The sequence below is a fragment of the Anguilla anguilla genome, chromosome 8 (genome assembly GCF_013347855.1).
Source record: "Anguilla anguilla isolate fAngAng1 chromosome 8, fAngAng1.pri, whole genome shotgun sequence".
Lineage (NCBI taxonomy): Eukaryota > Metazoa > Chordata > Actinopteri > Anguilliformes > Anguillidae > Anguilla > Anguilla anguilla.
The window spans coordinates 20,956,446-21,100,624 of NC_049208.1; the positions used below are offsets into that span (position 1 = coordinate 20,956,446).

General features: G+C 38.0%; 2 protein-coding genes across 2 annotated transcripts; one reads left to right on the forward strand and one right to left on the reverse strand.

The window, feature by feature from the left end:
* Positions 1 to 7,012: 7,012 nt before the first annotated feature.
* pth1r (parathyroid hormone 1 receptor) lies at positions 7,013 to 108,902 on the forward strand. Its single transcript, XM_035431473.1, has 13 exons — positions 7,013 to 8,362; positions 59,222 to 59,324; positions 73,846 to 73,956; positions 75,701 to 75,825; positions 82,094 to 82,188; positions 91,041 to 91,227; positions 91,600 to 91,753; positions 98,782 to 98,842; positions 100,856 to 100,922; positions 101,288 to 101,382; positions 104,421 to 104,562; positions 105,549 to 105,590; positions 106,063 to 108,902. Exons 1-13 carry the CDS (start codon positions 8,288 to 8,290, stop codon positions 106,423 to 106,425), a joined length of 1,620 nt encoding a protein of 539 aa, XP_035287364.1. The 5' UTR covers positions 7,013 to 8,287; the 3' UTR covers positions 106,426 to 108,902.
* A 6,874-nt stretch (positions 108,903 to 115,776) lies between these two features.
* tmie (transmembrane inner ear) lies at positions 115,777 to 136,286 on the reverse strand. The gene is made up of 4 exons (XM_035428041.1): positions 135,899 to 136,286; positions 129,683 to 129,800; positions 127,553 to 127,702; positions 115,777 to 117,170 (listed from the first exon to the last, which is right to left on the reverse strand). Exons 1-4 carry the CDS (start codon positions 136,004 to 136,006, stop codon positions 116,845 to 116,847), a joined length of 702 nt encoding a protein of 233 aa, XP_035283932.1. The 5' UTR covers positions 136,007 to 136,286; the 3' UTR covers positions 115,777 to 116,844.
* Positions 136,287 to 144,179: the final 7,893 nt, after the last annotated feature.

The window sequence follows — 144,179 nt, forward strand, 5'->3', positions numbered from 1 at the left end:
GTAAAAAAGTAAGATTTGAATAACCAATTAAACCCACTAACCTACTAAATTAGCATTCTGTTTCCACTAGCATAAGCCCCCAAATGCTTGCTTACCTCCTATTACCCCTGTGTAGGGTAATATCTGTCTCCTGTCACCCATGTGAACTTGCTTCCTGTCATACATGAGTACCACTTACTGTACTTCCTGCCATCCATGTGTACCATTTACCTCCTGCCACCCATGTGTACTTCTTACCTCTTGTCATCCATGTGTACTTCTTACCTCTTGTCACCCATGTGTACCATTTACCTCCTTTCACCTATGTGTACTTCTTACCTCTTGTCACCCATGTGTACTTCTTACCTCGTCACCCAGGTGTACTTCTTACCTCTTGTCATCCATGTGTACTTCTTACCTCTTGTCACCCATGTGTACCATTTACCTCCTTTCACCTATGTGTACTTCTTACCTCTTGTCACCCATGTGTACTTCTTACCTCATGTCATCCATGTGTACCATTTACCTCCTTTCATCCATGTGTACTTCTTACCTCTTGTCACCCATGTGTACTTCTTACCTCCTTTCACCTCTGTGCACTTCTTACCTCTTGTCATCCATGTGTACTTCTTACCTCTTGTCACCCATGTGTACTTCTTACCTCTTGTCATCCATGTGTACTTCTTACCTCTTGTCACCCATGTGTACCATTTACCTCCTTTCACCTATGTGTACTTCTTACCTCTTGTCATCCATGTGTACTTTTTACCTCTTGTCACCCATGTGTACCATTTACCTCCTTTCACCTATGTGTACTTCTTACATCTTGTCACCCATGTGTACTTCTTACCTCTTGTCATCCATGTGTACTTCTTACCTCTTGTCACCCATGTGTACTTCTTACCTCTTGTCATCCATGTGTACGTCTTACCTCTTGTCACCCATGTGTACCATTTACCTCCTTTCACCTATGTGTACTTCTTACCTCTTGTCATCCATGTGTACTTCTTACCTCTTGTCACCCATGTGTACCATTTACCTCCTTTCACCTATGTGTACTTCTTACATCTTGTCACCCATGTGTACTTCTTACCTCTTGTCATCCATGTGTACCATTTACCTCCTTTCACCTATGTGTACTTCTTACCTCTTGTCATCCATGTGTACTTCTTACCTCTTGTCACCCATGTGTACTTCTTACCTCTTGTCACCCATGTGTACTTCTTACCTCTTCTCACCCATGTGTACTTCTTACCTCTTGTCACCCATGTGTACTTCTTACCTCATGTCATCCATGTGTACCATTTACCTCCTTTCATCCATGTGTACTTCTTACCTCTTGTCACCCATGTGTACTTCTTACCTCTTGTCATCCATGTGTACTTCTTACCTCTTGTCACCTATGTGCACTTCTTACCTCTTGTCACCCATTTGTACTTCTTACCTCTTAGCAGCCATGTGCACTTCTTACCTCTTGTCACGTATGTGCACTTCTTACCTCATGGCACACATGTGTATGCTGCAGTATGAAATTGTTTTTTAAGGTTCAATTGCAGTTCAAATTATTGCTCATATTAACCCTGTAGCACTGGGGGCACCTGTCATTTTCTCATCATGTTAAAACTCTTGTGTTGTCTTTATATTATGTATGTGTCCACAGGGTCAGAAACGACCCACCTTTACCAGACCACCTGTAATAAAGCCTCTTCATTGAATTTTAAACCCTGAATCTATTTTTCATGTAGAAACAACCTGTCACTCGTCAATAATCAGTGAAGAACTGTTTTCCTACTTCATTGTCCAGCATGACTGTATTTATTCAGTCTACATCACAATTTTTTTTACTACAAAACACACATAATTGTTTTTTTTTTCCTGTAATATATGTGTGTGTGTATATATATATATATGTGCTTAACTTTGATTTTGACTTCTAAGTTCAGGGTTAAAAAAGACTCATAAGACAATCTCTGTATCCTGATTGTGTACTGCTTTTATATTTAAAAAATATATTTAAAAAGTGCAATGTTAAACATTTTTCCTAATTGTAGGGTCACTCCTGGAAAATTTATCAAATGCCATGTTTGTTGTTTTTGCTGCTCTTAAACTCAGAAAATAGTCTTTTTTGACCTAAGGACAATGTAAATGTAACCCTGGGACTGGAAACATGTTGAGTAGTCTTGAGGACAGGCTGCTTTACACTTGACAACTGTTAAAGTAATATCTTTTTCATGATATTTGAGGAGTTGTACTATGTCTTACATTTATAAATATAGCATTACCTAGGAAACATCATGAAACATCTGAGATGGCTTCAGTAGCTGTTTTGTGTAAAGCAACCTGTCCTCTGGACTACCAAATTTTACAAAAATCCACCAAGCCCCCCCCCCCCAACACACTCCCTGGATTCCCAGACTGCCTTGATGAACGCAAACCCTTTGGATCACCCAGGACACAGAAGGTGAAGTGAGAGTTTTACAGCTCATCTGGTAGTGCTCTATAGTGCCACATACAGTACATGCACTTTTCAAATGACCAAATCTTATATCCTGTTTTGCTTGTACAAATAAAACATGGCTTGTTTTCTTCCTATCAGCATAAAAAAAAGAACTTTCCCACGGGTTCCCTTGCCACCATTTTGGTGAAGACGAACAGGAAGCGAGATGTAATTCCTGAACACTTGTGAATATCACAATGACATTTCAAATATACTGCATCTTTGACTAGAACAAACATTTTAACATATGCGAAAAATAAACATGATTAACCTGGCTAAGTGTTCTCATCCAAACTTCCCTCCCTTGGCTATATGATGGCAAATTGTAAATAGCCCCATGGAACTCTCAGTCACAGTCAGCACTGATGCGATCAGGCTCTAATTCCAGATTGCGGGGTGCCTCACTGCATTGAAGGCTACTGGTTTAGCTGACAGCTGAATGTGCCACCCAGAAGGCCCCATTCCAGAGTGCTTTATATGCAAACCCGTGTTCCCTGGCTGAGAGCACAATTCGCAAAAGTGTGCCTTGGATCAGATGAGTGACATATAGCAAGACAGCTGTTATTAATGGGAGAGCGGAAGATCAATTGGATTTCCTGGAGAATGCTACCCATAAAACAACACTCCCCCCATCATACACACACACATACCCACACATACATTATGGCAATGGTATATCACCCTCGGCCTCTAAGGAGCAACAGGCCACATTCTTTCGTTCCCCTCTGTGACTTTATCTCAATGGTGTCTTTGAAAAGTGGTTGCTGTCAGCCAGAAAAAGCAATGTTGGTTAATTTTAGCCATTGTGATAGTGACAGTTGTGTGCCTCGTAAGTAGTTGATAGATAAGCTTGCCAGTTGCTCATTTTTTAGAAGCTGAATAACTGAATCTGTGGTATCCAGAAGAGGGTTGCAATGATAAATATGCGGTCATGAAAACAATGGGTTGCATGGTGTTGTTTGCAGAAATGAACACCTAGCAGAGCACTGGTGTCAGCGCCTCAAAACATTTACTCAGGCTAAATAGTTTAAGCATACATTCACATAAACAGACAAAACTGTTCGCTTAACACATGAATAATGATTTCTATCCCCTTTTGGGGAAGTACAAACATAGAAAATAGGAGCAATCAAACCTTTGACCCCAGAGGCTTATCAAAAAATCTCAAAAGCCAGGACAAATATACCAGTTCTCTGAGAGAATCTTGTGACAAGAAGGATATCTGAACCAACACAGAATACTCCAATTAGTACAGCTATGCAAAATGTGTGTCCTTAATCAGTGAAAATTGTTGGTCCTCCTACCCAAAAGCTCCAAAGGGAGTGCATTTTAGGTGGGAAAACAGTTCTATAACAAGAAACTGGCTAAGCTAGATGGTTTGGGAAGGCCCTGCTATTTGAAAAAGGGCCTTTCTCCTCTAGAGTCCCTCTCACGTAATTGGCCATTGCAGAGTTTCTGGTTTTCGCTTGTTTGTTTGGTTGGCCACTCCAGGGAAACCAGAATCACAAAGTTGTAAGTAAAGGTCAGAGTGACTGTAGTCTCACCAATTTACAGGTATCATCGATCACAGAAAGGGACGAATGATCCTTGACTAGCCCTCAGCACTAGGGTGCTGATCTGTCTGCCCTCCAACAAAGGACAGGTGCCAGAAAATAGAACCTGTGAATGAATGACTTACATTTCAGCCTTTTGTGCCTTTATATAGACTTTTATGTCTATATCTACCGTCAGTAAAGAGTTAATCATCTTGGCTGATAATAGATTACCCGTTTCGGGACCTTCATCATGCATGAAGATTTTCTGTCCGTGCTGGACTGACATAGAGCTATAGAACTACACATTGGTTGTGGGTGAGGGGAGTTCCCACTCATCTCTGTAAAGCACTTTGAGCATTCGGAAAAGTGCTATATAAATGCAATGATTCATTAATTTATTCAGAACAAATGATACAGCAATCCTCCAGTAGAAATTGAATAATATCTGGAGAACTAATTATAGGAAGGGATATTCCCAATAAATCATATATAATTTTGTCATCTATAAATTTAATCATATATAATTTTAATAATTTGTATATGACTCATTCAGGTAAATTAGGTACTGTAATTCATCTCTATCATTCATTGTCAGTAGCTGTGCTACCATATACCCTGCTCATGCCAAATGGCTGAAACCAAACAGCCATGTGCTTGGTTAGCAGATAAATTGGAAACTTCTTGTGGCAAATAATCTGCTACTGCTGTAAGTGGTGTTGATGCTCATGATAATAATAATAATAATAATAATAATAATAATAATAATAATTATTATTATTATTATTATTGCTGACACACCAAATTACAGAAATTACTTCTTTCTCAGGCTCCTGAGTGCTCCAGGTGGTAAAGGTTATCATCACAGGCATGGACTTGATCTGATAGCCCAGAAGGTTATCACATTAGCTATGGCCAGTATCACATGTATCACAAACCAGACTTAGTGGGTTAGCTAGAGTTTCAGGCATCATGCAAGTTGCTCTCTTTTGATCGGGCTAAATAACCATGGTCACTTATGCTGCAAAGCTTACCTGCTCCTGAGCAGTTTTGTTCAGGTTAACCCACATGAAGACATCACCACCTGACCAATCAGAAAATGTGCTAACGGGAAGATCATGTTGATCGAAGCATAATCTTGTCGTAATTCAATTCATAATTCATTTTAAATAGTGTTCCATGAGATTGGCAAATTATTATTATTATTATTTTTCTAACATTCTAACATTCAGAATCTTTCAGATGCTTTACTTTCTGCTGGTGGACTTCAATTCAAAACACACATTCTGACTAGGTTCTGTAATTTGGAGACTGGAAATGGCAATTACAAAACAGTAATTCTATGGTGAGTCAACCATTTCTTTGTTGATTTTTTAGGTATGCTTGAATCATTGTCTTACTTAAATATTAAGTAATACATTTGCAGCTAAGTCTGAGCTTTCTGCCAGAGGGATGCTGGGTTTTGGCCAAAGGTTTCGTGGTTTTTGGAGTTCATGGTTCCATTGACCTAAACAGGAAGTCCAGAACCAGTAGATGTAATACAGCCCCATAACTGCTACCATACTTTACTGTTAGTATGATGTTCTTTTCAACATAATATACAGGCACACAGGTATTAGCAAAAAAGTACACCGATGTGAAGTCATTTAAAAGATCCCTGGGCCACAATATGTTGCCAGAACAGTCTGAATCCACCATGGTGCAGAATCTAAGAATCAGCCATTATCTGGAACTCTGCAGGAGAGGATGTGATGTGGCACCATTCTTCCACAATGCTTGAGCTCATGCACTGGTGAAATCACCACCACAGATGTTGTTACAAAGTCCTCCATAAATGCACGATTGGGTTCAGATTTGGTGACTGAGAAGGCCATAGCACATGGATAGCATGTTATTCTCATCAAACCATTGGATGACTGCACATGCTCTGTGGATAGGGGCATTCTCATCCTAGAATACATCACTCCCAGAAGCACGGAAATGCTGAAACGTGTAGTAAACATGATCAGTCAGAATCTTTCAGTGTTTAGCACTGACCTTGTCTCCTAAGGGGATGAGGGCACCCGATCAATGCCAGGAACTGCCAGAACCCTTCACTGTTGAAACCAAATGCTCATTATATTACATTACAATCACTTCAGTCACACTTGTAGATTTATTTATGTATGAGCCACAAATGTTTATTTTTCAGGAACTTGGTGAAGGATGATTTCTCTTATCATATCACTTTTCTCCACTGCCTGCGCTCTTTGCATCACAGTACTGTCTACTGTACTGTACACATGCATTGCCATATTCCTCATGATCATCTGCAAGTTCAGCTGTCTTGATCACAAAATCTGTTCCAACAATCTCCCCCTTTGAAAGTAACAGTGGTCTTACTTTCTAGCCATGCTAACCATAATTATAGACAATCCGGCCTGCCCAGCAGTTTTGTACACAAGCCCAAGCATGATGAATTGTTAATTGCTTAATTAACTGAGGAAGCGTCCCTCTTTGAAAACACCTGTGTTGCTATCTGACAGAAACCTATTGGCCCACTGTTAGTTTTTACCAAAGCCTACAGAAATATTGTAGGCTGCAGTATGTCTTTCTATATAACCTTTCAATAACCCAACATTGTGTGAAATACGTTAGACTAAGTTAAAATGTTTCAATAAAAAATAAGTTCGATAGCCTTAGGAGAACAAAAGGAACAGTCTTGGATAATTAAAAACCTGGCCAAAAGCTGTGTTCTGGAAACGTTTCCCCAAACTTTACCACAATCTTTGGACAACGTTGTGAGAGCCTCTCTAATTAATGCATCCCCTGGAACCTAAAACTAACGTTCTGGGTACATGTAGAAAATTCTGGGTACATGTCCAAAAAAAACTGTTAGGAGGGTGAATTTGTAGAGGGGGTGGGAAATCGTCGCTTCGTGGCTTACTCTATATGTAGAAGTGGGCCAATCAGAAGCTATCGTGGTTCTTTCTAATGCCTGCCTCTGTTCTGTCGTCTCAGTTCGTACAGAGTCGCTTGGAGCCGTCATCTTTTACCGCTGAAGCCGTCTTAAGTCAGAAGAAATACGACTTTATTTGCCTTGAGATAAGGCTGCGTCTTTATATTTCAGTCGAATAGGCGTTAATTATGGCACACAAGTTTCCGATTAATTTCTGCAGTTGGTAGCATACGTCACGAGGTAGTTTTACGATTTTACACGGTCTATCTGCATCCCCATTCGTAGTGATTGTTTTGGTTCTGAACGTAGCAAGACGTATAAAGACCGAGAGGGAGGAAACGTAGCCTATACGTACCATGATTAAAGTGGCACCTCCTACAGATCTAAAAATGACTCAACTTTAAAACTTTGGTTTCAAAGTGACCAAACTATCCATTAAGAAAGTAATTTGCGTGTAAAAATATTGCTTAGGTTCTCAACTCGAGCAGGCAATCAGTTCGTTAGTTTGTCTCTTAGATTAGCCTATATAGCTACTTAGACTTGCTCATGCTGTTAAAATAAAGACTGTCATTGAGGTAATTCGAATACACTGAATGCTGTTAGAAGTTGTGCGCTTACAAGGAGGCTACAAAAACATGATTCGGATGTTCAGATGGACCCTTTTTATTAAACATTTTCCAAAGGAGGTTAGGTGAAACAAGAGTGCATAATCAATCAACTCTCATGCGTTAATCTTTTTTCAGATGAAATACGCCTTCCGAGATGGTTCTCATTTACTGCAGCTCTGAGACAAGCTAACATCGTATGTAATTATCATGTTTATTTCAACCATATATAGGTTATGCTTTGTGTAATGTGCATTCAGTTCACCCCGCGACTCAAGTTTTATTTTCCTTATTTTAAGAGAAACAATTTACAAACTTGAGAGGGAAAATCCTTTGAAAAATACGGCCGGGGGAAAATATAAAGAACTAAAAATAAAGCGCTGGTTTCTTCTCCACAAAGAATCATTTGAACTTCCCACCGCAGAGCGAGCGGGACATAAATAGTTTTGACATGTGGATGTAATTTCTGAAAAAAGGGGAAAAAACAGACAGATGCAGGGAAATAAAAAAGAGAGTGAGCTCAGTTTGAATGCGTTACAGATTTGAAAGCGGGGGAAGCCAAGATATTATTTTTATATATAATTTTACGAGCCACAATCCGCTACGCTATGGGGAAACAGATGGATTAAAAATGACTAGCTCTGTGGCACCGATTTGAGTGGATGAAAACGTCTGAGAAAACACATTTAAGTGACAAACTGTATGCTTTCGTATAACGGATCTTGGAGGTTTAGTTATGGGATCCACTCTACTGTTCAACAGTTTGGGCATTCTTCTATGTTGCTCGATCCTGAGCAGCGTCTACGGTTTGGTAAGTTTCCCTTTTTTCTATTCGAACATGTGGCATGTTCCCACGTCAAGATTGAAGGGTGGTGGAAGGTTCACAGTAGCCTACCTGAATCTGAGTGTGTTTCTATGTATTCGCTGTTTATAAATGGTTTGGTAGAGACGTTTTTTCGAACTGAAGAATCCATATTTTTTACGTTTAACATGCACACCATTGTAGCTCTGCATTAAAACCATAGGCTATTGAAATTTAACATCTATAACTTATATTTGGAAAATAGCTTGTTTGGTTTATGTACAGCTGTTTGAACGCTTCAATGACAGGGAACTGACTCTCGTTTCTCACATGGGCAATTAAGCAGTTGCAACTCTTGTCCAATGCGAATCAAGAACGAATAAATGTATGTATTGCTTTTTGCTCATATTTTGGTTACACAGGTACTTCTATTTAATTTTGTTTCAGCATTTTAAGGAGATCATCTATTGGTCAGGGTGGCATTTAGACGATGCTCAGTATTCCCTGTAGAAACATTGGTATTATGCTACACAGTAGAACATGTATGTTAATTCAACTTCAACATAGGCGAGTTGATAGAAATCGAATATGGATCAAATGCCCTCGATCAGATTTAAATATCGCCTTCTATATCATTGTTGATTCAGCACTGAACTTTTAACTGTGTAATTTTTGTGTGTGCATGCGTGTTTTTATGATTAAAATCTATTGTTTGATAATCAAAAAGAGTCGGGGAATATTCCATATGTGTTTGAACTATCAAATAGAACAAAGTTCCAAGTTGTGAAACATTTTGAAGAAAGCATACTTTACTTTAGGCTAATTTAATTTTGTATTAAAAAAATACAGTAGCTGAACGTTTGTCCTCAAGGAAATAGAAACATTTTGCATATGCTACATACAGTGCTATTCCATGGCTTTTGAACATTATCCCTTTGAGTGCTGCCATTTAATTCAAATATGTATACACTATGGAAATCCTAATAAAAATATTGGAGTTGCCTAATCCAGAAATCACAAGTAAATTCTTCTAAAAGTCATAAATTGAGGATGAGTTTATACTGTAAATAGGCAGACAGTAGATGATTTAATCCGTTAAAAAAGACGTTTCTGCTCAATTTAGCAAGGCACACTGTTATGTTCATAAGTTGATTGTCTGATACCTAGCAAGCTCCAGGTTCTTCTGTTGTGGTAATCATTAACATTATACGGAAATGTTCTGTAGTGTTACATGTCAGATATCCCTTCTGGTAATGAGTTTCTGTTAAACTATGAGTTGCTACTGTTACCATGCTAACAGTAACCATGTTCATTCATTGGTTGGGAATTTCTAAAACAGAATCAGTATCTCGCATGATAATCAGTGTCCAATCAGTATCTTTAACTATTCTTACTTTATTTTTTATTGCTCAGATTGGGAAGGTTTTGCTCTGCTGCAGGAGGCCTAAGTACAGCTTGTTAAAGTCATCTAATTCTCATGGAAAAGGACTACTTTCCTTCACATTTCAGATCATGGTGCCTGCATGCAACACAGGAACTCCGTCCTTTACCTTTTCAGTTTGAGGTGGTTTTCACTTTTACTGATATATTTAAATCCCCTGATCTCAGTTCCCAAAGATCCTTTGTATCTAAGTTTTCTTTATATTCATTGCTTACAAAATACATAAACAAAAGCTGGGGCTCCGAAGGCAATATGTTGTTTGTGTTTAACCAGGGATGAAAGGGTGCTTCAAAATGTTAGTCAACATTAAGGATAGACCCAAGCTTTGGACAGATTGAATAGCTTCTGTGTACTGGGTATAAAAATACTTAGCTATCAGGCCCATCATAGTGGTTACGTGTACAGTGACTATGCGGCAGTGAGTGAATTAAGCTGGGTTTGGTATTTGTAGGCCAATGCGTCATGCTTTCAACTGAGTGAGGCAGAGTGCTGAGGTACAGTGCTTCCCTAGTAATGTGGTTCATCACAGCACCACAGTCAGCCCTGTAATGCTGGCTCAGAGTGTTGACAGCACGGACAGTAGAAAACAGTGTTAAGACATAGTTGGAACATGTGTAGTTGGTCCAGCAGCAAGGTTTTTAGTGGATTTCCTTTGCTACTGATCCAGATCTGCAGCGTGATAAATGCATTGCCTTTTGCAGATATTGGGCATTTTGCAGTCAGCTTGCTGTCCGTGGGTGACTATTTTGGCAGCCGCTTCAATCAGCAATCTTTGCTTGAGAACAGCCGTTTTTAAGCTTTACTGAACGTGACAACTGAGCCACAATTAATTCAGGAACATTCAAGAAAGGCAAATCTGTTTATGTAAATCATGACAGAACTTGCTGTTGTTGATCCACAATAATTGATTTGGTCTTTCTGATTAAATAATGAATGAAAGCTGAATACTCAGCCTACATGCTTATCTAAAATGATTTTTCATGTGGTGTAATATATAAGTGTACTGATGTACTGTACACTGCAAATGGAGTACTGTATGACAGCTGGCTGGCTGTTACCCCACTATCTTCATTGGTGTGCAACAGTAGTGACCCTTTCATTTCAAGGCAATGACTATAATGGCATCAGGGTTAACTGTGCGTACACAGTAATGGTGTGTACTAATAGTTAAGAGAGCAAAGAATAGCTAATAGTTGAAATTAGGATTCCCTAAGAACTGAGACCTGGCTCACTGGATCAACCATATCTACATACATAGCAAAGCTTTCACTGCCTTTAAATGGAAGGGGCACTACTGTTATAGACCAGTGAAGATAGTGGGGTACAGTCAGCCAGCTGTCCGAACAGGAGTTGTGAATCAGATATTTTTAAAACTTGACAAGCCATCTTCCCACACAGGAGATTCCCAAACTGCAACATTTTTGCCATTTCCTGAAGCGCACCCCCCCCCCCCCCCCCTTCACATACCATCCCCCCCTTTCACATGTCTTGCATCAACACGTGATTTTGGGAACCACGTGCAACACAGTAAAATGTTAAGTTTCAAATCAACTCTTACAGAGTACATATGGTCCCTATTGCAGTGTTTCTCATAGGTCTGAAATGTATTTGTGGTGGCAGTCTGTGGTGGGGGTGGGGGGGTGGGTGGGGGTGGCAATGTTCTGTGACCCATTGGCACAAAAATGGTCCATTACGTATGTTAGAATAAATTCATGAAAATCAATATATTCAATATTTTACATATATTTAATGGATATGACAAACAAATGGTTTACATGTCACCTTTAATATTTAATTATTGGTTTACCCCCCGCCTCCCCTCCAGCTTACCTATTGAGTAAATACATTAAAAATTTGTAGTCTAACCTGACCTAAAGTTAGTCTGTCTTCCTAACTGTGACAGTATGAAGAGAAAAGAAAAGTTTAATCTTTCTGACGAGTGGCCTCGGCAAGTTTGCTGTTTTTTAGAATTGGTGACGTTACGAGTGCACTGCATCACACCCAAGGCAGCCCAGTTGCTGATTTAGCTAATTCATAGAATTCCAAAGTCTGAGAACGATTACACAATAAGCAGAAAAGGAGAAAGTTTTACCTTGTCTGTGCTTGTAGAAGAACATTTTGAAAGATTGGGTTTTGTGATTGTGATTGTGTGTGTGTGTGTGTGTGTGTGGGGGGGGGGGGGGGGGGGGTAATAATCAATAATCAGAAATGTGAAAAAACATGGTCGCCTGTTACATTTCCAAACTATCACCCAGATTTTTAAACACAAGCCCAAAAATAGGCAACCTGCAACTTTTGACTTTTTCGAGCGACTTTGGAATAAAAAAGCAGGAAGTTGCATATTATAAAATGACATGGCAACTCTGGAGAGCATGTGTGATTGTGGAGCCTACATCCCCTTCTTGCACAAGCAGTATGAACAGGGATGGGAGGGGTAGAGTGAGGGGTGATTGCTAGTTATTCGGTCTAGGATGGCATTGTCTTGGATGGCTAAAAAAACAGAAAATTATAAAAATGCGTCTGCAAGTGCATTTTAATTATTTTGGACGGTCTGCCCAAGTAAAGCCTGTTTGGCAAACACTGCTATTGGGCTCATATAGACTCTGTTATAGTTGAATTAGCACTGAAGATTTTACTGTGAAGATGCCACACTTTCACTTAATTTGCATTGAGTCAAATTATAGCACCATTCCAAGAAACTTGCCATCTGCCAAACACCATCAGAATTACAATAAGATTGAAGGAATGGAAAATATCTCATTTTGCTGTGACATATTGCGAAAAAACTGTTTTCTTCTAAAATATTTCATCTCCCATAAATTTTTTAATTTCTTAAAAGTTTTAAGAAATACCTTTTGCAAAATCTGCATATATGGTTGATGTTTATGAAGAAATGTATAGGGTATATATGGGAAAAAAATTTCCAAAATGACGGGAATGTGGTTTTTTTGGAGGTGATTTTGTATGATAGCAATTCTGGAGTCTATGCTGAAACTACTCCCATTTGACTGGAACACGTTCTTTAGTAGATTTGTATTTTTGGGTCTGTCCACCAGTTTGCACTTATTTTGGCAAGCAGATCACTATTTTAAGGTCACTGAATAAATAATTAATTTGTCAAGGATTGATTTATTCATTAGGTTCATATATAATGTATTCCTAATATTTTCAAGGTGATTGTAATGGTTTTATGATTAATTAACTAAAAGAAAATAATTTAAGCAAATTTAACATTTTTCAATGTGTATATACTGTAGCATCATACTTTTCACATTTGCAAAATGATAAATTGACTAAAAGTTAAGCATTTTGCAGACTTTAGAAAATAATAACAGACATTACCATACCAGTATCCTATAGAGTACACAGAACAATGTAGGCTACATGTAGTTCAGTACAGTAGATGCAAAAGGAATGCTGCTTTAAAACTTGAATGAACTGGAGCATGGGGTGGTTCAGGGTGAATTCACTAGGGTAATCAAACTTAGAGTGAGTACAAGAGACCACTTGAACCAAGGCAAAAAGACAGAAGAGTGAAGTGTGGAATGATTTTAAAGACTGAAGCAAATTTGCTTGGAGTTTGCTGGGAGAAGAGAAATTAGTTCATTGAACGAGTAACTGTTGCCGTATGGTACAAAAAAAAAAAACACTCCCTAATTTCTGTAGTGTGTGTGTCTGTGTGTGCCTGCCTGGGTTCTGAAATTGAAGCAATTGAAGAAAATTGTAAGAGTGTACTTTTAACAGTGAAGGAGTTTAGAGAGGGTCAAGACAAGTAAAAGGAGTTGAATGGGTAGCGGCAGTGTTCAGTCAAAACCATAGCTGTTGTCTACAATAGAAAAAAAGGAAAAATAGTCCAACAATTTATTACTTCCTGTCAGTCCTGAAATTAAAGACGTTTCTCTGGCTGCTTTTAGTCCCAGGGGATACATTGAACAGAAAGCATGTTTTACATAATTTGCAGGCCTTTTCTTCTTCAACATTCACCAGTGTTGTTTGGCCTAGTGTGTTTTCTGTACCTGGTACTGTCACAGCAATGTGTCTTCGGGTGCTGCACGTCTCTCCCCGTTCTACACAGCTTATTGTCTGGGCAGGGAGTCTCCAGTGTCAGCCTGATATAGTGTTTCTCTGAAAGGGAGCCCAGCCTGGAGAGCCCAGGCCCTGGGTGAGCAGTTAATGTCAGCCTTATGACTCCGTTTATGTCTTCTTAATGACTCCCATGTTACTTGGCCCCTGGCTCCAAGGCTGAACACCATAAATATTGGTAATTGACAGCGAACGCAAATGAACAATTCCTTCCCGTACTTGCAAAACAAGTACTTAATTTGATTAAGTTTTTATTATTATTGAAAGCGCATGTGATGGCAAGACTAAATGTTTGAGTGTTTAATAAAGTACTTTGAAGCCATTGGCGGTCAAAGATAATTCAGTGCGATTCTTTTGTGCTATGAGGTCATGTCAATTTCAACTTGAGAAAGTAAACCTACAACCCCTGAAAAAGGGGGAGCTCAGCACTTTATCTATTATGGGACTTTGTCCTTAATTTTGGGCTTTATATCTCAGCACACTGTTATCAGAACAATGTTCTCTTTTTAGTGATGAAAAGATGGTAATGTGTAAGATTGAGTTATAGGATTAAACTTATTAAATCTAAATGCACTTTTAAAATAGTTTGAAATGACCATTAAGCTTACTAAAATCTTTGTGCAGATGAGCATTTACTTTTGTGTTGACTGAGTCAAGGCTAATGTCTCTCAAAGGTAATTGGTCTTCTATATTGTTCAGTCTGCTTGGCTGGCACAGACAGACAATTGTGTGAGAGAGATTTGAGCTGTTTAGACTTTTGAGGCTTTGGGCTTGAGGGTCAAACGGCAAGGTCATCACATGTCTCAGAAGAGAGGGTAGCTTGTCTGCACTCTCATGAATTTAAAGAAGGGGTTTCAGCAATGGCACCAATACACTTAAATTGAGCATTTCTAATTGGGAGAAAACAAGTACATTTTAAAAAGTAAGGCTGTTCGAGGGGGTTCTCTAGTCCGTTTCATGTACGTCTGGTGGTCCATTTAGGATACGTGTGGCTCGTTTACTGGGAATCAAACTGTTTGATTGTGACACATTTTAGTATAGGTCTCTTGTATTGTATGTGCTTTGTGAAAAGGTCCAGAGAGAAGTCATATTAAGTTATCATGCCAACTATTTGGAAATAGCTCCAAAATCTGACATCAAAAAGTAGAGCTACTATCAGTGTCCAATTGGGAAGGAGAGTTGACTGCAAACAGTAGAAAGAATGAGAGAAAAACAAGTTATACATTTTCCTTTAGAAAACCAAAATCATCCACCCTTGTGGTGATTAGGCGAGACTGAACTTGAAAGGCTGAAAAATCTATAGCCTTACCCAGAGTGCAATTGCATCAGCTGCACATAAATCCTCTTGTAGCTTAAAGATCCCGGTTTCTGCTGTGTTCAATGGGCTTAATGTTGAAGCTCTGCGCAGAAGGAACTATGCATGGCTGGTGCAAGAGCCCCTGGAGATTAACGTTGGAGTGTGTGTGTGTGTGTGCATGTGTGTGAGACTGTTGGGGGTGTTGTGTGTGGGTGTGTGTTTAAGGTAGGACTTGCTTTGTCATTGTGAAGGTCAGCATCATTTTTCAGCTACAAAGTGCAATATAAAAATTTTGGTCTTAATAAACACATTAAAATACCATAAAAATGTGATTACCTAAAGGAAAATAGACTTATATTCACATTGTCAAGAAATCAACATAAAAAAAAGATTTATTTGAATTCCTGAAAAATACCTTAAAAACATATTTAAAAAAAAAATAGTTGATAGGTCTAGAGCCCTGTTACTCAAAGCATGGCCCCTGAGGTCCAAGAACTGCTGGTTTTCCACCCTCCCTTTACCTGGGAGTCAGGTGTGAATACAGTCTGGCCAATCAATAGCACTAATAGTTCAGTTCATTACATGGGGGAAAAGAAAATCAGGGCCAGATTTAGATTTGAGGTCCACATTTGATTATCCATGGTCTAGAGTGATTTGCAGTCTGCCACACTAGCTGAAGTGCACTGTTCCAGTGCATGATTGGAACATCTTCTGGAGTTGATAAGAAGTCTGATGACTGACAGGTTTCTTATCAATAATTGTCGGCAACTTAAAATATATATGGCAAGGCAGCCTGCCAAGATATTTGTAATTCTACTAGCCCTGTGTTAGCTCTAGAACACTGATAGCTAATTTATTTACCGAGGTGGCTGCAGTGGTATTCAAGCTTCTTACTATTGGCAATGTATATAGTAGGCATATTAGCTTGATAGTGTTATCTTTAAAAACGTAAGGGATTGGAGACATGGGAAAAAATGCTTGTGCCTGACATCAAAAATAATGATAATGTCTACATTTGCACTTTTTAAATCAAAGGACAAATGGATTAGGCATTTTTCAGTTTTGAACATTTCCATTCTTATGGTTGTAACCACGCCTGCAGTTATTTCCTCTGTGTAATCTGAAAGCAGTGCATGGTTCCGTTTCTTTCTGTAGTGCAGACAAGCAAACTTACATCCCCCTGGAGGACTAGCTATTTCTCAACAACATAGCGTGCACCATCCAGGACACTGATATACGTTGCATTAAAAAACGTGTCAGCCTGCATTATTGGATATGCATGTCCTTCAAGATAAACAAATGTGAGGCAGCTGATTTGGTCAATTTGGTAAGGCCAAATGAAGGATTGGCAGTCATAGGAATTGTCAGATAGCACAGTTTTTTATTTGTTAAAATGTTTTAAACAAAGCCTTTTGTTTTTGAGCCTGCAGTATTATTCGGCACATCACTGTTGCCATGACAGTTGTATCATGAACTAGGCTATGTGTTTTGTGTGTGTGTGTGTGTTTGCGTGAGTGTGTGCATGCTTATGTGTGTGAGGGTACATATTAAAATCCTAGGTAGGTGTTGTGATTGCAGTCGCTGTTATACTTGTTTGCTGGTACCAGAGTAAATGGACAAATCTCTGATCTGCAAACTATAATGAAGAATGGCTTTGCCCTATCACAGCTGCTAGCAACAGAGCTGATGAAGGAAAATATCACTTTGCAGGATCTATCAGGAAACTGCTTGTATTGTGGTTTATTTTCCAGGAATAAATACATGAATGGGTTTCTTAGCATTGATCATTCAAAGAATAATGTAGAAGAAGCTAATGGTTGAATATTACAACCTGTAATGCTCAGTGCAGACCAGGACACAAGACCAGAAGGCCAGAATTCAATTATTTCAAATACTGCCCGTCAACTTTTATACATCATTGAAATTAATCAGGTAATGTAATGTAAAGATTAAGCAAAATTTTAAACAGAAATATGTCTTTTAAAAGGAAACGTGTGTTCTACGAAGCAGAAGACCTGTTGCAAGCAGGGTTTGTGGTTTGTGTATGGCTGATACAGGAAGCAATGGCTCAATGGCTCAGAGATGCTATTCTATTGCATGGCATTCGTGGCTAAATTACAGCTGACTGAAGGGAGTTGGTCACATTTTGTCACTTCAGTTGTATTCCTACCTGAAAATTCTCATATCTCACTGCTCTTTTTCGGTAGAGGTAGATCATCTTAAAGGCACAGTGACACACATGCTCTGCTTTGGAAATTTCTGAATTGTTTTGAAAGCTGTAAGAGACCTAGTCTCACTTTGCTCTGTATTACCAGCAGTGTCTAGTCAGAAACTGGGAGATTGTCATCGCTATTGAAGATTAATCAGAAAATAGGTGCTGAATGGTCTGCCCCCCCCCCCCCCCCCCCCCGTCCCCCTTGATAAACAGCTTTTGAAATTTGACAGAATTAGGTGGCTTCTCTTTAGGTGTAAAGAATTTAAAAGATCAGACATCTCTCTGGGATTTTGGGATAATATGTGCTTGTGGCTCTAGATGATAACTGATCTATAATCATCATGCTCTCAACTTGATGTGACTGAAAGGATCAGTCACATTATCCATGCTTTCCCGTTCATCTATCAGTTCACTTACGAATGACAAAAACACATTAATGGCATTCTGAAGTCCTGTTTGGATAATGGTTCCCTAAATAGAACACTATCCTAATGACAAGAAGCAGCATGCACACGCACACACACACACATCCTACATTTCACGGTGATTTGTCCGGGGGATTGGCACTCTGGAATACCATTCCTACAGTGTTTCTACAACATAGTGGCAAATATCATTACATTGTGATAACACTGAGGAATTAACAACCTGGGAACAGGCATATGTTTGACATTTGCTGTAGACTTAAAAACACCTCAGTGAGCTGTCTGTCCCGATGCTCGGAGGATCGTCTCAACCTAATATGAAACATTTTGTCATAATATGGCTGTCGTAGTGCGGTGGCAAGACAAGGCTGCTACAACACCGCAGGGAAGTTGTAGGGACGAACCGTGTCCCAGTTCATGCATCGCTGGTGTTCCTCCACTCGTAGATTCGCTGCATGGAACTAGGTCAGTGTCGGGACCTCTCTCTCAGAGAGAAGCGTGTTTGCCTTGGTATTCCCTGGTTTAGTGCAAGGTTGCTTTCTTCAAATAAACTTAGATGGGGATGAAAAAGCCTAACCTCCAGCAATATTTTAGTGTGTGTTTCATTTGTTTGAAAACACGTGTGTTGGGAGCTCCACACCTCCGTTCTGCAATTGGGAATTCATACAGAACTGTCAAAGGGCCATTAATTATAGGATGACTGACTCATTGTGAGCTTATGAGAAGTTCATGACTCAAATTCTCATAACTCACGTGTTAATAGCTAAGTCTTCGGTTTCATTGACGTGGTAAGGTTACACCGTGGCAGTGTTTGACTCGAGGAAAAAGAAAAAAGTTGTTTTCTTGACTTCTCTTGACCTCCTCTGTTTTTCTTTCTTTTTTTTCCCCCTGCAAGAATGTGAGCATGTGTAGCTCAACAGTGCTTTTTACACCAAGCTGAACTAGTGGCACTTTTAACGCAGACAGAACGATAAATATTCTATCTTTCAGTTTTTTTGGATTGCTCCACAAGCCACTTAGAGTTGTCGAGAAATCTGTGGCGAAGTCTGTTCCTGCGTTGGTGCAAGTAGTTTCTCAATTTATCAATTGGCATCGAAATGCCTGCCTGATTAAATGACTATGGTAATCCATATGGAAACTCAGCTCTAAATGAACTGAAACTCGAAGGACATTTTGCCCTGAATAACTGATTTTGGGATAAGTAGGTTTTGAGCTTTTCTAGGTTTGATACAGTAAGAAGCTGACAAGTATTGTACTTATTTGTAGGAGGAAGATGCCAGCCAGTTTGCTGCTGTTTATTACACTCTGTTGCTAGCCTTTCTTTTTTTGTCATTGCCATGTTTTCTGTGTCAAGCAGCTATATCTCCCTGCCTCTTGTATTGTGCTTATTAGGCATTTTCCAGTAATTTCAGCAATTCCACAACTTGAAAAAAAAACAAAAAAACATTAAATAAACTTAGTGAAACCATTAGCCAAAGTTCAAAGATCTTTTTTTGAAAGCAGTGTGATTGAACAGAGGCCTTAGGTCTGTCATTCATCTGTCCAGGTGAACTTCCTGACAGGTGATCTGATGTGTTTCAACAAGGGTAGCAAAGAACATTTTTGCTTTCATGGCTTTTCTGACATTTCCCAGAGAAATAGTACTTCCGTCCTTTGGAGAAGCTTGTAGAGCCATGCTTACGTCATCCTCACCTTTGTCTAACGGAGATCTGAAAGTGAAGGGGGTCTGCAAAATGTTGCACCACCATGCTGTGTGACAGAGGCCAAAATCCGCCTCACATTAACATGCCAATGACAGGGAATCAAACTCAAACATTTATTTTTATCTCAACAAACTGAAATGTGGGCCTAATCAAAGTCAATCCTGAAATTACATACACAAAATAAAATGTGATAATACTATTTTTTTTTAGGTCTTTTTGAAAAGAGTGTATGGCTTGTATATTTCTCTGAAAGTGTTTTACGTTTGCAGTAAAGATTGTGTATTGTAATGGTGATGTCGAGCTTGCCATCGAGTCATACCTCGTGGAAGGAGTGAAGAAGCTAGATACCTGTTGTGGTAATAATTCGTTTTGGAGCAAGAAGATTTTTCCAAATATTTTTTGTGCAAAGAATGTTCTTTGATGCATTTTAGAAAACCGAGGCCTGTTGTTTCACTGACATGCTACCAGAAGAGATTGTGTCATTAACTTTTAATAGATATGTGTGGTGCTCAAATCAACATGGAATCGCCCCTTTAAAAGCAATCATGTCTGAGCATGGAACTCCTAATAGCGCAGAATGTGCTATAGACATCCAGCAAAGAAAATCAATACTGTGCAATGTATAGGGATACAGTTAAATATGAAAGTTTTGGCTCTTTACTGCAGCACATTGGATATGAAATAAGACAATGAAAATGAGGTTAAAGTGCCGACTGTTAGCTTCAATTTAAGGTAAATTACATCTATATTAGGTGATCCATGTAGGAATCACAGCCCTTTTTGTATATAGTCCCCACATTGTAGAAGAGCAATTTGGGTGCTCAGCTGTCTCTTAGCCGGCTGTCTTTTCATCTTTATTTCATGCACAAGAAAGCTAACAAAAGGTCTAGAGTTGATTCGAGGTGTGGAATTTGCATTTGGAGTCTGTTGCTGTTGTCTCTGAACATGATGACCAAAGATTGGGGGGTGGGGGTAGGGGGGGGGGTCAACTCAAAGTCAACTGTTTGATACGTTGTTGTGAAGGCAAATATACTGGTACACTCAGAACTAGCAAATGGCTTGGTAGACCCCAAACATACTGTTAATGCAACTAAGGACTTTTTCAGGGCCAAAACGTGGGATGATCTTGACTGGCAAAGTCAATCGCCCATCCTGAATTCAAATGAACATGCGTTTCACTTGCTAAATACAAAACTGAAGGCAGTATGCCCCAGAAAAAATGACATTGGTCGCAGAGTTCTGACAGTCATCAAATGCACAGGATTCACAACTAAGTATGAAATAGGATGACTTTATTGAAGATTATGTTAATTTGTCCAATTACTTATGGTCCTCGAAAATGGGGGGGGGGGGGGGGGGGGCACTACGAATAAAAAAGGCTGTAATTCCTACATGAACCACCCAGTATGGATATAAATACTCTCAAATTACAGCTGATAGTCTGCACATTAACTGCATATTCATTGTTTTATTTCAAATCATTGGAGTACAAAAAAACAAAACAAAAAAAAGAAGCTAAAAACAACCAAAAATATGTAACTCAATCACAGACAATGGGCCTGCTGATAACAATTTTTTCCCCTTTTTTTCTGAGCAGGTGCTGTAAAATATGTACAGAATTTTACTTATATTTAATTGACCTTTGGATAACACTATATTTTAAGTGGCCTTTTATATTCCTTTATCAGCTCAAACAAAGTTACCATTGTCATATTCATATATAAATATCATGACAAAATTGTAACGACTAACATAAGGCTATGAAGCAGATAATGATGAGCATCATGGCACTAATAATGTAACCTCATAACATATGGAAGCCATTTTGTATGATTTGGTTATAATATTCATGTATACCGATGGCAGTGTTTCTGAAGCAGCGTATAATACTTATTAAGGTAGTAAAAAAGCTGCTTATATGCTGAGCACATGTTTTAACATCTAAAAACTTCCCTTCACTTTCTGCTCTCCATTCAACACAGCATGCCAAGAATTTGTAAGGGAAAGGAAACAAAGTGCCTATGCTGGAGTACTCATGACTGCATTTCAGCCTCATTCACTGCACACTAGCCTCTCGGAAACTGTATCTCTGTATTGTCAGAACCTTTGTGGTTTAATTGGTCTGATTTATATAGCAATCACGCAAACCATATACAAAACCTTAGCTAAACAATTAATTTGAGTGAATTTCAGTTCATTGAGTTCTGGTCCATTTAATTTGGACAAATGAGGATTCTTCATCCCAAAGGGCTGTGCTTTGAGTCCAGTCTGCAAAGCCCTCTGACAGCCTGCTGAATATTTTTTGTTGGCTTTAATGAGCTGTCATCCATTAGGCAAAATCAGTTTACATTTTTAATTTCCAGTTTATGTGACTTCATTCCATTGTCCTGCGTGCCTATTAGTTCAGAAAGGAGAACCCGTTCTTCAGAAATAAACAGACTTGGGTACATACATTATTAATGATAACAATTAGGTCAATAATGAGGTCTTTCAAAGATTCAGCATGTAAGGGTATGTCATCTATTAGGGGTGGAAGAAGATGCCACTATTTGTATTTGTATCTTTGTTGAACCAACAATATTATTTATATTTGTATTCAAATAAAATTGGAAGTGGGCATGGTATAAACTGGAAGTGGGTGGAGTTTAACAAGGAAGCTGTATAAAATGACAAAAATACCCAATTATTACCATTATAATCACTGACACTGCTATTGTTGATATATGTTATATAGCCATAACAGGATTTTTTTAACACTGAGGTAAACAAACTGTAAAGTTGCCAGCATAGGAAAAATGTTTTTTTAAATCAAAACATGTTATTCATCCTTACTCTGACCTGCGTAGTATGCATGGCATGAACCCCACCACCACCCCTACCAGAGGGACACTGAAGTCAATTATATAGGCCTATAATGTTCACTACGTGAACTGAACTGTGTTCTTAGCTATGAATAGCTGTACGTAATGAGTACTGTACCTTGTCGAACCTGTGTTTTGTAGTTGTTCCAGCTACCTTGATATGCACTTTTGTACGTCGCTTTGGGTAAAATCGTCTGCTAAGTAGGCCTAAATGTAATGTAAACAAATTTTATAATTCAAAAAACACTCCTGATGTATGTGTGTTTACAATAATTATTTGTTAGAATATATGCTGGTTTACCTGTATAACTTGTTATGCAATGCATGATTTTCTCCCCCTTTTTTAACCATGACTGTGTACCAGCAATTGTGACTTTACCATGACATTAAGACACCCTACTTATCTGTGTCTATTTACAGGGACACCATCCTGTTTGTGCATAGCACTGATTATGGTTTGGCTGAAAACATTTCCTTTTGTTTGCCTGCACCTTTATGTTTGATTAGTTCTTTACTGAGGTTCTGAGTGTGAGTCTTTGGTTGTTTCTATATTGTTTTTAAACCTAGATAGACGATAGGACTATTTGATGGTAATGTGCTTTACATTATGTGCAGTACAATTTAGCATCACATGCTGGTCTCATCTGCACTGAATTCTGATCGATTTTGGAGCAGTGTTGAATCTGATGTTTAATACTTCAATTAGCCTATCCACACTGAGTATTATGGAAGCTTAAAGAAAAATAAGGATCTTCTTCTGCTAAGACTTTACAGTGTTTAAATATTAGCCTCAAATTAGAATTTGTAATGTAAAAAATTAATATACCCAGTTGCAATTAATGACCTTAGCTATCTTTTTTCATAAACTTTTACAGAATTTTAAATAATTCTATTTGGAGACCATTAACAAAAAGAAGACTCAGCAGACCTCTTAACTAGTGAGTCTTCCTATTTTTGAATGAGTCCCTTGTTTATGCAAAGGCTTATAATCTATTTTGAAGAGTACCAGACTGGATTGCATTCATCTAAATGAGCTGGTGAAACGTGTGCTCTCTTAAAATGTCAAACGATATGTTTGCCCCAAGGCTTTTATTTTTCTCACAAAGACAGAACTTTGTGGAAGTAATGTGATGTTCAGCCAGAACAAATGAAGACACTTCATTTGCTCAATTGACTGGTCCTTACTGATTATTAGCATTTTTTTTAAAAATGCAGGAGAGAGTGAAGAGGGCTCTGAGAAATCAGTAGAACATCAGAAATACGAACCTCGTATTGACGGACAGGACAACCAAATGTGTATGAAAGAGATGCATTATGTTTAGCTCATGCAATTACTCCATATCAGTATGGACATCAGTTATTCTAGGATTCGTGACTCAAAACGATTTAAACTTACATTGCCAACTGTGGGGTCATTCCAATGTGATCTCAGTTACTACTGGTGTGATTACTGGTTGGTTAATTTAAATTAATTAGGGTTCGTTGCTACAAAATCGGAGTTGCCTGTTGAAAACGAGGCTATAGTAATGTAATAATGGATTTTCCTGATTAAAATGGTTGTTTTGATGTCACTTTCAAACATTGAACGTTAAAGTCTAGTTACAAACAGCCTCTATTCCCATTTAATTCATAGAATTATAAACAGTTCTACTGCATACAAAATGTCACAAATTGTATCATAAGTTGCATTATTTGCTTGAATACCTGTAACACAATTAATAGTAGTATTATTTAAAAACCTACTCTGCTTATTAAATAGGTGCACATGGTCGAATGCTAAAAGGCTGTAATTCAAATGCTCATAAATAATTCCATACTGAGAGTTTGCAATCAGTGTAGGCCTATATCCTGTGACCTAAGGGGGTAACTTTACCAGGTGTGCTGTCACCTTGCAGATTACAAGCAGTGGACACTGAAAGGCAAGGAAATTCTATCATGTTCTTTTTTGTGGAGAAATGCCCATTTACCACAAGAATGTGATGTTCTGATGTGAGCACATGACATTCCCATCCCCCAATGCACAAAGTGATAAAGGGAGACTAGATTTCCAAATCCTTGCAAGTGTGCATTCTATTTAGTGCAAGCTTGTGAAAGTGCACAATTGGCTGTTCTAAACATATTATTTATATACATACATCTATTTTTTATATGTCAATGAATTAATTCAGTTTGATCTGAGATTGATGGTAATAATTTATTTTTGTTGGTCTCAAAGTGCTCCTTTAGTAAACTGAATAGCGGAGGCATAAAAATCCTCAGTCTTGTCTCCATGGCGCTCCTTAATGTATGGCCTTGTGAATCCTTTCCCTCATATTGCACTAAGCGTAACCTCTCAAATGTACTCACACACTCACGTGCACACACGCACACCTTCAACATTTTTTTGGTCTCCATCAACAAAAATGCGACTTCTACATGAAGCCAGGCCTGGAAGTGTCCTCAGTTATGTTACAGAAATGTTTGCTTAATTCAGAGATGCAGCTCCATGTCCTGACAGAACTGGGCCAGTGTGGAGGAGGGGGAGTTCCTTGAAAGGACCTTTATTAGTTTCATTTCAAACCTCTGGAGCTTTTGGTTTATAAGTATGCCGTTCACTGCTCTTGCACAAATCTTGCAAGCTGGCCCCAGCATCTAAGCTACTTCATTTCAGTTGAGACAGGGAGTCTTCAGGGGGTATTTAACACACAATATGGAGACTTCCTAAGCTTTTGTAATCACTGGATTGCAAGGTAACAGGCTCAGAGGTAGAAATCCACTATGTAATTTCACAGATTACATCAAAAACAGCACGTTCACAAGCTGTTTCAAAAATGAAAACTTTTTCTGTGGGAAACTAAGTTTGATACCTTTTGTGGACTGTGTCTGAGGTAAAACAGTAGAAAAACTATTAGAAATAGAAAGTCGTTTTTTTGTCAATTGTCGTTTTGCGCGGATGCAAATGAAGAGTCGACAAATACTTCCTTGGCCCACCTTTCACAACTTCAAATGTGAAAAAAAAGGAGTGAGTCACGGACTTGGAACACTTTTTCAGCAACGGCGTGTGTGAAACACAGGGCTTCATTTATCCAGTGAGGCGCAAGCCCGCATGGCACTGCCGCTAATGTATGCAGGGACCATATGCCATGCTGTAAATGTGTTCAATGGACTGGAGCAGGTAGGAGTTCACATACCTGCTCACTGTTGCCTACTGACGTAGGCACCCTCCCCGAGAAGCCCCTGTCATTTCTGTTCAAATATAAACAGAGGTCCGGTAAGGTTAGCCGTGCATGTGAGTGCTAAAATCAAATCAAACCAAAAAGTTACAAAGAGAGACTTAAGATACCTCATTTCATTTCGCTCACCAAAAGCAGACTAATGTGGTATTTGAAGTTTTTCTGTTCTTAAAAGACATTAACATTGTATATTACAGATACTATCTCGTCTTTCTGAGTTTTCTCGGAAGAACAATTGGGCGTAGGTGGAAATGAGAGAACCCATTGATTCGGCACTGATACAGGAGTGTGTTTTCTTCTCCTCGCGGTTGTTCATGTGTGGCATTGATCACGAGGAGTCATAGTTGGAGCCGATGTGCTTGGCGGTCCAGGCTTCACACAGTGCTGGAGACTCTCTAGGTAGTTGGTGAAATGACACACCCTGAGGAGCTGAATGGCCTATTCTCAACATTCAGTGTTCTTATTTTCTACATTCTGTTCATTGCATTGCCTAGCAGTTACAGTTGGTGAGTGAGTGGATTTTAATTTGTAAACTTGAAAATACATTTCAGGCTTTGTTTAAATATGATATGTAGTCAAAAATGTGCAGTAGTTTTTCAGTAGCTTTAACCTTTCTTTTTGGCTGAGCGTATTCATTATGGAATTGTATTATTAATTAAATAATCTTTACACACGTGGAGTTGAATTGGTGTGATTGGGGAAAAAAGGGTAAACTAGTTTTTAGGAGAAATGCATTCATATTTGCGGTGACTGTAGCTAGTCATCAGACATACTGGCACACCCTTGTCTGAAAAATCAATGGTAAAACACACACTGTAATGCATTGACTGCTTTGTTGGATGTTGAGGTCAGTAAATTCCACACTGCCATCACACATATTTTGAACAGCTTTATGGTCAGCATCCGTGAGATCTTGGTTGATTCAGCAGGTTCTGAAGTGTTGGGTGAAAGGGCAGTATGATGGAAAAGGTAGGCAAAGGAAAGCATGACCAGAAATCTGGATAGGAGCCTATCCCAGCATTCATTAGGCGGGAGACAGGAATACACTGTGGACCGGTCACCAATCCATTAGAGGACATACACACTGTTCATTCACACATTCATACCTACAGGCAATTTAGAGTCTCCAGTTAGCCTAACCCGCATGTCTTTGGACTGTGGGAGGAGTACTGGGAGGAAACCCGTGGGGACACACAACCTGCAAACTCCACACAGAAAGGCCCCAGCCGCGATTCGAACCTGGTACCTTGTTGCTGTGAGGCGACAGTGTTATCCACTGTCCCTGGTATTTAACATTTTTGTTTATCCTGGCTTTATGTCATGGAACTATCTGGAAATCTGGGTTGCTTTTTCAAACATTCCTTTCAAGGGTCACAATCACAATGGATCCTTAACAAGCTAATCAGCGTTGGGGGGCGTCACCTCTCTGACAGTTAAGCAGGTGGTGATTGCGGCCTGTCCAGATGAAGCCACGCCAGTTATGCTGTTGCAATCAGCACTTCTTTGATGAGCACGAAGTGAAGATACTCACTGTGCAGTTTGGAAGGAGATTGTCTCCTTGGGGCTTGGTAAGGTGGGGGAGGGGGGTGGGATAAGAATGGGGAGTTGGGGTAAAAAGGGAGATCATGTTGGGGTTTCAAAGCAAAGCTTTGCCCTGGATCTGGCAAAAAAAATGTTAAAGCTGTCTCAGCCCTTTTGTTCAGACAGCCATTCCTCTGATTGCTTAAGGATTTTAAGGGATATATGAGTAAAGCCTGTATATCCTTGTTCATTTTATTAAATAACAAATATAAACAATGCCCTTTGTGATGTTACTGACCACTGAGGACAGCTGAACTATTGGGTACCCCAGTTATTTGACTGATTAGACCTCCATAAATAAAAAATGTCCAGAACTGACAAGCTGAAAAATACACATTATGAATGTTCAATGAGTTAACCATTCGCATAGCCACTAGAGGACTTGACGTCCAACATGGACACTAGGACATGAATTTACACTGCGAATAGTCTGTATTGACTTCTGATGGGTAATAGCTTCCAAGCCTCACTCGGTTTCTTCAGTGTGAAGCAATTTTGTGTACATCCCCTGAAGTGAATATCAGTCTATTGCTAATCAATAACCCACAATTGATCTCAGTTCTAAATTCTACATTCAACTCTGATTTTCACCTGTGCAGCACCTCAAGCAAGTTTATTATAAAGATGGTTTCCTGCCTTTAACTACTACTTAATTAGTGGTTCAATTTGACAAGCTTGATGATATTTGGTTTGATTAGGAACAAACCGTTTGTTGCTGATTTGTTCCTGTTGTGCTTCTTTATACATTCAAATTCCTCATAATGCAAGTGAGTACAATGGAGATACACTCTATGTCCATGAGATATATGCACAAACACATCAATTACATATTTTATATTAGTTTTACTGTATTTTTAAAGTTTTAGATTTCTAGTTTGTTAAAATGGTCAGAGCTGAGGTACTGTTACCTAAGTCGTTGCACGCTGTCGAGTGTGTACTTTTACAAGTTAAAAAATTGGCCTTAGAACAGGGGGATGTGCATTAATCTGTGTTGTTTCTGGAGCATGACTGCGCATTCCCATGGGAATTTTTAAAGTTCTTCCACCCCCCTGCCCCACCCCCCTTTGGCCAGCATGTGACCTCTGAAAGAAAACATCATCTCCTCCAAACTGCTGTGAGGAGTGCGCAGAATACATACATCAAACTACTCCACACAATGGAGGTGCTAGAATGCTGCCCCCATTATATTTGTAAAGCGCGAGCAGCCCGATGTACATAGCGGCCGTTGGGGATCTTTTGGCCTGAATAATTAGTTCACACTGGTTGACACGGCAGTGTGTCACATCCAGTTATTCACACAACGGCATGATTTGGTGACATTCTGTTTCAGCTTCCAGAGGGTGAGGCCATGCAACTGTAGGAGCCTGTCCTTCAATATGACAGTTGTACATATGCACATTATTTAGATTTTGTATGTCAGTCAGTACTGTAATCACATATGACATCTTTTAATATTACATTTTTAAGTCATTAAAAACAAAGCCAATATGGAATTAAATAGTTAGGAGAAGCAATATAAGAAAAAAGCAAACCCACCCCTGCTTTCTTGAATCCGGTAAATTCATTCAGTCCAATATATCAAAATGAACTGTAAAATTCTGCAGCCTTTTCCCTCTCAGTAGGCCTGCTAAATCCTGCATTGTTCTGTGAAAGACTTTGGATTGCGAGCCTAGTTGACTACAGCACTGCCCTCTTTTTTCTAAAATTCTGAGTTAAGTTCTGCTTACGCACGGAAGCACAGGAAAAGCAAAGCAGGAAAGCTTTATGCTTTAAACCAAATTTTTTGCCTTATCTCAATGTTCTCAGAGTCAAAACGTTATACAAGGCCAGTGCTTCTTGTGGACCTGTGAATTGTTAGTATTCATAATGTCTGGATTTTAACATTTTAATGTGTTTATAAAAAATATGAAACCACGTGAATTCATGTGCCTTCAGAAAAAAAACCAAAAAAACAGTGCACTAATTTTGAACTGCTAAACTGCTTTGTTTGGAAACCTTGATGGCCTTTTTGTTTCATCTGATTGCCACAGGGCCAGGGTTGAAATTCTCTATTGGCATTCTGTACTTTTTTGTAAAACAATGCTGGATCTGTTTCTTTTTTGTCACCAGTCATGCTTGTTTCACCCATTCTGCAGCTTAGTAGTGTGCAATTTTCTTTATCTTTTGACGGAGGGCAAATGGCAACTGCTGCTGCCTTGAAAGGCCATTAGCCAAAAATCCCTGGCCCTGGGGAAATGCCTCCCACCAACTCCCCCCCCCCCACACACGCTGTACCTACCATCTCTGTTTTCATGTAATCACACCCTGTCACATTGGGAATATAATAATTGGTTTAGAAATATTACCTGTGTCATAAACACAGTCGTAGAAATGTTATCTTTTCTGCGACCGTGAATTCATTACGTCATATCTTGCCATCCTCAAGTTTTCCCTGAAACGATGCCCCTGAGCTGGTAGTGACTGCTGTACAACTAAGGTTGGCCGGCGGCCAGGGAATTCATTTTGTTGTCATATTATTTTCACGCCTCTTTCACATACTGTCTGTCAGTATCTATGCGTAGATACTGGATCTATGTAATGAGAAACAAGAAAAGGGGGGGGGGGAAACCTTTTCCCCCTTTCATCCCCTTGGTATCTAGGGGTTGATTTCTGTTCGTCCCAAATGCATTTTTTAGCGTCTCAGAGATGTCGGGACGCCATTATTCTTGAGCCCTGCTTAAGGTAGGTATATACAGAATGTGAACAAATTACTCCAGGAGCCTCTCTGTACGAGGGATGAGGTTATTGGGCTTGAAATCTCTGGTTTTGTGTGTTCTTGATAGTTATTTTTAAAATAATTCCAAGCTGTCTTTATGTAAAGTGAAATAAGAAGTAGCCTTTCTTTGTGTAATGACTTTTTATATTGATGTTCATTTGACCAATGCTAAAGTTGCATTAGAGTCCATTACTGAAGATAATATTGTCTGCCAAATGAAGAACAATGATATTAAACAAATAAATGTTATTAAATAAATGAAAAATTGGATTTGACATTTTCTGGAAAAAAAAAATCTCTAAGACCCAGTGAAATTTTGGTTATTCAATTTCTCCAGTATAATTGTTTTTATTATTATCACAGCCCTTCCACCTGCAGTTCATGAAGGTTCATATATTGACCTACATGATACTTATCTCAGTGTAGCCTCTGAAAATTTTGCATGAAGCCATTGATCATGAGCTGTCTTGCTTTGCCTGATGAGATGGTTGACTCTACCTTTTGTAGTCATCATTCATTCATAGTAATGTAGAACAAAAATTTCAGTCAGAAAGCTTTCAGACACGCTCGAGAGTCTGGATTTTTGAAATACCTGTGGAACATTCGCCATGGTTTTTTAAAATGTAATGATTCCATTAGAACCAACCACCTGTCATCTTTAAAAAAAAATAAAAAAAGACTTACTTAGAGGCGAGCTAAAAGTAAGATGTTTTCTCTCTGTGAGATGTCTGTGCTGCTATACAGTGAAGTCAGCTAGCAACAGCCTTTTCACTGTGCAGGGTCATAGGTAATACACTGCCCGGCCAATAAAAATGGATTTTTTTGGACAGTGCCCACTGTACAAGCCTCTGGAGGCAGTGTTATGATCTGGGGTTGCTTCAGTTGGTCAGGTCTAGGCTCAGCAATGTTATGCGGCAATACAAGGAAGTCAGCTGAGTACCTGAATGTACTGAATGACCATGAATGACTCATCAATGGATTCTTTCTTCCCTGACGGCACGGGCATATTCCAGGACAACAATGCCTAGATTCATCGGGCTCAAATTGTGAAAGAGTGGTTCTGGGAGCATGAGGAATCATTTTCACACATGAATTGGCCACCACAGAGTCCTGACCTTAACCTCATTGAAAGTCTTTGGGATGTGCTGGAGAAGACTTTACGGAGTGGTTCGACTCTCCCGTCGTCAAGATAATGCAATTCTGGATGAAAATAAATTTTGTGACGTTGCATAAGGTTGTCGAAACAATGCCATGACGAATGCACACCATAATCAATGCTAAAGGTGGTCCAACGAAATATTAGAGTGTGCAACTTTTTTTTGGCCAGGCAGTGTATTATGCCTATGACACACCTGTAGGTCACAGGAGCCAGTGTGAAAATAGATATTCATCTCACCGATTTCATCAAAGACCACCGGCTGAACCATTAAGAGCTCTGGAAAAGAAAGAGATTTGGAAGCATTTCTGAATTAAATTGCATTTACTACAAAACTTCAGTCAATAGGCTACAATACTCAAAAAGAAAGCAAAGTCCTACAAGGCATTTAATTGCTTGCAACGTTTGTCAGAGACCTGTTGTTGGACTCTGCCCAGGGTTTCTTAGTCTGGCATGTACTAAACCACTGTGCTCTAATGTAAAGCAAATGTACACCTCATTCATCAGCAAAGACACTGGTATTGGAAGCTTGGAACTGACAGGCTTTCACAGTCCTGCAATACAAATCTTTGATCAAAAGGATACAGGAGAGGCTAGGAGAGTTGAGAATGTATTTATATTTGTCTACACATACCAGCAGCATCATTGTGAATGCACGGAATGTGCAAAGCAAGTTCTGTCAGGAAACTAAAAATTGCAGCTGACCAATCGGTCAGCTCCATTAACCGCTTACTCACGCGTTCCCACAATCATCCAATTGCGTACACAACACTTTTCTCTTACCCATTCAATCACAGGCACACGTCACCAATGGAGCACCTTTGTAAACCAACAATCAGACCTCTCAGTGCTGCTGCTTGCCTGCGCTGATTTACATGCTTCACTGCTGCTGCTCAGAATTGCACTCACCCCCACCACCCCAGCACCACCTGTTGTTTGGATCTGCTTCTAGATACTGGGGGGTTTTCTGGTATCCCTCCTGTTTAGTAGGGGAGATGTAGTACTCCCTGTTAGATAGGGTAATACTTGAAGTAAATCCATTAACTGCCAAACCAAAAAATGTATTTACATATTCATGTAAATATTTTAATACATGAGTTGTCCTGACTGAAATCTGTTTTAGTTGTATTCGGGCTGTGGAATTTTTATGCCAAATTTTGCCAAATTTTTCTTCTTCAATTCGGAGATTCAGTTGTGGTCCATTTCAAATTGCATCCCTGCTGGTTCAGTGTTTACAAATATGATGTGACTTGCCACACCAGTAAAATCTGTAAGATAACTATTGCTTCCCCATTACCAAGTTCCTGATTTTTTCACTACTAGGACTATTATAGGAGGCAATCCTTTTTATTTCTATGGTTTTCTATTAAATGTTATTGAATGAGACTGACTCTTGTTAGAGACTTGGTACCAAATGGAAGCTTGCTTTTGAATTGCCAAACATTATCTTAGATTGTAGACATGCATGCATGCATCTGTTTCTTAAAGGGTAATTACACTCTAGATCACTTTTTCTTTTGCTGTAAACATGTTTGTATGCCTACTTTATAATGAAACATTTTAATCCATGCCGTTGTTTCTACATTTCTGAAATAATATAATTTTATCGGAAAAAAATTGTAAAAAAAAAACATTTTGGTGCTGCCCTCTAACATTTGAAAAATGCATTCTGCATTCCACTCTAGCCCAAATCGTAATATCTGATGTGGTAGTACTTTTGCTTTTGAGACACTACCACGTCATGTTCCATGTGTGTCTTGTAGATCAAGATATCCAGTTGGAAAATTTTTGCCGTTCACAAATTTGTCTATTTACTTTTTAAATGATGGAATACTGCTGCCACTTGATTGGCTAGATTGATTTCGGCTCAGTGCTTTCAAACCAGAGAAACATGGCAGCCTGTTCATAAACTCTTGCATATTCCGCCTAAAGGGTCGACTAAAATATGTTTCTGAAAACATTTGAGGCAAGAAATAGAAATTGGCCATGTTATTTATGAATCTTGGTTCATATTTGATCTGCAACACCTTTTTTGACAGTTTAACGAGCATACACTGTACAAATAATTAGCATATAGAATACTTTACACAATTGAGATGGACTACACCCACATCAGGATGCATTTTTTCAGAATTGTGTAGTAGGTGGAGCCAAGCTAAAACAGTGAGTGCAATCTTAGTCACTGATTTCCATCCAGAGCTGTTGAATTGAAATTTCCTAAATGTGTCAGTATTTAATTTAATGATCCAACCTTTATTTTCATGGATAAAGTAACACTTTACGCATTTACTTAGGTCAGAGTCCAGGATACATGTTGATTTATTATTATTATTATTATTATTATTAATAATAATAATAATAATAATAATAATAATAATAATAATAATAATAATAATAATAATAGGCCTCTGTATGTAAAAATAGCTATGCTATATTGTTTTAGCTCTGGCAAACCAAGACTTGATACTTGTAGTAGTATTACCTTCTGCATGTCAGAATCTCAGAAAATTAAGTCTGTATAAAGGCTTTGATATAATAAAATGTAAAATGGAGAGCATTGATTGATTTCGTTTATTATTCTTCTTTTTTTGCTTCAATCTTCTTCATCCCTTGTTAAGGTGCCTGGTTTTCACACAGCCCATTATTGCAACATGACTCTTCCAAGATTGAAGGGAGAGTGTCAATAGTTTGTGGGGGAAAAAACAAAAAAAAACATGTACCTATTGAGGGTATCCTGACATTGATGCAGTCGTATAATAAGTTAGGTTTACGGTATATGAGAAAATGTATATCCAATTACTCATGACTTTTAAAATGAGGAATTTCATTTTATTGAAATCTTTCAATCTTTGAAATGTTGATTTAGTTACTGCCCTGGATTCAATCAAAATGTAACCTTAATTTGGACTTGCAAATTCAATTTTATCTTTATGCTTTCTTCACAAATTCAGATTGGTGAGTTAAACAAAATGTTCCGTTTGCCCTGACAAAAAGCAGTGCTTGCATTTATATGATAGTCAATGTTTATGACAAAGATTGATTTAATTCAGGACATAATGAAAAAAATCACTGATGAAGGCAGTGCCCTGAGGATGGAAGTTTATATTCTGCTGGATTTATATTTATATGCCACTGTGATTTGTCCTACACGCAGGACACCATTGGAGTTATTAAGTTATAAAACCACGTGGACGGTTGCTTTTAAGCACAGTCATCAAAGACTTTTAAAGGTGTAGAGACAAAATCTGATGCATGGTCTATTGGTAGAATGCACTGTCTGCCAGGGATCAATTCTAAATTGAATTGCTGATAAATAGCAATTCAATTATTGAATTTGAATTGACATGGATCCTCTAGTGCAAGAACTTACAGTGGAACTTTACTTAAATTTACATTTTATTAATGTATTATGCCTTTGTCACATTTTTTGATGTGTAGATTCACCATTGAAGAAACATGCGCATTAAAACTGCAACTTACTGGCTCAGCAATTGTCTCTCTCATATGACTAATGCAAATGCAGAGACTCAAATACAGCAACAAAACAAAAAGCTTTAAATCTTTTGAATTTTTAACTTTCACAAATGATTATGTCACATGCCTGAAATGCAGAAAATCAAACGAGGTAATAAAAGTCACTGTGAATGTTACAATTAAAAAAATAAATAAATAAAAAATCTGTAGCATACACTTTACAGGTCTGAAACAGCTGAATTGTTGTTCAGTGCAGAAGGGATTTTTCTAGATATCTGAAAATTCAGTTGATTGTCAGAAAAGTGTCAACCTCTCAGTGCTGTATAGGTATGGGGCATGCCCCGCCAAGCCATAACTTGGAATAGCATACCTGCCAACCCAATATCTGCTGTCTTGTCAACGTTTTCAAAAAAAAAAAAAAAACTTTCATTCAAGGTAAAGTGCTGTTCAGTCACTTATTTAGTTCCAAATAATTATTAAATTACTGCAATTAAAGTGTGGATATTACTAATACAGATGGAATTTTATTTTGTCCATTAATCGGTCAGCTACTCTGAGATTAGGCTGAACTGTAGTTTAGGATGTAATTTGGGACACCTGCCTTCTCTTTCATGACAGGCCCATCCAATTTGTTGCATCAAATTGTCCCCTTCATTTTCAAGGTGATGCGTTCATTATTAATCTTCAGGAATATAAACTAAAAAATACACTCTCAACTGCCAGTCAGATCCTTTCAGAGGGCTGGAATGAATATGCATTACAATGAGGAAAAATCATTTTGATTTGAATTAGGCCTGGACAAGACCAATATCTGTTTCTTTATTTTTTTTTTCTATTTGAAACACATATTTTTTATTTATTTATTGATTTTGATTGCTGATACATTTTTTAAAAAATAACACTCAAGTTTTGATTCAAGCATGTGGACAGGTGTTGATTGAACACAGGCATTTGGTCTACTTTTGAAGTTGTGTGCCCTGTTCTGAAATTCACACTAGAGTGTCTCCTAAATGGGTTAATATGAATGCAAATGCATAAGTGAGCTTAGTAGACACAACAGGCTAAGGAAACCACTGTGAGGCCACTGGTGGCTTTGAAAGAGCAACAGTGTTCATTGGGTAAGGAATAAATGTCCAATAGCCAACACTATTGTGATCACTCCACTAAATTAGCCTGTATGTGAGTGACAAGAGGAAGCTTCCACTGGAAAAATCCCATTTAAAATGCCATGGAGTTTCCAAGAAAACATTAAAGTCAGGTTTTGTGGTGAGATGAGACAAAATATTGACTCAGAATGCAAAGTGTTACATCTGGTGCAAACCCAGCAGCGGTATACTAAAATCATACACATTCTCACCAGATAAACAGATAAACACCGACGAAGCACCTCAGAGAATATGGCCACTTATGCACTGTAAAAGAAACAATAAATACGTGGAGGGGGAACTCTGTATAACAAAGGGCTGCAATTCCTACACAGGTCACCAAATAGGGCTGTACTCTCAAATTAGACTGACAGTTGGCTCTTTAACCTTATATCCATTGCTTCATTTCAAATGCTAGGGAAAGAGCCAAAAATGTGTTACTGTCCCAATACTTGAATTAAAGTATATATTACAGATTTTCTAGATTATTGGATGATGCATTAACTCATAGTAAAAATATTCAAAACTTTTCTTGATCTTATATTTCTAAAAATAGAAAGCTTTATGGAAAATAATTTAAAAATATATTTTAAATCCGTACTCTATATAATCATATGAAATATTCAAAGACATCACCCATCCTATACAACACATACAGTATAGTATAGACATCTTGCAAAAGCACGGATTTACAACCTTAAGCTGAGCTGAAACCTGTATTTTTCTCTGATTAATTTACATCTGAGCAATGTCCATTTGGATATTAAGAAATGTGTGGAGTCCATCAGGTGTTATATAACATTGTTGTCTGTTGGCTAGTATGCAGGCAGTGAAAAAATAACTAAATTCTGCATTAAAAATACAGAAATTTCAAGTGATGTCAAAAAAAGGCAAACATTGTCACTTTTGGCTTAATGGTGTGCATGGGTACCACACAAAATTTCCATTTAAAATGAAAATGTTGTTCTTCAGGCAGATCTGGCCAAGAGAGGCTATATTTAAGAATTGAATGCTGCCTTCAGTCAGAATGTGGTTTGCAGGCATTTCCAAAGGACAACTCCTCTTGTGGCTTGTGGTTTTTGTCATCAAATGCAAATTGCACAGTTGAAGAAGAACGCCACTGACTCACAGAGTTTTTAATATCCAAAAAACTCAGTCATCTGCAAGTATTTATATGGCACGATATGTCAAAAGTAACATATTCCTGTTTTTTTCCAGATTGTGGAAGAGCCATTAAAAACAAGACTCTGCAGAGCTATAATTTTCAAAATTCCCTCTCTTTTAGTAAAAAAGAGAAAAAGCCTGGGATCACAGTTTGAAAATAGGCTATCAACAAGGAAGGAAATGTTACCATGATGCAGAGGCAGTTGACCGAAAAGTACAAACAAACATGTACTTGACTTTGGAAAATGCTGATGCTTTACAATTAGCAATGCATATTTTATCTGAATGTTGCCCATCACAGGTGTGATGAAGTGGGACCTGTTGCAGAATGTCACACATTTTGCGGTTATTCCATCAGAGACCTAACCACTGAAATAGTCCTGGGGATACAAATCGCAGTGCAGCTGGAGCAAATCAAATCAAAACTGCTAAACGATGTAGGGCCTCATGTTGATACCACTGAAGTTTAATATTGGCTGGAAGCACTGTAAATATGTTGGCCAGTTTAGGCTTTATTGGTTTCACTGCCTTGTGCTATTATCTACAAATGTGGAAGTATCACCAAAAATGGTGTTGTGATTATGTGATTTGTGAATGACAGAGGAGATACATAACATTCATTACATTAAATTTATCATGTGACATTTGCACCTCTGGAAATTATTTCAGAAAACACTATATGATATGATATGCATATGATACATACAGAAGGATCCTTACCTGGATTACATCACGGGGAGATGTCTCAGATGCTGAAATGTCATTCACCATCAGTTAAAGGTGTTGTTTTTGAGCTTTGACTGCTCCAGCTCTCCTTATTTCAGGTTAGTTCCTTTGAAGGTGAGGATCCTTCTGTATGTTTCTTGGACTGTCCTGGCTGTGAAGCAAACATGTAGCCCTCTTTTATTAGCTGGGCTTAAGAATATTTGTGTCTGGCATTATTTATTATTTGAATTATATACTTTGATGATTATATTAAATGAAAATTCAGAATGCGCACAAGGGGAGACTGGCAGACAAGAACTTCAATTGTTGGCATTTTTGTCAATCCAACAAATATTTATTTAAAAAAAAACAGTTTTGAAACATCTGTTCCTTAATCAGGTAAAGTTTTAGTTGTAGCATGCATACATGAACACAGAGTATTTATGGTTCCTTTCTAAGAGAATAACGTGGGGTGTCTATAACCATGCAAATATTAATGTTAAACTTGTAACTTTATGAAATTTAAAAGCTTAGCTATTTCCATGCTACACTCATCAAATTATGATTGAGGTTTGACACAAAAAGAAGATTGTTGAGAGTGTAAATTGGTACATCAAGCAGAGTTGCATCAGCTGGTCAATAACTACTCTGTGGCACCAGGCGATAACAAAACTGACTGAACTAGAAAATGACGTTACTGATAGTTAAAGCCATGTTGAGCTGCTTGCCATTAAAGAGCTACGAGCTGAAACACTCAAATTAATTTCTGATGTACTAGGAGCTATTATCTAAACACTGTACTTTAGCACACAAGGCCTGTATGGTGAAGTTGGGACAACTCTTTTTTGTTGTTCTGCCTCTGTATTTCTGGCTCACTGTCACTCTCTGACACTGTCAGTGTCATCAACATTCATTTCCTCCCCAGCGTCTGATTCAGCCTCACACCTGTACTGTAACGTCGCTAACACTAGGTCAGTTTTTGATTTGCCATCTTCGGTCATTATTTCCCTATAGCTGACTGCCTCGTCTGGGATGTTGCCTTACGTATTCCATGTCATAGCTGTCTGCATCACATTTTTCCAACAACAGCTATGCTTGCACTCATAGAAAATGTTCAGAAAGTGCGTTTATTGTCTGATCGAGGATTTGTTCCATTCTGTTATTAACGGTTTAAGCTGCAGCCATCTCTATTAATCCATAATCTGTTTACAGCTCAAAATTTGCAGTATTTACTTACATGATAATGTAAGGGAAAAAAACCCTTTTTGTGTTGCTAAGGTATAAATTGGCTCTTTTTGAAGGGCAGTTCGGCTTCACATATCAATAAACTTAAATTAGAACAATATTGTGCTTGTGTGCAGTGAGTAAAGACTCACAAATCTTAAATAAGTAGTGCTTCACTGCTGGCTTACCTTATGTGCGTCTCTATAGTGAATCCTCATTGTTATGTGAAATAATTGGCAGAGATAAATAGTAAACCAGTCTGGTAATGGTGTGCATGCTATGTCTGTTAGTCTTTGTTATCATAACAAATGTAGAAGTTATAGAAGTAACAAGAGTTTATATTTAACCAAAATATGCAGTCATCATGCAAAGAAAGCCCTATGGCTAGGTGCATGATATAAACACAGTCAATGAAACAAAAATAATGGAACATGCTCTTTTGGGTTATATTGGACATGTGATCCAGTTATATGGCTTAATAATAACCAAAACAATATAGCTTCAGAACCTTGCTCTGGGATAAAATAGCCACGGTCCACCCATTTGTCTTTATAACTCACCTAGTGAAGGCACCAAGAAATACCTGGCCTCATTTCTAATCAGCCCCAGCTGTGCAAAACTATAGGTGAGGCTGGCACTGTCCAAGGTCCTGAAGGCACCTCAAAGAGATAGCTCAGCCCTCGGTGTTCCCACCCTGCCTGGCCTTTTAGAAACATCTCATCTGTGTCTGGGTCTTCAAAACTTACATCATCAAGCACTAACTGGGATTATTAAGTAATAAACTGTTAATTTGACACTGAAGCAAGTCAGATGTGTAGTGTGTCTCGTGAGATGCTCAGCTTTGATGCGTGCAATGTGTGCCTTCTGAGAGATGAGATAAAAACAGTAGCAGGCTGCTATGGCACTGAACAGTCACATGGGTGGAGAGGAAAGAATCTGACTCGTGAAATGATTTTCAGGGTGCCTGACAGGGACCAGGCTGTGTTAAGACAGGATACACCTGGAAAAGTAAAAGAGATTAATCCTGTAACTCCAATGAATGTGTTAGTTTGGACAACATTTATTTATTTATTTTAAATAGGCAAGCGTTTTCAAGACCATGCTGTATATATATATATATATATATATATATATATATACTGTAATATACTTCTGATATTTTGATTTTGATTTCTACTTTTCACAGTCTGTCGGGCTATTTTTGATTCAGGCGACAGCCTTTTTAGAATGGGGGCATTTAGATTAGCTTGTGTGTTACTGTATCATGGGCTATTATGCTGCATTACTTGGGAGTATTTAAGTTAAAAAAAACAACCAGATAACTGAGTACAAGCAACCTCATTCTAAACGGCCGCTATTAAAAATTAGAAGAAAAAAAAGTCCCAGTGGTGTATTAATGGCTCCCAGTAATTAATGCTGTGCTAAATATGCAGTTAAGACATTCTAAACTCTCCATGGTTTACATTCGTGCTGTTGGCAATGCAGCTATGTATTTGTGTGTGGCAGTTCAAGATTAAGTATTTCAAAGAGGAAGTTACACAAGCACACAAATAAACAAACCCTGGCAAATTTGGCCCAACTATCGAATTCAGTAGAGCCTTATCAGGACAATGTCATTCAAACTAGATTCAAGCATTGTCGCAAAGTGGTCTCAGGCTAAATATATTCCCTATTCTCTGATTTGATTGCTGTTTACCATGAACTGAAATAGCATCAGTAATTAAAATCATCGGAAAAAATCTAATTTTGTCATTTGGTGTTTCAATTATCATATGGACCTTCCAGCTCTGCAAAAATGAGCAACCAGCAATGATACTGATGGATCTCTCTTCGGTCTCTAAAAGGAATATCCTTTCCATTATCCACCCTAAACAGATGTTACCTAAGTAATTCCCTATCCCTTTCCAGGAAAAACAGAATGGTGCAAACTGAATACATCAAAAAAAAATTTAACTTCATACAAAGAATCGGCAGGTATGTGATGGATGGTATATGTATAATAATGTAGCAATAACATGTTTTTGTTGTGTTCAAATGTATGCTAGGTTTACTGTAATTGTCTTGTATATTTTTTTCCCTTGAGAGTATTGATATGGGCATTACCAAATGGCTTCAAGTGAAAGCAGAATCTTCTGTAAGGGGTCATTTCACTTTGGGAACTGGTCGCATAAACTGATCCTTTTTGCAAAAACATATTTATTAGAAGAACAAAACATGCAGTTTTGACTTAAATTCAGGAAGTACAGTAAGTATAGGACAACCATGTGGCTATGAAGGAAAGAAGCTATACCTATAGCTAATCCATTTCAAAGCTATATTGCATCACTGTGGTAGTTGTTACTACCAGTTTGCCTGCTAGTGTTAATGAAATAGCTCATTAGTGAGAGCTGGGCTGGATATTTAGCATACATTAGTTCAAAACAAGAGAATGATGCAGCCCTCAAAACAAACTACAAAACTGCTAGTAACCGTCACACTGCTGAACAATTATAGCAATTATGAAACAATTATGTTTACTGAGTGCAAATATTATTTCCGGTATTGCTGGAAACAACAGATTTGGGGGAGTGCCGATTTATACCCGCAGTGAAAACTGGTTGAGAGGATGTCTGAAAACTTTTCTCCCAAATCTCTTTTTTAAACTCAAATTAAATAACATGCAGTAGAGTACCACGACAGAGGCTGTGGACTAGAGCAGCTTATCAGAACTTGACAGAGTAACCTTAATTCCACCATATCATGGAGAAAGCAACCAAATCAACCACATATACCCATCCACCCGACATTACAAGAAGCTGCTAGTAGCAGCCTTTAAATGAAGTTGAGGTGACCATGGGTGCACACAAAATTGTAAGAGTTAAATCAGTCTAAGAGTGTATCCATCCATCCATTATCTATACCTGCTTATCCTGGGCAGGGTCGTCGGGGGAGCTGGACAGGCCGCCAATCTATCGCAGGGCATCTTAGAGAGTATGATCACCCCAACAATGACCATATGTAGTGTAGTATAGTTAAAGTGACTCAACCAGAGTCGATTTTACACTGAACATTTTGCTGTGTGGGGTAAGGGTAGAGCTGTGGGGACAATAGGAGGGTGATACTTTTGCTAATGTGAATTGTATTGAATTCCATGCCTTGCATATTCATTAAAATGATTAATTATCTGTGCTGACATTTTAATTCTTTTACATTGGATTGGCTTTACTGTGGAAGTTCAACTCGCCAAAATTGATTTAATCCACTTGAATTTAATTGTGAGTCTTAGAACAAATGTTGACTGAATCCAGGACAAAGTGTCAGAATCTGTTAATGTCACTATTGTTCCATCCTAAAATGACTGCCTATGCATGTATTAATTTTTTTGTAGCACCACTAGATTGAAAGAATGATTTTATGAATACGATGAGTGGTTAGCAATTAATGTGTCTGGTAGAATGTCACAACCGATTCATTGAGCTGTATGCTACTAATTAAGGAATGCAGTAAGGAATTAATTCAGTTCTGTCAGATAAGCCTTTTCTAACCAAAAATAATTTTAATCGTTTAAAAAAAAAAAAAAAAAAAAAAAAAAAACATATCTGCCCCAGGCCATTCAATGAAGTTATAAGGAAATGTTCTGATGCTTTTTTTTTTTCAAATCGCCAAGTGATTATGTCTTTAAATGAGAACAAATGGCGTTAATCTGTTTTCTCTCATGGCCAGCTATTTAGTGTGGAGTGCCTAGGCTTATTGAAGCAGTGGGCCTGTCTGTAGTTTAAGGTTTCTGTAATTTCTACTTTGTTATATATATAAAGGGAATGTTTTCTCTGAATAGCAACTACCCACTACCCTTTCATTCATATATGGTGCAAGGTTTCGGATTGACAACACACTGAAAACTTGCACTCAGAGCATTACAATGGACATTGTGTCTTTGCATGTGTAAATGTTGTATGTCAAGATGACTCTTTCCAACAGACTTGAAATGAAAGTTTCCTGTGTTATATTACTTTCTATGTATATTAGGGGAAATAAATGAAATAAGGACCACATTTAAGTAGCTGAAAATTGTACAATTTATTTTTTTTAGAAAATTAGTTAATAAAAGTTGGGCTGGGTGACCTGGCCAGTATTTTTTTACAGTATATTGCAGGTTTTTAAGGCATTGGATGGGATTTACAAAAATGCACGGTGATTACTAATTAATGTGCTTTCCTTATTATTTCTACATAAAAGACAGCATATTTGTGACCATGCATGTCACAGTGAGAACCTATGAGCCCACTGGAAGTAAACAGTGGGCCTTATGACCACTGGTTCAGTGTACACTTTTGTGCACTGTGATTTATGCTTTCAGTCAGTAATGAAAACTGTCATTTATTGTAAGTGCTGCTCATGTAATTAATATTGCATGATTTCACTTAGCACAGGTATGTGCTATTTTAGTCTGGAATGTGGATATTGCTTTCACCTAAGCCTAAACACAATAATCTCAATATTAGAATAGTGATTTCCTTCAAAAAGACAATTTTGTTTCAGTCCATAAAGTCCGAATCCGTTTCTGGGAACAGGATTTGAATAAATGTTAAGTTGCAATTTGAAAGAGGGGGTGTTGGTGAAACTGGAATGGTTAAAAACAGTGTATATTTATACAGTGTATATTTTTTTAATTTTCTTTTTGGACTGCAGCCAAGAGAGTTCAACAAAAAGAATACTGTATTTTGAATGAAATTCTGTAAATAAGAATGTGCATGCTTCCCCTGTGAGAGTTGTGTTTACTTTGGTGGCTGGGAGTTCAGCCAATGGAGAGGGAATAGTTTTCAAAAATAATCGTAAGGCACAGACTAATTACCCATGATCCTCCTCTGGGGAAGGCCTAATCCAAAATTACACCTCGAGTCTAGATGAAAAGAAGCACTATCATTTTCCTGAGTCCTATTCCAGGTTTTGAACAATGAGCAGTCTTCAGAGCAGTGTTTTACTGCCAGTATTGAAACATGTGCTGGAAACTTTGCAGACAGAAGCTTGCGTATAAGTAAATGGATGGCTTGTGCATACCTTTTTACGCTTTCCTGTTGATATACTGTTGATATAGGCAGGGCAATGAAATGCAGATTTTAGTCATGCAGATTTTTTACACTAAAACAAAAAACTTGACAACATCTGTTTTTGCTGAAGCTCATAATCTTTATTTGGGGCTGTATGTGATTGTCACCAACTTGAGATTGAGTAGTTGACCTCATAAATGACCTTGAAGTTACTCAATGCCTTTCAGTTGTTCTTAATTATTTTGTCATTAAATTCATAATATGCAGGATTTCTTTCCTTGCTTTGCTCCTGTGTTTACAATAAAAAAAAATCTCCCCTCCTCCCTCCGTTCTCAACCCCACCTACACCCCCAAGATGATGAAGCTAACATAACAGCAAAGATATTTCGCTCTGGCTAGCTATGTCGGTAGCTTTATAACACTGTATTGCAGACTGTTGGAAATGTGTCTCTTTCAAAAATGCAACAATAGCTGCATTCATACCCGTCAGGTAGTCACATGTATGCCAAAATGCTCGACCAGCAAACCCAAAGCAAAAACTCCCACTTCACTGACATGCAGTAAAGTTATAGGGCAGCAACTTTAACTTAGTGATAGAAGGGACTTATGCTAGCCACTGCTAGCACAGCACCAGGGGGGTTCAGTCTGCCTGAAAAGCATGGCAAGCTCGCATATGCACAAACACATCAATTCGTTATTTTTATCTTCACATAGTCTACCGTCATGTATCTATTGCAGCAAAGTCGTATGCCTCTCCTATTGTGTGGTGTGATGGGTGGCCGCCTTCTCCCTTCAGCAGTTTGGGGACATACTCTTGAAGAGCTGTAGGCTGTGGCCTACCAGCTAACCGCTGTGGCAACAAAGGCACACTACTGCACTTTCACCTAAGATATGAATTTATTGAAACATGCAATGTCGTCTGACCAAGGATATTGCTCTGCAGTAATCGAGTTGTTACATGAAATGCTGGACCCACAGCAAATTCTCTGGCCATCATGGCTAACCTGGTAACATTGCCAAACATAACTGAATTTACTTTACTAATAAAGGCAGCTATCCTGAAGGCTGACCGGCTACTTAGCATTAGGCTAGCCACCAAGGGGACCCTGTCTTTCCAGCAATAACCCAGCTGAAAATGCACCACTCACTGGCAGTCTGCGTTCTTCTTCTTCGTTTTCTTCAATTGGCCACATGCTTTTAAGATGCTTTTCAGCTCCAAAGAAAAAAGGACCACACCTAGAAACATCCTGAACACTTTTAATAATAACAAATATAGGCACACAAGCAAGGACTGAGCAGAAGTGCACACAGACACAGATTGCCAGTGCGTCATAGTAATGACCTAGCATGGTTGCTTTATGATATTTTCAAGGTGAACTTCTGGAGTAGTGCATCCAGCTAAACAGGTTCTTGGTTCTGTGCAGTGATCTAGCCCATCATACGGAACTGAATCTTGATTGTGGATTATGCTTGGGGGTCGCCGGGGGGCAGTGTGACATTGGTTGTAGCGTCACCAAGGAGGGAGGATCCCAGTGGACAGAGTATTTCCCACCTTACTGTGCAATAGTGACTCCCCTGGTAAATGTATTGCTTCTCTGCCAGCACCGGATGACTGCACAGTCCAGCTGGTCAACTGGAGTGGAAAAAGCTGTGACCGGTGGCTAATCTTCTCTCTGTGGACCCAATGGTGGATTTTGCGGCAATGGGATAATCATTACCGAATACAGCACGATTCCACTTTAGCTGCCATCAAGGGAAATGAGAATGGCCTGCAAAAGGATGACCTCTCTTTAAATGGACATCTCTGTTAACCGTGAGATAATCAAAAGCAGGTTCAAGACAGCTGTTTTTAGCCTCCTTCATTTTAAGTTTGGGAACCATGTTAATTGGTGCACAGTTAACATTGGTGCCCAGTTCCCAGGGATGATTATATAAGCAAGCAGCGTAGTCTTGAGGATAATGAGAAGGGAAGGGGATGTAAAATAACATGCCTTGTAACTCATATTTGTCTTGTAACACAGAATCCTAGATATTTTTAAAAACCATACCATTTATAATCCTTATTGTCTATTACTACACCTTGCCGACAGAGTGCTCAAAGGTGGTGCACATCTGTTTATCATGCAGATTAGCAGGTCTTGAGAGTAAACGCTCCACGCTTTCCAGCCCACTTTACATTCCAACCTTTCTGATCAAGACTTTACACACGATGGGTGGCTGTCAGACAACTCACAACAGCTACAGTTTAAAAAAAGAAATATGAACCGGAGCATACCAAAATATACATTTGTATTATTTACTGTATGTCTGTATGTATGCACATATAGTGTCAATTGTAGTATAATCTGAGAGGTCATAGTTGGAGTTTGTTCTATAACACATTTTAAAGCACACATGATATGAACACAAACAGATAACCGTATCATTGTGACATTGTGTTCAATAATTAGCTATGCCATGGTGCCATATCTGTCCCCGCACATTTCTTGGAGCCAAGAGAGTAAAGTGTATCCAGATTTCCCAGTTTAAAGCAAATCTTTAATGTTGTTTGAGGGGAAAGAAAAATGAAAAAAGCCATTTGTACTTCACAAGGTTCTGCTTAAAATGCTTTTCGTACTTTAAACCCAGTGCAGATTGCATCATGTGAGCTATAGGCTTGTTTTTTTCACAAATGTTACTTGGCAGCTGGCCAGAGATTGCATAAATGCCTCCTGACTGTTCTTCTCCATTGTTCTGTTTTATTATGTTTGTTGTGTTGGGTAATTGATTCCTAAAGGAGGGTTTCAAAGCCAAATCCCAAATCACATTTTAGTGTAAGCATTCTGAAATGTTATGAGTTATTATGGTTTTACTCCCTAGAAATGAGTAAATTATTCTTGTGCTTGTCCTTCTATAAAGGAGGGAAGAATGAATGCTGGTGTGTCATCTTTGACAGTTTTCAGAACAATGAAGTAGTAGGTGTCCCACTGGATCTGTGCGAATGTAAAAAAAAAAAAAAAAGGAGAAAACAAATGACCATGCTGGCTGGCGTGAAGGTTATGTTGCACGGGATTGTTTTAGAAAGAGACACGTGGTTTTCATTTGAAAATAAGGCAGACAGAACTGCTTTTATTGGAAAATCCCTAGCTCCAATCAACTGGAGTGGTTTCCTGTTCCTTAACGGCGACCGCTGTCCATCGTGTCACCCAGATTTGTTTAGGTTACAGTAAGTATAACAATGCGTAGAGCACTGTTAGAAATAACACAGCATCTCATTTATCAGAGCCATCTTTCAAAGCACACATGGAATTTCCTTGCTGTTTACTGGAAGATACCTGAACTTAGTTGCTTTAGACAGCAGTGACTAAACGTTACTGCGACTTAAAAACAAGAAACAGCCTTTCTGCTTCCTTTGGCTGGATTGCCGACCGGGGTATGTGGACTTCTCATGCCGCCAAATATCATGGACGCAATGCATGGATTTTTATTTTCTCTTTTTCCTTTTGTTTGGTACCCCGTGGATGAATGGTGGACAATTGCCCTTGCCTCCCATGCCTAGAATCAGTGCGTGTGCACAAAAATACACACCCACACACTCACCCACGCACACACACACATACATAAATGCTGTGATGCCAGGAAGGGAGTTGGGGTGCTGCCCACCAGGGGGCACTACAGACAGGTATGGCCGCAGCTGTGATTCATTGCAATTACATCAGCTGTGGCTCATTACCTAATTATGGGCTCTATAAGAGGCCTAGCTTCCAGGCCTAGAGGGGAGGAGTGTTTTCAGGGCTTTTGGGAGCTGGGCAGCACACAGTGTGGTGGATTGGTGACAGGTTTTTGGTTATTCCTTTTCCCTTTAAGCTGTTTGGTTGGCAGATTTCTTGATTTATTTCTGCTCCGTTTGCCCTGGTCAAATTAGAGAAATGTGGCATTCCTAAAATGTGCATGTTTGCGTTAATGCATATGTATTTTAGGATGTTCTGATGGTAGACTGCAAAAATATGGTTGGATAGCATGGAAATGTATGCATATGACTTGCTACAGCTGATTTATCATGGCTGGTGGCCATTGCGGCGAAGGTAATTATGCCTGCTAAAAGCAGGTGTTATCTTCTTTTCAGAGCATGGCCATTCTTAAGAGGAGACATCACCAGCCTGTTAGAGTAGGGGAGAGTCGCAATAAATGTGACGGTTTCCAGATTTAGATCAAAAACTATTTAGCCTAGCACTAGCACAGATTTTTACATATTTGTAGTCATTCGCTGTTTCAGTTACATTCATAAATGATTTGAGTCAGATACAATTAAAACCAAGGTACACACAGTGAGATGTTACATTCATGCCACCTAGTCAGTCAGTAAGATTTTTTCAGAGATGCGGAATAATTCTAACAGTAACTCTAAATGCCCTATACCATGCATACACAGGTTTTCAGCACACTAATGGTTATCAAGGAGACGCATTTCCATGAGACCTGTCAAATCCTCAGATGAAGTAATGGTCTTTTTTATGAAGAAAACAAACAAAAAAACAATGTAAACATTGATGCACAAGCAACTTCTTAACTTAACGTGAAGTGAGTTACTGTATTTTCCAAATTGATGAGAAGCTGAATTTGTTTCTTAACATCCAGGTAAGCTTTTTACAAAGCAAATAGCCAACCATATGGACCAATCTGGTGTGTGCTTACTATAAATTCTCTGACCCGGTAGCTGTTTCTTTTCCATTAACCACTTGGAGCATCCAAAAGACGAGGCTGTCAACACAGCAAGCAAATTAGCTGAACGCATTTGACATTTAACATTAAATGTATTTCTTTAATAAAAATTAAGTACCATTTAAAATGCTTATAGTTTTCCCAAAAAGATACCACATATAGACCATCTAGTGTTTCTAATCGCCAGATCTGTAGCCCTCTCCATGACCCCCCTGGCTTCCAACCTTCTTGTTTTCTCTTTAGATGACTGTCTTTAAACATTTTTGGTCGTCTATCCTCCAATTCCTGATAGAATACTCTCCGAAAAATGTACTAACTTTTCAAGGACAGAACTTCTTTTAGAATTTTAAGGTGCCTATCCATTACATCCATGTATCCTGACACCTGTCCAAAACAATTCACCAGAGATGGAGCGGGACAAGTGTTGTTTTCCTGCCATGCGCAAGATGCATCTTAAATACCGGCAGCAACTCGCTACAGTTGTGTTCATTTACATAGCCAGTAAATACCCCGCTAAATTGAAAACATGCAGGGATGCAGAGTTTTGCAGTACTGACATTAATTTGATGCATGCTTGGTAAAGATAGCCCCATGGCTTGAAGTTAAGTAGCTGTCTAATCATTCCAAGCTAGCAATTATTTTTATTTATTACCCACCTGGAAAACAATTTTCTCTTGTTAATTCCCATGTATAATTCATGAGCCATCTGTGGGGCACAGAACACATCTGAAGATGCATATATTCAGACATTGCCAGCTGACTTCTATAAGCTATCGAGCTTGTTCTTTGAGCCTCACATTAAGAGTAGAGAATCAATTAATGTATTTAATGTTTGCATTTTCCCAGCGTTTACTGAATTGCGTGTCTGGGTGTGGGTATGTTTTGCCTAGAATAGATACAGATGCAGCAAACCCCACTACAACGGGCACAAAGTGTACAAAAATTCATTGTGAAACATTAATTTCACTAGTATTATTATTAACGTTTTTAGTATTTTAAAATACTAGCCAGTGTTAGAGATACATCATAAGATCCTCCTACTATATCCTCCCACTGGGTATGTCCCACTCCCCGCTTCAATCACATGTTCAAGGATCAACATTCTGCACTGCTGATAAAGAGAGCCTGTCTTCAACTCCTGACCATTTCCTGTAAGAAATGAAGAAAAAAAATTGTTTGGGCCCATTTTTTCCATATTGAAGTACAGCATGAATGGAAACTGGAGACCAAAATATACTTTATGACTGGAAGTATTCTGAAAGGTAACCACTTGTAAATCTTTTTTTTTTCTTCCCCATGCTACTTGCTGGACTTCAATTTTCAAAGATAGTTTTGTTTTCATTTATCTATACCTCTTTGGAATAGACTGTGGAATATTCTATGTTGGCGCAGCCAGGATTGTAAATAGGTCGTATCTATCCTGGTTCGCTTGTGGTGAAATGTTGTTCTACCTGTGGTTGTTTGCAGTGCAAAAAACCATAAACATCTTCCCTCTGTAACTCCTTTCAGAGTTCAGAATGGACTTCCTTATGTCAATCCTGCAAGTAGTAAAAATATTGATGGATAAAGTTATATGGTCTATAGTGACTCTGAGAGAAGCTTTTATTTGCTGCACCACATTATGATTTTAAATGGGGGAAATCCTGGCTGTTACAAATTAGGCCCTTGCCGTAGACACATTTATAGACTGATTGTCAATCCAGAAAACCTCAGCACTAAAATGAACAAGGGTAAATGAGGGAAGCACTATCAACCCCCCCCCCCCCCCAAAGTATTTTATAGTGGGCTAATCCGTCTCTTTGACAGACTGCATCAGAGATGCAATTATGTGCAAATCCTCAATTTGCAGTAATTTCTTTTTAATTAAATTGTTATAATGTTATATCATGTCAATCAGATCTTATTTATTTGCAGTACTAATACACCACTGGTCAAAAGTTTTAGTACATCCACAATTGCAATCAAGCAATACATTTTTTTAAAAAACCTTTTATTTAAAACAATAATAATAATAAAAAAAAGATATATATAAATCTTCAATTCATCAAAATAGGCACCTTCTGAAGTAATGACTGCAGAGAATATCCATGTGCTTTTTTCTATAGGGGCAGTCATATGGTTCTGAAAGTTCACACCAGCAGTGCTGTAGACGTTCCCACAGGTGTGCTGCACTTGTGTGTTGCTTCTCCTTGACCTTTCTGTCCAATTTGTCCCAAACCAGCTTGATTATACTTCACTTGTTGGAAAATGGAAAAAAATTCATTTACCTGTTTATTTAGCCAAATATGGCTTTTTATGAACTCCAAAATTTTGGTGACTATGCCGTGAAGTAAAATATTCTTTTTAACTTATGGCTATTCACTACTTAGTGCCATTTGAGGTCATTCGCAGAAGTTTAAAGTTCACTAAAAACCAATATAGGTAAAACTGGATTTTACTGGGACACACATCGGAAATGAGCAGTTACTATAAGCTACAAATGTTATGATACAAAGCCTCAGATAATTGTTTTAAACAGTGTATCTGCATCATTGCATCTGTCCCTATTAAATAAAGACATAAAATGTTATATTATACAGTAATATGTTTCAGCCATCTATGTTAACTATGGCAGTATGTCCTCATAATTTAATTATAATCCTATAGTGATACGCCCAAAAGCTCATTGACTCATTTGAAGAATAATTAAGGAATAATTAGAGGCTGTTTACTTGTTTCCACAGGCTATTGCAGTTATTTATTATTAGGTTAATTGAGATTAACTGGCTGAAAACTTCATCCGAGGTTAATTGAAATATGACTTCCTATTGTTAGATGGACTTCTGTTTTCACAGGCTGCCTACGGCAGTGAAACAGCTTGAGCCTTTCACAACTGATGGAAAATAACTATCATAACTGTCACCTTTTTCAGTTTTCAAGGACAAAAGGCTGACCATCAAATGTCAAGTGAGAAACTGTCATGATTTCACATTTCCACATTTCTTTCTGCACAAGGACATTCGGTGTGTTTCAATGACAGTATTCTTTCATCACAGCAAACTGCACTGTGTGCTGTGCTAGTGCACACATATAATTAATGAAACATTCTTAACTGAAACATGTTGGCTGGATTTTAATTCCCGTGAACTAAAGAAAAAAGGTTTATGCCAGTTTGAATGCAGTAACATATGCATGTAAACTCAAATTTGATTCAAAGTGGCTGTCTTTGCCGTTGTTGAACATATGGCTTTAGTTTTCAACAGAAGCAGTCTGTAGTGTTATGGTCATTGAATTTGGTACATTACCAAAAGGATCCAAATCAGGACCACCAATAGATTCTCATAACCCTTTTTACCTATTTGCTAGTGTGTATGTACATGAAGATTCACTTATCTACAGATAGATTAACTACCTATAAACCTAGAGATAACACATACATAAAATAAATGCACTTCTTAGTTTGCATGTACTGTTCTGGGCACTAAGATAGTGTTTATTATCAAACACCACAGGTTATCCCAGATATATGAAATGCATAACAACATTTTGGACATTGTGGGAAGATATGAGTGGTATGTTCAAGGAAAATCCTGCGATTCACTTCAGTTCTCCCACATATAGACAAATACAAAAGCACACATGAAGAAAAACACGCGCAGTTTTTATTTAAAAGCATTTGACTTTTGTACGATTCATTTGAGTTATTCAGAGCTTATGAAATACACATATTTCATGTGTACACTAAGCATAATGTGGAAGGATTTCTCAGGATAACCTTTCCTTTTCTGAAACACTGGAAATTACGCATTACAAATTTCCTGAACGGAATGTCTTTCTCATTATCATATATAAACATTATAAGACTGCTTGCTTTGATTGAGAGGAACTCAATATTTCAGCACCAAAATAAAAGAGCAACCATTCATGATATGAATTTTACTGGAACATATTTGAACCATCTCATTAATATTTTGTAAAACTCAAAATTTGTAGATTGCCAACACATGTAGTGCCAAAGAACATTAGTTGTTGGATGTTGTGACTTGAATACCTAATGCATTTAAAACATGTCATGCGTGAAGCACAGTCCCAAGAGCCTATTTAAATCTGACTAAACCATTTCATTTTGGAGGAAAAAGTACAGGAAAGTTATCAATGCTCTGAATTAATGTGTTAACACTCATCTACTGCAGTTTCTTTAGGTCAAGTAAGGCAATTTAGTTTCTGTAATGCAAAAAATTATATACACACCATTGCTGTTTTGTTGTTTATAAAGCACATGGCATAGGTGGAATGATAGTCATTTTGATAATGTGACAGAAAGTGTGTATTCACTGGAGTTATAGTGTGCATATATGTGTATTTACCCATAGTGGTGGGACATTATTTTACAATGACAATCTGATTTGTCCTTGCAGTTGCTCGAGTGCTTTCTTTTTTGGGTGCCTAATGCCAGTTTTCCAGCAGCCCCACTTAAAGGCATTGCAGTGCATTTTTTTCTAAAGTTTTCTTGAACTTTACTTCTCGCATAATGCCAGGACTAAAATAAATGAATAAGCCCCCATTTTTGTCTCCTTTCCAATAATTATCAGTCTTTAGTAGGCTGATAGGCTAGAGACATTACTTTATAGATGTTTTTGTTTAGCCATTCTGGACAACAAAGACATTAAAATAGACAAAGCTAGGCTACATTGTAGACATGGCTTAAGATAGCAAAACCTTTATGCCTTATGCCTAGAGCTGTGTGTCTCTCGTGCGCACTGCACTGAAGGGGACAGAGGATGACAACAATACAATGAGGCATTGTAGAGAATAAATGTGCTAAATGAAGTCAACCATCTTTTACACTTGACAGGGGTTCCAACCCAAAGCAATTAAAAAAGAGAGGGGGTGACAATTGCGTGATGCTCGCAGGAGAAAATGTGTGAGTCTCCTGCACTATGTGCAATCATGTTTTGTAAACAACACCTGCATATGCAACCTGTTTTGGGCTACAGAGAATAAAAGTACGCAGGAAAATACAGGCTATTGTTAATTTATAGACTAACATAGCAGACAGATCATATCATATGAAATATGTTTTTGTGAACTACTCACTATAAGCCTAGCTCTTCATTAGCCTAGAATAAACACTGATGTGTTAATGCAAGACCGATTTAGCCTAAAGATAGTAGCCTAGACTATGTACTGTTTGTTTTCACCAAGGCAATTCCTTTAAAAATAATATTTAAAAAATATGTATTAATCACATGGAAATCGTGTGGAAAACAATCATAAATATTAGATTCAAGTGCTTATATATATATATATATATATATATATATATATATATATATATATATATATATATATATATGTGTGTATATATGTATATATAAATATATTCCCAAGTTGTTCCGCTGTCTTGGTATTGCATTCATTTGGCTGTTCCAATTGGAAACTCAGTGGCATGATATGAATAATTTTGGTTTTTTTCCCTCGGGTCCGTGAGTAGATCCGCTCTTTCAGTCATGTCATTATAGGCTGTTTGAAGACTAGACTAGCTATCTGGTGACTGAAAATGTGACGGACTTGGTTAAAAAAAAATATGTTAGGTGAAAACTTTAAATCTGCCAGCTGTGTGGTGTGTAGGCCAGCATGAGTATTGTTTAAATAAGCACAAGCACAGACATTTCATATAAGCTAACTTTTTGATCTTATTCTTGAAACATATTTGACAGAATGTCAAAAATTAGACCCACGATTTAGGTCTAGGTCTCCTTGATTCTCAATGGGGTGAGTGTGTCTTCTGGAACCTGCAGGAGAACAAGGGTGCAGCACCATATGATGCAGTCATATGATTCAGTTTCTGGGAGAGATTTCTCCCCCTGGTTGTATAAAGGGTCTGGCTGAACTAGGCTTGCCTAGTCTTGTTTCAGTGAAATAAGTTTTCCAAAACAAAATGGAATCACTCATTTTGCTTACTCGTGATCTGTGCTGTGAAATTTTGAGTAGTAATTAGACCTGAAGTGATACACCAAATTGTAAATACTACAAAGCGGGTATTTTCCAAATATTGTCTCTTTCTGCACCACACATAGAGTATTCAATGGGTTAAAATAAAAAAATAAACTTCCATTTATTTGTCAAAGTCACTTCAGTGACAACAAATATGTATTGAATCCAGGCCTGACTCAAAAAGAAATGTGAATGTTGCTTCATGATCTTCTTAAGCACAGTTTGTGGGTTCAGAAGTGGGCACAATTAATCTGACAGAACTGTTTGCATTGGGACAAAAATGGCATTTCTATTTATTTGACAAATTGTGCCTGAATCATTGGGTTGTATAATGCTATTTTATTTGCTGCATTAAGCAACAAAAAACATTGCTAGACTCTTGGTTTGTCTTACTGTGAGGCATTTGACAGATTGGGTCTGATCTGCAGCCCACATATGCTGCACTCAATATGCTTACACTGTGATCTTGTACTGAGAGCAGCAGGAAAATAAATGGTGCACAAAAATTGAGGAAAAGAGAATATCTAACAAACATATAAAGGCTGTACCTTTTGGAATTTATAACAGAAGGGTTTCATAACAGCAAAGGGCATGCCTTTTAAAACAAATGGAACTTGAATATGAATGTTTGCTGTGCCTCCCCTCCATGGAATTTTTTAAAATTATTTTTCAAAGACATCCCTGACAGACCTTGAGAGTGTCTTGGTTTGATTCCAGCAGCAGGCAGTATTTCCCACTCTTTATGTCTTAAATGAAAAATAAAAAAAAAGGAAAATGGTTTTGATTTGTTCAGGAATGTTTATGAAACATTCTACAAAGTTCTCATTTGTACCTGTGCAGGTGCAATAACGTCCAGGCTTGGAAGTGCTCTATAGATAGATTAAGCTTTCTGGTCCAGTGTGGAGTAATGCATGACAGATGTAAGTCTGCAACAACCCCAATCCCTCCCACTTGGATGTCAGGAAACACACAGTGGCAGACTGTCTGAAAGCTTTCTGTGCTGTAAGAAAGCTGACCTTCCTTCAGCTGTCCTTGAGCATTTTAATAACCATCTCTGTCACTCATCTTTGTTTTTAGTGTGGATTTAAGACTGCATTCAGTCAGTGTTTTGGAACTCAATTCTCCCTCCCTGCCCATAAATAGGGGGTCACAAACACAATTTGAAGTTTCAGCAATCATTAAAATTGACTCAAAATGAACTGCCTTTGTTTTCAAGTCAATGACAAATGTAAAGATTTTGTTCCTCCTTTACTTCATTTTGTATATCTGAAATGTAACACACTGTGCTCGTCAGTCTGCCTGGGTATGATGTGTGTTTGTTGTGTCCTCTGGAGGAGGATTTCCGTCTGTGTTTACTGTCGAGGCTCAGTCAGGAAGTCTCAGACAGCTCATCTGTTGTTTCCATGCCGACTCTTAGAATAAACTTAGGGATGAAGCATGTTTTGATTCAGGTTAGCTGATTCCAAAACTATGGCTGTCATCAAGTAAAGGTAATTGTGATGTTTTTGCATCTAGCTTTGTGGTGGTTTTTGCAAAAAAATAAAATAAATAAATAAATATAATAAGCATTCTTTGAAAATTTCCAAGTGGCAGTTTACCCCTAAAAGTTAGCTCCAACAAGCAATTATATGCAATCCAGTAAAAGTTTACCACAGTATGTGGGGAACTGTGTTATGTTCACATAACAATTCAAGAATTTCCCAAGAAAGTTGTGCCTGTATAATCTCTCAAACTTTTATCTTTGGCAGAACTTTTATTAGAGTGGAAATGTTATAAAGAGCACATGTGTATTTGGTGACTTGTTATTTTTGATCTGAATTGGGAACCCATCTCCAAAGTACAGTAAAAGCTAACCAGCACAAGACACAAGTGAGAAGGGCACTGCTGAGTGATTCCAGACAGTACCACTAGGGACAGTAGAGAGGGTGTTTTTTTAAATCATATATCAGAAGACATGCTGTGAAGTATAGGCTGGCCCTCTTCTCTCCAAGACAGACATATCTGATTAACATCTGGCTTATAACATCCTCTGTGATATGGATGTAAATTTTTCCAGCTGTTACCCTAAATAAGCACTTACCTTAACATGCCAAAAAGACCCCCAAATAACCAAACGGTGCCAGTTTTCACCTAATGGGGAAATAAAAAAAGTTTGGAAACTTTTCAGAGCAACCACAGGTAATTCTCAGGGCAGCATGTTTCAAAATCCTGTCTGCCCTGTGGCAAAGTTGTATGAAAGTAAGTGACCGCTTCTTGTTTACTCCCCAACATAGTTTTATATTGTCACCAGATAACAGAACATCCTCAGTGATGTTACCTCCTCGACTCCATAGGGTGCATTTTTTGGAGACAGTTTTTGTCAGGGAGTGAGCTGAAGAGGCCATTTCTTTCACTCTGTGAGGTTAATAATGCATCTGGGTGACTTTAGAGACTCCCCGGAGAGAGCTGTCTTGGAAGTGAGGGACCCAGAATGTCAACTTCTGTTACATCCACTTTACTTCCTGAGCCCTGCGGTAGTGGACTTTTTTTTTTTTTTGTATTTGGTAGTTTTTATTTTATTTCAGAGTGAGCAGCTGTTCATGATTTAAATGGCAAAGAAAAGGATGCATGAGTTTCTTAGTGACCTAAAGGCACATATCACTGTGTTCCGCTCTCTTGCATCTTGAATCAAAGTCACTGAAGCAGAAGCATCAAATTGGAGGAACCCAAAATATTTTACACATGCATACATAATGAAACACATAATTGTGTGTGGATGGCTGAAAGTTACAGTTTATTAATATTGTTTTATGCAAGTTTTTGTTGAAACTTTTAAAAATATTTTTAATGGCTACTTCAACCCAATTCCTTTGTCCTTGAGAATTTGTAAAGCATTTACCTTCTTTTTGGTAAATTGGACATGAGATTTTAGTTTTTATTTTAAAATTGTGTTTACAAAAAGTAATTTATTCTTTTATGCTCTCACAATAATGACAGTTTTGCGGCAGTATGCTCATTTTGCTATGTATAACTTGCTGAACGAGTGGTATGCAGTGATACATGCGATAAATTCTAATTTCATTTCAAATAGTGATCAAATTAATTCTGGACTTAATTACTGTAGTGTACTGATTTAATTCCTAATGAAACAAATTGACTGTTTTAGATAAGACATACACAGTGTGGCTCCAGTTGGTTTCCCCTTATTTAGATTATTTGACCCACTTCCATGCAGTCACACAACTTTCAATGTTTGTGAGATGTGAAGTCCTTTTTAGAATAAATGGCATTTGTTCCTAAAGTTCACACATTGCACAACTTTCACTTAGCAGGTTTATGAATGTACACGAAGGTGTTTTTGTTCAACACTCATTTTTGACACTTTTCCCCCCAGAAAGCTTCAGAAAGCCTTTGGCCTTTAAAAATGTCATGAAATGAAATATATGAAATATTATGTGCTCAGCCTTGTCGTATAGGAAGTTCCACAAGTACGCAAAGAACACAGGCAACTTTCAAACCCTGCAGAAATACTTTCCAAGACTGAGCAGAAGCCCTAAAGCCTTCCAATATTGGTCGAATCCCATTCATAAAGAATGCGCAGCGGGGACTGAGTTAATTAACGCAATTCAGCTGTCATCAAGTCTTTAAACTGGATTTATAAGCAAGAAGAAAAAGGTATTTCTGGCTCAGGTTACTGCTGGGCTGTAGTGTACTCACTCTGTGCCAATTGCCAGCTGAACTAATCAAGGAAGCAGAGGCCACAGTTAATTTTTCTTGGATTGGCTTTAATGCCCTTATTAATATGAATGACTTAAAGGGCACCTAGGGTTGTCCTCTAGAAAAAAAAATATATATTATGATTTTTACCTTGCAGCCATCATTTACTATAACTGATTTGAGTATTCATTTAGTTTTAAGTTTGGTGGAAGAAGCCAATGAGCATTTGAAACGGAGTCTTTGGGTTGAGTGTTTATTTGGATACTCTCTCCTTGCTTAGGCACTTCTGTACAAATCTGAAAATTACAAACAGTAATAAATCACATATGCTGTCACATATCATGCTGATTTGCTGGTTAGTTATGGCACAGAATACAGTGGCCTCACTGATCTGAAAAGCTGAAGTGAAAGTGATCATTAATGTGGAAGTGATTATTGCCATTAATTGGAAAATAAAGTTTGTTAGTTCTCTGGTCTTCGTGATGGTGTATGTCTTCTAACTTCAAATGCAATTTCACAGATGAAAACAAAAGCTAAAACCAAGACTAGACACTCTTTATCGATTTTGCTTAACTTAATTTGGCATTAAAACTGCTGTTTCTGTAAACATATATTCTGCAACATATATACATGTGAATACCATAAAATAAAAGGTGTTTGTCTGTACTTGTGTCTCATATTCATCTTTTGATATCAAATGCATTAAGTGTGTAGTAAAAATAACAAATTTCACTCTACTATTACCATACTTTTGGAGGGCACTGTATATATACAGTGCTGTTCGTAATTATTTGGACAGTGACACAATTTTTGTTGTTTTGGCTCCAGCACATTGGCTTTGAAATAAAACAATGAAGATGATGTTAAAGTGTAGAATCTCGCCTCTAATATATTCACCAATATTTACATCCATATTGGATGATGCGTATAGGAATTACAGCCTTTTTTATATGACATCTGCCCAAATAGCACTAAGCTGTAAGATAGTCTTCATGTCTTGATCGCAAATGTGTTGTTTGTCCTGCAGGTCGATGCTGATGATGTTCTCACCAAAGAGGAGCAGATGTACCTTCTGATCAATGCCAAGCGCAGGTGCGAGAGAGCCATCAAGTCCAAACATAAATTGCCAGGTGAGTGTTTTTTTATGGATACATAAACAACAGTAACAAAGGCAAAAGAATATCCATCAACAAGGAAATGGTGGGGCCTGAAAATCGTAGTGCCTTTATTGAAGGCAGGAGCTTTTTTAAAAGAGCAAGTGAGCTTCCCTTTAGCAAAATATCTGTTTTCTTGTCTCCAGCTTTACAATCCTCCTGTTTTTTATACAATTAATAAAATATTGCACAATCAAAGATGGAAAGATTAAAAGTAATTTATCCATTACAGTTCTTCTGCATCCTGAAGACTACGGTGGGTTGAAAGCTGCAAAGTTTTGTGATGCCTTGTGGTGCCACATAATAACAAACATTATATCTCACTTCATTTTTATATAGCTTTTAAGTAAAGCAGGTGGTACAAGTCAATGACATTGGACTGGAAATTACTGGAATGTTGATGTATAAAATTGACTGTTGGTTTCTATGCAATAGTGCAATTTTTGGACAGCGTCAAAGATGTGGGTTTTTTTACCTTTTTTTGTAAGAACCAGAACAAAACCTCTGTGTGTGGATTCATCTACATAAAGATTAAAAATATTAATTAAAAAAATAAAATAAAGAAGGATGTGGGCATGGATGAGCCCGACAGCCTGGAATCAAATCCTGAGCGTGGCGAATGATACACAGTTGGCGGTGGCTTCACCCAGGGCTACAGAGGGTTCAGTCAGCAGGGCTCTGCATTCTCCAGCAGCAGGGGTGAGATGGTGCAGACATAATATTAAAAATGTAACAAATCTCACCTAACCATTTGAGCACGGCAATGGCTGTTGGAGCTGGATTGTTCTGACTTGTGGTCGTGAAGTTCAGACAACCCTGTTGATCACAAAGGTCTGATTAATACATTAAAACTGTTTGATCACAATATGTGCTACAAAGATATTAAACAATGACCTGGTAATTACAGAATAATTATGAGAGATACAATGTCTTAATTTGTGCTGTATCATAAACTGAGCCGTTCTATTGTACCTCTATCAAAATTGTATACATTTTCCATTGCCAAGACCTATTTAGCTGAGAAAAACATACACGGGCCTGTATACTTTGAGAGAGATCATGCATTTATTAATCTACCATGACACAAAGCTGAATGGATTCACAAGAAGCTTTGGTGATGCTGAGACACATGGAGCAAAACACTGAAAAAGGCAGTGATCAAAGAAGATTCTTAACCTGAGCCTCTGATGAGACTGATGAGTTTCCAACTCTATCTCGTCACCAATTATCAATTAGAAGCTCCCAGCTTATCCAGCTACCATGTTTCATTACCAGCTACCAGCATAAGCTGTTTTTTTTTCAGGCATAACCAGGCTGATACACCAGCTAAAACGAGCTTGACCAGGTCATTTCTAAGCTGGTCTTAAGGTGGTCTTAGCAGGAATTTACAGCAGGGTCTTATTATCATGCATAGCACTTTGCGGGCGATCAGAATAGCCCTTATTGAAATATGGTGGCAGATTAATATGAAGGGTTTGATTGAATTAAATGTGCCCTTAAATGGTTTAAGTGCATTCAATTGAATCATCCTGATTACTGAGGAGCACAGGGGAGGCAATACTCATTCATTTGTAGTTGATAAAATTCATGTTAGAAGTGGACGGGACAGAGTGGAAAAATGTTTTATTTACTGACCAAAATTAATCCTACATATCTGTTATTATTTGCTGGGCATCCAAGCCCATTCACACCTTCTTGGGGTGGCAATGCAATACCCAGAAACTTTTCAGGGTGTACGTCTCCGATGTATACCTTACTGCACGGGTGTCCAATCTTATCTGAAAAGGGCCAGTGTAGTTGCGAGTTTTTGTTTTAGCCTAGCACTAAGATACTTGTTTATAGTTAACAAGGTCTTGACTGCAGATTATGATTAGTTAATTAGTTGAATTAGGTGTCATAGTGCTGGGCTAAAACAAAAACCTGACACCGGGTCTTTTCAGATAAGATTGGACATCCCATGCCTTAGTGTCTAAATATGACAGTGTATGTCTGTAAATGGGAAACACACTCCTCTTAACCTAATTTAATTGAAAGTGTAGTGAACCTGTCCCCCCATGAAAGCAGCTGTGAAATGCCCGGGTATTCACCAGGGGCACTGTACCGTCTATGTTGGCATGTCAGGTCTAAGTATCTCATGCTCCACTGAACTTTGCAACGGAACTCAAGTAGCGGAAACTGTTTCACCTGCAGTAAATCTAACGGCACAAGAAAAGGGAACATCCTGATTTGTAGAAGATTCAAAAATGTATTGTACTAATGAAGGATGAGGGAAACTGTTAATGTGAATGGAGACCTTATGAGATAACAAAAGCATCCTTCACAGTACCTCAAAAAGGGAGCTAATATCCTGAGATTCAACTTTTTTCTGGTTTAGAACATTACTTAAGATACACTTTCTATGTTTTTCATATATGTAATTGACAATTATTTTGTTGTTAACTGCAAATAGGAATAATTTACCTGTTTTTGGAATCAATTTTGGTTGGGCAGTGTCCAATATTTGAACTGACCCAAGACTAAAGATTATTTGCATTAAACATATCCATTCATAAGTATGCCATCTTTAACAAAACACCTCTTTCTTTTTTAAATAGAGCTGTCCAAAACCAGCTTTGCTGCCTTTAAGAAAATATTTTCAGGCTGTGGTTCTTGGTTATGTGATGTCATGTACATAAATAGATAAATGTTAGAATAGGAAAGGAAAGAAATGTTGATTTTATAGACACTGCATTTACAAAATAAATAATAAAAAACAGATCTTGCTGAGATCTTGCAGAGTTTAACAATAATGCATGTGGTTTGACTTGTTATGTCTTTTATGATAAATGATATGGGTTTAACTGGTTCAAACGTAACCAAATTACTTAAATCCCCCAAGAATATATCTTTTTTATATATTGTGCATCTTGTAGACCAGGGACATCAATTATTAACCATGCATACCAACAGATTCTTTGACTTTTTCGCATGAAAATTTGTTTAAGCAAGGCCAATCAATACACTAACACATGACTCATTGTCACATACTCACAGATCTAAATAGCTAACAATTACTAATGCAAACTGACCATTACCATGAGAGAGGAACAAACTGTCAACCATAAAATAAACGCCTCAGTTCATAACCATTGTGTGATCGAATGGTTGGCTAATGCGATGAACTCAACAAATTAACAATACAAATTATAACTTGTAACTTATGAAACATTCTTTGTTGATGTAAGCAATAAAACAGTGACACCTAGCTATCATATAAGTTCATTTCTCTCGGTTCAGAGCTACTCCACCTCTTTACATTTTGTGCAAATTTCATTCAACCGCATTCTTCTAAACCTTTAGTTTTGTGAGTGGCTAGGTTTTGCTTCAACGCATGGATGGCAGGCTTAAAGTCGACTTGATTCTAACGTGTATGATGCTATGTTATTGTACCCAGCTTCTGCTGAATGGCTGAAGCTAAGCAGGTGTGGGCATGGTCAGTAATTGCTTGCTCCTGGAAGTGGTGTTGGTGGGCCAGAAGGGGCCAATTTTTCTTTTGGTCAAATAAACCCCAAAGCCCATGCACATGCGATGCTCATCTGTAGCATTCAATTTGAATGCATCTGTTAGGTCCACATTCAAGCAAACTTATTTGTACGTGATGAATGGATCAAGAATGGCTCACACTTCAGGCTAACACTTGTAGGACATGTATTTTTGTTCTTGACTGCATTTTATGGACTGCATTTTATATAGCAGTCTGCCGTTGAGCTTATCCAATAAATGGATCTTATCCATTAACTTGGGAAAATCTTCTAAAGAGGGAGGTGTGGATTGACACTGAAAACCTTTAAATTTTCACTTCACAATATAATTAGCAGACACCGCAACATGGACCAGCACATTTTCACCAATCTATCAGTCTGAACCCAACTGACTTTTGTTGAAGCTGTATGTATTGAGACACAAGCGTTCACAATGCGTTCACACTGCTTACCCTTCACACTGTCTGAAGGCCACCTGTATTTGTGGACTTGACAGCCATCACTGTGCGACCTGTATATTTCAGATCTGTCCAAAATTTTGTTTTAATGCATCATTGCTGGTTGAGTCTATATTTTCACAGATGCCAAAACCAGCAAACAAACATATGGAAATTGAGTCGGCAATGGCTTGCCAATGGCAAATTACAAAGCCAGTACTTCATGTCCCCTTTTTCCCCTGCCAGAGATATTTTGCCATGACCAAACTAGCCTTCAAGGGTGCAATTTGTTAGCCGGAGGTGGGTTGAGGTTTCTATTTAGTGCAGAGCTCAGCTGCTCTCTTTCTGTGGTTTCTGCGAGCTGCTTTATTTGATGTTTGGTTCAGTGTCATTTGTTATGAATAGCCCATGACGTTCTCAACCACTGGCAAGGCCCTGTCATATTTGTCTCTGCCACAATTCCCCTCTCTTTTCAACTCATGCAATGTTATTTTTGTTGTATGTTGATGTATTTACTTTTCTACAGGGACATAGATGCCTGTCAAGCTGTTTATATACAGTAGATACATCCTGTGTTGATGTCACCTTATATTGGCCATTTATTTGAACCAAAGCCCTTTGATGCTTCAGACAGACAATTAAGAGAGGCTTTGTTCCATCTGTGCGACATAGAGCTCTGTGCAGATTTAAGTGCTGTAGCATTTATGATCTAGGCTTCAAAGGCACTGCACAACATGGTTTCTTCTCACAATCCAGATACATTGACTGTTTCTAAAAACAAAAGTACCCTTCAGTCTGTCATGGAGCAGAAAGTCAGTGCACGCAGCCATTCATAGTGGTTTGATCACACTGATGGCAGACGTTAACATTTCACAGCCATCCACGGCCCCCTGGCCCACATCGCTGATGTACATTTGGTCTCTGTTGGAAGATCTGAGCACCGTTATGCTTAATACCTCCTGACATGACTCGCTTGTCATCGTGGAAAGCTGGCAGCATGGCGTTCCAGTTTCCTGTAAGCTCTTTTCCCCTGTGAAGGTTACCCTTCCGCTCCCCTGTCTCTGCCCCTCCAATCATAATTCCACTCGTAGAAATGTGGAAAAAAAAAGCACAAATCACACAAAAGCCGTACGAGTTCAGCCTGAGATGCAATTATCAAGTAGCATCTGGTGCACTGTTGTTTTGCTTTTCCTTAGTTAATCCTACAGACTCAGGGTGCAGATGCTCAATTGACCCCCTGGCCACCAGTCCAACAAGAAAACACTACCAAAAACATACGTGCAAGTGAAAATAGAAATGAATCATCAGTAAGGACAGAAGGCCATCTGTCAAGAATCAATTTATTGTAACACACACCAAAGTAACATTCATAGGCTTATGTGAGATTGCATGAGGGGTTTGGTGTAATAGAGAGCAAGGAAATTACATAAAGCAAAAGGTTTGTCTGGCCTGTATCATGCTTGTCTTACCCATTTCTCTCAGAAAATGAAGAAAAGGCAGACAAGCTAACATAGCTGTTGATTGTACAGTAACTAAACAGGTTGATTAGTTTAGGAAGGCAAGGTAAATGTAGGGTCACATTTGAACCAGAATTCACAATGTAACTGCTGTAGTTGACATAACAGTCAGCATTATCTCTTCGCTAGACAGAAAAAAAACTAAAGAAGGCAGTGCAGTGCTGTGGCGTGGGAAAATTGCAAATAAGGCAGTGACCTTGCTCATTAGTGGTAACCTCTGTCATATACCACCTTAGAGTTCATTATTCAAAATGGCAGGACTTGCATTTCATCTTATGGGAGCATGTTCAAGAGAATGCTGTGTTGGCATCAAGAAGAGGAAACTGAGAGTTTGTGCAGTGGTGTAGTACTATTATTGTTGTTATTGTCATGCTCTGTTAGTCATGCTAGCAGGTATATGAGTCATACTTCCTGGACACTATCCCAGTGAATCTAGACATCTAGAGGGGTGGACATCTAGGTTGTGAGATGTTTTGACATAAATGGACTAGGCTAACCCCAATATAGCTTGGGTTTAACGCAGATACAGCCTCAGCTAGAAAACTTTCATTTACTGTACAACTGACTTTTCACCGACTTATCAGGAGTGATTGACATTTATTGCTGCAATTGATTGGTCAGACTTTTTCAGGACCTGACTTTTCATGCTAAAAACTCTTTGGATCGCACATTTTCGAGCATGCAATGTTCCACACAGGTACATAGCCAACTGTGGAAAAATAGACTGTTGCTACTTTGAGATGTCTTTCCAGGTAAAGTAATAAAAAATTAAGGAACTATTGGTTTCATTTTGTTTTGTTGGTTTCATTTGATTACATAAAACATTGCCAGGAAACGGTCAGCTTCACTTGTGTTTGTTGAAAAAACAGTCTATTTGGTTTTCATTGCCAAAACCTGTGAAATTATTTAAATGGTTTAATTTACGTCCAGAAATATTATACAGGCATGAATAGGACACAGTTGGCACAGTTAATTTGGTTACGTTTTTCCTATTGCAGTAGCTGTCATCATTTCTTACACCATTTTTAATATTTAGGTAGATGAAGATACCTGCTTTGGTTTCTGTTTCGTTCCTATAAAGTTAACTTCACAGAAAGTAAAGAGCAATTTGAGGGTGTGGTATCGTTGCCGTGTTGCATTTAAACTGACTATTACAATGAATAAAATATCAATTAGCATTCCAGTAGGCTAACTACCATTCGATGGTCTTTGACATTTGGCTTGGTCTGCTTTACTACATAAAAGGAGGCCAGGAACATTCTGTTCGTAGAAAGAAAAGTGTTTTATTATGCAGCACCATACAGCCTGACCAAATGCTTGAGCGAGAATGAGGCAACTTTCCCTCACCTTGGTACAATATTCAGTACATTTGTTTCACCCACTGTAATCTACTTCAGACAGATGTAAAGCTAACTACTTAAACCATGAGCAAGCTGCAGAACATGTATTTGCTAAATTGATCAACAAATCAGAATACAGAAACTACCAAATACAAGAATTATTAATGTATTGTGTGGCATACGCAAACAATATAATGTTTAAATGGTCAATTATACTATGATAAGATAAAAACAGCTTTCGCTCCAAGCAACTTATGACTTAGTTTCTCTCCTTTTCATAATTACATTAAATCATTTTCAACATAAAACATATCCCAAATATTAAAGATGAACATGGGATATTCCTACATTATTTCATATATGTTCCTAAAGTGTTACATTAATGATACATCAAGTATGACAACATTCCTGAGTTTGCTGCGTAGTTTTTGAACTTTGTTTATTATGTTGTTAATTGTATAAAAATGGTGAGTATTGTGAAGGTATAGACAGCTGGCCAGCAGAGTCTATGCAATGGGCAAGCTCACTTGCTTTAAAAAAATAAATAAAAACTCCTGCCTCCAGCCTGGTCAACATAATTTTCAGGCTTCACCTTTTCCAGTTTCTTGGATATTTCTGTGTTGTTCATGATTAAACTCTGTTCGATTGAATAAATAAAATTTTTTTAAAAGACATTGCATATGTCCTTAAATATGGCTATGGCTAATGTGCAAGGTCATAATTGTCACCTACCTATATGAGTAGACTCTTTTGTCTGCATTATTTTGACTTTTGTCCAATGAGTAATTGTGAGAACTTAGAGGTCACCCAGTGCTTGGGATCTTAGTGGTTGTTCCATTTTATAGAGGTTAGTACTGTTGTCCCAGCAATGGGCTCATAATAGCAGTAGTGTCACCAGAATTATTTTTAAATGGCCTAAAATGCTCAAGGTCTACTTGATTCATTGTGATTCATTTCTTTCGAGAAAACAAATACATTTTGTTTTCATTTGAGGACAGCGCAACACAAAAACAATTTTAATCATAATTACTATTGTTTTTTAGGTTAATGATAATTATAATAATAATAATACGTGACACTGTGTGCTTAGTTGTGGGCAGTGCTGTGTGCTGTGACCACCTTCTCTTCAACTGCCTTAACTTTTTTTTCCCGGATTTGGATAATTCTTGGAACCTGTTATCAGTGCTTTTTCCAGGCAGCTGCCTGTTGGCTAGAAAGAATATTTGAAATTGGTTAAAGAATATTCCTGATAGAATATGTGTTGAAGTGAATTGCGGTTGTGTGTATCTACTGGCCTGTACTGGCCTGGAGTGAATTATGGTTGTGTGCATCTACAGGCCTGTACTATTTTCTCTGAATAAACATCTCAGCAGAAGGTTGGCCATCCTATCTGCGACTGTGACTATGTAGGAAAAACAAGTTTTGTTATTTTAGGATCACATAAATTTGGCCTGCATAACTTCATGTTACCACATGATATGTGGGAGGCTGTGTGGTATAGTAGTTCAGGATCTCGACTTGTGAGAATGACTCAGAGCTGTTGAGGATCTTGAGTTGGCAGTGCTGGCGGCTGGCAGTGCCACAGACTTTTGCTGGTCACCTTCCTACTACAGAGTGCCTGGAATGCCTTTTAAGCAGCTATGCCAGAAGATGCCCTCAACTCATTGTCTTTAAAGACTTTTCAGCCCATGGGGAAAAGATATTTTTTAAAACCGAAACCCTGGAAACTTAACGAATCCTAAATAAATGTTGTGTGTTTGAAGTGGTATGATTTTGGATGAAAGACCAACTCCACAGGGCATGATGCAACATCTCAATTACAAAACTATTACTGCCTGATTGGCAGTCTGGGTGCAGTCTCACAAAATAAGTAGACCAGCTTGGAAGCAGTTGAAGTCAGCACACACATTTAACCAAAGCTAAAAAAGCCAAGCTTTTTTCTTTTCTCTCAGCTATTTCTGCTACGGGAGATACTGGTGGTTCGGGGGCCTGTTGTCTCTTGTGGCTCTGTCGCGGCCCCTTTTGGAAGGTTGCACATGTCTTTCTGATCATAGCACAGTTGAAGAGACCGGAGGAAGCATTCTGCCTCTTTTTAGAAAGAGCAATGCTCCTGTCCTGCCTCAAAGCACTGACAACCTCATCTTCCCTAGTGCTTTGGATTTGCACCGTGTTTGTGATTCACACTATTCCAGTCAAAACAAATAGGCTAACCACACGGCACCCAGACTCACTGCTGTGACTAAGCAGTCCTATAAACACTTTACCTTCATTCCTTTACTCGCTCGCTCACACTCACTACTCGGCTGACAAGTAAGCACCTCCCTCAAAGAAATGCCAGTACCCGGCACTTATAAGCAGTGGCAGGCGAATCAGTCTTCACAAAACCAAAAATAATTGGAGCAGTCGTGCTATTAATGTGTCAGTCCATTTTTACTATAGAGATCCAAGTCTTTTAATTGGTTCATACATGTCTGCAGTTGAAGGCTAAAGGACAATTGAAGCCTCGCAGTTGCACTGCTGTGGATAAGGAGATTCACCACAGTAGTCCCAGCTCCCTAAACTGGCCCCTTCTTGGTTTTCCCGCCAAACAGCAAAGCCAATCGTATTTAACAAAACTTGAAGCACAATGATATCGATTGCGGTTCACAGGCTGTCACTTGCCCAAAGCTGAACAGCAGGAGGATGTTTAAAATCTCCTGGCTGTGAAAGAAAATGGCGTTGCATGGTCCGCTGACTGCCAGATGCCATAAAGTATCTCACAAACCAGCTATGTGAGGCTTAAAAGCAATTTATGAGATTTCAGCAGAGGTGACACTGCAGGCCTTCCAGCCTCACGTCATTGCTGGATACCATTAATGCGCTCATTTTATCACAGAAATTCCAAAGAGAGCTTATATCAATAATTTTTGTTGGCAAGAATGTCAGGAGCAGTGTACATCTGAGTGAAAGGCATTGTGCCCTTTTCATTATGAGAAATTGCTTTGGTCTGGAAAAGCACAATTTAACTGAAATCTGATTTCCTGTGGTGAACCTTTTTCAGTATTGTGAGAACCTTGCATGCGAAAGGTGAGATTAATAGGAATATCCACACATGCTAATAATTAGACAGGCAGAATCACCCCCCCCCCCCCCTTCACACAGACAGACACACACACACACACACCTTCCACTCAGTGTGTTCGGTGTTCTGCCTTTAATGTTCTAAATGTAAATTTGTGGTTTTTTCTTCCTCTGGATGTTGTGGAGTGAGATTTGACACATTTTCAGTGGTAACGGGTGATACTGTACACGTTTCCTCACGCTGCTTGTGAGGAGCAAGACAGACGTAGTCCTCTGTGGTCACTGAGCCCACCCTGGATGATAGGTGACATTATAAACTGGAGTTTAACCAAACTATTATTAGAACAGTTGAGTGACAGCAAGTAATTTAAATTGTGTGCTCTGTGGTATGACGTTAACAAAAACTCCTTAATTGCTATTTTAGTTATTTTAGAAGGGGCTGACCAATGCCGATGCCAGACTAAACCTATTTGTTATTATTTCTCATTTAGTTTCTCACATAAACAGGAGTCTCAATGGCTCCCTTGATACATGTGTCTGATTTAAAGAGACAGTGGGGTTTGCTTAGGTGGGACAGTGGAGGGATGTGGGTGAAGGGACGCAGATTTAGTGTGAAAATAGCCCTGCGTTTACCCGATGAAAATAACATCTTCAGCGAAAGCTTGCTTGCATCCGCACGATATGTATCCCTGACGTCTGAGGGGCGGGATCGCAGGAGAGCTGGGAGAAACTTTCGAGAAACCGCGAATGACAGCGCTGATAACCGAGACCTCCGCCCCTCTCCCCTGCGGTTGCGTTTATATTTAAATCGCGGTCACGGAATTTGCAGGAAATTGTATTTCTGCACAAGGTTTAATTTGAGCCTGATGTGTAGGTGGTCTGAGGGTACGGGAACGAATGGAAGAATGTGAGGCGCATTACACTGTAGCTCCTCAGACCTGTGGTCATTGTGATTTTTGAATACGTGAACTGTACCACGCAAAAATGCTCCCAGTCTGCTCTCTAATTTTGCACCATATGTGACAGGCAGTCTTGATAGCATCAGCCTGAAAGCACATAATAAGCATTTCTCATTCCTTCTTTGAAATTTAGATTACAGAAATGGGCAAATCATAGGTCTACAACACACAAAAAAGCCCAGTTTAGCTTATGCTTACCTATATATTAGTGGTGAATGAGGGGACAGCTGGTTTCAATACAGGGAAATGCAAACTAAGCCAAGGAACATTGACCCTCATCAGAGTAATGAGAATATCTACGGAATAAATTGGTTTCATGCTCACTGGTGCAGGTTTCGGTTTTATGCATCATCAGTAGGAGAGTGTTACATCTCTTACAGCAGCTCTCGCTTGAGGATAATTCCAGAGTGCAGTTCCTGTTTTGATGTCAAACATCAATGTGTAAACCAGGTTAATTTATGATGTGATTTTTAGAAAAAGTTAAAATTTATTGCATGCCATGATGTTATATAATGTTATTTGCATTATTTATGCTATATTTCTGCTGTCAAATGGGATTAATGGCGCAATCCTTTGCACCATTAAACTAAGGGACGGCTATCATGTGAAACAGGTATATGTCAGATTTAAAAAGCTATACATCGGAGCTATATGTTAGGTTTAAAAAGGAAAAAGGCAGGTCCACAATTGGATTATGGTTAAGTAAAGGTGGACAAACTTGGTAACACTGAATATAGTAAGTATATATAAAAGTTGAATGTACAATATTTTATTAGCAGCTACATAGTATAATGATACAAAACGGTGTATGATGTAAAAGTGTGTATGCTCACTTTTGCATTGACATATAACTTCTTTTAATGTAGTTCGGCCAAGGTGTTAAGGTATCGAAATATCACATGAAAGCACATGTAAATTCCATAGTATTAGGAATAGAATAAAATGTGACAGGTCTGGACAAATAAATACAAAAAAGAGAACAACATTATGATGTAATGAGATTATAGGAAGAGTTAACACACATGCACACGTGCACACACACAAGCATGCACACATACAGTGAGAGAGGGAGAGGAAGGCCGCAGTCAAATTAAGCAGAAGGCGAAGAGTTGAGAACAGCACAATGTAATCAGGGGAAGGACAACATGGACTCGGTTCAGATCTGCTCAGTCCCGGCTTTCATATGAGCACCTGTATCACGTGATGCTTGCATCTGTATGCATGACCACTGGCAGCAGTAAAAGATAATAATTATGCGTTTAACTGACGGTGACTCACTAACAGCCTCAATACTGCACCTCTACACTTCATTTCAAAGAGCCTGAATTCACCTCATTTAAAATGTAATTATCCTTCCTAGCAGCCAGATGTGTATCTTGACAGTATCTTATAAACGCCGGAAGACAAGTTAGGCAAAGGCTTTTGGACTGCTATATGTTATATGTTTATAGCGACATGTGCACAAGGCCATTAGTTATCTTTCTGGAGGAAATATCCATAGCAGCATTTCAGATGTCTATATCTGGTATAGACGAGTGGTGAAATGCAAACCAGTACAGGGATAGTTAAACAAAGACGCAGTTGTACCTTAGTATATTTAAAAAAACAAAAAACATTACTGTGTCAGAAAAAGACCGTGATCACATATAGACAGAAACCAGAGATATTCTCCCTCTGCTTATATGAATGGCAGTTTGTCCATATGAGCAATTTTCTGGTGTGGGGCTTAAAAACACAGTATTTCTGGAAAAGTCAAATTTTCACATCTTAATCACTCCCCACACTTTAAGCTGTCAAACCTCAGCATTTGTTGAATAGTTTACTTAAAAAAATGACTACAATATTCATTTAATGCAACTGACTAATCGGTTTTGGTTTATTTTTATAACAGGAATGTTTTCAAATGTTTGCAATTGTTCTTGTAATAATATTATGCAAATTATTCAATTAAATTACATGATAGGCATTTAGCAGGCATTTTTATCCATAGTAACTTACACCTGTTTCTCAGTTTCACTTGCTCAGGGGTACAACAGCAGCGTCCTTACTGAGGATTGGACCTGCAACCTTTATGTTACCAGCCCAGTTCCCAAACCATTACGCCACACTGCCTATCTGTATGGTGAAATGTGAAAAAAACTGATGAAAAATAGCTCAATCAATTTAAAAAAAAAAAAAAAAAATCTTAAATAAAATAATAATAAAGCATTCTAAAATGACTATCAGTGATGGTAACTTGAGTTACTTTGGATTCCTCAGGGAACCAACTGGTCAATATGGCAACAGGAGAGCACCCACACATTATAATGGCCATTTACATCATTTTCATTGGCAAACAGTTGTGCTCAAAAGGGCATGCCAGCTCGTGCCCAAGTAAAGCAGTTGTTTTCAGCACAATAATACGACCTCCGGTCTATTATCTAAAAGGAAAAGAATTGTGATGCTTTTGCACCCATTAAACTGAAAGACACCATCTCCTCCAGCACAATGTCCCTGTCACTGCTTATTCGATGAGGGGAAGGTTGCCCCCTGCTGGCCTTTTCAGGAGATCTCCCATGCAAGTACTGACCAAGCCCACACTTACCGAGCACCAGCTGCTCAGCGAGAGCAGGGTTCGTGGTGGTATGGCTGCTGGCCGATTTCTTCAGCGATTGAACAGTTCCATTACTTTACATCACTGCTTTTGTGCATCAGCCATTCGTTTTCAGCAGACAGCATTCATAGCTCTTGCGCAGTAAGCAGCACGAACTGCACTCTGTTCCCTCCTTTATTTTAAACTAAATGTTCTGACAAGGTCTGTGAATTAATTTACACACTATTAAGAAGGAAAAAAGCAAAAAAAAAGCTTTGGACTAGTTAAGGGAATCTGTGGGTGCTCAGGCAGGGAAAGAAATGCGAGTGACGTTTATTGTAGGGCTGAGAATCTTCTCTTCTCCCAGAGTGTCAGATTTGACAGAATGATTATAAAGAAGGAAAGGACAAGGACACAGTGGTGGAAGAGATGATTCTCAGCCTCACAATAGTAGACCTATCAGATTCAATCTGCTTCCATCCTTAATATTCCCCTTCCAGATCCATTTTTACCCTGAATAAAAGATTTCAACCAGGGGAAAGGAAATATGATTATTGTTGAAACTAATTTTATTAATAAAATCTGGAAGTTTCAGTATTAGTAATTCATACTTACCATACGTACACTAGTAATATGAATAAATAAATGAATACTCATTTTAATAACTAATTAGTAAGTAAATGTCATGCTCAAATCAAGAAACTTGCATTCAAATATAATGATGGTCATATGACCTTTAATCAATATCTTGTAAATCACTTTTAAATTTTGTATTAAGTTGGATGAATAATTTGCCTTTGCCTAGAAGCTTAAGAGTTCAGGTGCAGTGTTCAGTACACACTCAGAAGGGCCCAGCTGCTGGGTAGTAATGTTGACAGGAGAAGACCAGGAAGATCAAGAGGCAGTAGACAAATATCTTTTGGTGTCTACCAAAAGAAACCATTGTAAAATTGCACCAGAACTACATGAAGAACTCAATGCAGCTAAATGTATTTATTTACTTTATTTAGTAGTGGTAGTATCATACGGAAGTACCGTGGTCTACCACTTTAGCTTCTGTATCTGAATGCCTCTGTCATTCTGCTCCTCAGATGCTTTCTGCCTGCCAGAGTGGGATGGCATTGTCTGTTGGCCGGAGGGTCCCCCAGGAAAGATGGTGTCCACTGCATGCCCAGAATACATCTACGACTTCAACCATAAGGGTAAGTCTTTCCCAGCCGCTCCTCCTGAATCCACAGTGTCTGAACAAGTTGGGCTTGCACAGATATGTTGGGGAACTATGGTCCAAAGGTTTGCTCATTCATTGACCTCCCCATCCCCATTCTAATTCTTATTATTAATTAATTATATTTGTGAATATACATTTTTGGGGGGATGTGTTTAAATCTTAAGGCCAACAGAACATCAGATCAGCAGTGGTATCAAAGGCTATGGGTCAGTATGGGTAAAAAAGGCCCCAGGAATCAGAGAAGATAAAGGAGTGTGCGCAGTAAAAGTCTTAATGTCAACCTTCTTGTTGTGTTGTGACCCCTTTTACTTCCAGAAGCCTCTCTGTTCCAGACCACAGACCTCCCTGATATTCAAGTGGATTGTTTTGATGTTGAAGGGCTTTGTTTTTCCGGTCATGAAATACGGGTTTTAAATTATGGTTGACCCACTATGATGTAGCCATTTGTCTACCCTGTATAAAGAAAATGAAAATAAAGTATAAAGTAAAACATTGTGGATCAAATGTTCAAAGAGAAAAGGTACTGGATTAGGTAAAAGGTACTATATCCGAGTACTCTTGGTTTATTTTACACTGAGAAATTTTCCATAAAAAAGGAGAAAAAAAGTCCCATCAACTAACATGTTCTTTGTGAGACCCCAGAAGAACTTTACTACAAAGTCTCTGGAAGAATAGAGGGATTTTGAGGTAAAGGGGTGGAAGCTATCATTTTCTTGTATATTATGTGTTTATTCAGTACCTCTAGATGTTTTCATGTGTACTTAAAGTTAATTATAGAGGAGAATGAGGTTTTAATGTTCTAAATATATATTTTTAGCTCCTGCTTTTCCTCAATAATTTTTATTTCTTAATTGTGATAGATTACCCCGGCACTACACCCACCCAGTCGACCTATAATTTTAGGACCACTTATGAATATTGTGAGTGTGTGAGTGTGTGTGTGCATGTATGTATTTATGTGTCTGTGTGTACAAGTGTTCCTGCATGAATGTGCTAGACCAGATCTTGACAGTAATCCTGACAAATGGTCAATTGATGATCAACTGATTCATTTATAATGATTTGCCAGTCTATTAATTTGACTTGGTCATTTATCAGAACATCAGTTTGGATGTTTTTTTTTCCCCACTTCAGACACTCACAAATACATCAGCAAATGTTATTTTCTTTTTTTTTTAATGAAATATAGAACCAGAAACTGAAACAATGACAACTCCCTGAGTTTCCTTTAGGAATCATTTTAAATGTAAAAATTACACAAGCAGGCCAAAAATAAACAATATATAATCCTACTGTGAATCTGTGCCCTAGAGTAGTCTATATTGATACGGATGGTTCTTGAAATAAAAATTGCACTTTTGGGTTGAGTCTGTAGAGAGACTGGGCACAAAATCTGAAGCTTGTAACCGCAGGTTCAAACTGGCGCTAGCCAACAGTCAGGGCGCTCTTGTGCCACCGTTCAGGAGCTGCTCCCTGCCATCCGCCAGGCCAACCGCAGCCCACTGCTCTCCCGCTGAGAGATCAGCCTCACCTGGGACTGCTACTACTCATCTGATTTTAATGTGTGGCATGGAATGCAGCCAAGTGCTCTGGAAGATTGTTCCACATGCACACTGTTCAGCTCCTGTGAAAACACAATAAGCCATATCCGCATTTCCTTAGACTTGTTAAAAAAACGTTTTTCTATTTATTGATTTTCTAAAATATCTTGTTGACAGGGCATGCGTATCGTCGCTGTGACATGAATGGAACATGGGAACTGGCCACCAGTAACAATAAAACCTGGGCTAATTACAGCGAGTGTGCCAAATTCCTGCCCCACTACAACCAGAACCACGAGAAGGTGAGATCATAGTCATAGTTAATGACATGTTTATTTTTTTACACGTTTATTTTTATTTGCTTTTCACTGTGAACTACAATGCTAGAAGAAGAGACATGGAACGTACGTTAAATCTGAACGTACTCTTTTAATGGGCCACACAAAAATTAAATAAGCATGTTTCTTGATTTCTGAGGTTCAAAATCTTATACTCAGATCTAAAGGGTGTTCCTAACTATGTACTGTTGAGGCGCTGGCTAAATGAATTTGCTTACACGACCATGTAAAATGCATTGTCACCTCTGGAGAAATTAAGAGTTTACGGCAGTGCAACAGTACAAGAGACTGACATTATTTCTCCAAATTCACTGTTAGTTTGATTTATAGACTGTAGTTATTTCTGCAGCTAGAGACCAGACAATTTGATGCCTGCATTGGACTTGTATATAAAAATGATAAACTGCACATGTACTGTAGCTTTCTTGGCTAAAAATACATTTATGGATTTAATTTCTTCTTTGTTTCAATGCATAGCTGACTAGCAAATAATAGTATACAATAGTGATACATAAAGTATATAGAATAATTATTTTTATAATTACTCGTTTTTATTGTTTTTCAAGACGAATAAACGGTTTAAATAAGAACAATCCTTGAAAAGAATTTCATAAATAATAATAATGGGTGCATTTGAATTTAGGCCCCAATTAATTAAAACGATATTTACTGCTGAGTGATTCTTACTTTTAACTTTAAACCTTTGTTTTCAGAAGTTCCTATACATTACCTAAATCTCATGGGTCACCACTCCTTCCCCACACTGCAGCATCACATTTTGCTTTGAAATACAGAATGTGCCTTTCCTCCCCAGCTATTTGTTCCCACAGCAGTCCAACCCCAGTGCATGTATTCATGCCTTAGCCTTTACACTCACTTACAGGCATGAATGACAGCTCACCAGCAGCAGCTTATGAGCAGGAAGTCCTTAATTTTTCCCTGAAAAATCGAGTGTTTGATTCTCAATGCACCATTTTGCCTCTTGGGAAGTTCTCATACTCATAAAAATCTGCTTAAACCAAAACAGATTATTTATACAATATTCAATATTCAGTTAACTAATTGACATTCAAAAAATGTGAAATGGCTCAGATATCAAAGTAAATGTTTTTTCTTTCTTCCCTTTCCCTTATGTTTTTTTTTCCTTCTAACTCAAGCACTAAAAGCACAGAAATATTAAAAAATTTGATTAAAAGACATCAAAGGGAGCATAAATGGCACAAAGGTGTTGCTGTTTTGATAAGTGCTGCATGTTGGCTTCTGTGTTCCAATGTGCAGCACTTGACCAAGCTTGACTTTCAGCCAGAGAAATTAGGCTATTGAATCACACCTCCCTGACTAATGAGGCTTTGTTTGCATATGCAGCAGTCAATGTCACTTGAGGGGTAATCATGGTTGTTAATGACGAGGGTTTAATGATTAAAACATTTCACAAATGATAAGTCATGACGTCATTTTAAACTTCACAAAAAGGGACTTGAAAATTAAACACCGGGAAAGTGTTTGGCTCGTAGCTTCTTGGACCTAAGCATTTGATAAATGTGTTGTACTTATATGTCCAAATCTTATATTTGCATAAAAATTAATTTTGCACTTCATTAATTTCAATTTCTGCCGACAAGACGTTGCTGTATGAGGAGGTCATGAGAAATAAAGCTATACCACTATATGTAAACTTGCTTCAATTTATGGTTTCTCCATTCATATATTTTCCTTCTTCAGTCTAATCATATAGTGGCTCCAGATTTATATTTGGACCCCTTTTTCATTTTAAAAATGAAATTACATATAACCTCTTAAAGATCTTTGGAAATATCCCGCTTCATATTTACATGAGAAATGTTGGCAAATGGAATGGACCTTGGGTCTTTAGAATGATATTTGAACTGGAAACCATAATAACACCCCTCACCACCACAGTGCTGAATGCACATTTTTTTCTTTCTTTGTGTGAGATACAAAGTCACGGCAATGACACAAACATATTAATTGGAAACAGACTCATGCACGTAGCAGGGATTCCGTGGAAAAAAAAAAAAAATTCACATGCAAACCAATGGCGTAATGCAAAAAAAGAAAAGGAGCCATGCATTGGCTGCCCACATCCCTGAGAACTGGCCATTGGCTTTGTATTTGGGTCCTTGAGAGAAGGAGTGATTTTTCCCTTGTAAAATGTAATAGCTATAAAAGGCTTTACCGAGATACTTTAGGCCAGATTCCACTGAGCCACAGTGAGCTCAGTCCTCATTTCTGTGTGTTTCCTTTACACCAAGACTTAGGCACTTACAGAGCACTGGGAATTTTTCTGTTACAGAAATGTGTCACTTAAAGTTTAGCAATAAGACCATTACAGTTAGATCTAATCTTTTTTCATGTTCTGCAAAAAGTCTCCTTTGTGCTGGAAAATATATTTTGCTCTGTGTGTACATTTATAATGCTTATAGAGCAGTCTTAAATCAGTCATGTAAGAATGTTACTAAGAACATATTTTAATTCTGTAGATAATTGCTACAGATTGAATATGAACTGCATACCAAAGGGATTTGTGCTTGAAATTTGGGTAACATAATTACTTTATAGTTAAGTAAAGTTTTGTTAATTCTTTTCTTTACAGACTGCTTGAGTTGAGTGATTACTCTTATAACAAAACAAATAAAATGTTTGTCATGCCTTTCTGTTACAAATTGTGGCAAATTGGCTGTTTTTTCCTCTGTACTAATCATAGTTGCACTTCAATTCAAATAATGACTATGAGGCATAATTCTAAATGTCTGCATTTATTTCATGACTTTTTAAAGAAATATATTGAATTATATTACAACAGTACAAATATAACAACAATGCACAATGAGTCATGCAGCAGTGTGGCATTATGGTTAGGGAGCAGTGCTTGTAACCTAAATGTTGCAGGTCGGTAAGGTATTTGAGCACTTGAGAATTGAGAATTGCTTCAGTATGTTTGTCTAGCTATATAATTGGATGTCAAAATGCAAATGTAAGCTGTTCTGGATAAGAGTATCTTCCGAATGTAATGTAAAAGTCCCCCTGTGTCAAGTCACGATAGATATGACAAGTAAGTTTCTATAAATGTAATTCCTTGCAAGGTCAATATTTCATTGCATACCTCTTAAGCCTAGTTCAGTCCAAGATTTACAACTGGTTACTCTTTGCAACATTCTGAAACTCACCACCTGCGATTAGACCAGGTGAGTCACCAGCATCATACATTCTGCGATGAGTAGTTCACACTGCTGCAACTCTTTTCTGAATGTTCTAAAACAGTCTTGTCACTTCAGAAATCTTTGTTCTGAAATGGGCTTTACATTTGATGACTGTATCAAGTCTGCAACTTATGGATGTCCTCAGGTCCATGACGTGATCCTTTGAGATGTAGTGCCAAGCTTTTACCACTGCCTCTTTCAGCTGCTGTGTGTTTGCTGGGATTTCAGACCTCAGTTTCCTTTTGAGCAAATGAAAAGGGTGTTCAGTGGGGTTTAAATCTGGTGACTGACTGGGCCCCATCGAACAGTTCCTTGCTGTCGCAGTGTGTTTTGGGTCGTTGCCTTGCTGCATGATAAATGGTGTGGTGGCATTTTGCAAAATATTGTTTTTGTACACTTCAGCTGTCATTCTGTTTCTGTCATCACTGCTTACATCATCAATAAAGAGTATTTAACTGGTTGTGAATGCAGCCATACAGGCACAAGCCATCACACTGCCTTCATTCTGCTTGACTCCTGACGTTCACCTTTCTTTCATTCTGGGTTTATCTTTGTCTCATTTGTCTAAGATTTGTTTCGAAAACTCATCAGGCTCATCTTTGCATTTTTATTTTCATTTTTGCTAATTCCAGTTGCGCCTTTCTGTTTTTGGTGCTGATGAGAGGTTTACATGCGAAAGTGTAGCCTTTGTAATTTTCCTTGCTCAGTCTTCTGCCCTGTGATACTTTCACCCCCCAGTGTATGGAGATCGTCCGAAATTACTCAAGCTGACGATTCAGGATTTTTTTTCACAGCCCTTATAATCATCCTGTCATCACTTTCTGATGTTTTCCATGGACAGCCTGATCACTGGTGATTTTGAAGTACTCCAGAAGTTTGTTTCTTCTTTAGGAATGCTCACTCCTGAATACACAAGCATTCCGCATTACCTGTATGATTTCTTCTCTTTTCTTTCATCCTCACAATAATTTTCTTGGTTGTCATTCTTAGTACTCAGGCTCATCTGCAGTTTTCTTGCTTTGCTTATAATGTAGACTCCTCAAATACTTCCAAAGGAAATAATCCATGCCCTGACACTCACAGCTTTCCATTTATAAATAATTACAGTAATATGTGAAATTTGAAATAGCAGACGGTCATTTCTCCCGACACCTATGCTGACTTGGAATGTGGTAATTGACCCATTGAACAGTATTTTTGTAACATAGTTCAAATGTGATTAGCATAGAGGACAAACAACCGATTTGACACAACTTTCCCAATACTTTTGCATTCAACTGTATGTCTGGTTCAGATGTGTGTCCCTGTATTTATTGAAGTTTTGATGATACTGCATGATACTTTCCCCTTTTTTCAGTTCAATACATCAAAAGCTGGCATCCCTTGTTTAAAGAAATTAATTAAATGGACTGAACATGGATTAATTCCAAAAAAATAATAAATTATTTTTATTTTCAAAAATAAACTATGATTCCATTTTGAGATATATATATATATATGTATATATGTTTTTTTTTTTTTTTTTATATATTAAAAAAAAGTTTTGAATGCAGGAATTAAGGCTTTGACTCTTTGGTCTACCAAAGAATCTATATATCGGGTCTAGGATGCTGTTTACATTGATGCTCGTCCCAGTAGTCGTCTGCGTGTCTTATAAAAAATGCATTCGCAAAGGGAAATGTTTTACTGCGCAATCGCAGCTTGCTGCTAAACCTAGGCCTGGCTGTGTGTTCAGATGCTACGTAAATGATAGCATCGGTGGAAGCTTCGGTTTCATCAGCTCCACCATGCCCCTCCGACGCACGGCCATTGATCTGGCTACCGTGGTTAGCTCAGTCAGCGGAACGTCTTCCACCGACTGAGCAGTCCCAGCTGGGAGCAGCTCCATTTTGGCTTTGGCCAAATGTTTTTATTAGAAACCATCAGTTACTCGAGCCACCTCAGTCACCCAGGATCCACTTACTGAAAATACAGGACTCAGGTTTCCTGGCTAATTGAAGGCAGGCATTCACATAACAATTTATCGCCTACTCTAGAATTTTAAAGTTGAAAGTAGATAAAATGTATTTTTTATTTTGTTTTGTTTTGTTTTGTTTTTAAAGGTCGTAATAGTTCTGTCATGAATTTTGAATGTTTTTTCCCCCTGTTCTCGGTGTAGATCCTGCAGATATGAACTGCAGCTGCTTATCATTGATTGAAACAGTATGCTGTAAAATAAAAGATCATAACTGGATTTTGTAATCCTGAAGTTCCCCCTGGGAAAAATAAAATAATCCTATTCTATAACTTGATTTAAGAACATTTAGCTGCCGTTCCAGAAATTCTGATACATTTTGCAGCTGCATGTACTTTATGGTGAAATCCTATTCCAGAGTATGACACAAGTATGACATAAAATAGGATACAAGAGTAAAGTGTCCATAATATTATGGACATGGGACCAGGTTGACAGGGGAATACTGTCTAGAAATTCTGAGTCTGATGCCACAACTATATTCATTTACTAAAAATTATGTTCTTTTTTTATTTTAGAAATTAGTGTAACACTGAAAACTGTTATTGTTTGCTTTTTCATGAAGTCAGTGAAATGCATAATATGCTTAAGGGTAAAAATTTACTCCCATATATTGTGTAAATGTGAAAATGTACATTAGAAACCTGAGGGGAAGAGTGGAATACACAAATGAATTGCTAAATGCACATTATGTTTACGTAGTGTGTACAATAGTGTATAGTGTATACAAAAAGAGTCGTGCTTGCTACTCTGTAATACATAATCACATTAAGAACAATCCCTTCATTCAATCACTCCTTATATACAGTATATCTTTTTATTAGAGAATAGTATAAACTTTCCTTACAGTGTGCACAGTGTGTGAAAACAATCTTTCCACTTCTTCACCTGTTCATATTATTCATGTTCTTGCAACACTCTTAAGTTTAATGGCCCACAAGGTTATAAGCCCTTGTTGAAAATGAGTCTCTCAAGTGTTATTCTTTTTTTCCTACAGGAAGTTTTTGACCGCCTGTATCTCATTTACACTGTGGGTTATTCTGTCTCCTTGGGATCGCTCATGGTAGCTGTTGTCATCTTGGGATATTTCCGGTAAGGAGCCGTCGTTTTGAAAAGTGTTCATTATGTTCTTGCCCCACAAGATCTCCTGAAAGAACACATGCTGTATGCGCCTTTTTGCCTTGGTGTTCTTTGATGTTGTCATGGAGATGTGAATGCTTTCATAATTCAAGGTATTCTAAGTGCCAAGCTGGATCAAGCCACATTGCCTGAAGTATGGATATGAACATTTAGTCAATTATAGGAACTGCATTAGAATTTTAAGATTTTTTTATGTTTAAAAAAGGTGCTAATATCATTTAAAATAATATTTTATGAAAGTGCTTTGTAGAAAAAGGCCATAATGTGTATGTGGACTGTTGTCAATTTGTGTGTAACTGTGCAAAACTGCCACAGATTTCCTGAGAATCATTGTTATTTAGCTAAACAAAGGTTTGTATTATTTGTCGGTGCATCACAGTTGAGATGGTTTTAGTAGGCTGAATAGTGAACTGTAAAATGATCCAGTCGAAACACCTCTGAGTTATAGCCACTGAAATCACTCATAAATTAATCTTTATCCCGCAATATCAGAAAATGGAACTAAAAACGATAAAACTATAGTCTGACAACCTGCTGCTGTTGTCTGCATCAGCAAAGGGTTAAATGATATTTATCAGGTGGTGGGACCTGTTTTAGCACCCATGTTTTTTTTTAATGGTGTTTCCATACTTTTCATAATTTTGTTTGATAAAAATTTACATTTTTATTAAAAAGGTATTTATTTGGGCAGCGCAAGCCAAACTTTCAGGCCCTGTGGGGCTGACCTCTGCATACCAGAAGAGAGAAACTGGAACAAACTGAAATTTAATAAACTCCAAATAAAATATTACTTCTTATGTCATTAGAACACACAGTGCTATTCATTGAATTTGCACATGAGATGCATGTTTCAGTCCCTTCACCCTGTTTCAGGCATAAAGGCGCTCTGGTTTACAGTTACCTTGGTTCAGCTGAGGAATCATGATGGAGTAAAATTACTTCAGCTGTCAAACTAGCTCATTAACAAACATCCAATGTAGTGACAGAGGTGAGGATCCCTCAAACAGTTTAAAAAAGGCAACTGCATCAGAAATCAGTTGCCAGACTTTGCCACGGTCGCAGCAAAATATATTAAATGTCCTCTGCTATGGTTTTCTGAAGCAGGGGAGAATATGAAAGCTGTTCAGTCATGCCAAGAGAGCAAAGAACAGAGAATCTCTTTTTTGCTCAGAGGAATATTCTGAAGAGGGCGATAGGAGATGGCATAAATCAGGGATGGTTGCTGCTTTTTCGGCCAAAATGCCCAAGTGGTGACAGCTCGATGTTTATCTTGGTGTGTTTCATGCTTTCCCTTCTGCCACGTCCAGTGTGTGGGTCTAACGGCACACAGGAAGGACAGAAACAGACCCATAGTGTGCAACGCAACAGCTGCGGCCGAAGCCGGACTGCAGCATACTATGCGCAGACGTTCACCAGTTCCGAAAGGGTGACTGCCCAAAAAGTAAAACATGAATAGATTCTACCTTGGAAAGAAAATATCTGATTGCTAACGGCTCCTGCACCACTTCGCTGGATGGCCACTTAATCTATAATTCTCTGCAACATTTTTTTTTTTAATGACCCTTTTTTTTTTTTGCATTTCTATTGAAAATTTTAGTTGAATCAAATGGTGGAGGACAGGCTAAGGATGAGTCCCTCCTAATTAGCGTTCAGTGGTGTGAATGAAAGAGACCATTGGTTTCCCAATTAAGCATGGACATGCTTAATTGGGAAAGACAGGGTGTTATTTTTTGGGGGTGGGGGGGTTGTATATAGTGCAGTGGATGGCCTCCTTGGTTTTTACATCGCAGTCCAAACACAAACAGATAAACAGCCCTGTTCTGTGCCTCGTTTGCAAGTCTTCTGGTTAATCATCTAACTTGCACACTGAATCACCTTCTTAAGAGAACCCTCGCCTTTCCTCCTGGAAATGTGTGAGCAAAATGTGTTTAATAAGGCCTCCCCTGGGCACCTCAGGCTATCATATACCTTTCCGTGCCCTGCGTTTCACATGATGTTGGTTCGGAGTCCGTGATAAGCTGGTTTGCAAATATTTTCAGGGGGAACTGAAGGACACTCCACATTCGCAGCAGTGTTGCACCACATGCAGAGAGTAGATATTTGTAGGCGAACAGTTCTCCTCCTCACAGCGTCAGAATCAATATTCCCAAAAGGGCCACTAGTCAAATGCAAGGCCCTCTAAAATGCTAAATTGAAGAGTTTTTGGCATGACATCCTAAATATGCCTCTCTGTAATGATTAATTGGTTTGCATAATTAAGTCACTGATTGCCGTGAAAACACAGGCAAAAATTGACTTCAAGTGCAGATTCCATATGTCAGGAGAAAAATAATGGTTGGGTAAAATTTTAAAAGGCAATTCCAACAGCCCATAAAACAAACCATAAACAAAAATAAAAATTGAAACAATATTTTTTTTTTGTGTGTGTGTAGTTAACAAATGTGTTTCCAAGTCACTTCTGGTGGAAAAAAGGTTGCTTTGTTTCCCAAGATTACTTGCACCAACATTGCACAGTGGGTGTTAGTTTCACCAGGACATTTTGTCAGACTCAGTTGGGCTCGTCTCTCCTGGCAGGAAATAGAAATATCTCACGGTCCCAGATGTCCCAGTGTGTCTGAACATATTTGCATGATTCTGTAGTTCTGACATAACTTTTTTTTTATTGTTATGAACAGGTGTCAGTTTGAACAAGCGCAAGGAAAGAAGCACAGCAGGCTAGCGGCAGGAAATCAGCATAATGACTTCCAAAATAATTTAGAGCATTATGTACCTTATTATTGTATTTAAATTTAGTGAAGGATGAAAAGCCACAGCCAGCTTTATCGCACAGCACCCTGAGATAAAGCTCTGTTTGATTTGCCTTAGCTGCATTGCTTCCAGATAGTTTTTTTTGTTTTCTGGAATTAGGTGCATATTATCATGGAATGATACAATCAACAGCGCTTTGAAACTATTGTGAAGAAAGGGCAGTGCAATTAGTTTCAAACTATGGCTGAGCATTAACATAACAAAATAACAAATATCCATGCCCTGAGGAAGCCAGCCAAAACCAATCTGTGTTTTTAATTCTATTCCAATAAAGGCACTTTACTAATTTCTGCTCTATATTAAAGAAAGTTAGCTAAGGATGTTGTACTGTGAAAGTGGTATTTAGAAATCAAATATTAAGCTTGCTTGAACTTTTCTGTGGTACATTTTCAAATTCTGTGTCTTGAACATAAACATGAACATAAACATCCTGAACATTGTCTCTCCAAAAAAAAAAAAAAAAAAAACTTTCAGAGAAATGTGAAAACACTTTTCTTGTTACAGTACACTATATGGCACACATTTTAGTTACACAGTGTTTTGGATTAACTATTTGTCACATAGCCATGAAACAGTACACAAAGCATGATGCAAGTTTTCTATTTAACTGTTTAACTAAGATTTTAAAAAAATGAGATGCAAGGTTTTTATTTTTTAAAGTTTATTATATGATTTTATTTGTTGTAGTTGTCAGTAACCCTACGCATCTGATTATTGCTCAACATTAATACATTCATTTAAGTTAAATAATGAATTAAAATGGCCATTGATTTTCATCAGTACCAAATAAGGTATAACAGCAACAATAATAAAAAAGAGATTATGCCATTTGTCATGCAATGCTGTGCTTTGCTACAGCAAATACATTCCCTTCATAAGTAGCTCACATTATAATAGTGCTGTTTATAATTCAGTATACTCCAAGTGTGATTCACTGATTGATTTATTATGCAAAATAAAACAGATTGGATTTACTAAAGAAGGAAAAAAAACCTACAATTAAAAAATGTCCTTTTCTTTCCCATGCCCTGAATGCAGAATGTTGCCTTAATAATGTTCAATCATTAAAATCGTTTTTTTTTTCAACTGCATTTAAAACAGGAAATTATTCTTTATGACTATGCTGAAGCATCTGGAAGTTGCATTTCAGACCCGTTTAATAGTTCAAATAAAATCGGCACACACAAAACGAAAAACTGAAATACTTTTTCCCCTCACACATGTTTCTAGTTTATGCCATAGTGAACATTAAGGAGTGATTAAAGTGACCTGTATTCCCCTAATTTAAAAAGCATTACACCAGGAGTGGAGTTCTCTTGCTGTACAGAATGACGATATTGGGAAATATTCTCTCAGTTTTCAAGAAGTGTGTGCTTAGTTTCAGTATTTCTATTCTAGACCTGTAGGCACGTCATGATTTTTACACATCTTGGCCACAATGGGTTTTGTTCTGAACTTTGTTTTATGAGTACAGACATCTCTAAACTTGATTCATAAAAAATGCAAAGCTTGCTTAAGATCATTGATTAATAAAAAGTCACAGTATTACTGTATATAAGTGGATGGCGAGTATTGAACATCAAATAGGGACTTTTAATATTTGTATCATACTTCATAATCCGAGTGTGGTGCAATGTATAACAGAATTGCATTTATTACAAGTAGAACAGCTCAGTGTTCACAAGACTGGTGTTGCATGGGCAGCTCCAAAGATACCAACGACCCCTTGGTTATTTGGGTGTTTTTCTTCTCTTTTTGGAGCACCTCTCTTGACAGCCTGTTTTAACACACTCACGCAGTGATGTGAGACCATACCGGAGCATGCAGTGATGCTAATTTGTGCAAGGAGTACGATTTGTAGCAATGCGCGGACTGAGTGATGCAAGTGGTTTTGTAGAGGGCTTCGAATTGGACTCTCGTGAGTCTCCTGGAAGGATGGTGGGTCAGTTTTTAGACCTGTGTGGTGCTTGCCAGCCATTCTGTTTCTCTGGATTCACCCTAGCGTCCCAATACTAGCTCTTCCTGAGACCCTGTCTGCAAAATTTGTGAGACTAAACATGTAATTCAGGTGAGCTAGTATACAGTATGATGGTTACTGTATGCAAAGCAAGGAGGGGTGGAGTCTAAGTTCAGTTTCATTGAGCTTTTATTGGTATGACAGCAGTATTGGGTTGGTATAGCATATAATGAAAAATGACAAGACATTCAAATCGTTCTGATCCTTCCTCAAATATCCCTGTGCTTAAAATATTATTTTTTAAACTAATAAGAACCCATGTAAGAACTTCCTTTTAAAGTACATATTCAAAACACAGAAGCACTCACACATACATGGCTCAAACATAATTTAATCACAAAATATTTAGGCGTGCATGCGTGCGTGTGTGTTTGTGTTTGTGTTTGAGAATGCCAAGCTCCCCATTTGAGCCAGATGGGGAGCTTGGCATTCTGCCCCAGAATGCTGTTAAATGGCATCAGGTTTTATTTAAGGTTTGTAGAGATAAAGATGGGTATTACACCAGAGCATTGAAGAAGCTTTGGGTGCTGCTGGAATGCATTAACAGTCTTAAGAAATAACCCTCTCTCAGTGAGAACCATGCCAAGAGTGTGATTGACCTCATTCAGTGGTTTGAGAGTCAGGAAGGCACAAATCAAGAAACCTACAATAAACTTGAGTGGATGGTGAATGCAACACTGATGCCACCGGTTCATTGCTTTGCTAAGAAAAGTGTGTCTTCTTGAGGGCATGTCACACATCAGCATCAATCCAGGAAAGAAGACAGTAAACCACTGGACAATGATTAAAAGCTTGTTTTATTTTTTCACCGTACAGTATTCCTCATGGAAAACATCTCAAGAAAATCTATTAAGTGTTATCGGCAGGAGATTTAATTTATTGCCCTACTGTCTAATATGCTACACTAGAGTCAAAACACTTGATGAGTGTCAACAAACATAAACCAATGACCTGTATTCAATCACCAGTAGTCCTTAAATTTGACTTTAAAAACATGTCCTTAAAAACATGTCATCATTTTTAATCACTCTTTTTCTGCATACACAGTTTGTGAGTTTGTTTTTTAGTGGTTACTGAGCATACCATATTCAAGAAGAATAATTTAACTTTTAATATTTGTTAATGACACAATGTTGATTGAATCCCAGCCATTGCCTTGTTATTCTTATTGTGCACCTGATTAAATAGTATTGAATCATTAACTAAAATAATTGGCCAAATTCATTCAATGATTATTTAACTATTAAAGAACCTGTATTGACCCCTTGGTGGTGGTGGAGTGAAACACATGAAAAATAAGCCCAAATTTTTGACATAATTATAATAAAGGATATTATGGGGTTTTTAGCTTGTAAAGTGGAAGAGAGACAGAAAGATATTAAAATGTTGCAGTGTAAAGATATTCACATATCTGATCACTTGCTTCAGTGATAATGATGCTTGATAATGAACAGAAGACAATGCTTTGATGAATATCTAATGAAAAAAGCACCCACTGCTCAATGTAATGTACCCGCTAATGTACATCCATGCCCTTATGATGTATTTAATGAACTTCTGTTATCCCCATGTGTTCATTATTTCCTGATTTGCCATGCTCAATCACAGGAGCAAGCCCTGTCTGTTTCTCCGGCCCTCCTGAGTCAGATCGGGAGAGCGCAGGCTGGCAGGAACATCCCCCATGACGCATGCGGTCAGCTGCCGCTTCTTTTCACCCGGTCCACCAGATGAGCCGCGCAGAAATCTTGCTAGCGGGCTGCCACGGGCAGTCATGAGCTGCCCTAGCCGCTAGAGCAGTCGCTGCAGTGTGATGAGGCAGTCAGTACCCTGCCAGTGAAGCCATGCCGTCTTCCTGGGGGGCTTCCAGCCACAGCTGCATGCTGGATATGTCACCCAGTCACCTTAAATTTATGTTTATTTATTTATTTATTTATTCATTTATTCATTCATTCATTCATTCATTCATTCATTCATTCATTCATTCATTCATTCGTTCATTCATTTAACCTAAGCTTAACCATAGACCTTTATTATTATGCATTTAATTGTCAAGACACATATAGAAGAATAAGGGCTTGGGTACAAAACTGCATTAACATGTATAAAGAAAGCATCAGCTAAAGAAAACAACAGCAATGTGATAAACCCCAGCAAAGCAGAATTTTGAGCATTGAGCATAACCTCTCCAGCAAAGCTTGGGTGAAAAGGTGCTAATTTTTCTTCCAAACCTCAGTTAGTGTGCAAAACACCACTGTTGACTCCAGGTTCCATGATGCCTTGTTGTCTGCACCCTTCTGCTCACAACAGTGAGGAAGGATATAAGAGCCATGCAAGTAAGGACAAGACTATCATAAGAACAACCTTAAAATATTAAAATAAAATTGTACATCTCACAGCACACACTGTGCTTAACACTAGTCCATAACAGTACATATTTCATGTACCAGAATATAATCATTGGTTACCCATTGATTCTAATGTAACCTTGATGTAGTCTAATGGATTTTTACAGAAGAACTGTATAGTTCTGATGACTGCAAATGGCTCATTTTACCACTGGGGGGCAGTGATGAAAAGAGCTGGTTTTGGGTTGGGTGCATTCAACAGGTAAGAACCACCAGGTAACCAGAGGTTGTAGAGTACCTTGTGATAGTGTGTGGGGTCAGATTATGTAAGAAGGAATCATTAGGATATGGTTTGAAACTAGGAAGAAAACTGTCCTGTAAGTTTAGTCCTTGTTAAATTCTAGTTATCCCCTTACAAAGACCAGTTCAGTGATCACAAAAATGAATGATAAAAAACATTTTTTTGCTTTGAACATAGTGTTTGAATTGGTTTCCAAGTCAAATTCAGAAAAAGAATTCTTCCCATATGAACATATCATGATAATGCAAGCATGGTGTGAAGGCATTTCATTATAGAACAATTGGCCCAGTTTCTTGACATACAAACCATTTATCCGTTTAACTGGAAATCTACCGAAACAATTCAGGTTAAGTACCTCGCTTAAGGATACAATGACAGGGAGAGAACCATCAGTCTTGGCGTCATAAGCCCTGTTTCCTTACCATTATGCTGCACTGCCACCCCAAGTTGAGGAGGAGGTTATGAATTGGCAGTCACAGTTATCCTAAATCCTATTGAAGATATCTGAGCAAAGCCTGCACTGTAAACATCACATCAAATGCGCTGCTGTAGGGATTTCTCCAGATGGTACAGGAGAGATGTGAAGACATCTTTAGGCAGAAGGGGGTTCCGCAGGATGTGATATTAATTAAATCTAAGCTTGGGGTAATATGGTAGCCCTGTCATACTATACTGTATGTCCAAGATCAAGTGTTTTCCTTTCAAGCAATTAATATTTCTGACAGCTTGGGTATATTCAAGTAATGCATAATAATATATTAATACGCTTGTTGTTTCATTACCTAAAACCTCGCTATGCTGCCAACCAAAAAAAAGAAAAGAAAAATATCCACCTGAAAATACACACCTGCGTAACATTGAGAGGAATTGAATATATATGAATTGTTGTCTGTAACAAAACTTGTCAAAAAGAAATTCTGTATGTGAGTGATAAGTGGCTTAACTTAGGTAGCTACACCACCAAAGGCATTCTGATTCAAAACAAGACTTGTTGATGTGGTTTTCTGCCAAAGAAATGCTCCAGTTATAAATTATGTTTTAAGAGAAAAAAAGGCTTGTGTATTGGAGAGAAGTGTCCTTGCTCTAACAGACACAGAACCTGTATAATGCACTGCAATTTTATGAACTAATGGATAGGAAACTTTTATTTGGTTAAGCTGTGCGCTGTGTGCTGTTCACTCGTGTTTCTCCCCCCCCCCCCCCCACTCTTCTTTTATTGCCCCCCTCCTATCCCCAATGTCCCCAATGTTCCCCTTGTTTTTTAACTGCCAATATAATGCCAGGACACTGTAATAACAGCTGGTCCCCTCCCTTTCTCTCGGTCCCTCCCCAGACGGCTACACTGCACCAGGAACTACATACACATGCACCTGTTCGTCTCCTTCATGCTGCGAGCCATCAGCATCTTCGTGAAAGACGTGGTCCTGTACTCGGGCTCGGCCTTGGAGGAAATGGAGCGGGTCAGCCTGGAGGACCTGAAGTCCATCACCGAAGCTCCGCCTGCTGACAAAGCTCAGTTTGTAAGGCCCCCTGCGCACTGCGTGCCTCCCCGGTTTGTTAGCTGCCATCCACTGTCGGCTCCCATAAAAGAGGCACGAAGGCTGATTGTTCAGTGGCTCTGAGCAATTTGCTTCCAGCTTATTTGCAGTGAACAGCAGACTGAAAGTTTGTGTCCCCTATTTGTATATGGCCAAATTAAACTTTGACCCCATTTGTAGAAGATTCTCGAACAGCCTTTGTTGTATCATTGCTTATTTTGTTTGTTTATTTTACTTTAAACAGCCTTTTATGTATTGTGAATTCCGGACGTCAACGTGTGTGATAATTTAAATGATTGGGATGATGTGTGTATACCATGGTCTGGTTATAGTGTCTTGTCTTTCTTTTCTTAGATTGGCTGCAAAATGGCCGTCACCCTGTTTCTGTACTTCCTGGCCACAAATTACTACTGGATTCTGGTGGAGGGCCTGTACCTCCACAGCCTAATCTTCATGACATTCTTCTCCGACAGAAAATATTTATGGGGATTCACTCTCATTGGATGGGGTGAGTGAATGCACAACCATTCATACCAAGGGAGAGAGGAAGAGAAATAGTGAGACAGAGAGACAGAGGCGAAAGGGGAGGAGGGGGTATTGACCTGTGAACAAAAAAGAAAAACAACCATACTAACGTGGAAGAGAGAGATTTAAATGTTACAGTGGTCCATTTCAGATTAAATTACTTCCTTTCAAAGTGTGATTATAGACCTCCAATCTCTACCTTCTTCATAAAGCAGGAGCAACATATCCCAGAGAGAATGACTGTTACTAAACTCATTGCAGAAATTTCAGTTTGTTTTCTGCCTTTTTCCACTCAGGGTAAGAGTGTCTGTAGAGGGTTGTACCGTGATGTCATGAAATGTTTAGTTTTGAGGGAAGAATTAAAATTTAATTCAAATTAAATCATTCATATCCCACTTTTTTCTGGAACTGAATGAGCTTTTCTTTTCCGCTATGCATTTTTGTACTCTATGGGCCATTGGAGGTAAAGGTTCATAAAAAAGTTTTAGAAATTGACTGCGTCTGATAGAAAGCATTAAAAAAGTTGCCAAAAAGAAAAAAAACATATTCTTGCATGCCATTGCTCAGAATTGATATATTCATATGGACCCCTCCATGGCTTTCTGGAATTTTCTTGCTGGTAAGGGAAATGGTCAGATACTTCCCAGCACCTGGCTGAAGAAAGATCCTCAATGGTATTGGAAAAGGGCACATGTGGTCTGTGGAGTTATGGGCCTGTAAGCAGGTTTGCACTTGTGCGCTTAATGGAATCTCACATTAGGATAAAGTTGTTGAGTGGTTGCCTTTCCAACACACCTTCTTTCACTAAAAGTTTGTGTGCAAGCTCATCAAGGAATATTATTTTGTCAGTCCCCATTGTATGAGCTGACAACTGCATAATGATAAATTTTGTCCAAAGGCTGTGCACAGGGACTACTTCACTGCTCATCAGGAAACATGTTAGAATTGTCTTCAGCACTGGACAGCTTTAAAAGCAACACTGACTTGTGATTTCTGCCAAATCACAAAATGGCATGAGTGACAATTTAGTAGTGGCTAATACAGTTCGCTGAAGTTCAGATGCACTTTTGCATTGCAGTACTTGTGCTATTCTCATTCTTAAAAAAAATACATGTTGAAAACTGTTTCAAGTATTAGAAATTAAGGCTGTACTAATACTAAAACAAAGAATATTTTGAATAATGTTGTCAATGTCCTACTGTGTTATACTACACCCTTGTGGATGATATTACTTTGGCCTCTAACAGATTAGAGGAAGTGTCACTGACTAGTATTATACATATTGTACCCAACAATATCCACATATATTTGAATTCATACCAGTTTTATAACGTTAAATTCTAATGCCTATTTATTCCCAGTGTTGACAACCTTACTATAAATGTATAATACAATACTTTATTGTCCCTCAGTAAATAAAATATCACTGACACTATGTTAATTAAACCTGCTTTTAATTCATGAACACATTGTCTTTACACATAAATATAGTAAGAGTAAAGTCCTCAGGGAAGAAGGCCATTATTGTATGTTGGCTGTAGTACTGTATACCATATCAGTCAGAATATCTGTCAGCATTCATGTGTCAATGCATGTGAACACAAGAACAAAAAGAAATCTACATTTATTTACCATGATATGCAGATATTCATACATTTTCTTTAATTAGTCTGTTTTATTTACTTACACTCTATAAGGAAGGGGACACATGTGGACAAAAAGAAGACAGGCTTCACAGTCCCTGCATTGTACACACTGTGTGAATCAGTTCTGCACACACAGCGCATACAATGTGGATGCTGTTTAGCCCCAGTAGCCACCCTTCTGACATTGCATTGTGAGAGACGAGAAGCAATCAGTTGCACCGTGACATGATTATGTTAATATGCATCACTGTGTTATATATATGTGGGTACATAATGGTGATGGTTGACATCCTGTGAGATTATAAATAAACTATATATGTGAGGCAGTCCCCATTGCTTTTAAGTAATCTGTCCCAACATTGATAAGGCGCCTGTGTTCTTATATGCATGCCCTTATACTGTCGATGTGTGCTTTAATAGAAAGGATGGTTTTATTAGCAGTAATCTTGCCATGTGGTCATTACTAGGGGATATAAAATATATACTGTATTAGCATTGCAATAGTGTTGGATTAGCTTTCGTGTTTCTCTTTGGATGAAAACTTCAATCAGATCTAAACCCATTCATTGTTTTATCTATAGTATGGGGGAAATCATTTAAATTCTCTTCATTTGTGATTGAACATGAATTACGCTGATTTAAGGCAAAAGCATTTCATTTTGTTGTTAGCATGAAAAGGTTATGATACAGCCAGCCAATTCACGTACTAAATAGGTATAACCATTTAGCAGTCTGCTTCCCCTTTTGAAAAATCACGTGTTCAAAAACCAGCTGTGAACACCCAACACGTTAAGAGTACACACATGAACTGGAAAAATAGTCCAACTTATAAGATAACAGTGGGAAAAGGTGCTATTCACGTCACGTTTTTTTCATGTGAAAATTGTAGTTCATGAGAAATTTCACATGATTTCAGTGTTTTCGCATGTGGAAATTTTCATTCACATGTGAAAAAAGCCAATCACATATTAAAATTTCCAGTTCATGTTTCATTTTCTTCTGACGTGAAATTCTGATGTTAACATGTGAGAAGTCAAATTTCATGTGATTTTTTCATGTGGTTGACCACATTTTGACTTGCAAGAAAGTTGTATGTACCCCTATATAGTATGTACCCCTCGGTTTCCCTGGAAAAGAGACATACATACATACAAAAAAGTCTATGAGCAGAAAGACAAACAGAATGCGTACACATGAGCATGCACACACTCAAATACACACAAATACATACCTAATATTAATAATATCAAAATACAATAATAGAGGCTTACTGATAGAGTTCTGTTGCAACCAAATTTATTTCAATTATTATTACTTCTTTCCTTTTCTTTCTTTCTTTACAATGTTCCTGCTGCTGATGTTGCTGCTGCATTGTTTAATTCATAAAGTCTGTCCTGTGTGCATGTGCGTGTGTGTGTGTGCATGTGTTTGTGCGTGCGTGCGTACGTGTGTGTGTGTGTGTGTGTGCATGTATGTACGTATGTATGTCTCACCATACAGACACCATTTCTGAATCTTCCTGTTAATCAATTTAATATGTAAATTTTACTCACACAGGTTATTGTCTCCCATGCTGTTCTGTCTATCCCTGACAGGTGGAAGCAAAATTAGGCACCTGTGCATCCATTTTTAGGCAAATTTGAAATTATGTCTCCAGCCTTTTGTGCGCTGACAGCCGACTTTGTATTCATTTAATTTTGAATGGGCCAAAACACTGTCCTGCATATTAATAAGCATCATTGAGCCCGACTTTTGGAGCCTGGCTGAAAACAACTGGTAAAAATCCATATGGCATTCTTCAGATGCCCTCTTTAAGTAAAAAACAAAAAAACTATGTCAGTCCCCAAAGTGTCTGTTAATTTATTTGAATCAAGGAACCTGTAGAGAATCATTGTTCATTTATAGACAGCTCAATGGTTTTCTGGGTCGTAGAGTTGTGTATCACAATTTTTGGCAAGCTGTCTAATACTATCATTAAGAACACAATAGTTCAGGGTTCGTACGGTCATGAAAAACCTGGAAAAGTCATTGAAATTTAAAATGCAATTTTCAGGCCCTGGGAAAGTTATGGAAAATAATATTTTTTGAAAAGTTTTGGAGAAGTAATGGAAATATAGCTAAAGTTGCATCAAATATAATTACTAATTAATCCAATCATAAAAATAGTATGTATAGTAATAAAACGTAAATTGGCACGTAACCTTCGTGGTATTTTGGTGGTGTGAGAAGTTAATTTGGTCCGGCTCAGTCTGTTTACAGGCACGCCTCTGCTGATGTAGCAGTTAGTAAACGTAGGCCCTACTGTGCCGACAATATGCCAGGGAAGTGCAGCTTCAATAATATATCAGGGCTCGAAATTAACTTTTTTACTTGGTAGCACTGGTGCTCCCAACTTCAAAAACTTAGGAACACCCACCGAAATGTAAGGAGCACCAACAATATATGCAATAGATTTTTTATTGATAAAAAACGACAATATAACAGTAGGGTTTACAAGTAACAGTTAAACTGTCACGCATAAAATGTGTTGACTCTTCAAGGAATTGCGTGTTATGCATTCAAACGACAAAGCGCTTCTCGTCACATTAATACCGCTAATTAAATGAACCGCCAGTAAACTGCATCGGAGAAATTAGCTGTTCCAACCGGGTCGCTACACAAAAGGTCCGCTTCAAGTTTTCAGCTTTCGATAACGCTAATAAATTGAACATAAACTTTTGTCTTCAGGTAACATTAGTTAACGCGTTAGCTCTCTGTGTCGCGTGACAGTGGAGTGCAGCGAAAGGGAGTGATTGAAGGCTAATATTAACCAATTTAAAATCAGCATTAAAGGTAAGAATGTCAAGCTCGCGATTGGTTAGAAGGGTCACCGTCAGCTCACAAGGGACATGCTGAGTGTACTAACTAGCGAATGTACAGAGAAAGAGACGTTCGACTGGGAAAAAAAAAAGGTCGCACCAGAACAATTATTTGCACTTGCACAAATGCTTTTGAGGTCGCACAGAGTAAATTTCGGGAGCATATGCGACCAAATTGGTCGCAATTTCTAGCCCTGTTTGAGACATTGACAAAAATGTTAAACTATGCGAATATATTTATTTATTTATTGACCTTTCAGCATTATTACAGGTTCATAAAGACAGTTGTCATTAAAAACACGGAATTATTTTGCCGTTACAATAAAACATCAATACTAAGTAGACAAAAAATGGTAAATATTGCAATTATCTAAGTTGAGATCTAATTTCGTATCCAAAATGTAAATTTAAAATCCACTGTCATTTAGGAGTCTGCACATATAGGGGATTGGTGATCTCCTGTATCTCTCAGTTCGACATCTTGGGATGGCCAGTTTGTTTGAGTTCCTTGTCTGACGACCTGTGACCTCCTCCCTGAGGGGGGGTAGCCAGTCACTGAAGTTGGACTTTAGCAGCTTTCTGGCAAAGCCAAGACACAGTTGAGTGCGTCTCTCTGATAGAGTGCACAATCCGAGAGTGCAGAGAGCCTCTGGGTACCCTGAGTACCTCTGGCCAAGTATGATTTTACAAGCCCGTTTCTGCGTGCTTTCCAGCCTTTTAGCCTGGTCTGTAGTCAGGGAACTGTGCCAGACGGGGACTGCATACTCTAGCACCGGGCGTACGTAGCCTGTGTAGATGGAAACCAGTTCTGGGTCTCGGACACCAAATTTCTTCAGGCGACGCAGAGCAAAAAGCTTCCGGTCCACCTGACTGTCCCAACGCAAATTACTCTGGATGGTGACCTGGTCAATGGAGAGAGTCGGCAGGGCGGGTGGATGCCTCATGTGGGTGACATGTAAAACTTTACATTTCTTTGGGTTGAGTTTCATTTTGTGCTCCTCTACCCAGATATCAAGACCATTCAGGGTCTGTTGGAGGGTACAGGGTAGTTGGAGCTGTTACAATAAATAATTCTAAATCGTCCCGCTGAGATAAAGTCATTTGTTTTGGTCATGGAAATTCAGTTAAAGGTTGTGGAGAAGTCATGGAAAAGTCATTGAAAATCATTGGTGAAAACGTGTATGAACCCTGATAGTTCCTCAGGGCTGTGTTCTAATGGCTATATATAAATTACTTTTGGAGTTCAAGTAGTTTGAGCTGCCACCATGACTCTGCTTTTTCTCGGTTTAAATAAACCAAAAAAAATTTGAAAGGTATGCGGTCTGTCTGCTTTCCTTTTGAATAAATAAATGAATAAAAGAGCTGCCCTGCGATAGATTGGCAACCTGTCCAGGGTGTATTCCTGCCTCTCGCCCAATGCATGCTGGGATAGGCTCCAGCACCCCCCACGACCCTCCTCAGGATAAGCGGGTATAGATAATGGATGGATGGATCTAATTTCATTGGTTCTGAACTAGGATCCAGAAGAAATACTATTCATCACCTGTGTTTGCAGTTAACATTTTGTAGCTTCTGTACTTTCAGGAAAAACTTCATTGATATTATTCTAAGTGTGTGAAAAATAAGGCTCTATTTTAGCAAGCTTAGCACATGGTCTAAAGCGCAATGCGCAAGTGCATTTAGGGCATGGCCAGATCAACTTTTTCTAGTTTAACAGCTAGTTTTGCTTGCGCAAAGTAAGGCGCTAGGTTCAAAAGGGCTGAACTTAGCGGTTTAATTAAATAATAGGTGTGTGTTGGGTACAACTTGATAAACCAATCTGAGGGTCATCTTCCCTTCCCTTTAAAGCCACCTGCATTTGCTTCATGGCATATTGCTAATATAATGGCGGACTTAGCAAAACATCGAAAAGACAGATTTACCTCTGATGAAAAAGACCTCCATTAAAATTCTCAAAATTAATTGTGTAATGTGGTGAAAATTTGCTTTTGTTTCTGATTTTTTAAAAGTTTATTTTTCTTAATTGGACTATTAGTTTTCCTTAAAATAATTTTATTAATTTTATTGAGTAACAGACAGCCATCCTTCATGCTGCAAATGCCACTGAAAAAGACTGAAAAAGTACCTTTCTGTGTCATCATGGTACTCAGTCTCAGTTGGAGCATGACTGTTTCTCTCACTGAACTGGTTGATTTAATAAGCACTTTACACAAGATGGTTTGTAAAAAATAGTTACAGTTTGCAACAACAAAATGTCTTTTCTCCAGCTGTGCATCAGCTGGAAAATTTTAATTGCTGTTCGATTGGTTTAAAGAGAAATGTCTTCTTTATTCTTGCTCTGGAGTGCCACAGAAGCTTCTGCTTTGGCTTAATTTCCTTTACTAACGTTTGCAATCATGTCTATTGGCAGCTGGGAATTCTGTCAAATTTGCGCACCTGTTCATGAAAACTATCTCCATGACAACAGTGCAATTTGACCCTCACCCTTCTGATGTTCTGTTTTTCAGGGGTTCCAGCTGTATTTGTGACGGTGTGGGCAAGCGTCAGAGCCACTCTGGCGGATACAGAGTGAGTAACCAAGAGCTCATCATCAGCATTTCTCAAGAGAAATGAACACTGTATTGCTCCAGAGAAATTGAAATAGCCACGGCACATAGTGTCCTTACTCAAGGACAAACCGAGAGTCAGGAAAGCTATTATCTACCATGTAGTATGTCATTTATAATCAAGAAAGCGTAAGGCCATAAGTACTCATAGGTGGTTTAAGTACATATTTAAGTGCATGGTTATATAATGCTGCACCTGAACTACGGAGCCCCGCCGATTTTAAAAAAATGTATGCTCATAAAGCTATAAGTCGTGCGCACAATATATAAATGGTGCTCATGAATGAATGTAAATTGTGCACAGGAAATATAAGTCGTGCTCACAACTTAATGTAAATCGTGTGCATGGGTGGATCTGGGTGCCGGAGCACCTGCCCCTTTTGCCCCAAGTATCTGATATGTTCTTTTGATCGGATAAAAAAATAATATTCCTATTATTATTGTTGCAATGCTGTCATTAAATTTCATTAATTCATTTTGGTCAAATCTACCCTGTCCTGTAACTGACTGCTGTAAAACAGTTTTTCTAGGTTGGCGTGCCCTTTTCTCACTTGGCACTTGCCCTCCTTGCCTCTTGGCACTTGCCCCTCAAAGGTCTCTGCACGGCCATACACACAGATGCATTTGACACTGCAAGCTATTGTGTGCATGGTTTATATTTTGTGAGCACGATTATAAGTCAGGAGCACGATTTATATCTTGTGCGCGCAAATTACATTAATTTGCGAGCACAAATTATATCTTGTAAAGAAATTTTATTCATGTCACCTGCCGGGCTCCAAAAGTAAGATAATGACACTCACCGGAATTCAGTGAGTAGGCAATGTTCAGAACTATTTGATATAATCAATTTCATGCAGAAAAGAAAGTGGAGTTTAGCTAAAACAAAGAATTGCAGTATTTATATGAGCGAGGCCTGTGGTTTTTTCAGACATCTTTCAATGACCGGAAAAAAAACATGGTATATGGTCAGGACATGTGGTGAGTTGCATTCCTGTCTAAATAATGACCTCAACCATGGGTCAATCAAGAACTATTGCAGGATGAGAACCTACTGACCTTGTGGGCCTCCGGGATAAAAGTCCCATTATGACCGCTGATTTAAGTGGTTGCTGAGACATGCAGTTTGGAACCTGCAGCTTCAGCAGTGAATTCTCCAAGTGTGTCTCTGTTGTTCAACCTTTAACATCTCAGCTTAAATGTCCCCAAGTGCGTATTTATATATATATATATATGGAGCTCACTGTTTGTGTGTATATATGTATGTACAGATTTTACAGTGATTTAGTAGCCCATTATGGCCTTTTGTTATGAATAAGCACAAGGTCCATACACTGACTTTCAATGAGTTCAGACAGACTCTGATTCCCAGAGGTAGCGGCTTGTTGCGAGATGTGCATCAAAGCAAGCACAGACTCATGTACTAAAGCATGGACTGTCACACCTCAGTGAACCAACTCACGATAACCATGTTTTTATGGGGACACAAATACACAGATTCAGTTTACACTCAAATGTAATTGAATGTGCTTAAAATAGAATACATAGTATAGAGGGTCTGAACAAAAAGTGCAAATTTCATTTCATGACCGATGATTGCAGAAAACATATGATGTAGATGATGTAGCCCGGTTACAAATATTACATATTTGAATGTTATTCAGGAAAACAACACTGTACTGTGGCACTTGAGCAAGGTGCTTAACCTGAATTCCTTCAGTAAATATTCAGAATGGCGAATGGAATGGCAAATATCGGAATGGTTAATGCATGTAAATACTGTCTGTTGTCCTGGATAAGGCTGTCTGCTAAGCAAATTGTAATGTTTCATTGTTTGATTCGTCAACACATCTCATCAAATGTTGTGACACAATTGACTACCAGTCATAAGATCTGGCCAAATTTTGGAATTGAGCATGGTAGGTGATTAATTTTATACACATGGCTCATAAATGTGGGATTCATTTCTTTACAGATGTTGGGACCTCAGTGCAGGAAACCTTAAATGGATTGTCCAAGTTCCAATTTTGGCTGCAATAGTGGTGAGTGTGAAGGCTCAGAAGGTTCTAGAAAACAATACAAAGTTATATATTGTAAAATGAAATTTACTATATCTATGTGAGTCATAGTTTTTGTGCAATACATATGGAAACCAGAATGATCTAAAATGTATTTATTTTATTTATTGCATTATTGTTGTTCTGGAAATGGGTTATTTACATATTTGCACTTATGATGAAAACCTGTATGTGAAAAGCATTTGAATTCCATGAACTGGCTCATTGTCAATTCTGTTATTATTATTTGGACCTTGCCATAGTCAGCGTGGAGCAATTCATCACCATGAAAGTCAAATAGAACAAATAAAGCAAGCTGATCTTTTTTCTGTTTGTTTTCACTTTCCCAGGTGAATTTTGTATTGTTCTTGAATATAATCAGAGTTCTGGCAACAAAGTTGAGAGAGACGAATGCAGGCAGGTGTGACACCAGGCAACAGTACAGGTAGGAGGTTTTGACTAGTTTTCTTATTTTCATTCTTCACTGGAAAGAAAATGAAACTGCTACATGCAGCCTTTCCTGGTCCAAACTCCATTCATGTTTTTTATTTTTTTATTTTTTTTTATTTTAACTATCTTACTTTCTTTGTTCATGTAAAACAGCACACACCTGGCAATACGCAGGTCCAGTGATCCATCTGTGGCCAGCATTGGCTTTATAGGGGGCTCAAATGACTAGACTGAGGTATCTAGATGCTATGAGGATTTGTGGATCTGTGAAGAAAGATCCCTGAGAATAAGCCCGCCTGTAGTCCAGATGATGTTTATCATGCTAGATGAAAGCTACTCTATCACCGCTCTGCTCAATTTAATTGAGTTATGGTTGATGTCATTCATATATTATCAAAAAGATTTCAATCCTCAAGTTATTAGTGTAGTTTGTACATATACACAAGGTTTACCTGAATATGCAAAGTATTTGAGAGGTATGGTAGGCAGTGTTATGAGTTAAATATATTTTGAGAGTGAATTTAAATGAACAGAATTTTCACAAATATCATAGTTTAGCTTTTCAGTAGATGTTTTCTTTTTATTTATCACAGTCCCCACTTAAAGTAGAAATGTTTGTGCATAGCTGTGTGGGCAGCACAGGTATTTCAATTTGAGCAGTCGTCCACATTTATAAATAATATAGCATGCATGTGCATTCACCCAAGTCTCTTCTGTTTTGACATGAATGGATGGCACTACCTCTCAGACACCTCCTCCATCTACACTTCCCCCACTCCACCATTCACCTGTTCAGTCCACTTCCTTTGTCCTCTAGATGCACTTATCTGCACTCTCTGGAGTCTCAAAGGGCCCATCCAGTATTTTATAAAGTGCTTCAAAATCATCACCTCCAAAGACAGCGGGTCAGAAATCATTCTGGTGAAAAACTTCAACAGCCAGAATGTACTCTTTCTCCCTCCACATCCATTAAATCTTTCTTGACTTCTCATAGTTCTCATTCAGTGTCATTTAGAAATCTTTTTGGGGTACAAAGTTTTAAAAAATAAACTTTATCTTTTTTGTCTTACACTTCTGAATAAGATAGCCAGGGTTTCCCCCAGAAAAGTTGTTAGGCCCGGTGGCAAGTATCTTTTGACAGGGCCCGGCGCGGGCCAGAGACAGACTGATGGTAGCATTAAGGTAGGGCCCTATAGTTTCTGTGATAACAGAATCACGGACGGAATCGCAGAATTGAGTATTTAAAAAAGCTTTAACACAGATTCCATAGGACCCTACATTAAGTCAGAGCTAAAAGCTGACTGCAGATTTGAAAATATGACTACATAATGTGAATGTTCTTATATATAAGTCATTTATTCAACACACATTTTAAAAAATCAACAACTATTTACAGCATAGCAGTCTTACAAAGAATCTAACAACAATGTACAGTCTTGGAATGCTGTGTTTTCAACAACAACAAAAGAAATTAAATTAAATTAAATTAAAATAAATAATATCAAAGTTTTTGCACTCTACAAAAAACTTGTATTCAAGTCCTGATTGGCTACTGAATCTTTCAACAAGCCTTGGTATGCTGGGCACATTTAAACATTTAAAAAACTGTCTAAAGTTTTGTGGCTTTTACAGTAGGCTACCTTTCCTCCTTGACATTATCCCTAAATGGCATCAAGGAAGTATCTGTGTTACTGACTGTTTGGCTAGCTAGCTAAGTTAGCTACATGACCACGTTGTCATGAATTTTTTCCCGACCGTGAAAACTGCCTGAATTGTTTACACTTTAGACAGATGTGGCTCCTGAGTAAATCTATCGTTGTTTCCGCCGCAGCACTTTAGATACAAGCAATATTGAAAAAATCCTGAAATTTCTTCTTATCGTGAAGAATGCCTGACCGGCCTCAACCGTAGCGTTTTTTTCCCAAAGATGGTATTTCTAGATATAGCCTAATTTTGCCGCTGTGTTAACACATTTCTATGGTTGCTGATCAGGCACTCTTCACCGTCGAAAGTGCTGGGACGGAAACACCGACGGATTTACTCTGTAGCCACATCTGTCCAAAATGTAAACAAGTCAGGCAGTTTTCGGGAAAATTTTTATGACAACATTGTCGTGCACATCAATGTCATCAAGCTAACGTTATTAATAAACAAGTGAAGTCGTTATTTCGTTGGCGATTAATAAGTAATGTAATGTTACAATATATCGAACGTTACATTCATGCTACTAGTTTAACGTTACCTACACACTGCTTAAGAAGTTAATATAAAAAGAATGTACTTACCGACGAGATGGAATGATAACGCAGTTTGTAACGAGGTTAGTTAGCCTACTAAATAAGAAATGGTGGCTTGCTAGGTAACGTTAGCTTGTGATAGTTCAAAGCGTCAAGTGTTGAATGCAGAGACTGTAAAAAGGTTGAATGTCACTGTACGCACAATGAGGGTGAAGAACACTGATCTCAGACCTGCTGTTTTCCTGTTGCGTTCACATTTTAACCAACAGATGTCGCTGGTGAGCTTTTCAACCAGGCTGCCCCACTGTAACTGTAAGATTCTTAGGCCCGGCGGGGGGTCAACTTAGGCCCGGCGGGCCGCCGGGCTTGCAATACACTGGCAGAAACTCTGATAGCTATTCAGATAGCTCTGAAATTAGATAGCTGTTAGATTAAGTTTGTTTTTCTTTACCTTACAATTAAATGTTAATTATTTTTTATTTTTTTATTTTATTTTTGGCAGCAGCTGAAATTGAATTCATACAGTCATAATGAATATAATATTTGATATATATGGCCATTAAATAGAATAAATAAATAACCTTGTCACACATAATTTTTTTATGATAATTCAGGGACACTATTTCAATATTGACAGTATTGCAATATCATCCCTCTGTTCTGAATGATAATTACAAATCTGACAAACTAATCTCATACAGACCTTTTTCGTAATTTTCCACACTAGAATAATAGCATTGAAGTTTCTCAGGGCCTAAGAAGCCTTCAGCATTTGTATTGTCTGTTGTCCCTACAGGAAGCTGTTGAAGTCCACGCTGGTCCTCATGCCTCTTTTTGGAGTCCATTACATTGTTTTCATGGCCATGCCTTACACAGAAGTCTCAGGGGTCCCCTGGCAGATACAGATGCACTACGAGATGCTCTTTAATTCATTCCAGGTACTCAGTAGAACTCATTTAACAGTGTGGGGGTAGGCAACTGTGGTCCTGGAGTGCCAGTGCCATTTCTGGTTTTTCCACCTCAGCTTGATTTTGAACAGTTATTAAGAGTCTGAATGTTCCTGAATATTCAGAGCCTGACTGGTGAAACGCTGAGCAGACGGTCACCTGCTTTACACCTCAGAATGAACCCTCTTATGCAGTTAGAAGTTTGGATGGAGCAAAAACCAGGAACATCCCTGGCACTCCAGAACCGGGGTTGCCTCCCCATGCACCTGAGAATCTAATCCAGTGCAGTGACCATAAATACCATTGGGCACCACTGCATATTATTGCTTTTATTTATAAGTGATTCTTAACAAGATTATACGTAATGTAACCATTAAAATATCATTCCAAAATATATTTTGTATGATTAATACATACCTAGAAATGTTTGTAAATGTATTATTGAAAATACCAGGTTGGGCCAGAAAAAAAAGAAAGAAAAAAAACCTGGCACAAATGTGCTGTTGATTTGAATCTGCTCCAGTGCTTTAAATGATTTAGTAAATGATTAATTGAAAATGAATTAATTAATACATACACACACACACACGGATACACTAATAGCAAAATAGCCTCCAAACCCATGTAATGAAATATACCTGGTCATGGCTAGCTTGTTGCCATACTACCCATTGCTGTACTGCACATGTGCAAGAAAGATGGGGCCATGTCACATGACACTGACAAGGACAAGTCTTCCTTGTCAAACTTCAGACGACACACAAAAATACAATACCACCCCCCCCCCCCCCCAATGGTTCTGTCAAAGGTTGACAACAAAGCAGTGTTAATCAGGAGGCTTACTGCTTTGCATTGCAAATAAATTAGCAGCCTAATCCTCAGTGATGCACCAAGACAATATCACATTAGCTGTAATCTTGCATGCAATAATAGCTGTCCAAGTACCATGTATATAATGATGTGCTTCTCTCTTGTAGGGATTCTTTGTGGCAATAATATATTGCTTCTGTAATGGTGAGGTAAGTGCACACTTTCCTTTGATGCCTTTCAGTTTTACTTTAGTGAAGTTTCAATTGGCATAATCATTAATCTTCTCCACAATACATACCATACACCCACGGAACATCTCATTGCACTTAACGAAATGGAACATTTGCCACCTCTTTGTGTCACACAAAGCTAATAAACGTAATTGCCTCGAGTAAGTCTGAATCTATAGCATTAAAGTGGCCACTGATGGTTATTACAGGGAGAGCAGTAATGTGGATGAAATTGCAGAGTGAAAGTAACAATGATTGCTTATCATGCATGGTCCTAGTTTTTAAGATTATTTATTTATTTATTTGATACAGTGTGTACTGAAAATAACATCAATATTTTTCAAGCTCATATATATATATATATTCACCTATTTTGAATCCTTGTTGTTAAGTATGTTGTGTTAACTTTTTCTAGTGTCGATTTAGATTTTTTTTTCTGTTGCCATTTCAGGTCCAGGCGGAAATTAAAAAATCCTGGAGCCGGAGGACACTGGCCTTGGACTTTAAGAGGAAGGCGAGGAGCGGCAGCAACACGTACAGCTACGGCCCCATGGTCTCGCACACCAGCGTGACCAACGTGACGGCGAGGGGCCCCTTGGCCCTGCACCTCACCACCCGGCTGGGGCCCGTGTCCATAAACGGCCACCGCAACCTCCCGGGCTACGTGAAGAATGGCTCTGTCTCGGAGAACTCCATCCCTTCCACGGGACAGGAGGCGCACATCCCCGAGGAGGACCACCCGAACGGGGCCGGGCCCGCCGAAGAGGAAAAGCCTGCGCCCCTGGTGGAGGAGGAGAGGGAGACGGTCATGTGACCTCCCGAGCCTCAGTTTTAACATCGATGGCTGTTGAACTGGTTGAAATAAACATGAAAGGGAGGGAGAGTACTTTTTTTCTCAGGACGGTGTACAAAGACACAACAACACTATAACAAATCTGACATCTCTGAAGCACGATCTGAAGCTGGATATTGTGAATCAGAGAGGTAGAAAGCATTCCGTTAGGGGATGCTGTGTGGGCAATCACACGTAAGCCCAGTTGTGGATCACAGGTGTCTCTGGGGTTCCACCAGTAACACGAGGAGCTATCAGGTCAAAAACAAACATAAAAACAAACAGGTAGCCTGTGATGTGGCACTTCTTACACGCTCCTATTCATCTTTTCTGCTTACTTTATTGTGTTGTAATGGCTTTGATTCTGTAATGGCTGTAACAAATCTTTTAACTCCTATCATTTCAATGCTTACCCCATGGTGTGGGTATTTTATGTGAAATCTGTCATGTTTGACATATTCTGGAATGCAGCTAGGTAACGCTTACCAGGCCTGGAAGACCACAATTCATTCTTGTCCCTCTCAGGCCTAAAATGAATGAAAAACATTTGTAAAAAAACACACAAAGCACCACTGTTTGCATGTTTTTTTTAAATTGTGGTTATTGATTGGGAGTGATCCAGTGCATGGCTGGATTCGGTGTAGATGGATTTTCTCTCACTGTTGGGCCGAAGGGAAAAGGCTACTAATAGTTTGGGGACTGTCCGAGAGGTGGAAGACAGACCACTGCCGTCTGTCACCTTTGAGTGACAGTTACAGTGACAAATAATCTTTCTGTGTTTAATGTCGTTGGATGCTTGCATTCAATTGGCTTCTGCTTCTGCACAGTGGTTCTGACTCATTTCTCCGCAGACTTAATCTCAGAGCTTGGACAGGAGTTTTGACTCAAGTGCCCATTTGAAAAGGACTTTGAGATGGAAGGATAGCAACAAAGCTCACGTCACTGTCAACTGAGGAAGTGCCCAAGTATGGAGAACAGTGCTATTACCTGTAGGATGGTTTGCCATGTAAGACACTGTCAGGTGCTGACATGCATTTTTATACAGGAATATTTTTTTCAGGGCTGTTTGGAAGAGAATTTTTTTAATTTAGTCATTTGCAGCAGGGGTAAGAAGTTCTTGGCCAAAGAGGGTTCGAAGCTTAAGAAAACATCTCATTTTAAAACTTGGTTCAGATGATTATATTGACCATGTGCATTCCATTTCTATTACATTACAGTTATAAACACAGATGAAAATATAGTATTTGAAACTTGTGGTCAGTATTAGATTTATGTTGCACTAAATGTATTACAGATTTGTGTCTGTGGCTAGTAAGTACAAAGGATGCATGTGACACCTGAAGTCTATTGAAAATAAAACATGTCTGCATTGCCAGGTAGCTAGTCAAGCATCCCTTAAAAACCTCTGGATTATAAAACTAGTGCTTGAGCCTTTTAAATGCTGAGGCATGTATGAGCAAGTCAGACCATTAGTCAACGATTATAATTCCAAACAAATAATGAGAGTCACTACAGTTACACTACATTGTAAACATATTAAAACAATAAATAAACAAATAATATCTAAATAGAAGGAATGGCACACGTATTTAGTGTACGGTCCAGTGTTATGCTGCTTTTCTTGTATATATGTTAAATACTTTCCATTAAATAGAAGTCACAATGTTTACAAGTTCCATCTAGTTGTGATTCACATGTTGAGGTACAAGTGTGGTGGTGTACAATTACGAAGACTGGAAAGTAATGTGGAAGATTAAAAATGTACGTTATATCTTTTTAACACGGTCACAAAATGTCATTTGTAAAGGTGCTTTGGTGGTATTATACATGGTAAATTAATGTCTTAATAATGTTGGATTATGTTGTATATTAAGAGTAGCTATTCATTTAAAATGTTTTTTGGATAATTTGTCAATGAAACGTGAACAAAATAAACACAGGTTTTAAAGAATATTCAAAACACTCATTTGCATTTTCAATATATGTATGATAAGTATATGGTTTATTTCTCATTTCAGTAATTCAGAGAGAAATTGTCACATTTTAAAGAGCTTAATAACCATGTGGAAATATTAATCCCTATATTGATAAAGGTTTCCCTATACATTATGCATCTAACTATAATGTATTTATAATGTATTATTGAACTCAATTGCTGATGTAAGAAATATCTAGAACTTGTCTCAGTTGGTGTGAACAAAATAATCCTGGCCAAAATCAATTTTAGTCTGCTGCAATGGGTTTCCCAATACTGTTTGGTGTCTGCTCAAGTGGAAACAATTAGCAAAATTACTGGAACTATAAAGAGGCAATTTAAACAAAGAACACATTTAATATTTTCAATATGAGCATATTTAAGCACTTTAACACCCCCCTCATATGTACTATTGATTGTATCGTGTATACTGATTGTGGATGTATTCAGTCAGTAAAATATCATGGAGATTCTACTGATGTGATTTTGTTGTTGAGTCTTTTTTAAATATTTCTATTGTTGTTATAAAAAGCCATGAAAGCTAAGAGTGGCAGAAGTACAGAGCTGCAAACCTGTGGTCTCTCAGAGCAGACTGATGGGGAACTGGGCATCACAAACCCTGTAATGTGTAGGGTCACTTTGCACTGTCAGTGGAGAATTCATCACTTCATTCAAAACTACAATTAGTTTTGGTTTTTTGTCACTGAGTTATTTCATACATTGTGATAGCTCCACCCAAGTAATGGTTCATGAAGCTTGACTATACTACTACTATACTGCATGCTGCTGTAGTATCACTACAGGGGTTCCCAGGGTTACAAAAACAGGGTAATCAGAACATTCAGGCTAATAATGGTTATGACCACAGCAAGATGTATCCGCGTTTTCACTATAACAGGGTTATCGAGATTCAGATGTACAATGTATTTATTTTATTCATAGGTGCTTTCAGTGAATCACAAAAGTGCATTTCACATGGTAAGTAAAAACAACAAAAGGGTATGCACAAACGTATATTCCATGGACATGATTTCTTTAGTGGTTATGAAATCCTTAGAAGAAGATTTTTGGTTAACTGGAATTATGGTACAACACAAATAAGGAAACGTGTCATCTGAGAACAATGTCAGTTGCAAGGAGCCATGTAAAGAAAAACACCTAATCTCTAATTACACTGTAGATATCCTTTTTTATTTTTTATTTTTTGCTAATCAAAGAGAAGATGAACAGACAGAACATGAAATCAGACTGTCAAATAGATTAGAATAATAAATTGATTTAAAAAAAAAAATTATTTTTATTTTATTTTTTTTTTATTTAAAAAAAATATATATTTATGTTAAACCTGGGTATGAAGCAGATGCTTTAGCCATTAGGAATAGAAGCAACCAAAGATAAAGATGGGAAATATTGATGAATGATACCTTCACTCCTAGGTGCAATTAATTGGCAGGAAAACAGTCATACTGATTTCAGAGGAGCTCTACAATGAACAGCTGATTTAGGTCCTGCGGTTATTAAAATTGTGGTTTAGTTGTGCTGCCAGAGCAATATGTATTTGAGTTGCAATCAACTAAGCTTAGCAGTTGTTAACAGGAGGATCTACATCAAATCCATTAAATAATGTATTTATTTTCCCCAATAAGACAAACCAGCTTGAGACCACTAAACAAGCCAAGGTCATTCTGGCTAGACTTCCATTGTCACCACTTGTTCCACTTGTGGTTAAGTTGTTTGACAAAACTATTACTTTTTACATTTTTTATGTTAAGTCAGGTTTGTTAAGGATCAGCAGTTTTCAGTTGCCTTTCAGACTGACATTGGGTGAACTCACTTGGAAATGCACACAATTGAAAACAAGTTTAAATAATATGAACTTGTGTAAAGTTGATTAGAAAGGGTCCTACTACTATTTCAATAAAAACTAATGAATATTCAAAGATGAATAAAATGAAAAGGTGGAATGTAAAAATTTCAAAATGAAACAGTTTCAACTCAGCAAGCTACATTTGTTTTTGCAACTAAAATAAACCTAAATAGGTTGTGCATTCATCCATTTTAATATACTTTAATGTCAGCACGACAAATAAAACATTGGCACAACAACTAGGCCTAAATAGCTTATTTATTGGTTCTGTTAAACATTAAATATTAATTTGAAATATATTAATGTTACAGCATTCATTTTCATTTTTCTTAATATAATAAAAATTGAATAACAAATGGAATAAATGCCTTTTAAGTGCAAAATTGATGTATCCTGTTTCATAGCCTACCTTGGAAAATGTAGACAAGCTCACATGAAGTAAAAAAATTCCAAAGAGACGGCATTAAAATTTATAAAGCTGGCCTAACAAAGAGTACACGACCTGTGGGGTAAAGCATTCTACTAATTCATTACTCCCACCGCTAAAGGCAAGGGAACAAATTTTAGCACAGCTTTACTTTTTCATGAGCTGTTCGCCTGCAGAATTTCTAAACTGCGGTCATTGTCAGAATGACTGTGCTGCCATGGTGACTACACAGCAAAAAGTTCATTTTAATTCATAAGATAAATATTATTCCTGAATGACTGACACGCATTTTCTTGTTGTCTATGACCTACTGTATGACCCAACTTCACAGTGCACTCCTCCCCCACAGTCCCACAGCCCCATGTAATGATCATGACATATATGAGTGATGCACTACTACAAACACAAACAGTACAGTCAATCACTGACTGACCCAGATATTCCTGTTGGAAATGAATAAAAATGATTAACTCCTAAATAAAAACATAATTAAGCTAGAAAAAAACAGCTAATCTATAGATGCATTTTGTTTAGATACATCCCTGTATATAATATCTTGCCATACAGGGTTTTGATTTATGATGGTTAATTGCAACTGGATTACAATTCCAGAGCTGTATTATATAATGTATGTTCTAAATGGCTGTTGGAGCACTTATATCATATTACACTGGCAAATGTGCTAATCCTCAAAAATAATTGGTGGGGGGTGGGGGTGGGGGTGTTGTTAAGAGGAACTATTAGGGCCATATAAACTGCAGTCTGAAACCACATTTTAAAATAAACATCTATAATCCCCCTTGCAGTAAATACAAATATGCTAGAATCATTATTGGAAACAATGTAAATGTAGTTTTAAATGACAAAATGGCACTGTTGTTGGACATGTGCATGCTGACAGTAAGTGATTTAGAAGATTCATTGTGGATTATCTTGTGAAACAAAAATGCTTAAAGTCAAAATGGCAAAGGTTATATATTTCTTTGTGTGCACACACTGTGTCAAGTCACATTTGGGCACTTGGGAATGGCTTTGTATGTTTTCATTTAAAAATCAAAACTGTGTCCGGGCTCGTGATTAAATGCTGCTCGGAAGATTAAATGCAGTAGGACAGCCAACAGATAAAAAAACAAGTATGGACCAGACTCATACACTGTGCAAACATAAAACATGAAGTAAACAAATTAAATAAAATTGCTTTAAAATCACATTTCACAATTCAAGATGCAAAATAAAGTATGAACATGAGAGGTGGTGGGTAAAGCTGTTACAGTCTGCAAGAATTCACTGTATATAATTTGCACTCCATAGCCATTCCCAAGAAAGATGCAAAATATGCTGGGAATTCAATTTCTGAGTTGCAGAGCAATTGAACATAATCATCATCCCTTATCTGACTATGTTTTCCATCCAGACAAGACAAATGTTATTCAGGCCCGTGTTTATACATCAAGGTTTCCTGATCTATCTATCTATCTATCTATCTATCTATCTATCTATCTATCTATCTATGTGTCTGCCTGTCGGTCTATCTTCCAACATGTGCAGTATTTGAACAGGGATACAATATTTGTTGTTTTGACTGTATACTAGCACATTGGATTTGAAGGTTGTCAGGTTTTTTAGTGCACATTTAGCTCCACATTTAAAAAAAATTCTCATTGGCTGTATATAAAAAATGATGCCCCCAAATGGCATGTCTATTCAAAGCACTTGTTTTCAGTTCAGTGCCATGCTTTGTGGCATGGTATCAAATCCTGACCAGTACCGACTGAGACTAGTTGGCATTTATGTCATCCAGGGAAGGAGGGATGAAGGGGCATCTTATCACCCTGTTTAAAAGTAACAGTGAACCCTTTGGCCGGTCTGCTAGAGGCAGCTGTGCATCCTCCTGAGATCCAGCAGAAATACATTTTAAGGATTTACGGATGATTGGATTTGTCTTGGATGATGAAAACATGTTGCAGTGAAAATATTTTCAAATCTATTTTCAAAAGCACTCACCCCTTCTCAGGGTCAATCCCAGCACACATTGGGTGAAGGTCGCGAATACACCCTGGACAGGTCACCAATTCATTGCAGGGCCCACATACCATTCACTTATAGTTCGGACTGTGGGAGAAAAACTAGAATACCAAGGGTATACCCATACGGACACGGGGGGAACATGCACACTTCACACAGAAATGCAATTGGCCAGGATTCATACTCTGTACCTTCTTGCCATAAAGTATACCTAATGGCTGTGTGCTGTGTAGCACATTTGGTGGAATACTGATTGGAAAGCTATGGAAGAAGATAAGACATCTGGTAGCATGCTCTTCAGAGGATGGGTATGCTAGTATGTCCTGTCCCTAACTGACAGTGGTAACAGATATATTAAAATCCATTCAGCGATTCCAAAACAAGGTAAATTCTAAAAGATCTCCCCTGGGACTATATTTTCCCTCTGGGAAATTATAGCACTTTCATCCCTGATTGGTGCACATGTGTTAGCACACTAAGTCGCTCTCAAAAAGATCATCTGCTTAATGCCACCCTTACAAAAACATCACATGTTCAAAAACCACACGTGAACACCCAACATGTGAAGAGTACACATGTGAACTATAGAAATATCCTCACTAAGTCAGTGACATGAAAATGTGAAGATGCAAATGACTCAATGTGAGCTATTTTCTATTTACATGTGGACATTTCCATTCATATGTGAAAAAAGCTAATCACATTTACTATGTCCAGTTTACGTATGACATTTTCTTTTCACATGTGTATATTTTAATTCACATGTGCAAATTTTAAATTCGCATGTGAAAAGGCATTTTTCTAAGGGCAGTAAAGTAAAAGAGCTTAAAGAGGACCCTCTCACAAGTCTGCTGAGATGCACAATGAAGTGAAGAATTTGGGGTGCACCATTGAATCATTGAAATTTATTATTTGGTGCAACTATCCAGCTCCTTTGGTTACAAAACCAAGCTTCCTTAAAAGCCTGCAATAGTCTCTTGAATCAATACAGATAACTGAAATGACTTTTTGTCAATGTTTCCCAATATTTTACAATAATCACTATTTATTTCTTATTAGAATAAGGCTGACCCACACATTTCTTGAATAACTATCAAAGGCAGGTGCCTATATTCAAGACTTTGCATGCATTGTTCAACAGCATGCATTTACGAAAACACAATAATGGATGCTACAGTATGTATATGCTAAATGTATATGTAAATGTTACTGTCACATTTTTTTTCAATCTTCTTGATTTGTGTGGGTAGATGAAGAGCTCAGACGGACAGAGTAGTCTCTTCAATACATTGTGTATTTTTGTGTTCTGTTTCTGAATAGAATTCACACTGTGTACCAAAATACTCTCCCCAGGTTTATTATATTGCACATTACTTGGTTCACTATTGATTCCATTGATTTAGACAGCTGTGATTATGACTTTTAATATCCTGATGATCATCATAGGCTCTACATTCTCTGAAGTAAAAAAGACTCTTCTGTCAGTAAATCAATAAATTGCTCTTTAGAGAATGAATTACAAAGTGAACAAAATGGTTTGGCTGTAACTTAAGGTACTGATTTTACAGAGAAACCTTGTGTCAATCATTAAAGTAAAGTAAAAGGCAGCAATGGAGAAACAGGGGGGTAAATTTCTATGCAAGCCTTCTAGTTTTAGTGGTAAGAAATGGAGGACAAAAGCACATGTGGAAAAAATGACTAATTTTGGTGACAGGCCTGTTAGCAGAGCATTCATTACATACCACAGCAAATATCTTTAAAGTTTGAAATACGGTGAAGAACATTTTCTTCCCCTAAAACACACTATATATAAAATGCAAGGCTCATGGTGTTGTATACATTGTCAAGGCAAAGTTCGAAGAGTAAAAATTTCAGAAAGTAGGACAGTGTTCATTCTTTTTTCAGTATAAGGTTATCTTTGCATTATTATTTCATTTATTTAGTGTTATAAATCATCATAATCGATAACTAAATAATTATTTATCTACATACTGTCACAACCATTATGCCAATATTGTTTAGGTCCTCAAAGCATTCCTGATATGTTAGGGAAGTTAGATTAAGGTTTCCAGACTTTATATTTGTTCAGGTTGATATTAAATTTTGATATTCAAGTTAAACAGAAATTTGTGGATCATCTTTCATGATTGTGTCTTTAGGAAAGTTAACATGGTTAGACAAATGTTCATTTCAATTGTTTCATTCAGAGCTTTCTTAAAATATATTTTCCATTTGTCCTCCAAATTGGTTATCATTTAGTCATGATAAAACACTTTGGAGAATAAACCGAATATATTTTATATGTGTCTTTGAATGTGACTTTAATATAACTTTTTTTAATTTTATTTTTTTAAAGAAAAATAAAAGGTTCTAAGACTGGAAATTATTATCATTTGGCAACCAAATTGGAATCTAAATACAATCTCCCAAATGTTCTGTCAATTGTTGTGTTAATCTGGATGGCCATGAACATACTACTGATGGCAGTTACTAAATCTGTATTCTCACAAATACCACACAAATTTTTCCTGAACATGAGGGGTGAAAGGAACACAGTCATGCATACAATCAAGGACCAATTAAGGAAGTAATTGTGATTCTCTAAACCGTGGCTGTCCAATTGTATCTGAAAATGGCCAATGCTGAGTGTAGATTTTGTTCTAGCTCAGCAGTGATACACCTGATTCAGTTAATCAAGATGTTAACTGAAGACTGTGATTGGTCCATTAGTTTAAATTCTAATTCTAATTCAGCATTAGTATTCCCCCTGGAAAATTCTTTTACAGAAACCAGTTGGATTTATTTATTTATTTAACTTAAATAAATAAATAAATACAAAATCAGCCACCCCGGTGGTAATTAGCCATATCAGCCTTTTCACTCTGACCAGAGAAATGCAAATAGTCACAACCAAGCCCTGCTACAACTATCCTGAGGTCACACCCATATGTGCAAAAGCACAAAACGGGAAATGACTTTTAATTTATAATAACTTTTCAAAATGAACTATATGGACACCAAACAGACCTTTATCACCACTGACAGGAAGGTATTTCTTTTTTTATTTTGCTATGAACCTTTTTTAAACCATGAATATCATTGCTACATTGTTGTTGTTACACTGTAACTATAATACAATTATAGACTGTGATATACAGACAGGAAATGGAAATAGAATTACAAATTATAGTATTTTAAATTAAAATTATGCCACATATAGCTAAAATGAATCATGTTATGTCTACTTCAATCATTCAGTCAATAGGACAATTCTCGTAAAACTATGATTTTAAAAAAATGCAATGTAATAGTGAACAGAAATTGATGACGCAATTGTATTTTCAGTCAGCAGACTTAAAAATCAGGAAAAAGATATTTCAGAAACATTGTAGCTATGAATGCTAGTAAATGTGTCATTAGGGAAGAGGAAAACTGAAGTTACACACAAAACCTGTGCATAATCTAGACTTCTAGAAATCCTGAATATTTATTCATATACTAGTTTCATGTATTCATGTGTAATAAATATGACATTTATATGTATCCATGGACCTTTTGCACTGCCCAGGTAGGGAGAATGATCAGTCTAGTTACAGTATGCTGTTGACTGAAGAGATCACTCAAGCATTACTTCCAAATCATACTGTATGTGCAGCAATGAACATTAACACATCTTTTTCGGATTTCTTATGAATAAATTCATTTTCAACTTTACAATGCGATCTCATTTTCTTAAACTCGATATCTAGCTAATCTCACTTTAGTCTGGTACCACTGTAATAAAGTATTTTGTAATAGAGTATATACTATACTTCTGTGAATAACAATTTTTGATTGTTGTATTATTTTTGCATTCATAATACCATAACTTGAGAAATGATTTGCATTCATAACTTATCACCATTGAAACATTTAAGAGAACTTTCAAACACCTTTCAAACACTATCAAATCAATTTGAAATTAGAAGTCATTTAAAAATACTCTAAACTGATTTGTGTAATACATTTAAAAAATAATAACAAAGAGCTTTACTCTCCGTGTCTTTGATCTTGTGTTAATTTCAAGGATACAGAATACAAAGTCAATATGCATCCTTGTGTCTGTGTTCACTTCTTTCCCTGGGATTTCTTGGCTCCACCCTTTGCATTGCCTCCTCCTCTGTCTCCTCCCTTCTCTCCTCCTCCTTTCTCACCTCCTTTCTTGCCTTTACCTCCCCCCTCATCTCCCTTTTTTGAGGCACCCTTCTCAGCACCCTTCTCAGCACCCTTTTCACCCTTTTTCTTGGTGGATCCTTCCTTGCCCTCAGTCTTCCCCTCCTTGGCACCCTTGCCCTCTTTTTTATTTCCATCTTTGGCATTCTTCTTGTCTCCCTTTTCGCCATCTACTTTTCCTGAGACGGTGGGAACCTCGGTTTTCTCTTCAGCCTTAACCGCTGGACAGAAACAGACAGAAAAGACATAATTATATTGTGTGCACCATGTAACAAAATCATTTTGTTGAATAAAATGTATTATGCCATTCGATTTATTATTCTACGATGTCTGTAGATTAGTGATTCATGTAGAACCCATCTTTTGAGAAATCTGCAGAATTAGCTAGAAAAACTGTTTTATCTATGGTAGAACAGAATTATCAAGATATTATGGAAGTGGTTCCAAGCAGATTCTTTGCATTCTTTGATTTGGTTGTTCTGTAAATTTGTCTAGAGTGTTTTTTGCATAGTTAGGAAATTAAGTTAACAAAGGAGAAAAAGGTTTCTCTACGGTACAGTCATATGGAGGATGGTTTTTGTATTGTAGTGCTGTTCAAAATGCTACATTTTCATGAACAAGGTGGTTTCTTTGTATGCACTTATAATACTTCTCCAAAAAGGAACATGATTTGTCAGATATAATGAAAATAGGCCTTGAGAGAACCTGAAGCCAAACTACTGCTGGCACCCTGACTCAAGCCTAGCAGCTGTGTATGCCACAGTTCACCAATTTATTCACCAATGGAGCCATTATCATTCATTTGGGCAATACAATAGTTTGTAGTTTGTCTCCATTTGTCAAGTCAATGAAGCTGATTTGAGTTTGAAAGGTTCTTTCATTTTCATAGCATTTTGCCAGAAACTGGCCTTTGTCATATAATCATTTGTATGTCCAGTTGTGTGCGGCTCTCAGTCCAGCGGATATGTGCACACACACACACACACACACACACACACACAGCCAGAGTACTGACACAAATTACAGAAAACCTGCATTTATAAACAGGTTTTGATAATTAATGTCGTGACCACTTGTGACCAATTGTGTAATCCACAATTTTAGATTTGCAATCAAACAATTGCACATTTGGTTAATGTGCAGAATCGTAGCTTTTATTAAAGGGTATTTTAACACATTTTGGGTTCACCATGTAGAAATTACAGCATTTTTTTAATACACAGTCCCCCTATTTCAGGGCACCATCATTTTTGGCGTAAATGACTTCACAGGTGTTTATGATTAGCCAGGTGTGTTCAATTACTTCCTTAGTGCAGCCGTTAGAGCGCTTTTAGTATCTAGTTCTGATTCTAGGCTTTTGATTGCCTTTGGAGTCAACTGATTGCCATTGAATGTGAAGGAAGTCCTTATGAACCAAGAAAAAATAGTGAATGGCAAGAGCAATGTCTGGAGGCCAAAAAAAAAACTACCCAAAATCCAAAGCATGCCCCCCCCCCCCTCATCTGTGAAACATGGTGGTGGGCGTGTATGACAGTAGCAACAGAATGAATTCTGCTGTGTACAAAAGCATCGTATCTGCTCAATTTCAAGCTAATGCCTCCAAACTCATCGGATGGTGCTTCATCACTCAGCAAAACAATCATACTGCTACAGCAAAAAAAAAGCAGTTTTTCAAAGCTAAAACCTGGAAACCCAATCTGAATTCAACTGAACTTGCGGTTCATATGCTAAAGAGAAAACTTAACACAACTAGCCCCAGAAACAAGCAAGAGCTAAAGCCAGCTGCAGTACAGGCCTGGCAGAGCACCCCTAGAGAAGATACTTAGCACCTGGTGATGTCTAAGGGTCACAGACTTGAGTAGTCATTGCATACATGAAACAAAGTACTAAACTCGACTACTTTCATGTACGTATCATTAATGTATCCCGAACATAATGGTGGGGGCTGTGTGTAAAAAGTGCCATAATTTCTACATGGTGAAACCAGAATGTATAAAAATACCCTTAAATAAAAGCTGAAAATCTTTCGCACACGCAAATAGTTCGATAACAAATCTAAAATTATGGAGTACAGAGCCAAATTAAGAAAAAAATGATTTGTCCCAAACATTATGAACCTCACTGTATTTCAATATATTTTTGCTGACAAAAATCACTCCAAGAAACAACAACGAAAAAAGGGCACAGATAAAAGTTTTAAGAGTACTAAACTTCTTGTTTAAGTATATGATTAGCCAAGTATCGTTAAATGTTTTTGAACATTGAATAGGCTTTGAGATAATGGAACATCTGTTCATTAACATGAGTGTGATTTTCCTGTGATAGGAGACTGATTAGCTTACTATGAGTCATCCATCAAGAATAATCCTTAAAAGTTTAAAGACGCACACCTTGAAACTTTTATTGCCATTCGCTCTACCCTGCCTTGCCTGGTGTACTTGTGCGCTGTTATTCTCTTCAGTAAACCACTTTACTGCAAACTTCGAATGAGACAATTTCTTGCAAGTTCGAAGGTTTAAGCTTTTGTATTATCCTTTGGTAACACACTGTGAATATGTTTAGTTATTGAGACAAATTTAATTAGATCCTCTTCTCAGAAGTCACCAGGATGACTGGCTAAAAGAGTATTTTCCAAAATGTATTTCTCTATTACCGATTTTCTGTTTGTATGTCTTTCTTACACAATGAAGCTGAGGCTAATTTTTTTCAATTATCTAGACATAAACAAAGCCATCTTTATCTTCTTCTTATTGATTCTTCTATGTAGTATTTATATTTACTCATCTTGGCTTTATTGGCCTGCTCACTCTTGAAAAAGAGATTTTAATCTCAATGAGACTTTTACCTGGTTAAATAACGGATATATGTTCACTCCAGTGGCTCACAGAGATTTTAATTGGGATCTTTTGCTAAATTAAAAGCTCTGCTTTGTTTCACAAAATGCATTAACCAAGGGTGTCTGGAAAGATGAACTGTGATGAATGAAATACAGAATGTGGTTTCAAGTGTAGTTTGGTACAAAACTATTGACTTCCTTAGCTACATGGTTTCCAAAAACCAGTTCTCCCAATACATTAAAAACGACCAATTTTAAAGTTCTATTAAGTGGTTCCACTGTACAAGTCTCCAATCCCGAGGTTGCATATATCTGTATACATATATTGTCGGATTCAGAGGCTGAATCTCCATGTATAGAATATAATTACAAACTTATTAAAATGATCCAATCTTTATGTTATGTAAACTTGCACTCATACAGCAGGATGACTGTATGTACCATCATTCGGGCTGTATTTGGCGTTTCTGCCATTTGTGAATGCGATGTGTGCATGCTTCTCTTGTGAAGCATACTCTCCAGTTATCCTTAAAACAACACTATTCTTAAAATGAATTTGACATTGACATTGATACTGACGTATTATTATTATTATTATTGTTGTTGTTATTATCAAATAGTTGTGGAAGAAGATCAGACATGCATACTAGGTCTCCATGATTTCCTGGGGATGCAGCACAACAGTAGTCAGGGATGGTTGACTACCCTCTCTAAGGAATCAAGGAGGCCTGGATGTGGATCAATGAACTGTCAACAAGGCACCATCAGGAAGTCCAGGCATCTTGGTTCCAAGGCTTAAGTTAGTTCGTACAATAAATGTCTTTATGACTGAACTGAAGTGGTAAACTACTGTAACCTAATTGGTATAACAATCAAATCTGCTTAGACTACCACCTCTGCTACAGCGAAAACTAAACGTATTGGCTGAATAGCTTGCAAGAAAATCTGCGAAGTAATGGCAGGAAGATGGTGGATTCAATGTGAATTGCCAACCACTGGTCTGGTGATTTTCCACCGCTAGATTGTGCCTACAGCCTGCCAAAGAGAGGCTCTAATGGTTCTGCAAGGGAGAATATGCATGTCCTGTCATCGCCTCTATACAGACAGAAAGCCCACTAACAAGCAGATTCCCAGCACCAACAGACAGTTATGTTAGGTCTATACTTCCATTATATCAGCCCAAAAGTATAATGTGACATATTACTTTTATTTTCATTTCAGTATTGACTGTATTTGTTTTAAGAACAAATAAAATAGAGCATACATGGCCCAGTGAACATTATTTCTACTAGAGAGAATAAAAGTACGCCTGGGAAATGGGTTAATGGGATGGAGCCTGGCTGGGCAGATATACAGCACTGTATTAGCAATAATTATAGGAGAACCCCTTCAAAAATGTACCCTACCATTGCTGCCATCAACTGACAGTAATTATTGAGGATGGGCCTGTTGCAACTCTCTGGCTATCTGATATTCTACACAGCAGAATATCATAGGTTGGCCAGTACCCTGGTGGGCAAAACCCCAGAAGTAAAAAAATAAATAAATATATATATATATATATATATATATATATATATAAAGGCCCAAGATTTGTACAGAAATAGCAGGTTAAAGCAGCTGTATCCACGACACAAAACTGGCCTTGGTTTCTCGACTGGTTTAACATTCTTTCCACAAATAAATTTGCTCATTCTGGTAAAACCTTGTTTATATTCTGTCACATTAAAGAGCACTGTGTCTGCCCCAAACCTTCTTACATTTAATGCAACTTGACTAGAAAGAGACCATTTATAAAAATAGTCATATGCTAAATGTGTTGCAACTGGTTAAGAGCACTTCAGCCATTAGGAATACTGTACACTGGGTATCCTTAGTTCCTTACGTTCCTTACGAACATCTTTAAAAAGTTTTTTTTCTACAATATGGATTCATACTGAATTGTTTCTCACTGCAGATTTTGTGACACCGCAACATAAAACAGTAAAATGATTAAAAATGATACGTTAGAGGTGAACATTGTATGAGTATTTTTATTAGTGCTTCAAATATCTACACAAGTAATACTACACATACTGCAGTGGGTAAAATGTCTAGCTGAGCAGCTCATTTAAATTAATGTCAAAGTATAAACATGATTGAAAACAACATATGCAGTGTTTTCCCATATACAATATTAGCGTAATATTTAGCAATATTTAGCTTTATTAATTCTATTATAACATCACTTGCTTTACAATTCAGTCAGTTCATGTTTTGTATTATAGTCTACTTTTTTATTATCTTTTACACATGCTTTGATAACACTAAACATACCCACAATAAAACAGGCCTCTTGAAAGCTATAAATAAAATGTCTGAAGATCACATTCCTAGCATAATGGTAGAGAAATAGTTTCAAATTTTCAAAAACAAACCTCAGTTGATTATAATAATAGGGTACCAAATATACACTGAAGACATATAATCTGAATGGCTACAGCATGTTTTCTCACTCACTCTCTGGGGGCACAATCCTTAGATCAGACCTCAAATTGTTACATTTACACATCACATTCCTAACAGAAAACTAATTACATGCTCACATCAGCACCAGCTGAGGTGGAAATCGTCAAACATCACTTGCATATTTTCCCAAATAATTGCGGAAAGTCATTTGAATACACTTCGGGAAAGGGGTCATGTAAATAAATATAATAAAAAGGGTAAATCAGTAAGTTAATTAACAAGCAGTGCTGCAATTTCCTGGGGAGCTCCACAAGTGCACATACTTAAAGGCTATTTTGTTTTTGAAATTTCTCCCCTTGTAATCGGCAGCTGGCCTGTGCGTTTAAACATGTGAGGAAATGGAAATCTACAGTGACCACACAGAAGGTTCTAAGGAAATGAGTGTGGTCACAGTGGATTGCCTAAATGAAATGCACACCCAGAGTAATGGTTTCCCACTCGTTTGCCTTTCAGGGGCCTTCAGATCAAGGGACCTTGCCTTTCAGATCAACCTTCCTGTGTGCATGCTTGGAAAACGGAGTCCGATTTACTGGACATTTGTTTTCACTGATGTCCCTGTTTAGTTTAATTGGCATTGATCATATTTCAGAACTATTCGTAAGAAAAATTTCATCAAAGCAACAACTTCATCTCCTCTGTGAGGGAGTATATGGCAATCTTCTGGCAGTACTGGTCCTAACTTGAACACATCATTCTCATTATGGCAGTACTCTTCCAGCTTTTCTATGTACACTCTGTAATAAGTGATTTGCCATAAATAAGAAAAAAGGTAAGACTGTAATAGATGCCTCTCCTTTGAATTGATGCCTCAGTCTATCTTTAAGGTGCAGGTGGGCACAGTAAGAAAATTAAGTGCAATGATGCTCATCCCAAAGTGGTGAAGGATTTTAATATTGTTCTGAATACACGAGTGCACAAGAATACATGCCAAAGTGGACTTCAAAATCATCAGTGAATATGATTTATTCCTTTCAGAAAAGCCTGTGATAAACTGGTTAGACAACATCCCTGGATCAAAATGGCATTAATATTCAATGCTACAGAATCAAATTATAATTGGCAAATTTTCCAAATTTGGCCAGCACATAAAAAGAGGGATGTCACTTTTTGGAAAAATGCCATCATCATCAACTTTCACCTGTAAACCTGATTTCTTGAGGATTGCAGCAAAATCTACTGTCCTCAGAGAGAACTGGCACAAAGTAGATATCGATTCATTCCGGAACCTTCCATTTGCCAGAAGCAGGTCAGAAGAGTGAAGACCGAGGACAGTAGAGAAGGAAAACAGTCAGCTTGTGTTAGTTGGAGAAGAGGGTGGAGCCCCCTCTTCACCCACATTCACCAAGGGCAGTTGGCCAACACCACAGGGCTCAACCTGCCCAGAGACTGTCTGAAGACCTACGTCATCTGCAGTGGCTGTAGTTAAGGAAGAAGAGAAGAGAAGAGGAAAGAAGGAAGGAAGAGAAGCATAGGGATTAGGCAAGTAAGATAAACTGTTATGTGGAGGATTGCAAGTCAGGAAACGGCAAGTGGCAATAGTTGTTGGCACTGCGCAACTCACATTTGTACAGTCGCACAGAGGTACATGCAGTTTAAGGGAAAATACTGGTTGGTCCAAAATGGTGCAGCTGGCTTGTGGAAATAACATCCAATCATGATGATTATTCTCAAAAGTTGAATATACACAGTAATGAAATGTGTTCAAATGAAAATGAATAGGCAAATGAGCAAATGTATTTTGAAATTACAGATTCTTCTTAACATAATATCAGGGAACACAGCCAGTTCAAAGCTGGTTTGATTGAATTACGTTTGCCATTATACTGGCAGAGTGGGTTTGACTGAATCTCAGTGAAATATTCTCTTTAATGTTTTTGTATTCTAGTTTTTTTATCCGAGTTATCCTAGTTTCTTGTATTGAACTACTCTCGTGAAAACCTGCTACTATTCCAATGCACAAAGCACTGCCCATAAAAAAAGGTATTTTTTCCTATGTTCAAGGCAACATTTATTCTACTTAGTTATATCTTGAAACCGTTTATGATCATTGGCACATCATCCAAAGTGATAATTGGCATCAGCACCTTTTCAAGTATCCCTTGCCAAGAGGTAATAATCTCTGAGACAAATCCATTCAGCCTGATTCATTCTCACAGTCTTCAACCGCTGGCACACTTGACGGTGCCCCACAGGAATTTCCTCTATTGTAACTGTGCAGTCTCCTCTCACATTATATGCTGCTACTGATTCAATCCTCTTAATTTAGCAATTCTTTACCATTATAATACGCAGTTGAATAAGTCCTTCAATCATTCATTCGTGAATAAACCTGGTTAAAAATAAATCAGTGTTGCTGCCATAAAGCCTAATATACCAGACTCATCTGCTGTTATATAACTTCATGTTCTTATATTGGCCCGCAATGGACTGGATGTATTCTTGCCTTTCACCCGATGCATGCTGGGATAGGCTCCAGCCTCCCCCTTTCCCCCTTCTACCCCCTCCCCTGCAACCCTGACCAGGAGTAAGTGGTTCAGAAAATGGATGGATGGATGGATGGATATTTTCTATTTCTTATACATTTTGAACAAAGTATATACATTTAAGTTCACTGGCCAAGGGACTACACATAGAATTGATCTGCTTAGTTAACGCTCCTTTTGAGGTTCTTTGTCTAGCCAAGCTTCTCTACAAAGAAGTACATATCAAAGCCCATTACAAGTTGCACATTATATTAAAGGAATCATGAAGAATATGATCACCATGCCCTGATTGCATGCCACTGATATGATGGAAAATGAGATAGAAAAATCCCAGTAGTAGCATAAACAATCATACAGTGAATCAGCACAAGACGATAACCGGAGAATTCCCAGCATGCAACTGTCATCTGCTTCATGTCTGTTATAAAGAAGCTGTCACGAAAATTACAGGATCATGACTCATGCAATAAACTACAACTGATTGGGTACCAACTGGTCATGGATCAGCTGAGCTTCCTGTTAAAAACAGACATTTAAGCTTCACAATGTAAAGTATCCGCTAATTAACATTCAATATTCTCACTTTCCCCTCTCTTTCAAAGGAAATCATTTTCTCACTACTTCCTCCTCTGCCATCAGCAGAGAGGGGGTGGAACGTTAATTGCGTTGCTAATGTGTAATTCAACAGCAGACATAATTTCCTCAGAAGAACAGAAAATAGGGGGAACCAGCCCCCTGGCTAACCAAGGAGATCTAAGCTGTTGTGTGTGGCATTAGGGCTGATAAATAACTGAGTATGTATGATGTATAAGATGTTCATACTGAGCTACTGTAGGTAACAGTGATTGATCAGACATCTGGAGTGTCCCAACACTTTCACAATTCTCTGCATCTCTTTGTCTGTTCCCGATCAGAGCTCCTAGACCCTGGATAAAGCCAGGCCTCCTTCTTGTGCAAAGACACTGTCCAGTCAATTATACATAAGCATGTTGTCATTATGCTGGTTTCAGTAAGAAAGAAAAATCAGCAGGTCTTTTCCTAAGAAGATGCCGAGAACAAAGACCAGTTCCCCTGGGTCAGCATCACAGCAGACCATGCCAGAGCAGTAGACTACTTTGACCTTAAAAACTCTTGAGCATGCAATCAGACAGCCTGAGTATAAGAGAAGAGAATATAAAGAGATTTTATATGAATGAAAAAGCAACATGCCTGCAGCTGTTTGGGGATATTGAGAATACATTTCGAAAAGCAGAAAGTCATTTATGAGTCATGTGCCCAACTCCCATGGGGCAAAATTAAGGTTGCAAACAGCTGGTGGCCTTCAAACCTGTTCTGAACCATAAGTTAAATATGTCTAGATGCCAACTTTGGATGTTGGGATTTAGTTACGCTTTATCTCTTATCTGATTGAAAGAATAGGACATTAAACTTGGACATTTGAGTCTTAAGCCACAAAGGCATGTCCCAGAACCATAATGTCACTTGAATATGAAGCTAAAGGCAAAAGGCACTAAACATATCAGTAAAAAAATAAATAAATAAATAAAATTCTAATAATAATAATAATATTTGTTTAAAGGTCTTATATATATTTCTGTGGATGTGTGTCTTATGAAAAATTCAGCAAGACCCAGAAAATGAAAGGGCATGTCTGGTATCATGATTTCAAATGTAATTAAAATAATATGTTCACTCGTGCGTGCATAGCCAATAAAAAATGACAGGTGAATGCAAATGTAATGCCTTACCTTTGATTACAAAGGCATGAATATTATTCCAGATGACTGGTGCTATATCATCAAATTGTTGGATATAATTTATACGGAAAGGTTCTATGATCTGAAGGTGGCTGAAGACAATATTATGACTTCTATGGTAAGGCCCCTTTAGATAATCAGCAAGGCTAGATTATCCTTGATGAGAGTGATGTAATCAGTAAATTTCCAAATGTAATTCAGAACTAATGAAAGTAATATCTTATGAGGCAATGAAATGTATCATGACAAACCTCACTCATATATTTTATATTTAGACTTTTTTGATTCTCATTCTGAATTTAAACATTGTTCACAACATTTCAGAAGCATAGACTATACCATTTGTTTGCTTTGTAAAATGGTGCCAGCAGTGGTAACATTACATTACATTACAGCAGGATGTTTAAAAATCCCGTATTTTGAAAATGTGTCATCAGCCACAATTTGAATGGAAATGAAATATTCAGACTTATCTCAGCACAGGACATGGCCTCATCAGTGTGACTGTATGTCTCAGTAATAGTTCTTGTAACTACAGTTATAATTGCCTGTCAGTTAAATAACATTGTTGTTACTTTTCCATGAAAGTTTCCATCTGCAGCATTGCAATTGTGTTTTATCTGGTTCGTTTCTGTTTTGCAACAGACAGATCTGTTATGTTATTGCAAAGAGACTAAATCGAGCCAAGTCAGCCTGAGGGAGAGCTTATAGGCTTGCACTGTGGCAGTTTGCCATTTAAAGCAGAATTTAAAAAGAATTAAGCTTAAAAACATTCTTAGTGAGTTCCAAAGTAGTTTTTTCTACATTTTGCAGGTGATGGATAACACCACAGCAATTTCTTTCAAGTTTAATGTATTTTTAATATTAACATTCCTAACAATGTTATTACAGTGACCACACAATAAGACAATAACTGTGACCTTTGGCAAAGCGTCGCATATGAATGAAAGGTCACCAGTAGTACAGTGAAGTACAGTACTGCTTTACTGGGAGAAAGGGACCATGCGCATCATACTTACCGCCAGGGATCTCAGTCAATTCGTTTAGAGGGGGCACTGTTTCCAGTGTGTTGGCATATGACTTTGCTGCCTGTCTCTGTGCATGCCGTGCTTCAATCTCCTTTTTGGTGCGAGGAATACGGCATTTGAAGATGCAGCACAAAGTTATAACTGAGAGATGGGGGAGGTGAGGGGGGTTGTGCAATGAAAAAAGAAGAACAAAAGACGCTGTTTAGAAAGTGGCTCAATACATTTTTTCTTGATCTGTAGGTCAAGGTAAATAGCGTCTTTGAAAAAAAAAGATTTAATTGGGATTCATTTTGATTTGAAAAACAGAACGATCTAAGCCTGATTATGGTGATGCAAATTTGATAGCATACTCCTTATTGACCCAAATTTAGGCAGCTGCTCATTGCAAAATTTTATAGTTGTAGCATCTATGACTTATCTTTAATAATTGTAAACTCTTATCTCTGTTTTCTCTTCTACTTATAGACGTTCCTCAAACCCACTTTAGTCAAGCTACTTTTGAGGATAACCTATTGTTTAAGTATACCCCACCCAAACCTTACTCAACAAATCTTGATAGAAGCATCCAAGCAACCCTCAAATCCAGTCCACAAAAAAATTTCAAGTACCTTTTTGGAGACGAAAATATCTCAATATCCTTCCCAATGCCATGTGTACTAATGCAATGTTATAAAAAGCACAATAGACAGGAAACCATTCAATCTGGCAGTGCTAGGTTCAATTTCATACATGTTGGAATTTTAATATTTAGATACATTATGTTTAAGGAATGAGTGACAACTTTGTCTTGTGCCTTTGCATACTTTCCCCTGCTGTCTGCTGAAGGCCTGCATTGCAATGAACTTACACAAAATGAATGGAAGCAAATTGAATTTTATGTGCAAAAATTCAAAGAGAATATGGAGAGCTGCTTATGAAGTATTTATCAGAAAGAAGAAAAAACTTGCTTGTGCATACTGCATTGCTTACTTCATTACAATCATTATGACGTGTAATAAAGGGACCGATTAATCAGGAGTTATCTGAAACACTAATTATCCAATACAGCTTTATGTTATTGTGTTATCCAATACAGCTCATGTTTTACACGGATACAGCCTGGCTACGTCCTAGTCGGCTAGAAAACTTTAACTCTTCAACCAAACATAGCCGAAAACCTAGGCAGCGTTTCACCGACTTTTCTCTGCAAAATGTTCACTGGATAACTAGGGATAAGACTCTGGGATAGGGATGTGCCCAGCTGTCTAAATTTAGCCAGGTGGTTAAAGGTGCTCAGGAAAGCAACTGCAGATCTGTTTTAGGTATACTTGGTACCTTAATCCCATTGAAGATTTGTGGCAAAGTTTGAGCTTTCTAGCAGAGGGAAATTTTGAGTAATGTCATGGAACTTGCTGGAGTTCATGATTCTATTGATTTTAAAGAGTTCCAGACCAGTACAAACAAAACAACCACATAAAATCCAGATATTTTACTCTGTGTACATATGATGTCCTTTTCAAAATAAGTGTCCTTGTTCCAAAGCCAAGCCCAGAGCTGGTGTGTGTGGCCAAAAAACTCAATTTTGGGCTCATTTGACTGTAACACCCGGTTCCAGTCGAAGTTCTTATGCAGAACTTCAGTTGAAACAGGGAGTTAGGGTCAGATGAAACCAAAATTTATCTCAATACAATGATCCCAAGCATACCTCAGAATCAGTCACGGTTAACTTGCCACAAATTACTGTTTTGCAATGACCAACTCAGTTTCTGAACTTTAACCTGATCAAAAATGTGTAGTTTATTTTCAAAAGGCCAGCCCACAAAGACAGTCTGAAGGATCTGAAAGATTCTGTTGAATGTGGGAATTGTTAAACAGCATATGATCACCAATCTCATAAATCACAGCAGAAGATGACTCTGATCAAAAACTTTTTCCTGAGGAATTGTATTGCATAATATTGAATATCACGTGCAATTTTATAAAATAATGTAATTTTTAAATACATTTTTGAGAATACAATGCAGCTCATTATCATGTGAATGTGAATAATTTACGGGTCTTATAAATAATAACAACAACAACAACAACAATAATAATAATAATAATAATAATAATAATAATAATAATAATGATCAAACTTACCAACTGCAAGAACAAACATAGAAAAAACTCCTATGACTTGCCATAAGCGAAGCCCCCAGAAAACCACAGTCTCCGATGTGACAGGGTCTGGCTTCTTGGGAGGGCTGGTGGTAAAAAGCTAAAAAGCGAAGAGAGAGGGAACATTATGACATAATTCCACACAAAACCAGTGCTGGTAGTAGTTCATCCATCTAAAACAATGGGCTTCAGTTTGTGGCCAACAGGCCTGCTGAGTAAGTGCATATCTGGCCATATATAACATTTCACTGAGTGGATCTGAATGGGTTTCAGTCAGCAGAATTGTCTCAGGCTAATAACACACCAGACTCCTTTGGTCATTCAGATGCCTGCCAAATGTTCACCAAGCAAACTCTTTCAATGTAATGAAAAAGCACTGGGGGTTGGCAGTCTGTACTTGCCCAAATTGACAGAAAACATTGCCGTGATGAAACAGGGTTCCGCATATCATCAGCCATTCCACATTAAGATGAAAAAGAAAAAAAAAAAAACTTCAAGGAAACAGGTTTTAATCTAACAAAAATGTACAATGTCATTTTGATGATGAATTTCTCTAAACTTAAAAAAAAATATTTTATTCAATTGTGTCACACAATTTTGTATAATAACATACTGTTTAACAAGCAGATTTTGTTTCAAAATGCAAAAATTGGAATTGGAAGGAAAATAAATGTAAAAATTTATTTACAAAAAATGTGATGCTTGCTTTCAGTTTTCAAAGCTTTTACTACACTGCAATCAAAAAGACCTGATGTCATTCAGTACGCATATATTCTTACGGAGATTAATTATCTAGTTCAAGATCAGCAATCAGCAAACAATACAACAAGTACAGTAGCCTACACTAACTGCACTTTATTAGGTACACCTGTTCAACTGCTCGTTAACGCAAATATCTAATCAGCCAATCATGGGCGAAAATGCCTTGTTGATGGCAGAGGTCAGAGGAGAATGGCCAGACTGGTTCGAGCTGATAGAAAGGCAACAGTAACTCAAATAACCACTCGTTACAACCGAGGTATGCAGAAGAGCATCTCTGAACACACAACACGTCGAACCTTGAAGCAGATGGGCTACAGCAGCAGAAGACAACCCGGAATGTACCTAATAAACTGGCCGGTGAGTGTACTGCCTGTCATTTCAATGTGATACAATGTGATGCATTTATTCATTTTTAACATTTACTAAACCATCCTCCACCAACTTTGTAGCTGCAACTTTCGTTCCACTCTACAGTCCACCAGCTGAGAGGCGTAGTCATGACCCCAGAGACCTCACACAGCTGGTAGAGGTGTACTGCAGGTGCCTGTTCAACCAAAGGAGCCACTAGTGCATGAGGACATGGGGGCAAACCCTGCTCATTAAAACCCTCCCTGAGCGATTCTGTAGAAATCGCGCACCACCCCATGGGGCTGAGAGCAGTTGTTGAATTTTATTTTATTTTTTTCAAAACAGTGCGGTGCGATTGGGTAAAGCTGAGAGCGCTTCATGAAACCCTCTGGCAGCCTTGCTGTACCCTCAAGGAGATCAATCTTTTAATGGCATGCATTAATCAACTTGAAATTCAGGTGATGCACTCACAACCAAAAATATCTACTCTGTACAAATCTTCTGTCTGATTTAATGCATTTTCAGCATGATCATTTGATAAAATTGCTATTTGCCCACATTAAACCTGGCTGGTTTTATGTAACATACTTGAGCACTGTGCATTTATTCATTACCTGCATTGTGTACTCCATGATTTACTTCACTAAATTCACAAGTACACATAATTATAGTTCCACATATAATTATATTTCCACACACTTGTTGAAACATTGCAGGACAACATGGGCAGCCTTGCTTTACAATACTGCTCCCTCAGTGGCTGTGCACCATATTGGTGAAAGCTTAGCCGTAACTTGACATTATGATATCAAGCAGACAGACATACTTTAGGAATTGTAGTTTTGCTAATGTGTAGAGTAGATACATCATGTGGGTAACTGGTCTTTGTTACATTGAAAACTTTTATGACAGGATATATTTTATATGACACACAACTTCTTGATATAGCAGGCAAGTTTTTTTGTGGTGAGAATGCTTCCCCTTCAAAATCACAAGATAAAATGTAAAAGCAAGAACTGTGAGGTCTCTAATTAGCTGTGTGTCCTGCACACTTTAATTTCCACATGCACTCGTGATGAAAAGGAAAGAAGAGGACGACCGTAAAAAAGGAAAGGACATGATGTGTGCTTCTGACAGGGTGCTGTAAGTACAAATGTCATATATAGCCCATCACCTTCTATTCAAACTGAGAAATCAAAGCCTGAAAATTCTGCCATATCTTTCATTTGCTGTATTTCATGCTGCAAGTGCAGCCGACACAAATACCCTCCGAATTCCCATAGCAACAAGCTGTCAAAGTTACACAATGTCATACTGTCATCACATCAATGACCTACTTTGACAACATGCTTGCCAGCTGGGCCCCAATTCTATTCTCACATTCCTTTTTTCCTGTCAGATCAGAAAATGTAAATCAGAGAAAAGTTTTTGAATTTATAAAATTTTGAAGTACAGGTGAAATCAGTGGCATCATAAATTTTGAAACTGTCGACACAAAAATAGTTTGTGGAAAATTAAGAAAACAAAACACAACCAAAACATATGACAAGGAGACAAACCTGTAACCTGTATTATGTTAACATGTTTAAAGAAAACATAATGGAAGCAGTTAGGTCCAACTTCTATTGATGAAGAGATTGACTGTAACTAAAACTCCCATAAGCAGAAGGGTCCTAGGACCAGGTTCAATTCATTGTTTCGCACAAGGCTTCTCAAACTCAGTGAAAACTAAAAATGCTTTCTAAACAATCATGTCCACCCTTCAAGAAGATATCCAACTGTGCAGATTATGCTAATTTATAGGCAGCTTCAGATGGCAATGGTTATCAATGCCAATATTACAAGTGTAATACTTCATGGAGTCACTATTTTAGAAAAAAGCATGATTTTTGAACCATATACAATATAGTTAAATTGATTATTATTTTTTGTTAATTTATCAGGCCAAAAAATGCCATGAAGTGTTCTGTAGCAAGCACTTTCATTACTGCAGTGTGTGTGTGTCTGTGTACGTGTGTGTGCGTGCATGAGTTTGCGTGCGCGTGTGTGTGTGTGTCTGGGCAAGTCTTTCATTCTATGGATATTAAATAACGTTTCGCTTTATCAGCCAGGGCTGCGCAGAGACCTTTTAAGGGACAGATGCTCAAAATGAGAAAAGGGCACACCAACCTAGAAAATCTGTCTTACAAAACCCAGTTATTGTACAGAATATAGTTTACCACAATGAATGAATAAAAATTAATGACAGCAAAAATAATAATAATACAAATATACATTTTCAAATCAAAGTTAGCACATCTGTCCCTTTTGCACATGAGGGCAAAAGGGACAGATGCTCAGGCACCTGGAGCCACCCCCTGTGCACGTGCCTGGTGCCAGCTGCTGTGAATCAATAGCTCACATGTTGTGACACAGAAGATTAAAGCAGAGAAAATGTCAATACTTCACAGATAGTATAGGGTGTTGTCTTGTTAACTCCAAAGTGCATCGACCACTGCTGACTGGACAGTGAAAAATCCATTATGAACTGTTTTATTTTCTATTTATTATACTGTATATCATACAAGACTGGCTATACCTTGGTAGTTATCATTATTCATGACCCACTGTTACAAATGTATTGCTTATGGAAAGATACTGGTATCATTAATAACCTGATTATAAGTGCCATGTATTTATTTGAAATGTAAAATGCAATAAAGATGCAAGATTCATTTCTGCTAGAGGCGGTCAGTGAAAATCCATTGTATCACCCATGTGTATCACCCACATCAGAACAGACATTAACATTAAACCTGCTTGTGACATCAGTTTGCTGTGCTTTTTTTGATTTGATAAACCAATGTCTATTTTTAAATTGGGTGCTGAGCAGGGTCTGCTTAATCTATATATTGTGTTGTAGACCGCAGTGTGCACCACATGACTTCTGTTCAGCAAAAAGCACCCCTGACGTATTAAATCTTGTCGAACAATCTTGGCAGTAGTAGGGAAGGGAAGTAGGGGATGAGGCACTGAAGGCTGTGATGTGATGATACAGGTTTGCAATTTTTGTACTAAACATGCACAGACAGCAGAGCCCTAAGGACTATTAAAGTAAGGGCAGAACTGAGCTAGAAAATGAGTCTTCCATACTCCTTAAAGCTATTTTGAGTTTCTGTTAAAATTCAAATAGCTGTGTGGATTGTGGTCATGCATCAGTAGATGTATGAGCATGCAGAATAAAGGATCTAATGATCCTGATGACTGAGATAATATCTAAGTACTCACAACAGGAGTTCAGGAGTCCAGCAAGTTAGCTATATTAATTTTCATTGCCAAGTTTACTTGTTGGATAGTAGAGGCAAGTTAGATACTGTTTTAGAGAGCGAGAGCGATTATTGGGATAACAACTTAATTTTTATAGATGTGGCATTGTCGATGGTGATGTGTATATAAATAATAAACATTTGTATTGGTGTTGTAGTGTTAGCCTATGTTTTTCCAGCAAACCTCACTTAGCCAGCTAACTAGCTAGTTAAAATTAACCTAAATGTTACATTAGATTTTTCCATTTCATTTGGCTGCATTTGGAAGAAATAATGGAATCTGTGGATGTAAACATCCTGGATAGGATTCTGTGGGATTCTTTTCTGTCTTTAAATTATGAAGCAAAACTGCAAGTGAAGGCACAGGGGAGACCGAAGACTGCTATCAGTTTGGTCCTGCGAATGGGCTCCGTTAAGTCAGAGTTTTAAAAACTTAGTGATTAGTGGCATAGTGTGTCCGGCAACATACATTCAGACGAGACGGTAGTGGAGGAAAGGAGAATGCATTTTTTTGAGCAATGGATTCAAAATGACCTGATCGAAGCCATTGCTATCGGCGCAGGTGGGAATAAAGAGCAAAGTAGATACGTCTCCTTTATTGCATGAATAGATGAGAGGACCGACATTTGTGAAAGTTCAGTTGCCAATAATTCTGCGTTATGTCGATGCTGCGAGAATAATTGAAGAACGTTTCATTGGGTTCTTCAACCTGTCATTAGGCAGGGATGCAGAGTCGGTTTTTAATTTTGTGGATTTGGCTGGTTATGATTACAAGCAGAAACTGGTCAGATAAACCTATAATGGTGCAGCTGTTTTGGCACAGTGTGCTCGTAGAAATTTGTGGTGATTACTTCACTCTGATGATAAGTTTTAATATGAGTGAGGATTTGATTCAGCAGGGCTGGTTGCAGTGAAGCCTGGTTGTGTTCAATCAGCTCAGTCTAATTATCAATTAAATTAGATTAATTGGTTGATTGAGTAGCTAAGGAAGCAGTTACTTTTTTCTTTATATAAAAAATGTGTTCTGTGTTTACTTAGGTTCCCTTGTCTAATATTACATTTTGTCTAAAGATCTTAAACCAAAAATTCTGGTCAGCAGCCGCCACTGGTGTTGACATATGCTAATTTACAACATGCAGCAACAGCACTTCTCATTTTGATGTCAAATTTCCAATGGGCTGCTTTTTCTACAGCCCATGCATGGTTCTGCATGACCATTAATACTACACTGCTTGTTGACTACTCATTTACAGAAAATTTAGCTCTTGTGTGATTGTCTTAACACAATGTTAATACTTTCATTTTCCTTTGTATAAACTACTCGTTCTTGCATATCTCACTGTAATGTGATAATTGATTGCATTGTCTGCTTCTCTGAGCCTTTTACTATTGCCTTCTGTGTCAGTTGGCTTTCTGTAGTTATGTGACCAGAAATGTAATTTAATTTCCAGTTTTTGAGCTATGGTTTACTACAGTCTTCAGAATGGCATTTATTTGTCACATACAAGCATTTGTTTATGTAAGTGTAGATGCACATGCATTGAAAGGTGAACAGCTGTGCACCCAACCTAACAACAACCCAGAACATATACCATATTTATAGAAACATTGAAAAGTGTAAATTAAAAATAACGTGCTATACAAGGCTGAGCAAGTGACTTGTAAAGCCAGTCAGTGTTTTCATCACCGGGGACAACGACCGTTAACGCACAGTAGCCGAGGTGGCTGTTTACTGTAACCCGATGATAAGCGGTGGCTGTGGTGACGGCGATTTAGCCCTTACCTCCGGATCCGGGATCTGGGGAACCACGGCGGACATGTAGAGGGAGAGAAGCACTGCCACCGACCCCAGCGCTGGCATGGACGGCCATGGCGGTCGATCCTTCTCCATGCCGGGCTCTCCCTGTGCGCCTTACTCCCCCGCTGCAGGAATTAGAGGACCGCAGCGGCCCGGGTGATTGATAGCCTCCGAGCTGCTGTCAGTACCCTTGCCTCTGCTGCAGCACTATCCCTCTTCCCCCACTACAGTGCAGGGACTGTTCCAATTCACAGCTCCCAGTGCTGAGCCACCCAACTGTTAGAGGCCATTAATTAATTAAAAGGGCTGGTGTCGCTTACAGTCCCTTTCTGCGAGTCATGTTGGGAGGTTACTACAACAGGAGGACCTGGGAACTGCATCTACAGAGAATAGCTCTGTATAGACAGGACAAAAACACATCAGCTCAAACTGACCCATGTGGCATAAACACAATTGAATGAACTTCACTGTTGGTTTGTGTGACATTTCTTATACATTTTAAAAGGCATGTATGATAGTCAGAGCCCTGTATGAAGTGCTCTATCTGGGGCTTCTCTATAAAGACACTGCTTTGTGTTTTACCTCTGAAATGAGGCTGCCTTCAGAAATATTATTTGAGAGGGTCATCTAGCTACACAAAGAGAAGTTATCAGTTACCCAAAGGGAGGTTAATCTGGGGGTCTACATTTTAATTGGTCATAAAATACACAATTAAATTTCAAACAGGCTTCAGTATATGTGATCTATTTAGAGCAGGCTGGAATTATCAGACAACACAGGATGCACCAGGGGGGATTCAATCTCGATTCTTGGAGGATGACCCATGATTTTCTTAAAAAATATTTAGGTATAATTACAGGTACCAGTTCAATTAGGATGACTCATGTATTTAGATTAAATATATTAATGAATATGCGACGTCATTATTTTTGGTTCGGCACTGAATGGTTGAGCATTAGATACATCTATGCACACACCAGCGTGCAATAACCGATCAAACAGGGCCTATACCCTTTTGAGCAGCAATAGTTAGAGCAATAATTTCTTGAGTGCAATTCTATGAACTGCAGCATGAAGCATAGCATGCAAAAAGCAGCGCAGGCAATGAGCAGCACCAGAGAGGTCTGACTGTTGGTTTAACAAAGGTGCACCATTTGTGATGTGTACACATCATATGTTGAGCATGGGAACATGTAGTGATGTGTGTATGTGATTGGTTGAGTATGAGAACATGTAGTGATGTATGTATGCAACTGGTTGAGTATGAGAAAATGTGGCTGTTGTGGCTGCCCAATGGTTTCCTGACAGAATTTGCAGTGTGCATTGCATGCACATCACTTGTTTTTGTAATTACTTGTTTCGCTTTCATACAATTCACATGCTGTTATGTAAATGAGTAATGTAGTTGTTAACTGCTAACTACTGAAAAATTCATTTGTACAGCTTTGCTAACATATTTGTACATCAATAATTCATTTTAATAACTACATTAGTTAATGCCAATTCATATCAGGATTTAAAAAAACAGTTAATGTATTTGTTAATGGTTAAATAATTATACGTTTATCCTATGTTTTGCTTATATATAAATTATCATGTAACTAATATATTAGTTAATGTATTTGTTCACAACTAATTCAATTTCAAGGTTAATTAATATGTATATGTACATCATTAATTCATGGTAACAACTACATTAGATAATACCAATTCATGTGACCTCATTGTAAAGTGTTACCATTTGGATTGATTTTGAAAGGTCATCCGCATTTCAGATTTTTTAAAGTTTTAGTCCCCCCAATAAAGGCAAAAACAAAAACAAAATCCACTAAAATCAAACAGTGAATAGTTTTATTTTGCTTTCTTTTTCATTATCCACAGGAAATCATCTACAGAGACCCAATAATACAAATCAAGCCTTTCCTTGATAGACATTACCAAATGTGCTAATGACACATTGAGGATCACAGTTCTGCTGATGTGAGTTTAGAGATGCTCTTTAAATCTTCTTGAGCTCAGACCTATTAGGTCAAAAATGAATCCATTATCCAAACGGGTTCATCGAGACCAGGATCGTAGAGTTGCCAATCAGAATGGCTTTGCTTTCTTACTTTGCACATTTAAAATACAGAGCAGTGGCACTGTACTCCTCCGATGAACTGCTGTGTACTTAAAATACCTTTGATGATGATTGCTGGTGGCACTATGTAGTAAGATTGACATGAGGTAAGGTACAAGATGTATAGGCTCAAACAAAAGGAAGGCATTGAGTATAAAGGCTACTGTCACTGAAAAAACTAGAGGTCTTGAATTACAGCTCTCTCAAAGAAACAGTGAGATCACGGTGGGATTAATTGGAACATGCTGGACAAAGATTGACAGAATCTCTGATCCTATCTTCTCAATTTTCATTTTAAATAGTTTTGTTTTGGGCAAAATCTTTGTAAATACAACAATATCACTGCAAGCAACATTTTGCAGTGTGCCCAAAGCCTGTCAAAGCTTGCTGCTGCGGCTGTGATCACAATGACAGACAGTACAAGCAAGCAACGTGTTCCCATACAGCCACCAGAATCCTTGGCATCTGAGCAAAGAAAGTAGATGAATGGTTAAAAAAAAAAAAAAAAAAAACTTCTCTCCTTTTCAGTAGATTACTGAAATTGTGTTTTCATAGCAAGAAACGAAATGACCTCTTGCAAGTCTGTATTACTGTAAGAGCTCAATTACTTAGCTATAGGACTGTATTTATTTTCATTTTTTAGTTACTGTATTAGGCAGCCTTAGCAACTTTGTGTCTCGTGGAACATTTCTGACTTTAGGACCTGCCAGAACCCTGCTGTGGCATTCACAGTTTGTCATTCCATCCAGTAGGGTCCCATCCACAGCTTATTGTTTTCGTTTCTTTCATACAGAAAATGTCAAACGTCTGGTCTGTGTCTAGAAACCTGAAACATAAATATTCTCATTTCATTTCAAAACAACAACACGAGCATGTCAGGTTGCTTTCTCTTCGTCTTATATGATGGCTACCACCTTTTCCCATCCAGCTCAGAGTTGCTTTGGAATTTCATATAAAATTACTGCTTTGAAGTCTCTGAATTGTAGGTTAGCCAGAGGGCTCCCAGAATCAACACACCCGGCACTTCCTGTTCAACCAGGCTTTCACTTATTTGGATAATAGCAGGGCTCAAACTGTGTTCAGAGATGCATCGCTGATGAGTTTTCCATGTTTTAGTGGTTTCATTTATTGTGGGCTGTGCACAGTCAAGTAAAAAAATCAAAAGTATATTTATCATTTCACAACTAAATCCTGCATCATACAGCTGTGTGGCTCAGATAGCTAGCATGACCACAATGTAGGCTATGTATAATGTATAATTCGGAATTCTTAAACCAAAATGATATTTGCCTAGCCAGCTAGAAAGTCACATCTACCCTCTTTAATTCATTCAGCTGGCTAGCTACTGTACATAACTAGGTAGCATTTCATTACAATAAGTGACTGAATCTTTCTACTGAAGTTTAACTAGCTGTGATAAATAGCCAGCCATTTTCCTCTCCCAGCCACAGAGGTCAGCTAGCTAGTGACATGCATTGCTGCCTGTGGTGGACTGTGTGGTGGTAAAGGATGGCCTGCTGTTCCCGCTATGGCTCAAAAGAACAGCTTACCCCAAAACCATGTTGATTTAAATGTAATATTATTTTTTCCAGATGTAGTTGTGCGTTGCTATGGGTAGGAGAGAAAGTGCATTATGGAAGATTGGTAATTCAGTTAGCTTAACAGGAAGTTACAGAGAAATATTAATCCATTCTGCAGTCAATATGAATACTATCATGTAAAATAACTGAAAGTGGGTAAAGTTTAGCAGAGATAAAATGTGATGATATGTGTAGATATGTTACAGAAGGTAACCATGTTCACTACATTACTTTTCTTATCCTGGGACCTTTGGTTCAGTGATAGAGAATTATATCCCTTGTTTTCCAATGTATCACCCATGTAAATGTTTGTCTTTACCAAAATAATAATAAAAATACTGAAAATAATACAGCATTTCACAGTAAGAACATCATTCCAACAGTCAAACATGGTGGTGGTATTGTGAGGGTGTGGGATGATTTCCTGCCTCATGACCTGGACAACCTTCCATTACTGAAGGAACCATGAATTCTGTTCTGTACCAGAAAATCATTAAGGAGAATGTCCAGTCATCTGTTCATGAGATCAAAAGCAAGTCCACATCTGAATGTCTGAAATGAAACAAAATTCCAAAAATTTTGGAGTGGCTTAGTCAAAGTCCTGACTTGAACCAACAGAGATGGTTCTTTTAGCTTTTTTTAAAGGGAAAAATGTGATTGCACAAGGTCTTTAAAAAACGAAACGCTTGATGAAGAGCTCTCACTGCCTCTATTAAATTTGTAATGGTGCAGTTGGAGTTTCTCCCCTGTGGCTTAGGGCAGTTCGACATTCTAAACGGCCTGTTCAAAATCCCTTTCAGCAGACCGGACTCAGTCTTTCAGATCATTGAATTAGCATAGGCCATCAGATTAGCCTGACAAATTGAAAAACACTGGGTTACAGTACATTGCATTACTGGAATTTGGCAGATGCTCTTATCCAGAGTGACTTACTACATAAGCAGAAGTGCATAGATCAGAGGAAAATCTGATGGTGGACAGATGGGGAAAAATGTGAACCATTTTCAGGGTGCTCAGTTTGTGCTGCATTTCTATGAGCCTCTTCTGATCACCTCGAAACTGTTCGAAAACAACCCCCAGTTAATATGAAATTGCATTTCATCTACATATAATACAAAGGATTTCTAAAAGGTTTGGCTATGACATGTTTCCTTTATCACTTTAAAGCAAGAACACAGGCCTGCAGGAGAACAACAGGTGGTGTGAAATGGCGACCAATTTTTGCACCAGGCACACTGTACTGCAAGTGTGAAGTCACAGTCTATAATACAAATCACTGGGAAAATACTTCTGTTATTTCTGTCACACTTAGAAATGTCCAATTTAAGGGCAAATGTTGATTGAATACAGGTATCACAACAAATGCACAAATCTATTGTGATATCTGGGGTCATCATCAAATAAGTTGTGACAAGCAGCCGCTGACAAATAATGAATATAGCAGAGATACATCTAATGTGATGAATCAACTCTATGCAACTTATTTAATTGTACTTAAATAGAATCAACCAAGTGGTAAAAGAAAGAATTTCCAGCAACAGAATGAACATGTGCAGACATTCTCTCTGTATTTTAATCTAGGCTTAAGACTTTTTTACCCAGTCCTGCAGTTGAAGGAAAAAGTTGGGTGACTGATGTAAGCCAGAGTCTCTGGTAGACTGAGCTGTCATTGCTGTCACTGGATCATGCATGGTATCTCTGTGTTAAGATGAGCCAGTCATGGTCTGATGGTGATTGCCTCCTGACAGTGCTGGCCCTTTACCTTTATTCTTCCAGCTATGCTGCCATAGACTTATTCTTCTGGGAGTTTTCCTTATTTCACTCAGGCACCTCCATCTCTCCTGCTTGGCTCACCAACATACTTGAGCTGCCTAATGATTATATTTCTCGCCTCTTTTCCACACTTCCTCCCGCAGTGGTAGCCATAAGACTGACTGAGCACCCTCCTCCAGACACAGTTGGTTCAGCTCCAGCTCCACGCCTGTTCCCCTGCCTCACAGTACCACCCACTGGTCTTCCAGCTCGCCTCTTATCATGAATAAAGCAAGCCTTGGCCAGTTTTAATGACATATTGCCATTGACATTTATGTACTGTCGTTTTCCTTTTTATTATACAATCAGCCATTTTAAATGAACTGGTGCAATCCAGCAGCAGATGTGCTCCCCTGATTCTGCTCAATTACTAGCCGGGGAGGTTTTCCTTAAAACCGTCGCCCTAGGTGTTTTCAGGCACGGATCTCTGTAAAGCTGCTTTGGGACAATTCCTATTGTAAAAAGCGCTATACAAATAAAATTTAATTGAGCTAATTAAATTTAGGCAGAAGTTCTATTGATAGATGTATCACTGTCAGAAAGTATTTTTTATAATTAAAACTTGAGTTGGTACAAACTGTTCATATTTGCCATTTGTGAACAATCGTCGTCACATAGAATACTATGTTGAATGTTTGGTTAAAGCTCACGACAGGAAACATATTTGACTCCATTTTATCATGATAATGTATGGTGATACTATATCACGACCAATTCCAAAATACTGCATGTAGAGTAACTTATTCTAAAAATGAAGGAAAAACATACACCTGGAATTTACTTGCAAGTAGGATACAAAACCTATAAGTTTGAAACAAAATAATATTTTGTTTTGGAATTATTTATCTTTGGATAAATAATGTTGTGAACCACAGGGGACAGTGACAGTGAGGTGACCTCCAAAACAGGCACGGAGTGACAGAATGTGCTTAATGATTAGTGTTACTCCAAGAATAAATAATGATTTAAATTATACCTCCAAAGAGGCAGGTTTAGCTTGAAACTAATTCAGCCTAGGGAGACACATAGATTGTTTGCGCTATTTCAGTGAAGACCAATGGGCACCACCAGCCACGCAAGAACTGCAATTATTGACAGCAGTGACTCATGACCATTTTTTGATGACATCAGTTTTCATGATTGTTTATGAAAGCATAAAGTAAATGTAATTGAGATCATCTCATTGATGGAGCCCAGACTTTCATCTTTGGCACAAAGAGGAAAGCCTATACCTTCTTGTCTCCAAGTGCTGAAACAAAATAATATTTTGTTTTGGAATTATTTATCTTTGGATAAATAATGTTGTGAACCACAGGGGACAGTGACAGTGAGGTGACCTCCAAAACAGGCACGGAGTGACAGAATGTGCTTAATGATTAGTGTTACTCCAAGAATAAATAATGATTTAAATTATACCTCCAAAGAGGCAGGTTTAGCTTGAAACTAATTCAGCCTGGGGAGACACATAGATTGTTTGCGCTATTTCAGTGAAGACCAATGGGCACCACCAGCCACGCAAGAACTGCAATTATTGACAGCAGTGACTCATGACCATTTTTTGATGACATCAGTTTTCATGATTGTTTATAAAAGCATAAAGTAAATGTAATTGAGATCATCTCATTGATGGAGCCCAGACTTTCATCTTTGGCACAAAGAGGAAAGCCTATACCTTCTTGTCTCCAAGTGCTGAAACAAAATAATATTTTGTTTTGGAATTATTTATCTTTGGATAAATAATGTTGTGAACCACAGGGGACAGTGACAGTGAGGTGACCTCCAAAACAGGCACGGAGTGACAGAATGTGCTTAATGAAGTCCTGCTCTGCTTTTTCAGGTTTTGTTGCATCCAGTGATGACCCAGCTTCTGATGAATCCAATTCATTTCAGGTGCAGTAGCTTCACCAGTGATTGGCCTATCCTGTCAGCCTATGTTGAATTTCAGTTCCATGGACTGCTGCCACCTTTTGACTGGGAAGCACAACATAATTTTTTATGTCTACTTCTTGACTGTAAAAGAGGGTGGCTCACAATTTTGTCCAATTAGATACGAGTTCCCAATCCAGTACTTAAAGGCTCCAAGTAAGGATGTGTCTTCCCATGGAGAGCACTTCACTTGAATCAATACTGCCATGATCTAACCAGTTAAAGTGCCCCAGTTAAAGTTCTGATTGCAAGATATTTAAAGGGGCTTGGCAGCAGGCCTACAAAATTAGAACTGCAACTTTCCCCAGCTATAGCCTTCACCATGAAATACAGTTTGATTCCAGTGCATCTCACATAGAGATGAGGGAAAAGATCTTAAAAAGTACTCCGCAAATATCCGCTGCTATTTAACCAATTTCACTTTTACAGAATATGTACTTATATATTTATTTAATGAAATACTTTTTATAATTCAGAAAATGTTACATAAATACATGTCGTTAATTAATAGAAATATATATGAAATGGGTTACACAGATATAATATAATACACTTTTAATGCAAAATGATTAATTATATCAATATATTCAAACCCTGTGATTTTCAAGGAATGGCACCTTGTTAAGAGAACATTTAACATTGTGCATGTTCTGTAAACAAAAGTGGTTTGTGACACGTCATGTCCATACATTTAATCTGAGAGACACATTTTCAAATATTGGCCTAAAAACAATGTTATTACATTTCCATCTAAATAATTACCATTAATGTAAATCTCTAGTAGGGGGCTGTTTTCCGGACAGGAGTTAAGCCTACTCCCAGACTAAAA

Bases quoted from the DNA above. Each gene is read 5' to 3' on its own strand.
- pth1r (XM_035431473.1), top strand. From the start codon at position 8,288: ATGGGATCCACTCTACTGTTCAACAGTTTGGGCATTCTTCTATGTTGC. The intron at 91,754-98,781 runs GTGAGTGAATGC...TCTGTTTTTCAG, and splicing joins ATTCACTCTCATTGGATGGG to GGGTTCCAGCTGTATTTGTG. The intron at 105,591-106,062 runs GTAAGTGCACAC...TTGCCATTTCAG, and splicing joins ATTGCTTCTGTAATGGTGAG to GTCCAGGCGGAAATTAAAAA.
- tmie (XM_035428041.1), bottom strand. From the start codon at position 136,006: ATGGAGAAGGATCGACCGCCATGGCCGTCCATGCCAGCGCTGGGGTCG. The intron at 127,703-129,682 runs GTAAGTTTGATC...CCCATCTCTCAG, and splicing joins TATGTTTGTTCTTGCAGTTG to TTATAACTTTGTGCTGCATC. The intron at 117,171-127,552 runs GTAAGTATGATG...GTTTCTGTCCAG, and splicing joins ATTGACTGAGATCCCTGGCG to CGGTTAAGGCTGAAGAGAAA.